Raw genomic sequence first — 144179 nt, 5'->3', positions numbered from 1 at the left:
AGCCTAAATGTCCATCAACCGATGAATGGATCAAGAAGATGTGGTTTATCTACACGATGGAATACTACATGGCAATGAGAAGCAATGAAATCTGGCCATGTGTAGCAACATGGATGGAACTTGAGGGTGTTATGCTGAGTGAAATAAGTCAGGCAGAGAAAGACAGATACCATATGCTTCCACTTTTAGGAGGATCAGGAGAAACATAATGGAGGACCATGGGGGAGAAGAAGGGGAAAAATAGTTGGGGAGAGGGAGGGAGGTAAACCATGAGAGAGTCTTGAATACTGAGAACAAACTGAGGGCTGATGGGGATGGGGGAGAGAGGAAGGGGGGTGTTGGGCATGGAGGAGGGCACTTTTTGGGATGAGCACTGGGTGTTATATGGAAACCAACTTGACAATAAACTATGAAAGAAAAAAATAGATGTTTGACTCCTCCTGTTGCCAAACAATCACATGTTAGTCAGGGACACCATTGTTAAGCCTCTCTGAGACGTTAATATTTTTAACCAAGATATAGATCAATCACAGAGGCACCTGGGTGGCTCAGTCGGTTAAGCATCTGACTTGATTTGGGCTCAGGACATGATCTCACGGTTCATGGGTTCACATCCTGAGTCAGGTCCTGCGCTGGCAGTGAGGAGTCTGCTTGGGATTCTCTCTCCCTCTCTTTCTCTCTGTCTGTCCCCCCACCTCAAAAAAAAATAGAGAGATATATGAATCACAAACCTTCCCTTTGTCTCATTAAGCCGTCCCCCCCCCAGTCCTAGGTCACCAGGCAGGGTGACACCCACATCAGTTAGGGGGCAGAGCAGTCAGACTCTTCCCCAAAGCATGAAGGTGCACTACCGGGGAACAAAGGACCTCTCCAGGGGGTCCCCAAATATTTTTCTATTCCGAGGCATGTATTGGTGTATGTGTGTGTTAAAAACATACACAATGAGCATGTCCAATGTGGGACTTTGCAGATATTACTGCTTAGGATAAGGCTAAATAAGTAAGAGATTAAATAAATAAAATGCATTTTAAAAGTCTATTTAAAGTGGAAAAAAATAAGCTAAATCAGAGGTTGGCAAACCATGGACCAGGGCCAAGTCTGGCCTCCCAGACTGGTTTTGTACAGCCCGCAAGCTAAGAATGTTTTTAAATGCTTTTTAAAGGATGTAAAGTATATATATAAGAACAGATGGCCGAGGTCATGTGTGGCTTTATGCCTAAAATGCTTTCTATCAGACCCTTTTCAGACAAAGTTTGCCAACCCCCCGAGCTACATAATCACTGTGAGGCCGGTGATGCAGCAACAAGCAGAGCGTGTGGGAGACGCTGGGAAACACGGTGGTCAAGGAAGTGAGTGAAGTCGGCACACCTGAATCCACATCTCTGCCTTCAGTTCTGAGGCCCTGGTCCATTATGTAATCTTCCAAAGCATCGTCTTCCGATCTATAAAATGGGAGTGATAAGAGTCTCTGCCTCATAAGGACGATGTGAGAAGTCAATGGGTTAGTTCATATAAAGCACTTAGTGCCGGGTGCCTGGTAGGTACTCAATACATGACAGTTATTATCGTTTCGTTTCGAAAGCTTGTTTTCTCCATCACAAAACTGAACAAGTATCGCGTTGCTTTGAAAGACCTCGCAGAGACAACCCCCGTTGTTATTCCTGTACGAGGCCCTGGCTTGCTAGTTTAACTGGTCCGTTCATCTATTCCATCCTTCGTTTATTTTATGCGGTGTGCGGGCTGGGTCCTCTGAGAGGTGGTCGCTGAGATGGAGTCAGGCCGATTACTGGAATTAATAGCTGTGGAGGATGAAAGAGGGAAGGAAGGAGCGGGATCGGGCCAGGGAGCCTTCAGACGGCAGCACAGCTGGGACGAGGTCGCGGCCACCAAGCGGGAGGCCTTCCCTCACTGGGCCGAAGAGCTCAGATCCCAGCATCCTCTGCGCCATCGCAGCCCGGAAGGGGTGTGGTCTGTTCCGGAAGCTAAGGTGGCGTCTGAAGTCGCTACAGGGCAGGATAGCAGCTCGTGGCGCTCTTGCATGACCAGCAGGACTCTTGCGGGGAGAGACAGTGGTCCCCTTGGCAACCGCCACAGTCCACCCCTTGCTCCTGGATATCTGCTCTCCTTACATCACCAGGAGCTGCACCGCTGGGAGTCTGGGGGAAGGGGAGGCCTCTTTCTGAGGGAGGCTGCAGCCAGTACCTACCCTGCTTTTTAAAAAATTGTTTTTAAATGTTTTGTTTTTTTTTTTTACAAATAGTTTATTGTCAAATTAGTTTCCACACGACACCCAGTGCTCATCCCCACAAGTGCCCTCCTCCATGCCCATCCCCCCTCCCCTCCACATCCATCAGTCCTCAGTTTTTGTCAGCATTCAAGAGTGTCTCATGGTGGGGGAAAGGGAGAGAGGCAAACCATGTTTTTAAGTGTTTAAAAGAGAAAGCAAGTGGGGAAGGAACAGAAGGAGGGAGAGAGAAAATACTAGGCAGGCCTCATGCTGTTAGTGCAGAGCCTGATGCTGGGGCTCAGTCTCACAAACTGTGAGATTATGACTCAAGCCAAAGTTAAGAGTCGGACACTTAACGGACTGAGTCACCCAGGCGCCCCAGTGCCCCGTCTCCCTCCACTGTCCATTGTAAGTTGCCCTCACCCTCGGACATCCCCTCAGCAGGCCTGGGGGCTTGTGACCTCCGGTGCTGTGACCCAGACTGTCTCTCCAGTGGGCGGAGCCCCTGGTTGGCATCTCCTTCTCAGGCTGAGGCTGCCACATGTGACCCATTCGCAGTCACCACAGGGCACCAAGAAGCTTGAAGGGGGTCACCTGCTTTCTGACCCCCCCAACCTCCCCGACCCGACTCTTTGAAAGCAGCCCTGTCCCTTCTTGGTGAGCAGATCCGATTACCCCGGCCACGGCGACTCCTCTTTTCCCTGCCGAGGCCTGCGGCCAGAAGTCCCCTGAGCTCTGGAAGCAGCTGTGGCTGGTACTTTCCTTCGGGGAGCCCTGGCACTTTCCCCCAGCAGCAAAGGATCTGCTCTGGAGACCAGAAACCCCGAAGAGCCCCAACGTGAAGAGAAGGGAAGTACAAGGCCGTCTTCCCTCAGAAGGCTGGTGTGCTAGCTAGGGTCCTCCGAGGAGCAGATGTCCAGATGGGAGTAGGCATGCGAGACAGTCTCCGTGGAAGGGCTTCGAGGAGAGGGAGGAGCAGCAAGTGCAGGAAGAGGCTCTGGCTCTCGAAGGCCAGACATCTGTGAGGGAAAGAGAAGCAAGGACCTCGGGGCGTGGAAGAGTCCTAGCTCAATTCCAAAAGGGGTCTGGCCAACCCCATGGGGAGTCCTTGAACAGAAGTCTACCATTAGGAGCGCTGGTTAAGAAAGTCTTCCCACCATGATGGAGATGTGACTGTTGCATGGGAGAGGTAGGCTAAGGCAGGGGGGCTCTGGGTAACGGGGAGGGGATCCCAGAGGGCAGGCCTAGTGCCCTGCTCAGCCTCAACGCTGCTACAAGCTAGAACCAGCTCACTGCTGTCTCTTGCAGGGGCGATTTGAGCAGTGCTCCTCCAAGACCACTTCACCGGGCACGTGATCAGTCTCCACTTTATTGCCGACCTTGTTAAATGACTGCTTATTTTCTTTAGGATGCATAAAACAAGGTTGAATGATTTTAGTGCCTATTTACAAGTATTTCTATTGCTTAGGAGAGGTTTCTCAAGATGAAATTCCAGGGTCAACAGTATGATTATTTTAAGATTCTTGGAACACGGCACTAATTTTGAAGCATTTTCTGCCTCAGCCAGGAATATAAGACCATGCTTGGCTCATTGAAAACGGCCAGCTTAGGGCCATCTCGTTAACAGAAAAACAAAACAAAACAAAACACTTTCATCCTTGTGTTTATTTCTTTATTGCGACTTTCTTTATTGCGACTTGAATGGGATCTTTGAGTGCTACAGGTTAGACATTTTTTCATAAATGTCGTTACACCAGTAGTGGGGTCTTTTGTTGTTTTTTTTTTAAACTTGGTGATGTGCATCTTCTGAGAGGCGGGTGCCAAGCCAGGACTGGCCATGCCAGAGACCCACCAGAACACTGGTCTGTGAGGGAGGCTGGGATGGTGGACGTGGGAAGCCTGAAGACCGTGATGAGGGCTTGACTCCACATGAAGGAGAGAAGGAAGGAAGGAAGGTTCTGGGAGAGGTCCTCAGTTGCAGTGTGGCTCCACGTCCCCCAGGAATGGCCTCCTTAGTGTCCTTGCTGTGCTTGGTGTCCGGTTGGGGGCAGCCCACAGGACAGGGCCCCGTGTGAACGTGGTGATGGGTTTCAGCACCAACCAGGCCCTTGCTCAGTGAGGGTCCCTATACTTGGAAATCTGAGAGGTGAATCTCCATGTTCACGACAAGATGCTTCATGGGTTTTGCCCACTCATTGGTGGGTATTATAGTGTCATTTAAGTGACTTATATGAGAATTTAATGTAATTACTAGCATTTTGCTTGCCAAGAATATCCTAGATGTGTCCTCAGATTTTCTTTCAGTTTTTGATACAGATTGTTTTTAAGTAGTCTGATGTATCTGCTTTTTTAATGCTCTTTTCCCCATTGTAACCTCAAGAAATGTGTGCTTTGTTTGAATTTTTATATTTAACTTTGGTTTGTGTGAAAGTTTATTTATTTATTTTGAAAGAGAGAGCATGAACTGGGGAGGGGCAGAGGGAGAGAGAGAATCCCAAGCAGGCTCCATGCTGTCAGTACAGCCCTAACTCAGGGCTTGATCCCACAAACCATGAGATCATAACTTGAGCTGAAATTAAGAGTCAGACACTTAACCAGCTGAGCCACCCAGACACCCCCTATTTAACTTTTGGATCATTCTAGACTTGATTTTCACATAGGGTTTAAAGTATGAATAGTTTTAAAATGCCAAATCAGTGGCTAATTTCCCCCCAACAACTGTTTGAACAATCTCCCCTTTCTTGGTTGAGTCCACATGTCACTTTTATCAGATGTTATATTCTTATCTATGTTTCTTTGCTGTAAATGGTGTGCCAGCTTCCCTTACTTCCCCGGCACCGAAGTTAACTCTGGATGGTGGCTCAGCAATATTATTTATGTTTTTGCATGTTTATTGTGTGCTAAACACTGTGCTGAGAAGTATGTCTGAGTCTCTCAATTCACACCCCCAACTCCATTACAGATATCCTTCTGACCCCGGCCTAGAGAAGAGGACTCTGAGGCTTTCAGGGGTTTGCTTGAGCTTGACGCCAGCAAGTTATGGCAGCAGAAAACTCACACAGGCAGATGCACCCCCATCGTCCAGCCTGGGATAACTGTGAGTATCTATCATAGCCTTGTAGCTAAAGACGCATGAGTGTGTGAGCTCTTCACTCTGTTCCCTTGATCCATTGGTCTCTCCCAGAGCAATATAAGCTGCGGGTGCCTAGCTTTGGGGCACGTATGAATATCCCACTGGACAAGTCACGTCCCCCGCTCTTCCCGTTCAGCTTCCCTGAGTGGGCATGAGCCGAGCTCCCGTTAGATGGATTTAAACCATGAAAGGTTGAAAAATGTGTCTTAGTCTCCTGAGAATAACAAAGCATCAAAAACCGGGTGGTTTAAAACAACAGAAATTTATTCTCCCACAAATCTGGAGGCCAGGAATCTAAAACGAAGATGTTGGCAAGGCCACTTGCTCTCCAAAGGCTCTAGGGGAGACTCTGTTCCAGAACTTTCTCTCAGCTGCTGGCATTGCCCAGCAATCCTCGGCACTGCTTGGCTGGTAGAGGCGTCTCTCCCCTCCTCTGCCTCATCGTTGTCACAAGGCATTCTCTCTCGAGCTCCTCTCTGTCTCTTCTCTTCTTAAAAGGACACCAGTCATCTTGGATAAAGGGTCCACCCCCCGCTCCAGAATGTCCTCATCTTAAGTAATTTCATCTGCAAAGGCTCTTTTCTCTTGGATGCGGTGGGAGGAAGCACAGAGGCTGCGTGGCTGGTTTGTTTCCCTCTCTGTGCCCACAGAGTGGTCTTCCACTGTGTTGTCTCCATGACCGTGGGCTCAGCATGTGGCCTCAGGCCCCATCCTGCCCTTTGGAGGTCTTGGCCAAGTCTTGCTCAGCAGACCCAAACCCTTCCATGTGCAAGTATTCTGGGGCGCTGATTTGTGGCCCCCAGACCCCAGCTCAGGTCCCTGATCCAGCATCTCCTGTACAAAAGCTAATGTATGATGTCTATCCATCTGAATCGTGTGTCTGACTCAGGAAGTCTGGTATCTGAGAGTCAAGTAAATTGGAGAGGTGGCTGGAAAGGATTGGCATTTGGGGGCCAGAATTCATGTGTGGAGAGATGGAAGATTTTGGCTGGAAGCCTTGGGAAGCTCAGTAGGCAGAGGGGCATTGCTGGCAAGTGAACAGCCAGGACGTGAAGAGACGCCAGCCCAGGTCTCTGCAGTCACCTTGACCTGACTCACCCAGGCCAGCTGGGTCACAGCAGGGACTGAGAACCAGAGTGAGCCTTCGCAGCCCCAGCCAAGCGAGCTGCCGGGAGTGGGCTGTTCAGATCATAGCGGCGGGCATTTTTCTTGGTTTTCTCCAGTTTTGTAGCCGGCTCAGTGTCTATACTCCGAGAGGTTTGTTATTCTCCCCTTCATCTTGTGTGATCTTCATCTAAGGTCAAGGCAGAGACCTTGACCCAGGGGTGATATGCCCCCCCCCCCCACATTAGAAAGCTAAACTAACCCTCTGGGATCTGAGATCCAGAAATGCGACCATGATGATTCTGGGCCTTTGGAAATCAGGGATGGCTGTCACACAGCGCACAGGGGGTCTTTCACAGGCCCATGGAATTGAAGAAAGACCCACTTGGGAGAGCGAAATGGAGTCAGGTTGAATGACATTAACATGCCTCTGAAGGGCAAAATAATCCTGCTGTGAAGCATCTGAAGGGATACCCTAGCCTGCAAGATAATAGAAAATATAAACTTTCCTCTGCCCCTGGCTCCTGGCTCAGAGCTGCTAAAACTCTTGTGATTTCCTAAGGGATAGGAGAAGCATCTTTTGTTTTAATATCTGGTCTTTGATCTTGGTTCCTGACATGGAGCTCCTAAATCCCTTGTCATTTCCTGGGTGATAGGAGTGACTTCGGATCTAATGAGATGACTCTGGGCGGGGTCCTGGATGGAGGTGGATCACCAGAAAGACTAAGCTGTGTTTAAAAGCTCGGAATTTTCAGCCCCACCCTTATTCTCCAGAGAGGGGAGAGGGGCTGGAAATGGAGTTTATATTCCAACATGCCTAAGGTAAGAAGCCTCCATAAAATCCCAATAGTGTGGATGGGGTTCAGAGAGAGCTTCTAGATTGGTGAACACATCCATATTGGGAGGGTGAGTGATGGGGTTTTGGATGATGGTGGGGTTCAGAGCCGACAGACAAGAAAGAATTCTTGAAGACGTCTTTGGTGCAAAACGGTGATTTTCTTAAAGCACGGGGACAGGACCTGTGGGCAGAAAGAGCTGCACTGAGGTTGTGTAGAGTGACTGCTCATACGCTGTGACGTTTTGGGGGAAGTAAAGTCAAGAAAAAGTTTCTTAAAAGGATTTCCATACACTAAAGAAGATTTACAGATTACTGGGGGCCTAGCTCTTGTCAAGCTAAGGTTGTTTTTCCCTCTAGCAAAGCATTATCTTAAGATAGTAGGGAGTTCCTGATTATGCTATTAATGAGTTATTTGTGAACTGATGGAGGCTATCAGTTTAACCATTTGATTTCTGTTTTTTCCTTTGTCCTTGGGCAGCCAGGAGTCCCTGATGAATGTCACACGTATCTCACCTGGGGGTGCGGGGAGGTTGCGCTAGCTTGTGCTTGACCCTCAGCCTACCTTATGGTCCCTCATCATGAGGCTCTCCAACTTGACAGGGACAGAAGATCTGGAGCTCAGGGCCCTCCCACACCTTGCCCTCTGTGTCTGTTCATCTGGCTGTCTGTTTGTCCTTCTGCAAACTGGTAAATGTGTCTTCCTGAGCTCCAGGAGCTGTTTTAGCAAACATTCTAATCCAGGGAGAGACGAGGTCATGGGACCCTCCAACCTGTAGCCAAGTCGGACAGAGGCTGTGGGTAACTTGGGCACCTACCGCTGGTTGGAGATGCCTGAAGTAGGAACCATCTGACAGAACTGAGCCCTGACCTGGTGGGATCTGACATTATGGATAAGTGTCAGAACAGAGTTGAAATGTAGGGCACACAGTTGGTGTCACAGAATCACTTGGTAGGGGGGGGAATCCCACACATTTGATGACCAGAAGTGTCAGAAGTGAAGTATTCTGTGTAAAAGTAAAGGATATACACGAAAATGAAAGCCTAGAGGCTTTTCCGATACACGGACCCTGCCGAGATCTAGGGCGGCAGTTGGAGAAGTTTCTGGAAGCGATGGAACTGAACAGAGAGAAGCAAGTCCGGATACAGCCCACTCCCATATTGGGCCTCTGGTCTCCAGAGCTGAATGCTAAGCAAAGAGAGGTTTGGGGGAGGGCAGAAGCACTGAGCACTGGGCCACTAGTACTTAAGAATTATCGATGGCAGTGTCATTAAGAAATCTGCTAAGGGTGATTGTTGCCAAAATAAATGCTGAAAGGGAGAAATAAATAAGCCTCTAGGAGTTAGATTTTATGGGCTAGACCGATTCCCCAGCAAGAGGCAGTGGAAACAACCAGGGTGACCAAGACATAATCACTCAACAGACCAGCCTCAGTGTAGTGCCCAGGGGCCAGGAGCTGAGGGCTCAGAGGGAGGTGGAAATCAAGTCTTTCTAAACTCAGTATGTGCAAAGGGAACCCAAATCTAAGATTGGATGATTGGAGGATCACCATTCAGTGTCCCAAAATTTTCAAGAATATGGGATATCTCAGATGCGCGTCTTTGACTTTTTTTTGGTATCAAACAGCTGTTGCTACAGTAATGCTGTGTAACAAAACTAGCCCAGAAACTCAGGTTGTATTTCTTGTTCCTAGGTTTGTGTGCAGGCTGTGGTTCTGCTGGGCTCAGCGGGGCTGGGGTCTTAGCTGACTTGCTTATTCACCTCATCATCCTCATTAGAGACAGTGGACAGCTAGGCATGTGCCTTTCATGGCAGAAGTGCAAGAAACCAACCCGAATCATGCTGGTACTCCCAAGGCCCCTGGCAGCATCTTCTGTGCTCGCTGGTCAGCAGAAGCAAGTTACCAGGCAAAGCTCTAAATCAACTGGAGATACAGATTTCCTTCATATATTCCACTGGGAGGCACTGCAAAGCCACATGGGGAGAAGTCTGGACAGAAAATCTATTACAGGGAAGCGTAAGGGACTGGGACCCATCTTCCAACTCACCACCTTCCAGATGGGAGGCTGCTCTCAAAGGAGTGCGGAGTTCTAGATTACGGTTACAGGCATGTGACACCACTGCTCCTGGCAAAAATGAAATCAGGAAGAGCTTTCTTTCCTGTTCCCTCTGCCGGCCTTTTCTTTCCCATACACGAATCTCTAGACCTTGGAAATGTTGCTGGCTTTGCATTTTGGAGCATCGTGACGGGGACTGTGTCATCTTCAGATCACATTGCAAAGCCTCTGATGTACATACAGTGCAACTAGCTGGGCATCACTTAAGATGATTTTGGAATAGGGAGTATATTTTTAGCCCCAGGCACAACATGTCATGAGGCGAATTTGATTAGTGCTCTGGTCTGCACACTTCCAAACCATCCTGGGAAAGAGGCTGAATAGCTCACTAGTGGTCCTTGGGTCCCTGGAGGACACATAAATCAGCAAGGAGTGGGCCTCATGAAGATGGAAGGTGCTGATAGCTCTTCTCTCTAGCCACAAACCCCTGGTAGCCCACAAGCCCGACCGGTAAGTCCAATGGGCTAACAGCACAAAGCACATGGTGAGTGTCCTTCACATCTCGTCTTTTCATGGAGGGAAGGTGTATTGGTCAGTGTGAGTGGGATTATACTTAGTAACAAACAAGTACAAAACCTTGGGGGCTCAAAACAAACAGGTTGTATGTCTGGCTTACTCTCTACACGACCATTACAGGTTGTTGGCTGCTCTACGCCACCTTGCGCTTCCCGGGGTGCCTTGGATGCTGGAGGAGACTCTACTGAGTGAAGGGCTGTCAGTCACATGGTGATTTTCATTCCTAAAGGCTTCCATCCAAAATTCACATACCATCCACGTCTCTAAGATAGTCCCCCTGACCTTGCATGTGGTGGGGACGTGCAATCCTCGCAGGTGCTCCGGAGAGAGAGAACCACAATGTTTGGGAGTAGCCCTGGGGAACCACTGTGGGAAGGATTCCCATTCTCTGTCCAGAAGGGAAAGTCTGGGACACCCTCCACTGGCCTCCTTCCTCATCCCGGTTCGCTCCTAACCCCCAGGACCTTTCTGGCTGGTAAGACTGGAGACAGACACAGGCCACTGTGGCTGATCAGAGGGTGAACTCAGTTCGCCTCTGCTGCAGTAAGAGGAGTCAGGTGCAGATCAGGCCACCCGGCCCTCTCTGTCCCCAGGGGACTGGCAGGTGGTAATGTGACAGTCCCTGTGAATCTCCTTGCTCTACAGACCTGAACTCTCTTCCGCGTGAGTCAGCCCAAGGGCTGACCGGGAAGAGAAGCTGACGAGAAGCCCAGCTGGGACCATAAGTCCGCTGGAGTTCTTCCATAGAAATTTATTTCTCAGACAAAATTCCCTCTGTTGGTTTTAAAGCTCAGTCTCCGTGGCTTTGGAGTCGGTCTCGTTTCTCAGTAGGTTCTTAACTGTAAGGAGATTTAGGGCTTATGACTAATTAGCACCCTGAACTCCAACAAGCCCCTCTGCATTGTGATGCCTTTTTTCATTTTTAGTAAACTTTTCATTAAAGTTTAATGAAAAGCTTAACAGCTTTTATGTCACACCCCCTTAAAGACTTGGGGAGGAAAATGCATGGTCAGGAAGGGACCCAGGGGGCCCTGGACTCCCCCCAGATGTGGAGCGCAGGCAGAAATTTCTGTCCATACCCATGGGGGCACACAGGGCTCACTGATGTTGGGCTGGGAAGTTTCCCAGAGCGGTGGCTGGGGTTGGGTGAAATGGCCCTGAAGGCGGACAGGGGGCCAAATGCCTAGACTAAGGCCTGAGTGGGAACCCTCATCAGTGGGGACTCCCAAGAAGGACCAGCAAGGCTTCCCATCAGCAGAGAGCCACTGTGCCATGACCACACGGGCACAGATAATGCCAAGCGGCCTTTCAAAACCACTTCAAGGGTAAGAGGCCCCCGACTAGTGTGCTTGTTTCCTATGCCCTGGTGGCCAGGGTCAAGGTATGAAATCTAATGAGAAGAACAAAGAAAACATGTTCTCGTTTTTATCCACACTCTTATTTCTTAATAAATGCACCGTTTTTGAAGATATTCTCGATGTTTGTCTTCCCTGTTGCTAGTTCAGCCTTCTGAAGTGCCCTTTCTTTTTATTTCTCTTTATTTTGTTTTGCTTTTAATGTTTATTTATTTTGAGAGAGAGAGAGAGAGCATGAACAGGGGAGGGGCAGAACGAGATGGAGACAGAAACCGAAGCTGACTCCCAGCTTTGAGCTGTCAGCACAGAGCCCAACATGGGGCCTCGAACTCATGAACCAAGAGATCATGACCTGAGACACTTGACCCACTGAGCCACCCAGTCACCCCAATGTTTATTTATTTTTGAGAGAGAGAGAGAGAAAGAGAGAGCACACACGCACACACACACACACGCAAGATGAGGGAAGGAGAGAGAGAGAAGGAGACAGAGGATCCAAAGCAGGCTCTGCACTAATAAAAGAGCCGGATGCAGGGCTCGAACTCACAAATGGTGAGATCATGACTTGAGCCGAAGTCGCACACTCAACCAGGTGTTGCATACTGCCACCCAGGTGCCCCAGTGTCACTGATTTTTAAAACATTTCTTCCAGCAATGATGATATTTGGTTTATCACCTACCTTACTCTCCCTTTCCACCATCATACTTTTGTTAAAAGATTATGCTCCTTAAAAAAAAAAATCTCTTTAAGAATAGAAAACCACCCCTTTATAAGCTTTCCCTTTGTTTAATGAAATTAATTTATTTCAAAGCAGACTTTTGTTTGCTTTTAAAATGATCTGTTATATTTTAAATGTTCATCGTACGTCTCTGTTTCTTGTTACTCCATACTTGATTTTTTAAATTTTTTAAAAATGTCTTTTTCTTTTTGAGAAAGAGAAAGCACGAGCAAAGGAGGGGCAGAGAGAGAGAGAAGACACAGAATCCGAAGCAGCTCCAGGCCCTGAGCTGCCAGCACAGAGCCCACACGGGGCATGAACTCATGAGCTGTGGGAGTATGACCTGAGCTGAAGTTGGACGCTTAACCAACTGAGACCCCCAGGCGCCCCACTCTTTGCCTGATTCTTAAAACTGATTATGTTTTCTGTTATTCTAGAGTTTGGGAGTATTGAAGGACTGCTTGTTTTTATAATGAAAATTATCAAACATCACAAAAGTATCTCTCCAATGTCCCAACACTCAGATTCAAGTCTTAGCAGGAAATTGCCACATTATTTATCCATTTTCCTTCCTTCCTTCCTCCCTCCCTTCTATCCTCCCTTCCTTCATTCTGAAATATTTTAACACAAATTCTAAATATCAGGTCATTTCTCCCTTCCTGTCTTCAGTATACATTTCTTGAAAAACGTGGGCATTTTCTGACATAATCCCAACACCGTTAACACCAAATATGATTAATCTTAATTCCTTGATATCAGCCAACACCCATTTCATATTGAAATGTCCCTAATTGTCTCAAAAATGACTTTCATATAGATGGTTTGAAAGGGTCTGCTTGTAAAATATATTCTCGGGGGCCTATTTGAATAGAGTGGGCTCTGTGCTGTGCCGACCCAGGACCAGAGAAGACACCAAATGGAGAGAACGCCTTCCCCTCCTGCCCCCGTGACTTTCCAGTTAATTCAGCCTCCCCATTCCTCTTGGTGCTGAATGAATTGCAGGCCCCAGAAGAAAAGTGCTAAGTACTTACAGACAGTCTTTAGGATGAATATTTGATTTAGCAGCTCCATTTATTCGGAGTTCCCATTAAGCCTTGTCCTTCATACCTGTCGGTCAGCCCTAATTAAACCCAAGCAAGCCCCGAGCCCAGACTTTTAGGCAGGAGATGATAAAGGATGGCTTGTTTTCTCAAGTTTATTTTATACCCACTCAAGAAATTTCTGAGGCTCAGAGAACACTTTTGTCCAGCACAGGTTAAGAATAAAGAACTTAGGGGCGCCTGGGGGGCTCAGTCAGTTATGCGCTCGACTTTACTAAGGTCATGATCTCACAGTTCATGAGTTCGAGACCTGCGTGGGGCTCTGTGCTGACAGCTCAGAGCCTGGAGCCTGCCTCAGATTCTGTGTCTCCCTCTCTCTCTGCCCCTCCCCTGTTCACACTCTGTCTCTCTCTCTCAAAAATAAATAAACATTAAAAATTTTGAAGAAGAAGAAGAAGAAGAGGAGGAGGAGGAGGAGGAGGAAGAGCTTAGGTGCAGCGACCCATCTGTAAGGAGGGGATGATTTGGAGGATTAAAGGGCAGGCAGCAAATTGTAGTCATGAATTGGGTGCTTTCCCCCCGTGATCCCAAGAGTGGAAAGAACAGTTCTTCCGGCACAGTTTTGTGTTTGTGTAGGAGGAAAGAGAAAGCAGCACGTGAGAATTATTTCAGGTGACGTTTCTGTTGGTCAGAGTAGTTCATGTTGGCTACTTCTTTCTGTGTCCAAGGCAGTATCTTCCTTCCTCAGCTTCTAAGAATGTATTTAGTCTTTCACCGCGTCGAGGCAAAACATCAGGGCTCCGGCCGGTGGCGACTGATCCGGGCCATCGGCAGCGAGATGGCTGGGGTCACCCACTGGCCACCAGCTGAAATCAGAACGAATGGCAGCCGTTGACTTTGATCTGTCATCTGGATGACTGGGTTTTGGGTGATATTTGTTTCAGACAATGACATACACTTTAGACGTCGATATATGTTTGGGACAATTCTCTTACACCTGCCACACATCCTCTGAGTGTTCAATGGCATTACCTTCAGCTTATCCCCATAAGACTTCTCCTCTTCCAGAATGTTCTTCCAACAACGTGGTCAAGTCATACTTCCTGGGGTGCAGGATCTCCCCGGCATTTCTGCTGTGGTTGTGCTTCCGGATCTTCTCCAGGAGGAAGTGCTTCACAGCCTTGCATGAGCTCACGGCCATTTCGGTCTGTCATGAGCCCCCAAGGCCCTGCAGATACCAGAGTGTCTCAGGGAGCTCAGCCCAGGACATTACCTACACATATTGGCATTTTACGAGGGGCCTGGTCCTGTTACTTTGGCCCCGAAATGATGAGGGCAGAGTGGGTGATGGAGCATCACTGTTGATGTCAAGCCACCCAAGTTCAAGAACTCCCTCTGCTGTTGACTGTCCTGCTCCCTGCCTGGTGTCCCCGCACAGTAATTCTAGTTCCCTCTCATACTCAAGGGCACCAGGAGTTGGCATGATTCAGCCGGATCTTAGCTGAAGCACTTAGAACCATGCCTGGAGCGCAGGGTACGTCGCGTAGTGGCCCATCCTCCCTGCTTCTTCTTTGATAGTGTCTTCTTCGCAGAGACAGCAGAGGACAGGTTGAGAATCACCCCAGGGAGGAGCAGGGGCCGACTGCCCTCTCTCCTGTTTGCTGTTGTAAAGTGCTTTCATGACTTCCTGCGTAGATCCTAAGGAAGGGAATTTTGGCTGGGTCTGTTCTCAGAAGTAGGGGGTTGGGAGAGGGATGGATCATCTGGGGTACGAGAAGGAGGCCTGGGAGGAGGGGGGCGGGCATGGCGGTTGGGGATCTTCAGCGGAAGAAGGAGGCAAGGACACACGTGGCTTCTTTCCCAATTTTCTCGGAGATGTCAGTGACAACAGACGGAAGAATGGAAAGGCACCGTGGGTCTGATTTAGAACATCGTAAAATGGCCTGGAGGAGCTGGTCCCCAGACAAGAGGTAGGACCCGGGAGGCACAAGGGGTGACGCCTGTCTCAGCCCCACCTGCCTCACTCAGTGACGTTCACTGTGGGATGGCAGGAGGTCAGGAGCCTCAGAGGCGTTTTGTCCCAGTGCTCCACCCCCCCGCCCCCGGTCGGGCTGCTGAGAAGGCCAGGGCTTCAGGGACCTTGGGAAGCATAACCCTGTAACTGGGCTGATAATTCAAGGACACACATACATTTTTGTTTCCTAAAGGGACTGGGCTTGGTTTAGAGAGAAATGGGATTTAGGTTCCATTAATAAGATTAGTCATTGTCCACCTGGGTAGTAGGTAGTGAAGAGAGGAAACTGTATGATCAGAGTCTAACGTCAGCCTCCTGACTATCAGTTACCCATTAATACTAATGGGAGTCGGGGCACCTGGGTGGCTCGGTCGGTTGAGTGTCTGACTCTTGACTTCAGCTCAGGTCATGATCTCACGGTTTGTGAATTTAAGCTTGAGTCAGGCTCTTTGCTGACAACGTAGAGACTGCTTAGGATCCTCTCTCCCTCTCTCTCTCTGCCCCTCCCCTGCCCATTCTCTCTCTCCCTCTTTCTCTCTCTCTCTCTGAAAAATAAATAAATAAACTTAAAAACTTTTTGATGGAGCTGTTGTGGGGTGGAAACAGCTTAAAGGTAGAGAAGACTTTGAATACATTTCAAAATGGTCTGTAGTTAATCATAACAGTGGCATTTTTTAAAAAGACAGAAAATGAGTGATAAAGGATTAGGAAGTTGAGGGGCACCTGGGTGTCTCAGTCGGTTAAATGTCTGTCTTGAGCTCAGGTCATGATCTCATGGTTTGTGAATTTGAGCCCCGCATCGGGCTCTGTGCTGACAGCTCGGAGCCTGGAGCTGCTTCGGATTCTGTGTCTCCCTCTCTCTCTGCCCCTCTCCCGCTCATGCTCTGTCTCTGTCTCTCAAAAATAAACATTTTAAAGGTTTTTTTAAAAAAAAGGATTAGGAAATTGGGGCAACAGAAAAGGAAAAACTCTACAAAAACAAAGAAAACACATATTTAAGAGTCCAACTGATCTTCTAAATCATGTGGCAGAGACCTGATTTCTCTCCCAAAATGTTTGCATGCTTGCATCATTATGACAACGGGCACCAAGGGGACCTTGAGGTCACCTTTCTGCTCCCCAAGGAGAAGGACATACGTACTCCAGAGTCAGAGGTGGGCTTTTCTGCCCACCCTCGAGGGCTGGGTCCTGGCGTCCACCTTCCCACAAATCGCCTACCTCTGGGGAGCTTGACTTCCTGATCCCAGGAGGGTCATGACGTCTGCCTTCTGGGGTATTCTGAAGGTGGCCCCACCGGGAGCTGGGGCAAGCGGCACTCCTAAATGCCAGTCCCTTCTTTTCTCCATGTTTTTTGCGTGAAATGAAAAGCTATGGGGTAGATACAGTACAAGACCCAGACTCACCTCAGATCTCTGACTTTTATGAAAAAATCCTTAAGAATTTCCCAAGACATATTTTTTCAATTTTTTAAATGTTTTTGAAAGACAGGCAGACATACAAACAGACAGAAGGTGAATGGGGGAGGGTCAGAGAGAGGGAGACATGATCCAAAGCAGGCTCCAGGCTCTGAGCTGTCAGAGTAAGCTGTCAAGTGGGGTTTGAACTTATGAACCATGAGATCATGACCTGAGCCAAAGTCAGACACCCAACTGATGAGCCACCAGGGGGCCCCTCCCAGGGCATATTTAGAAAAAGAATTTAAAACATACATACCCCAAATGTATCTATTACTGAAAATTTATTTAAAAATACAAATATGCTCTAAACATAAAAGAAAAACAGCCATATCTTTGATTCTAACTTACGGTTAATATTTTTCAATATGCAAGAAATCCCCTTTGGGGTTTGTAGTTCAACATTTGGTATTTGTTTTTCAACATTGTCCATATAATTGTTTTCTACTCTGATCAACAAAGCCAATGGGGAATTTCTTTCTGAAACAAGGAGGCGGCTATCTCGTGCATTTTGATGTTTCGTTCTAACTGATCTCTATAGAGTTAAACATTTTTTGTGGTCTTGTCCTCACTCACTATCAGCATGCCCCTCACAGAGGTTTCAAGTCAGACAGTGGGAGAGAAATTCTTCAGCCTTGGCAGAAATCATTGTTGTTGCCAAGTAAGTGACTTAGTTCTAGGTTTTGTTAAAGAGTCGCTGTTCTGTTCAACACCTTCCCGAAAGAAACTAACAGCACAGAGGTCTGGGACCACCCAGTTTTCCCTCTGAGATCCACCCCTTTGCATTTCTCATGATTGTTATAATACTCAACGTTTCGGGAAGCTGATTTGAGAGAGGAAGCTCTGAAAAGCCTTAGAGCTTACCCCACCAATGGGAAAAGGGTGTGCACGTTTAGGGGAGAGTTTCCATACTACAAAATTATGGTATCGTGTCTCCTGCTTAATTCAGGGTAACAATAGCAACTGGCTATAACTGAAGGTCAGTGAGGAGTGATGTCCCTTGAAAATTAACTTTGCCCTAGGCCACTCGAATTACAGCATAAATACTTTGAAGACAGAACAAGTTAGATGTTTTTAAAATAGAAAGCGGTAAGAAGGGAGGTGTGTATGCAGGTGGGTATGTGTGCGTGTATTTTCTTTAATTCTTCTGTGTTCTTTCCCAGGCCATAAAACTAGGGAAACTATTAATATAATGGAGAAACATGTTTGTAAAAGATACATTTGGTTACACTCACTTTTTAATTTTTTTTCTTAATGTTTTATTTATGTTTGAGAGAGAGACAGAGCGTGAGCGGGGGAGGGGCAGAGAGAAAGGGTGACACAGAATCTGAAGCAAGTTCCAGGCTCTGAGCTGTCAGCACAGAGCCTGACGCGGGGCTCGAACCCACGAACTGTGAGCTCATTCCCTGAGCCGAAGCTGGAGGCTTAAACAACTGAGCCACCCAGGTGCTCCATACATTCTCTTTTTAAATGCACTATCTGGAGACATAATACATTTGTTCTTATTTATATGCATGAATTCTATTACATGAGTGATATTTGTTTGAAGAATGAGACAGAGTCCTCATTACTGCTGAGGGGTGGGTGTCACACAGATTCCTGGGGTTGAGGGAAGCCTCATTGGGTCATGGATATAGTCAGTGTTCTAGATCCTACCACCGGGTCCTGGCTGCACAACTGTGTACCAGCTGCAAGTGTAGGCAGATTTCCCAACTCTCTGAGCCTCAGTTTCCCCATTTATAAGAGGGTAATAATAATACCAGCTTCATGGGGCACCTGCGTGGCTCAATCAGTTAAGCACCTGACTCTTGATTTCAGCTCAAGTCATGATCTCATGGTTGGTGAGATCAAGCCCCACGTCAGGCTCTGTGCTGACAGAGAAGAGCCTGCTTTGGATTCTCTCTCTCCCTCTTTCCCTGCCTCTCTCTCTCTCTCTCTCTGTCTCTCTCAAAATAAAAAATAAACTTTAAAAAAAGTTTTTAAAATAATAATACCAGCTTCATAGGGTTGTTGGCAGAATTAATTAGGCTAATGAATGAAGAGTTCTTGGCACAGGATAAATAGTTATAAACATCAGTTGTCCTTCGAAGTCTCATTAATGAGGCAGAGAGTGATGGAAAGCTCGGGCATAGAAGTTTGGAAGCATGAATCCTAAGACTCTTCTAGAAACAGCTAAGAAATCTCTTGCCCTATCTGGGGTTCAGCCCCCTCACCTACAGCCTCAGGAGCTTGGGCCTCACGAGGATTAAGACCCATCCAATTTCCAGATCCTATACTTCTAACTCAGCCTCCCACCAAACGCCTTCCAGGTGCCATTGGCTCATTAACTCCCTTAAGGACCCACAGAAGTGGGTGCAGGCAAATCTACTTGTCTCAGGTGAGGACACTGGGGCTCACTGGGTGGGAGAGCATGGCAGGTGGAGCTGAGGGACACTGCACACCTTTCTCATCCTCCCTGTGAATCCAGATGTCTGTGAAGAGATTCGACTAAAGAAAACCCATGCATCATCCAGCTAAAACCGTACAGAGTTCACACTGATTTCTGCATTCACACTTTCCCAGTGGATCCTCCCTCCCACCCATCCTTACTCTGTTGTTCACACTTGGCTAACCCAAGTGTCCTTCCCAGCATTTGGCTGTGTTAATTAGCGTGGAAATGACAGCTTGGACAATGACGTGCGGTTATGATCCCCAAACACTTCCCCCTGAGCTGTGTATGATGACTCCATGAATATATTTATCAACATTTGTATGAGCGAATTTTGATTCGTGTCAGATTTTAAAAAAATAAACGTACTCTGTAAAAGAAAGCACCTTCCCACCCCCCACCCCCAGCATCCCTGAGCTTTTAAAAGGCGTGGGTGGTTCCACTTATTAGAATCACATGGGGAAACGTGTTGACTGGTACATTTATAATTCTACTAAATGGATCATTCTGTTTTTAAAAACAGGGAAATTTATCTCATGAAACTTCTAATTAATTTTTAAAGTTTATTTATTTATTTTGAAAGAGGGCACACACATACGAGAGCAGGGGAGGGACAGAGAGAGAGAATCCCAAGCACGCTCCACACTGTCAGCACAGAGCCCGATGCGGGGCTCGAACTCACAAACCATGAGATCAAGCATGACCCGAGTGGAAATTGAGAGTCAGACACTGAACTCACTGAGCCACCCAGACCCCCTGAAACTTCTAATTTAAATTCCACAATTCCATCATTGTTGCTGAGGATGTAGAATATTCCGGGGAAATTAAGGCCAATGATTGTCTTGGAGTTTACAGCACAGCTGTGGGCTGGTGTCCCCATGGCTCGTGACAGTCCCAGATTTTGCCTGTCATCCCAAGCAACCCCAGGAACCATGGAGTGACCCAAGGGTTTGGAGGAAGGTGGCTGTCCAAGGCCTCAAGGAAGGCTTTAGCAAGACATATTTCTCCTAAAGAATGAGTAGGACTTGGAGGGGAAGACATGAGGGAGTGGCCTCTGAGACAGTGGCTTTACCAGAGAGGCCAAACTTCTGAGTTTGGACTCTATCTTGAAGCCCTAAGAGGTCTGGTCAAGTGAACTAGTAAGCCTCTGGGTTGGGCTCTTCCAGAAGCAGACACTGAGACAGAGGCGGGGGGAAAGGGCTTAGAGGTTTGTTGAGGAGAGACCTCTGTGGACAGAGAAGAGAGGACACAGAACTGGGTGAGGATGGTCTCGGTGGCACAGAAGCGACCACACCCCTGCCACCCACACAGGCTGCCCACGAAAGGAGGCCCGCGTGGTCAGACAGGACCAGGCACTGTCTGGGACCCTCCCCGAGGAGAGCAGGACCGGACTCAGAAGCTGAGGTGGACGCTGAAGGAACCGACAGGTGGAGGCCATGAGCAGCCCACCTGCTCTAGAAGGCAGGCTGAGAGGCGCACCTCTGTGTCTGCCGCAGTAAGATTCAAGTGCGCCAGGAGTAGGAGCCAACATTCACTGGGTGTACGATGCGCTGCCTTGGATGCTTGTTACCTTTATTATTTCACCCCGCCCCCAGAGCAGTATGTAATGGAGGCACTATTATACTTACTCCCATTTTCCGGATGAGGAATGGGGGCCCAGAAAAGTAACATTAATTCAGACACAGGATGGCCACTCCCATCTCTCGGTGTCTAGACCTGGTGGTCTTCACAGTTGCACCAAATCATGACGGGAGTGCGTGGCTGAGGTAGGAAGCCTGGTTGGAGGGCTCTTCCCTGGCATTCCGTGGCGTTCCCTGGCGTTCCCTGGCGTTCCGTGGCCCAGCCAACCCAGAGCAGTGGCAGGGGGTGAAGATGAAGGGAAGACTTTGGAAAGTCTTCCAAGGGAGAACGTGCACAGCATTGTCTCTAAGCAGATGAGGCGGGTACAAATGATATATGACCAGACGAGGTGGAGATGTCAGCCTACTGGGGTTTGCTATCCCTTCTTTAATCAATTTTGGCAACTTAGAAAGACATGGGCCACATCCAGATTCCTAAATTTATTAGCTTAAATTATGCTCACAGTATTGTCTTATTTATTTAATTTGCTGAATGGGTAGTACACTCATAAGTTCTGAAGAGATACCCGTAGAAAAGTGTCTTTGATAAAAATCTCCATCCGTCTCCATCCGATTCGTCTTCACCAGGCAGGCCACCCAACAAATGTTTGGTTCAGCAATTTCTGATGCATTCTTCCAGAGCGTTCAATGCATATGGAAGCAAAGACAGAATGTATCCACCCCTTTTTTACACAAAGTAAAGCATTCTATATACACATTCATGGTTTTTCTAGGTTAAGACATAAAATCCTGTCATTCTCCCCCCTGCCCCCCAAGGTGATTTTTTCTTAAATCGTTAGTTATTTTTGAGAGAAGACAGAGCATGAGTGGGGGAGGGACAGATAGAGGGAGGGAAACAGAATCTGAAGTAGCTCCAGGCTTCGAGCTGTCAGCACAGAGCCCGATGTGGGGCTTGAACCCATGGACCACGAGATCATGACCTGAGCCAAAGTCAGATGCTTAACCGACTGAGCCACCCAGGTGCCCCTCTTTTTTTTTTTTCATGGCAGCACAGTATTGGGTGAACGGGTGTGCTGCATTTGATTTATCCTATTGATGAACATTTCTTTATTTGTCACTGTCAAGAACACTACTTCTATGGAGGAAAAACATGCAGTTCAGCTTAAAAGTTTTAGTTTATGGGGCGCCTGGGCAGCTCAGTCAGTTAAGTGTCCGACTCTTGATTTCGGCTCAGGTCATGATCTTGTGGTTCATGAGTTTGAGCCCCACATTGGGCTCTGCATTGACAGTGCAGAGGCTGCTTGGGATTCTCTCTCCCTCTCTCTCTGCCCCTCACCCCCCTCAAAATAAATAAATAAACTTTATAAAAAGTTTTCGTTTGTTTTATTTCTGTGGCTATATTCTCTTTTTAAAAATCCAAATGCTGTAGGTTTTAATTTCTTTCTTTTCCCCTTGATCATACTTCCTGAAAGCTTCTATTCTGCTCATCTTTTCAGAGAATCTGACCTTGGCTCTACTTACTATTTCTACACATTTTATTTCTACCTTATCATGTTCTTTTATCATGATTAATACCTGTGAGGGCTTTTTTTTTTTTTTTTTTTTTTGCTTATTTTTCTGTAACTTCTTGAGTTGAATACTTAGTTAATTATTTAATATCTTTCGTGTCTGATAGTAAAGGCTTGTAGAACTCTGAATTTAAATTAACAACACACAAGTTTGATTTGAATTTATCAGTATTATTACTTTCTAATTCATTTGTAAATCTATTCTGACATCACTGGTTTGCTCTTTGACTCAAAAGTATTTGAAAGTTCTTTCAGAATGTCCCATACTTAAATTTCATTTTTCATTATTTACTTGCAATCTGTTTCCAGATTTAATACCTTTTGGTTAGACAGCATGACCTATATAATTTTGGCTTTGGAGTATATAATCAAGTTTTCCTTTAGTCTGCATATCACCAACTTTTGTAAATATTCTATGATTATTTGAGGGCGAAAAACAAACCTTTTTGTGTCTATTTCTAGGGTACAAAATTCAATGTGTGTCTATTAAAATAAATATGTTAGTTGTAATGTGCGATCTTCTTCTTTCCTTAATTAATTCTTGTCTCCATCTGGCCAATTCTGAGTTGGTGCATCAATGTCTCACATGATTATCATATCTTGATCATTTCTTTTAGCAATTCCAGCGATTTTCACTTTACACATTTCAGTGCTGTGCTGTTAGTGCATCAAATATGTTCACGACTTTACGCACCCCACAGCATTTCTGTGGAGTAGAAAATAAGTACCCACATTAGCTGTTCCTCATTTTACAGAGCAGGCTACGGAACCACTTTCTGCTTCCCGTGGAATCTCTCTCACCACCAAATTTGGCCAAACCACAGAGTGCACAGAAATCCGTTTGCTCAGTAATTTTACCGAAGTTCTCAGAAACTTGGCCAGTATCTTTTCCTTGAATGCTCTCCAGCCATTTCATGGAGCTCATTAGCTCTCCCAAGGTATTAGTTTATGATTTCTTAAATCATGGGGCCCCCATAACAAAATGAGCAGGGGCTAATTTGTACCCAGACGCAAGTTGCTACTCTTGGCAAAACTTGTTCTATTTCATCCCCAAAAACTTACTGTAAAGGTTAAAAACTCCACCACAGTCTGTGGGATATTCAAAGTGATGTCAAGTTAACCTCTAATTCACATTTTGCTTTGCTAAATAAAACTTACCTTATCGCAGTAGGGGAGAAATTTAAACACATTTCTCAGCCCCGAGTCTGTGTGCATTTATATTTGGGGGTTGATATTTCATGGAACTTGGAGAGGTAATTAATACAAGGAATTTTTCCCCCTCTTGACATTTTTCTGGCAAAATCTTATTTTAAATATCCTTGTATATACCTTGATGCACTTGGGTACCATTCCTTAACCTAAATAAATCCTATAAGTGAAACTCTCATATCAAAGGATGAGAAACTTAAGGTTTTAATATGTTATCCCAAGTTGCCCTTTGCAAAGCTCATTCCAATGCGTGCAATTTGGTGTGGAGCGATGCCCGTCTGCCCGCGCCCTCGCCACCCCAGACATTACCAGTCTCTGGTGTTTTCAACCTGGCGGAGCGAATAAGTCAGCCCTTCAATGTGCATTTCTTTAGGTTTTACAGTTTTCCTGAATCTATTGATTTACCTCTCCAGTTTTATTGAGATATAATTGACATACACTACTGTGTAACTTTAAGGTGTACAATAGAATGATGTGATATATGTGTATGTGTTACAAGCTACCACCACAATACCATCAGTTAACATTCATCACCTCACATAGTTACAATGGCTTTTTCCTTACAAGGAGAACCTTTCAGGGGCACCTGGCTGGCTCAGGCGGAAGAGCATGTGACTCTTGATCTCGGGGTTGTGAATTCGAGCCCCATGTTGGGTGTACTTAAGTAAATAAATATTTCTGAATAATATTTATAAGTAAATATTTCTTAAAAACAGAACCTTTAAGATCTACTCTCTTAGCAACTTGCAAACACACAATACAGCATTGTTAACCACAGGTATCACATTATACAACGTTTTCCAAACTGAAAGGCCATTTGTATCTCTTCTGTTATTTGCTTGCCCTGTTCATCACCCATCATTCTATTAGGTTATTTGTATTTTTCTCATTTATCTTTAAGAGCTGTGCGGAAGGGTATGTATCTTCTGTCATCTTTATGAGATTTTGAAGCCTTCTATATTCCATCCTTTTACGTATGACTCAGCTCTGTTCTTCTTATCAATCATTCCTCTTATAAAAAGATACCACAAAGTGGATCGTTGGTTCTGCCCATTCTACAGACAACAGGAATGGAACTCAGAGAGGTTCAGCAAATGAGAACTGACTCTACATGAGGATCAATTCTCAAGTTCCACCCTGTGTTGTCCTCAATCTCCTGAAGGCTTTTTGTGAAACTTCGTTCCCAGCACTCCCACTGCTGCAGGGCTTCAGGTAGTGCTACCAGCTTCCATTTATGTGACCCAGACACACGTGGGCCCAGAGAGCCCTGACAACCCCGAAAAATCCTTTCTTTCCCCTAAAATCCTAATCTAGGAACAACTTGGTGTAAAGTCCTATCTCCTTAAATTCATGGAGTTGCAATTTTCGAGAATCTCTGTATTCAATCCAAGGGGAAAATATGATTATGCATTGGTTTGTCTTGGGTTCAGACCCCAGAGACCAGAGACCAGCCCTGGGGATGGAAACAGTCCCGAAGCGAGTCTGCCTCCTTGTTTGGTATTCGCCACAAACCCCGACAGTTCTGATCGTCATCCCAGAGCGTTCCCTGCAGACTCCGCCCAGAGGGCTGAGGTTGAATGGATGGATGACTGGTGTTATTAGCCGTCCATCGATGCTGGCCGATGGGACTGCTTGCAGGAGGTGCCAAGAGAAAGCTGAGACACATGAGGTGCCCTGCTTCTGCGCGGTGGCCACACAAAGCCAGCATTTTTCTCTTTTGGAACCACCGCTGCTCTTCAGGGCGTGGACATCTGCGTCCCAGGGGCAAGTGGCCCCACCTGGTGATGAAAGCCCCCGGGCAGGGGCAGGTGCGGGGCGGGGGACCCCGGGGACCTGCAATCCAGCTGTAGGTGGCCCTGCTTGCTGCCCAGTCCAGCACTGGCTTCGGGGACTCTCAGACCACCTCCACCCTTTGCTTTCAATCCGATCACACCATCACGTTTGTGAATTTAGATTATGCAAATTTGAGGGGCAGCTAGGTGGCTCAGCCGGTTGAACCTCCAGCTCTTAATCTCAGCTCAGATTTTGATTTCAAAGTCGTGAGTTCAAGCCCTGCATTTGGGTTCCATGCTGGACATGAAGCCTACTTCATGCAAATCTGAAATAGCATAATATTTTTTATTTTTTAATGTTTATTTATTTATTTTGAGAGAGAGAGAGGGAGAGAGTACAGCATGGGAGGGGCAGCAGAGAGAGGGAGAGAGAGAGAAAATCCCAGGCAGTCTCCACGCTGCAAGCCCAGAGCCTGACCCAGGGCTCCATCTCATGAACAGGGAGATCGTGACCTTGAGCAGAAATCAAGAATTCCACTCTTACCTGACGGAGTCACCCAGGAGCCCCAGGAAATAGTATATTTTTAAATGAATGCATTTTAACTATATGCAAAAGAAATAATATATGAAATAATATATGAAATAATTCTGTTCCTTAAAGTGAAAACATCGTGAATCATGTAATGTTAAGTCAGGGCAACTGGAGGGATTTGAAGCCGTGTTCTTGCCCTTGCAGCCTGGTGGCGCCATGTTCACGGGAGGACAGCCTCGCCTGAATTCCTGGGGAAAAGGCGCGGAGCAGGCGTTACTCTAGCATCGTGCAAACCGTAACCATTTTATAGCTTCAGGAGGGCGAGCTTTTCCCAAAGGCCTCCTTCCACTGTGTGTCATGGTGGCTGCTCCGAGGGAGGCTTCTCTTCCTGCTACTGAGGCTTCACACAACGCGTTTCTTGAAGAGTTACTTTGCACCAGGTCTTCTGCTGGTTGCTGGAGATGCAACAAGAAATAGGACATAATTCTTCGAAGAACTTGTGCTCTCAAGTCCGATCATCCTGTGAGTAGACGCCGCTGTAATGTGATGAGCGTAAAGCAGGGAGCCTGCTGGTGCGCGTGGAGGCTGCTCAGAGGGGCCGCCCCGGCTTCCCGGGGGTCGTAGCCTGAGATGTGAAGGATCAGAAAGGATCAGACAGGTAAAAGATGGTGGGGAGGAGGGTGGCGGAGGGAAGACCCCAGGGCAGGTAAACTGCAGGAGAAAGGACACGAAGCAGCAAAGGGGGGGGGGTCTCAGCAGCCCCACTGGCCTGTGCTGGGCTCCCCTGCCTTTGAGTTTGTCCACTGGGTGTTACTGAGTGTTTATAGTCAAGGGCGCTTTGTCCCTGCTCAACCGCAGATCCCCCAGGGGCATGCCTGCGAGTCTGTGGTCCCCAGACTTAATGAACTCACTGGCCAACCTAATTAAGCAGCCCCTAATTAAGGTGGACAGTGGCCTCCTGGAACCAATGAGCCCTTCAGTCGTCCCTGGAAAGACAGACCCTGAACTTCCCAGCCCAGGGGTGTCACTGGGCTGATGGATTTCAGCGGAGCTTCCTCTCCATTTGGAACGTGCCAGAAAGGGCCGTTAGTCCCATCCCTGAGCAAAGGTCCAGTTCCTGGCACTGGCAAAGCTCAGTAAATCAGGGATGTTTTCAGCTTCCATCTTAGAGCAAATGTTTCCTTTCATGGTCAGACTTTTTAAAAAGACCTCAGCCCTTGGGGCGCCTGAGTGGCTCAGTCGGTTGAGCATCTGACTTCGGCTCAGGCCATGAGATCACGGTTCATGAGTCCAAGCCTCGGGTCTGACTCTGTGCTGACAGCTCAGAGCCTGGAGCCTGCTTTGGGTTCTGTGTCTCCCTCTCTCTGCCTTCCCCCCACCCCTCTCTCTTTCTCAAAAATAAACATTAAAGACTTCAGCCCTGTGTTTTTAAGAAAACATTCTTAAAAGCACACACTGGCCAACATTCGGCTGCACTGATTCCTGCCTGGGCACTCTTAGAGCTGTTGCATTCGATCCAACGGTGAGGCCAACTGTGAGTTTTCACCCGCTTCTCCTGTGATCTGGAATTCTGGGAGGCTCAGTTTCCTTGACCGCAGAATCAGGACAGCATTCATTAGGTCTCAGGTTGTTGTGAGAATTAACTCACAGCATAGTACTTGGCACATAGCACAGCACTTGGCTGAGATGATAATAAATATTATGATTATATCTTTGAAAAAAAGATTATACACTCTTATAACACACTCTTATATGAAGTAGAGTTTTGTTGTTGTTGTTTTAACTAGAATTTAAAGAGTGATTATATTCCAGTCTCTACAGAGCTCAGTTTTCTGTCTATGAGACATTCAGTTTGGTTATCTTGTGTTGCCATTCAGTGTTAACATTCTTTCAATGAAACCTGTGAATTTTCTTTAGCATTTTTACTAGAGGTTCATTTCTGGCCCTGAATGTTCACCAACAGATTCCATTGGTTCCTGGCCACATATAATAGGATGGCCATGACCGGGGCACCTGGGTGGCTCAGTTGGTTGAGCGCCCAAATCTTGATTTTGGTTCAGGTCATAATCTTACTGTTCACGGGATCAAGCCCCACATCCACACTCAGCACAGAGCCTGGCTGGGATTCTCTCTCTCCCTCTCTCTGCCCCGCCCCACTCACTCTCTCTCTTTCTCTCTTTCAAAATCAGTAAATAAATAAATATTTTTAAAAACTAGGAGGGCCGGCCCCACCCCTTCCTCATGCTCCAGCGCACATCAGCTGCACATGGCAATCGTTTCCCTCCTTAGAGAAACACATCAGTACTTGCAGATGAGTAAATCAAAGCCACCGCCTGTTTGTTTTAGAGTTTTCCGTATGTAATTCCCTTGAGTCTCTCTGAAATAAACAGGACAGCTTCGATCTTATGGACACACAAAGAAACTAGGAAAGAAGAGCCATGGCCGCAGGGGGCAGGGCAGAAGGCGGGAAGAGAAGGGTTCGGGTGGGCGTGTCTACACTACTAGGCTTCATCAAGATGCTTTCCGGGCAGTGCTGGGCTGGAGTCTTAGTTAACAAGGATTCCTCCTTCCCTGCAGAGCAGCCCTGGGCTACAGGCCCAGCATGGCACATCCTCTGTGCTCCACCTGCCTCCACCCTCCTGGCCATCTCTGGCGGGCTCCATAGGGCACACTTGACCTAGGCTGGGCCAGATTTCCACCTCAGGTGGGAATTTAAAGGGAAACTCATTTTCATCGGTCAGGTAGTGTAGGGGCAAGCTCAGCCTTGTTAAAGCTGTGGGCCGACCCGGCACCCCACACGTGGGCCACAGAGGCAAAGGAGAGCTGTCCGCAGAGAGAAAGGCAGGGCCCAGGAGGGGACAGGGGACAGTGGTGGAGACAGTCCTAGAGCCTCCGAGTCCTGCACCGCCTCTCTCTGCCCTCGGCTGCAGGGGACACTCTGGAGCCCGCATCACGTAACCCACTGTCTTAATCCATCCAAAATTCACCTCTGCTGTTTGTAACGTAGGAATCTCACATTTCCCCCAAATCTACCTCCATTTTATGTCTGTCGCTTCTAATTTAAGAATCTCAGCAAAGATAGTTTGGTGGTTTCATGTGATCTGCATGCTCAAATCTTAAGACAGTCAATGAAAACTTTTTATTTTTCTAACAAACACCCTTCTAAGATGAGTATTATTTTTTAATGTTTATTTATATTTTGAGAGAGGGGAGGGGCAGAGGGGGGGAGAAAGAGAGAGACAGAGACAGAGAGAGAAAAAAAGAGAGGGAATCCCAACCAGGCTCTACTCTGTCAGCACAGAGCCCAACACGGGGCTGGAACCCACGAACTGTGAGATCATGACCTGAATTGAAATCAAGAGTCAGATGCTTAGCTTAACCAACTGAGTCCCCCAGGCGCCCCTCAACGGAGACTTTTTAAACAGCATTTGGGCGATAAGGAATATTTGAGGCTACAACAAAGAGGTTGGGTTTAGCAAATTCCATTTCCACAAAGAATATGACACAGCAAAGTGTTTCAAACTAATCATTCTTCATTTTCCTCTAGTACAAAAATACACTTAGGAAATGATAATTATGAAAGAAAAATCGGTGTTCAGGGGGCACTGTCCCTGGCAAATGCAACAAAGTAAACCAAGAAAACCTTGCTGTGTCCTGTGAGTGAAGTCCTTCCAATTACACACAACAAGACACACAGTATTCAGTGTTCTAGAATGATCTGATTTCAAGTATCCTGTAGCAGAGAACTGAAGCTGAGCCTGGAGGGGAGCTGGCAGCTGTGGACCGGAGGAAGGGAAGCAGGGGTGTGCTTGAGGCCTCGCCCGCGATCTGGACAACCGGCAGAATGCAGAGCTTTCTTTCTGTCGTTTGCCTGACTTTACGTTCATTTGTTTTTTACGTGTACCGAATGCACCAACAAGCACACAGGAATGTAAATCTTTACTTATTACCTAAGTCATCAGTATTGCTATGTAATTTTCTGCTTATGTGTACTTTGTTTTAAAATTAACAGTAGAGCTCCCCTAAGACCCAGCAATAGCACTGCTGGGAATTTACCCAAGGGATACAGAAATGCTGATGCACAGGGGCACATGGACCCCAATGTCCATAGCAGCACTCTCAACAATAGCCAAAACATGGAAAGAGCCTAAGTGTCCATCAACGGACGAATGGATCAAGAAGATGTGGTTTATCTATACGATGGAATACTACATGGCAATGAGAAAGAATGAAATCTGGCCATGTGTAGCAACATGGATGGACCTTGAGGGTGTTATGCTGAGCGAAATAAGTCAGGCAGAGAAGGACAGATACCATATGTTTGCACATATAGGTGGATTAAGAGGAACTTAACAGAGGACCGTGGGGGTGAAGAAGGGGGGAAATAGTGGGGGAGATGGACGGAGACAACCCATGAGAGACTCTTGAATGCTGAGAACAAACTGAGGACTGATGGGGGCGGGGAGAGATGGGCATGGAGGAGGGCACTTGTGGGGATGAGCACTGGGTGTTATATGGAAACCAAATTGACAATAAACTATTAAAATAAATAAATATATAAATAAATTTAAAAAACAGTGAAACCAGACCGTGGAAGTACAATCACCCCCTCCTTCCGTGGCCCCTCTTGCCATCCACACTCAGGGTCAGGGTCCCAGAGGAGAGGGGAGCAAGGCCTGTCCTCTAGGAAGGCCAGCTGGAGGCCAAGTGTCAGGCAGCATGAGCCCAGCACAGGCCGACTGTGGGGTACAGAGAACCCTCGGTGTCCACGATGGAGATCACCTTTCTCGTGTCGCCAGCTTTCCAGGATGTGTTGATGTGGGTTCGGGAAAAGAAATAAGGAATGGCATTCTGTGCTCAGCGGCACGACTAGGCTCTCCGACACATGAGGCTGCCGCCAGTTCAGCCCAGTATCTCCCCTCTCTCTCAGCGTTAATGGCAGACAAAGATGGAAGGAAAGGAGAGATGGAAGGGAAGAAAGGGGAGAAGATGGAAGACTGGAAGGGAGGGCGGGCAAGAAGACAGAAAGGGGGAGAGAGAGGAGGAATGCGTTGCCCAGGAGGCTCTCAGCACACCCAAGTTGGCCCTACGTCTCCCTGGAGCCTGGAGAGCAAAGCTAATTTCTCTCCCTCCTTCCTTTCTTTCCATCCTTCGTTCCTTTCCTGCCTCTTCCCTTCTGCACTTACCTCCTCCGTCTCCCCCACCTTCTCCCTCTTTCCCTCGCTCCCTTTCTCCTTTCTTCCTTCTTTCCTCCTTCCTTACTTCCATTTTTTCTTTCTTCCGAGCCTCAAGAAAGAGTTGGTAATTCTTCATCCTTAAAGAATTATGACAAGGTTTAGGAGCTCTTGGAATGTGCAGTGTTTCAGAAGCCCAAGTAATTTATTATCTATTTTCCAAACAAAGCAATAATTAGATCACTCCAGATAACTAATATCATGTTTTCAGAAGCCCTGAGTAGATGATAAGCTAATATTTGTACATTTGACCTTAAAAATGTGACAGCAAAGAAGCTCTTGGAGAGATGCCCAGAAGTCACCAATTATTACAGGATTTAGCAATGCCACGTGAAAAAAAACTTTCATAATTCTTTTAAAAATACGTTTCCAGTTTCGCAAGCCACTATGCTAGAGTAACTGGGGAATTATTCTTTGACAGTATAATTACATTTTAATTGTATAGCAATTGTGCATTCAATAGGAATGAAGGGGAATTCCAGCAGCCAATCGGCTGTCACCACCGTGAAAGGTAAAGACTTCCTGGTTCATTGGCAGCCAAGGTGGCCATTCCCGTCTTCCAGTCGTGTTCCAGCTTCTACAAAGACGGCAAGGACTCTGTCAGCGACATTCGGGCACTTCCCAAAGAAACAGCAAGTGTCTGTCAAAAACCCAGCTAGAGGCTATTTTACAAAATGTTCTAAGACATATTTAGGAAAATATTCCCAGTTGTGCAATCAGCTCCCAGGAGACAAGAAGTCTACAGAGAAAAAAAAGGGAGCATTTTGCAGGGGGCTGGGGCGGGTGTGACAGCCTCATCCAAGAACCTCCTTGGACAGTCCCGTTTGGAACTGGGCTCCTTTCTTTCTGCTCTAAATGGGGAGCAGTTGACACTAGAAACCACAACCAGCACGAATGAGCAGTGAAGGGGCCCTTATTCCCAAAGATCTGTGTGTTACTTCCTCCCCTTCCCCACCTCCCTCACTTACAGATCTGCTGTCTGGGCTCTGAGGACAGGATAACTACAGATCTGCCTCATGGTAAACCATTTCCCCAAACACCAACTTTCTAGAACACTACAAGTTTTGTTTCCGTCGTCATTTGTAACTGTTAAGTGATGCACGCTGTGTCTAAAAAGGTAGTTGTGGCATCTGGACAACCTGGCAGCTACCTGGAAGACTGAAGTCTGTTTTAAAATGGATCTGGAGTGGGGTGCCTGGGTGGCTCAGTTAGCTGAGTCTCGGACTTCTCAGGTCATGATCTCACGGTTCGAGAGGTCGAGCCCCGCATCCGGGTCTCTGCTATCAGCACAGAGCCTGCTTCCGATCTTCTGTCCACATCGTTCTCGGCCCCTCCCCGTGTGCTCTCTCTGTCTCTCTCGGAAATAAATAAACTTAAAAAAATTAATTAAATGGATCTGGGTAGTTTTATCACAAATTAAATACTCGCCGATCTATATTCTTGAAGGGTAGGGAACCAAGTCATTCTGGACTTGAAGGCAGGGCCACACTGAACTCGCTCAAGGGAGAGGAAAGGACCCAGCTGAGGGGGCGTAGGTGCACCTGACCTGGTGATTTCAGGAAGCCTGGAAAGGCAGACAGGAAAGGCCTTTCTAGTGGCTTGCTGGAAAAAGTGTAACCAACCAGTTGCCTGGGGGGGTGGGGGGGAAGGTTTGCCAGCTTCTGTGGTTTCAGTCCTCCACCCTGGCTGACGGCAAGCAATCTGCGGGACTGAATTCACTCTTGCAAAGAAGGCACAGCACCTGCTTTCACAACCGTCTTTCCCTCTGTCTCTTCTTCTCAATCTCTCTCTCTCTCTCTCTCTCACTTCTGGATCATTCGAAAGTTGACTTTATGTCCCTCTAAACATTGCAGATCGCACTGGGTGATATGTTTTAAAGATGCTCATCTCCAGGGAAGTAAATAGTTGCCATTTCTTTGCAGTGTCCCAGCCTCCAACACCCGCATCTGCATTCCAGGCACAGGGCGCTTTCAGCACCTTGGGAGCAAGCAGAACCGGAAATGCCCGGTCTTCTCTTTCCCAGCATTCCTCGCATCCTCTCTTTCCCAGCATCCCTTGCAGTAGGGCATGGTCATGTGACCAGGCTCCACCAATGGGGTCTACGGCCCATCCGTGGAGTCGGAAGTTGGGAGTTGGTGACGCCGGAAGTAGGGATGTGGACTCTCGTTGTGGAGGCGGGCCCAGTGGGCTCGGGGGCCCGGATCGGCCGCGACCGCCCCGGTGTGGGGTCCTCGCCAGCCCACGTTGTGTAGGACGCGGGTGCCCCTCCCGCCGGGCCTCGGTTTCTGTCTCGTGGGTGTCGCGTGCAGGGTCGTCGTGGGAAGAAGAGACGGCGCGGCGGCCGGAGCGCAGCGAGGCCCAGCCACCCGGGCTCCGGTTCTTCCGATGTTCCTGCCGCTGTGCTGTTCCCCCTGGCCCCGCACGACCTGCTCTGCCAGGTTCGGGAGCCTCTCAGTCACCCGGCCCTATTTGTAGAGAATCAGTATTTTATCCTCTAACACGACTGTATTTTACAAAGGAAGTTTTCCCGAGATTTTGTGATTTTCAGGGACCCCCCCCCCATGTCTGCGCATGTTCTCCGGGTGTCTGTGGGACCCAGTGGAGAGCGCCGTCTTCAAGGCGTCAACCAGGTCTGCTGTGTAGGCTGGCCGTAACCGGACACGTCCTAAACCCCCTCCATCTGCCCTTCACCAGTGTGTGTGTGTGTGTGTGTGTGTGTGTGTGTGTGTGTGTGTGCGCGCGCGCGCGCCTGCCTGCCTGTTGTGTCCGTCCTGGGAATGAAGGCCTGAGGCTCAGCGTGGTTCACCAGTGTGTGTGTGTGTGTGTGTGTGTGTGTGTGCCTGTTGTGTCCGTCCTGGGAATGAAGGCCTGAGGCTCAGCGTGGTTACCTGAGCCGCGGGTTCTCGGCCGCAGAGCCAGAGCTGATCCTGGGTCCTGGGCCTCCCTGGTCTGGAACGTGGTGCCATTTTGCCGACGACAGCGAACCATCACGATGACAGGACGTAACTGAGACCCGTGTGTGGGTGTTGGGGAGCGGCGTCGGGGAAGAGGATGGGATCGTGAACTGGGGCATTTTTTAGGAGAAGTGATTAGGTAATATGCTAGGAGAACCTTGAGAATATTCCCAATCCTTGTCTCATTCCGCCTCTGGGAATCTGTCATGGGGACCCCCGTCAGACATACAATTAAAGCTTCAGACTCAAGGTTGTTTATTTCAGCTTTATCTATAAAAGCAGAAATTGGAAACATAAATAAGTCAAAGGGTGGAAATGTTTGAGAAATGATTAACTCATCCCTTTATGCGGCCATCAAAATCGGTTTTCAGCGGCACATGAAATTGCTCAGGAGACAATGTTCAGTGGGGGGGAAAAGGCATGAAACTATATTCAGCCTATTAATTATGTTATTTGTATATTTATTTTTAATACATATTTATAATTATATGCATATATATCACTAAAACAACGTTAGAATGATTCTGTATGGCCAGAGGGATCATTGCTGATTTAGAGTATTTTCCAATTTCTCTACCATGAGGTTTTGTAAGAGAATCCACAGAATTCTGTAGTGTACATTTTTATTTTAGGTGTTTATTTTTATTTTTCCCCAGCTTTATTGAGTTATATTTGACATATAACATTATATAAGCATGAGGTGCATGGCATGATGACTTGATAATATGTGTTGGAAAATGATTACCACAGAAGTTTGGTTAACGCCTACATCATCTCACATAACTACTATTTTTTTTTTTTTGGTAGTGAGAACACTGAATATTCTGCTCATGTAGCAGCTTTCAAGTGCACATCCAGGATTGTGAACAGTGGCCACCACCCTGCATATTTGAGCCCAGAACTTATTCATCTTCTAACTGGAAGTTTTCTCCTTTGACCAGAGTCTTCCATTCCCCTACCACTACCCTCCCCAGGCCCTGGAAATCTGCATCCTGCTCTGTTCTAGGGCACATTTGTGTATTAAAATAAGAATGTGTAGGGGCACCTGGGTGGCTCAGTCTGTTAAGCGTCAGACTTCGGCTTAGGTCATGATCTCACGGTTTGTGGGTTTGAGCCCTGTGTCGGGCTCTGTGCTGACAGCTCAGAGCCTGGAGCCTGTTTCAGATTCTGTGTCTCCCTCTCTCTCTGACCCTCCCCTGCTCATGCTGTCTCTTTCTCTCTCTCTCTCTTTCTCTCTCTCTCACGAATAAATAAAACATCAAAAAAAAAAAAGAATGTGTATAGCAATGAATCTGATTCCCATATTACAAAGATTTTCCAATAAGATTTGATTAAAAGCAAAAAACAAAACGAAACAAAAAAGCACCTGACAGACCACAAGAAAATAATGAAGTGATGAGAGGGAGCCCCAGGGAAGCAAAGAGAAGGCAGACATCTAATATTGACATAAGACAAAGTGAGATCTATCGAGAAAGTGCATCATGAAAAACCTTTTCATTTTTAATGAATGAATCCTAAGACGTCCCTCAGATTTTGGGCTAGCTTGCTGTCAGCCAGAGGAGCCTGGGGACACCGGTCTCTCTCTGCAGCATTTTCTTTGTACTTAACGGTAGAAGGCACCACCAGCAACCCCATGGAGTAGCCGTGAAATGAATGGACTACATGTGAAAGCACTCCTGCAATAATGTGCCTAAGTAGTTGCTCAATAAATTTCCCTTTTATTGCACGTGCTGACGTCGTGGCAAGCAAATATGCAAAAGAAAATGTATTAGATGTTCAAGGGAAGTTGACAGAAATGCAACTATCAGATGAGACTGTAACTCACTGTTGTCCAAATTCAGACAATAGCGACCACCTCCGATTGTTGCCTGGGGGAATCATGGGAGACACTGAAACATTGTAAAGCAGCATAATGGTATTAGTCATTTTCAAGATGCCAAACAGTATTTATGGGATGTGATTACATTTTTTCCAAGGTCATGAAGAAATTCTCAATAAATTTTGAAGAAGTAGAAATCTTGCCATCCACGTTTGTGACCCCATTATAATATCTAATATTAGCCATTTGTATTTAAACCAGAGAAACTCCATTCTCCACCCCCAACATTTTTAAGTACTCTCATGAATAATGCTTATATATGGCAAATGAAATAAAGAATTTAATAGTGTAACTGATTTGGAAAATAAAACACTGTATATTGAAATCAAATTATAAATTATAAGAAATCAAATCATGCCTTAAAAAGGGTAATTTAATATTAGATATTGAATGCAGGATTAATTTATGAACTCTGATGTGATTTTTAAAATTACAATAGAGACATTCAAAAAGTGTGGTTATAAAAAAATGTTTAAGTTATATAAATGAAGGCAGGCTGAGGTAAAATATTCCCAGAAAATATCTAGACTCCATAAAGAGCTTATGAAAATTGAATAAAAACAAAGGTCCAGGGCACCTTGCTGTCTCAGTTAAGCGTCTGACTTCGGCTTCAGGTCATAATCTCACTGTTCATGGGTTCGAGCCCCAGATGAGGCTCTGTGCTGACAGCTCAGAGCCTGGAGGCTGCTTCAGATTCTGTGTGTCTCTCGCTGCACCTCCTCTGTTTGCCCTCTCTCTCTGTCTCTCAAAACTACATATATGATAAAAATTTTTAAAAAAATGTTTACTGTTTAAAAAATTAAAGATCCAACAGGTAAGTAGACAAAGGGTTTTAACCCACAGTGCATCCTTCATTATGAACTTGCATATAACAGATGGAAAGGTAAATAAGAACATGTAATTAAATACCAATCTATTTTTTCCAATAGCCCGGGCATATTTCTAAGTGCTGAGCTACTAATTCATTTCACTCACGGCAACCCTGTACAGTAGATAGTGCTGGTCTCATTTCACAGATAGGGAAGTGAATCCCAGGGAGATGAAATGATTCACCCACAGCCACTCCACCACGATGTGGCAAAGCCAAGATCCAAGCCCAGGGGGGATTCTCTCTCTCGGTCACTGCACTGCATCACCAAAGTCAAGGCAACAGAAGGTGTGTGGGTGAAGATGTGGATGCAGAGCATGATTTGTCGTGGTTAGAACACAGGAACCAATAAGGCGGCGGCGCCGAAATAAATTACATCCGCCGAAGAACTGACACCGTCATTAAATTTGTAATTAAACCAACTTGGAGCAGCCTGAAGGACGGGACCAAGGAAAAGAACCTCAGCTGTAGGCTATGTTTGCAGAGATGGGGAGCAACCTTGTGCACGGAAACCAGCCCGGGGAGGGTGCCTGGGGAGGGGAGGCAGCGAAAACAGCGGACACAGCTGTAAATTGTCACACAGTGTCAGGTGACAGCTTTAGTTAGAGGGGAAATTTCACCAGCGTCCAAGAACGCATTGCCCTGGATACAGCATCGTCTCCGCCGGCGGGGCTCTCCTGGGACACAGCAGGTCCCTGCCCTTCCTCTCCTGGCGGCTGCCCGGGCTCCACCCTTCAGTCTCCCCACCTCCGTTGGGGGAGGCCTTCCCTGGTGTCCCACCCAACCTGGCTCTGGGAGCCCTGGGTCTCCACTGCAGCCCGGTTCTCCCCACTTTTCGAGGCTGGCTCCTCTCCCTGCCTGCAGCGTCCAGACCCTTGAGGGTGCGGCCAGGTAGCCCCAGCTTCGCCACTGAGCCCGGCTCCAGGAATACCCGCTGCAGAACACAGATATCTAGGTTCGGCAGAGGAAGCTTGAAGGGCTTCATCAGAAAGAGCAAATTTTCCCACAGAGGACACTGCAAATTTTGACCCAGAATTTCCAATCGCGAGTTAGGCATCCCCGGGCCCCATCAGCGGGAGGAGTACTTCGCAATGTTTCCGCCGAAAGGGAATGTGGGATGATATATGCTGATGTCAGATAATTAGTTTTTAATTTTAATTCCAAGAGCCCACTGTAATAACAGATCTTTTAAAACTTGCACAGTTTTCTTTCCTTTTTTTTTTTAAACCTGCACATTTTTCTAGATAGTGATTTTCAGTGTAAAACACTTTGATGAGAATTTGCATGACCTTTCAAATGGGCCTGAGGGATGCCTTAGCGGCTCAGTCAGTTAAGCATCCAACTTTTAATCAGGTCGTGATCCCGGGGTCGTGGGACCGTGCCCCGCATGGGGCTCTACACTGCAGCGCATGGAGCGTGCCTGGGGTTCTCTCTCTTTCTCTCTCTGTCTCAGTAAGTAAACTTAAAAAAACAAAACAAAAAACGGAACTGGGAAGTAAGGTCATTATTTGTCCCCTTTACCTGCGCAGGGTGGAGCCGCTGCGGCAGGTGGTGTGTTTGCACGCAGTCTTCCAGCTAAAACTGTCCACCTCCTGAGGACACCCTGAACTACACGTAGGAAAAGCATTTAGAAGTGAGTTAAGTGCAATGCTGAGATTGCTCCAGCTTTTCCGCAGTGGTACCAGGTCAGCAGTGGCTCATACTTGCACCGCCGTGTCACGTACAAGGCTTTGTAGGTATCAGGTCACTTTCTGCACCCTCCCTGTGAAGTCTCTGGGGCTGCCTTGGCCTCACTTGATGGTCTCTAGTGAAGCCGAGAGGTGGAGAGATGTGTCCACTAACAGCACGGAGCCTTCTGCGGGTCCCGCCCCTCTCTCTCAGCTCACCTGTGACCTCCCTCCTCTCCTCTCTGGGGGGCACCTTCAGAGGGGCACGTGCATTGGGATGCTAACTCTATATACACAGGAAGTGAAGATGAGGGAATTTAAATAACGCTACTAAGACTGCACACCCAGTGAATGGAAAACCTTGGGCTTGAACTCAGCAGTTCTGGTTTTTTTTTTTTTTTAATGTTTTATTTATTTCTAGGAGAGAGACAGAGAGAGAGACAGCGTGAGCAGGGGAGGGTCAGAGAGAGAGGGAGTCACAGACTGAAATAGGCTCCAGGCTCTGAGCTGGCAGTCACCACAGAGCCCGACGTGGGGCTCGAACCCACGAACCGTGAGATCATGACCTAAGCGAAAGTCGGATGCTTAACCAACTAAGCCACCCAGGCGCCCCACAGCAGTTTTGGTTTTGAACCCACGACCAACACACCGAGTTTGGTGGTAGTAGTTCCCAAAGTGAGGTCCCCAGACTAGCGGCAGCGGCATTTAGGAGCTTGTCGGGGATGCAGGTGCTTGGTCCTACCTCTGGGTTCTGCATTCAAACCCCTGGGGTGGAGTCCAGCAGTCTGTGTTTTTCCAGGCCCAGGGCTGGGCCTATATATAGATGCGTGGACACATAGCTGTGCACAGACACGCATACACATGCACACGTGCGCGCACGTACGTGTACGCAGCTGCTGACTACTGGGGTGAGGGCTCAGATCCGGGGTTCTGACTCCTAATCTGTACTCCGCCAGCTGCTCTCAGTCCCTCCGGAACATTGAATCATTTGGAGGGTTTAAAAGCAACTCATTAACAACAGAAACAAACAAAACATGGGGAAACAAACAAAAACACTGTGCAGACCCCACCCCAGGACAAGGAGGTCGGACTCTGGGGAAGGGAAGGGGGAAGGGGAGGGAAAGTGCCAGGCACCGCCTTTGTTTAAAATTCCCCAGATGCCACACAGCTGTTTCCACCGACTATCTGATCATCTTTGGCAATCGGTTCATATCCAAGAGCCAGGCCCTAAAACGTGGATTGGAAAGGTCTGTGTGGGTGGGGGACAGGCGAGGGTGCCCTTGGGGTGGGGTAACCACAGGGTGGGTCTCCCCTGTCGGGGAACAGCCTGGACCATCCCTTTGGGGAAACTCCATTTTTGTGTTGGGGCCCAACCCTGAGCAGTAGGGGCTCCCCTCTGGCTGCTCAGAGCACACAGCAGGTTCTCCTGATGTCCTCCGGGAGGTGGCAGGGGTCACATGGGTGCCCAGCCTGGGGTCTGACCTTCCAACATGAAACCCTTGCCTGGGGGCCTTTTGGGCCGTGGTGGAAACAGAATCGCCTCCCTGCTTTCCCTGTACAGGTTCACCTGCTCTGCTCTCTTCTTTCATGCTGTCTTTGTGGGTTTATATCCTTTTTTTATGTTTATTTATTTATTTTGAGAGAGAAAGAGAGCGCATGAGCAGAGGAGGGGCAGAAAGAGATAGAATCCCAAGCAGAGTCTATGCTGTCAGCGCAGAGCCCTATGAGGGGCTCAAACTCATGAACCATGAGATGATGACCAGAGCCCAAACCAAGAGTCAGGCACTTAACCAACTGAGTGGCCCAGGAGTCCTAGTTTATATCATTTTTTAAAAAATCCTTTAAAAAAAATTGTTTCGGTGCTATTTCAGGAAGAAGGGTTACTTGGTGCATGTGGTAAGCCTGCCACTTCTAACCAGAAGCCTGTACAGAATCCCCTGCAGGGTCTTCCTTTACCCCAGGAGTGTACCCAGACACACTAGCCCCACCCCCACTCTAAAACAAATAGCCAGCTCTCATCCTTACACACTTACTCCTTTCTCTCCTCCCACGGGGCCTTTGCACATGCTCCTCCCACTGCCAGAAATACCTTCCCCTTAGTTTCTGCCTACTAAACCCTTTCTTACCTCCATAGTTCAGTCCAAGCACCGTTCCCTGATTGGAGACTTCTCTGCACTGGCATCTGTGTCTGCAGCACATTGTGTAATGAACGTGTCTTCATGAGGCCAGAACAGGTGTCTGATTGTGTGTGCTGCTGCATCCGTCTCTTCTACTCAGTAAGTATTTTCTGAACGAACAGATGAACGAAGGGACCCATGGAGGCTTGAAGGCGTTCCAGTTTTGGCAATAGCACGAGCCTGATGTGAACGGGCTTCACAGGCTGGTGAAGCTGGAGCATCTCAAAATTCCTGCCCTGCCCTACAGTCGGAAACTGAAGGCAAACTAAACCAGGCTTTTACTAAGCCAGAAACACACAGGTAATTAACACTATCCCCCCGTACACACTTATTCAGTTTCCAATGTTCAGAGTCCTGTGCAGAGCAGAGACTTAGGTCACCTGCATCTGGTTCTTTCTTTTCTTTTTTTTTTTTATGTCTGTTTAATTTTGAGAGAGAGAGGGAGAGAGATAGAGCGCAAGCTAAGGAGGAGCAGTGAAAGAGGGAGACACAGAATACAAAGCAGGCTCCAGGCTCCGAGCTGTCAGCACAGAGCCTGACATGGGGCTTGAGCTCACCAACTGCAATTTTATGACCTGAGCCACAGCCAGACCCCCAACCAACTGAACTACCCAGGCACCCCATGTTTCAGACTTTTTATTTTATTTTATTTTATTACATTTATGTATTTTTAAGAGATAGAGCACAAGTGTGCAAAAGTCAGAGAGAGAATGAGACACGGAAGCAGGCTCCAGGCTCGGAGCTGTCAGCACAGAGCCTGACACGGAGCTCAAACTCACAAACCGTGAAATCATGACCTGAGCTGAAGTCAGATACTTAACCAACTGAACCTCCCAGGCACCCCGTGATTCTTTCTTGTACTTCTCAACAATAATCTGGCTGCGTAACATGTTAGGGTCACAGTAAAAAGGAAACAAAACCCACAGGGTGTGGGAGAGTTGGTTTTTGTGGAAGCATTAGGAACATTCAATAAAAGCCATAAAAAACAAACGACGCTGCAGATATCACGGATGGAAGAAACACAGCTGCTTGCAGTGATGGGTCCCTGGGTGGTCGAACACTGTCTCTGAGCTGAATTCCCCTGAACGAGCAGCCTGTCTAGGAAAAGCGGATGGAATCAATGCCGATGGCCTGTCCTGTAACACAGCCATTCAGGGTTCCTCAAGCTACACGATGTCAGGCAAGCACAGCCCGGGACAAGACCCATACGGCCACCTCCTTCCAGATTGCTGCCCCTGCCTAGGCCCCCGCGTGGGCTTTCAAATCAGGACCTCACCCTGACAAAGGCTTCCTTTTCTTCTACTTAGCAACTAAAAGCAAGCTGGACCAGAATCCAGTAACCTGGCATTTGATACAGCCACTAGTTAGTGGGAAGGGAAAAAATCCATTTTTCCTGTTCATGTCTCTTTATACAATGATGAAAAAGTGAGACAAGAAGAGCTTTAATCCCTTCTAATTATGACATTCTCTGCTTCTCTCATGAGTTCTAAACTTCGATGTCCTTTCTCCACATAGAATGACATCATGGCTTGTTTGATTATGAGTCACAGGAAAGGAGGTGCCCAGGAGAGAAGAGAGAACTTCTCTCTTCTCTGTCCCCTGAATCGCATGGCATATTGATGGAGATTAGAGAAACAGAACACCACAGATTTTAGAGGAGGAAAATTGATCTAAAACAGGAAGATCGACAGGACATATGGCATGTGTATTGGCTATGTACTGCCGCATAACAAATTACCCCAAAGCGTAGTGGTTTGAGACGGTTCACTTCTCCTGGTTTCTGTAGGTCAGAAATCTAAGCTCAGCTTTTCTGGGTCTTCTGTCTTCTGCTTGGGGTGTCTGACAGGTAGGAATCCAGGCATCGGCAGGTGTCAGCAACTACCAGCAGACTGGGGAAGGGTCAGCTTCCAAGATCACATGGCTCTTGGGAGGATTCAGTTCCTCTCTGGATGTCACTTGGGGGGGTGGTGGCCCTCAGTTCCCACTGGACCTCTCCAACGTGACAGCCTGTGTCATCAGCATGTGCTGCCTGGAGAGGGCTAGAGGGTCTGCCAGCAGAATGGAGGTCACAGTTTCACGTAACCTAATTATGAAGATGACACCCCCCCCCCTTTGCCACATCTATTGGTCAGAAGCAAGTCTCCAGATGCAGCCCTCAAGGGGGTGGAAGATGACATCCGTCTGCCCTTCTGGGAATGGAGCCTCCTGGGGACTGGAAGACCTTGCAAGGGGCCAGTATTGGCATCAAGAGCTCACCAGTGCTGTTAGTGTCCAGTGTGTCCCCTAACAAAGTACCATGAGCTGAGTGGGTTAACAACAGGAATTGTGTCACACAGTTCTGAGCCCCAAAGTCCAAGATCATGGCGTTGATGGGGCTGATTCCTTCTGAGGCTGTGAGGGGACATCTGGTCCAGGCCACTCTCCAAACCCCTCATGGCCTCAGGTGTCCTTGGCTTGCAGACAAGCTCTCCCTGTGTCTTCACATCAGTTACCCTTTGTATGCATCCATCTCCGGGTCCACCTTTCGCCTTTTGATGAGGACACCAGCCACCATCAGAGCCCATTCTAACAACTTCATCTTAACTTAATCATCTGCAAAGCCCTTATTTCCAAAAAAGCTCACAGTCACAGGTGCTGAGAGTTGGGGTGCAACATCTATTTCGTGGACACGAGTCAACTAAGGACAAGTCCTAAGGCAGATATTATTCTTCTCACATAAGCCATGCTTGGCTAGGGTTTTGGCTTTTGAAAACTAGGCTATTGTTTTGTTTTGTTTTTCCCAAAACATTGACTCGTTTTTATGAAGCTGGAGTGAAATGTCACATAACGCAGAACTGACCATTCCGTCACTCGGTAAGATTCAGTGCACTCGTGGTCTTGTGAAACCACCACCTCGACCTAGTTCCAAAACGTGTCATCACCCCAGAAGGAAACTCTGTACCCATTGAACAGTTGGTCCCAGGTCCCCCTGCCCCCAGCCCCTGGCAACCGCCAACCTAGGTTTTAGCTCTGAGGGTTATTTTCAGTGGCCCGCCACTGCACTCATTCCCCCCGTGTACCCGACAGACTCACAGCCCTCTAGGTGAGTGGCACTATTATCGTCTCTGCATCCTTCATATAAACAGAACGAACAGGAAGTGAGTATATGGGGAGAGGAGTGGAGGGAGAGAGAGAGTTTTATTTTAAAGAATTGGTTCACATGATTGTGGAATGTTGGTGAGTCTCAAATCTGAGTTCCAGCAGACAAACTCATGGGAAAACTACAGTTCAATTCCAAAGGCCACCTGCCGGCAGAATCAGGCTTAGCTCTACTAAAGCCTTTTTATGGAGGGTAATCTGCTTTACTCGAAGCCCATCAACTTAAACGTAAATGTCACCCAAAAAACACACACGCAGAAGCAAGAAGAATGCTGTTTGACCAACTGTCTGGGCATCGTGGCCCAGCCTGCCTGGCACGTAAAATTCACCGTCATGACCATGATTCATCACTTCCTTTTTAAAAGTGAGGAAACTGAGTCACGGAGAGATGGGGAAGTTGTCTGAGCCCCGACAGTCTGGCTCCACGGTCCACACTCCACCCCGGGCCCCCCACCTGTCCCTTGACTTAAGTACACCATAGAGATGCGCCTCTGCTTGAGACCACGAAGCCTCCTCGACCCAGCGGGTTCCTCCACCTGCTCTCACTCCGCAGCCCTCCCTTCCCCTCGGCCCCCTGCTGACTCTGTACTTAGCAGCCTCAGAATTTTCTATGGGGTTTGCTAAAATAAACCTCGTTCATCATCTGGGCTTCTGGAAATTGCCATGGAAGGAGCAGACTGCAGGTGCACGTTCAGGTGTGCAGGAGAATCATTTGAGGTTCCCGAAGGTAACGGCATTGGGGCCACGTCAGCCCGAGGACCACAGCCCCGGGGTGAGCTGACGTTCTCCCGTCATCTTCACTGTGCCCTGGACCTGCCCGGGCCTCGGGCATCTTCTCTCCGAACTCCAGCCCAGCACCCTTGCACCCCATGGGCCCTAAGGGCCGGCTCTCCGCAGTCAGCCACGTCTGGGTCACCGACATGGAGCCCAGCCCCGCCCCCCAGCTAGCAGCCTGGAGACCTCAATCCCTGGAATCTCCCCAGGCTCCTGGAATCACCTCTGCTCAGGACAGTCCCGCCCCACATTTCCCCAGAGGCACATGGTGTCGCTTCACATGAGGACGCCCACCCTCGACTTCCATAATGGCCAAGGGAGCTGGAAACCAGAGCCGGGACACGCTGCCCCAAACCTGGTCTGAGGCCCCGACACAGCGCAGCCGCCTTCACCTTGAATGAGCAAGTAGGGCAGGGGTAGGGGGGGAGCGAGGAGAAAACCTCAGTTTCCATCTCTAACAGTTGCTCTGCCACATTGAAGAATGCTCTTCTAGAACTTTCTCGGGATCTCCTTAGAATGGCCTGTCAGGAGAAGGATTTACACAGGACCCATGTGACCTAAATCCCGTTTTCCAAAGCCCTGGCTTATCCCTTTGGGAGTGACCACGAGGTGCCTGTCGCGGGCCGCGGGTGTGGGCAGCTCGCCTCCTCCACGGACCCGTGTGACCCACAGCCAGCAAAGCAATGGTGGGAAGAAGGAAAGAAGTTAGAACTGAGCTCTGGGGCGGGAAGGAGGGGACGGGATTTCACTAAGTCCAGCTTCCAGTGATGGATGAAGTCAAGGGCCTGGAGAACGAAATGTGCCCAGGCTCGCGGGTCACTGGAGGGCTCTCGGTGGCTGGCCCCCGACCCCCTCCCAAAGCCATCAGGGCCTCAGGAAGCCCCCCGGGCACCCACAGAGCCGTGTGCACGCCCGCTGATGATACGCAGCCGAAAGGAAATCATGCCGATGGAATAAGCAGCCACTTTTCCTGTTGTCTGACCGCAGAAGTTCCAGAAAGATCTTTCCAGACGCGGGTCTGAGCATTTCACAACACAGAGCGCTTTTCAAAGACAGATTTCACGAACTGCCAGTCCTTGAGGAGATAATCGTGGGTTTTCAGGCAGGAGGAAGGGGGCTGGCTGAACGCTGCAGCCGCCTTTGAAAACAACCCCACAAAAACCGCAGCAGGAACAAATGTGACAGAAGGCGGCTCCCCGCCAAACGACACCCCTCCTTCCACGACGGAGCCAGGGACTGGCCCTCCCCCGGAAGTGAAGGGTGCTTCTCAGGAGGACAGGCTGTTCCCACGGTCACAAAGCACACTCATTTTCCAAGAGACAAACGGGGTGACCCGGCAGCCTTCAGCCTGTGTGATAACGCAGCTGGGTGTTTACGAGACGTTGCAACAAAGGATAATTAAAAATGGGAACACAGTTAAATACAATGGCATCTTAAGAACCGTACACTTGGCTTTGACAGCAGGCACATGACAAGAAATGGCATTTATGAACTAAACACTGAACAGAGAGTTAGTTTCTTTGCATTGGTCTTTAGATTCAACTTAGTCTTGTAGGAGATCTAAAATATCTCAGAAGGCACAAATTTACTTCTAGGTCCTTCTTGGGCTAGTTTCGGGGGGGGTCCCAGCAGAGATTTTAGCTGCTGTGAAGAGAGGAGCCCCACATCACAGTCCTGGTGGCTGAGCGGCCCCAACCCAGATGTTTTGAGAAATGGTTTGTAAAGCAGGTTCAGAGAAACTAGGAATAAACACAAAGATTCACTTTAGGAACCGCAAATTTTGGAAGTAGCGCCATGACCAGGAGAGGCTGAGGGGACAGTTTGCATGCACACTCCTAATTATTTCCTTCTTTCCTTTTTTTTTTTCTCTGCATCCTTTTCTCATATCAGTGTAAGTAGCATTGCTAAGGTGCTCTGGGATGTAAAGATAAGGGGGTAGATTTAAAAAATAATATGACCATCATGGGGCATCTGGGTGGCTCAGTCGATTAGGCATCTGACTTCAGCTCAGGTCATGCTCTCATGGTTCGTGGTTTCGAGCTTTGAGTCGGGCTCTGTGCTGACAGCTCGGAGCCTGGAGCCTGCTTCAGATTCTGGGTCTCCCCCTCTCTTTCTGTCCCTCCTCCATTTGCACTCTGTTTCTCTGTGTCTCTCAAAAATAAACATAAAAAATTATTTTTAGGGACACCTGGGTGTTCAGTCCGTTAAGTGTCCAACCAACTTCAGCTCAGGTCATGATCTCACAGTTTGTGAGTTCGAGCCCTGTGTGGGGCTCTGTGCTGACAGCTCAGAGCCTGGAGCCTGCTTCAGATTCTGGGTCTCCCTCTCTCTCTGCCCTTCCCCTGCTCACATTCTGTCTCTCAAAAATAAATAAACATTTAAAAATGACCATCGTTAAGAGAATTTCAAGAGCATTTTATCCAGATAGGACTATAAACCCATCCCAATGACCCCTCTTCTGAGCATGGGCTTAATGCTGCGACCTTGGAAAAGGATAAAATAAAAGTTTAGATGTTTTGCCAAACTGCACATCCAACTCAGCCAATTCCACACAGCTGGGGAAGCGGCTTCAGACAGCAGCGTAGAACAGTCACAGACGAAAGAAGAAAAACCTGTGACTATCTCCACTGACAGAGAAAAAGCATTTTGTCATATTCAGTAGCTAATAATGAAAAAAAAAAGTTCTTCACAAACTGGGAGAAGAGGTAAACTTGCATCATGTGATAAAGTTTTATTGATACCGACCACTGAAGCCCACCCTCCATGTCTGGTGGAGAAGCTGAAGCCTGCATACCAGCAAGAAAGGTGAGCAGGAAATAGACCAGCCCACATGGGGACTGACAGCCAGCCATGCACTCCATCCAGCCGAGGTGACAGGTGACGAGGTGGCCTGCAGCACAGCGGACTTCTTGAAGCAACAATCAAACAAACAAAACAACCTCTCTGTTAGGAGAGCAAACTCTTCACATTGCTAACAGCTTAAGGACGCCATTTACCTTTCCCTGAGTACAAGTTCACTTCCCATCTTCTCTCCCAGATCTTGTTAATCTGAAAATATCTTTATTTTGTCTTCTCAGGGGTATTTATCACATGTGAAGAGACTACATTTACACATGACTGTTACACCACATCCTTTGGGTTTCTTAAAACATTTCTTCACATTTTCAATCATTAATGATCTGTGTGCTGATTCCCTCCTCACAGTATCTAATCTGCCCTTAAGCCACGTGCTTAGAATTCCACGCTGCTAACTATCACATCCCAGTATTTTCAAGATTATCCATTATCTCGGGTAGCTCAGTTGGTTGAACGTCAGACTTCAGCTCAAGTCATGATCTCACGGTTCATGGGTTTGAGCCCTGCATCAGTCTCTGTGCTGACGGCCAGCTCAGAGCCTGGAGCCTGTTTCGGATTCTGTGTCTCCCTCTCTCTCTGATACTTCCCTGCTCATGCTCTCTCTCTCTCTCTCTCTCAGAAATAAATAAAAACATTTTTTAAAAAAACATTATCCACTATCTCGTGGATGTGATCATTTCTGTTGAGAAGTTAACAGTCTTGTTTTTGCTTTATATCAATTTATTTTTTAAAATGTTATTGATTTTGAAAGAGAGAAAGAGAGAGAGAGAGAGAGAGACAGTGTAATCAGGAGAGGGGCAGAGAGAGGGTGAGAGAGAATCCCAAGCAGGCTCCACACTGTCAAACTCACTAACTAAGAGATCATGACCTAAGCTGAAGTCGAACACTTAACCGACTAAACCACCCAGGTGCACCTATCTTAAAATTTTGAAAGGAGTTGAAATTTGTAGAGAGCGAGAAAAAAAAATTATCTCAACAAGAGAAGATACAGAGAATATAAATAGTTCTCTATTCCAACCACAAAGAAAGCCTATTCTCAGATGGTGCCACCAGTGAATTCTCCCAAACATTTAAGGAAGAAAGAATCCTTTTTCAAGGATTCTTTTACAAAAGCTTCCAGAAAATAGGAAAACTGATTTATGGGTCCAGCATAAGCTTGATATTAAAACCCAACAAAGACACAATGAAGAATGAACGTTACAGGTCCATCCCACTCAAGTGCACCAATAGAAAAGTACTTCATAAAAACATTTTCTTTTCAAATCAAATCTAGTGGTTTTCAAAAGAATAATACATCGTGACCAAGTTAGGTGTAGTCCAGGAATGCATTTTAAGACACACCATAGCATCTTGGCTGCATAAACAGAATAAAAGAGCATCATCAGATGATCATCGCAAAAGAGGGAGCAGGAACATTCGACAAAATGCAACACTCCTCATGTTAAAAGTTGGCATCAACTTGACACCTTAATTTGATAATGACTACACACAAAAGAAGAAAAGGAAAGGAAAGGAAAGAAGAGAAGGGAAGGGAAGGGAAGGGAAGGGAAGGGAAGGGAAGGGAAGGGAAGGGAAGGGAAGGGAAGGGAAGGGAAAGGAAAGGAAAGGAAAGGAAAGGAAAGGAAAGGAAAGGAAAGGAAAGGAAGGAAAGGAGAAAAAGAAAAGAAAAGAAAAGAAAGAAAAGCAAAGAAAGAAAAGAAAAGAAAGGAAAGGAGTGAAAAGAAAAGAAAAGAAAAAGAAAAAGAAAATAAGCTCTTCTCAGCCTCATGGTTAAATGTAAATTATTGAAAGCTTCTCCTTTGGACCAGGAACCAGACAAGGAAGCGAGCTAGCCTGCCTTCTGCTGACATCACCGGGTGGTCCCAAGCAGGGCAGTTAATCAAGAGGACAAAAAGACATAAGGATTGGAAAGGAAGATAAAACCTTCCATTGCTTGCCGGCAACATGATGTTATTTGGAAAGGCTAGGTTAAACATCACAGTTGATAAGCAAATATATCAGAGTCATAGAGAAAATGTCAATATTTATCAAACAGTTTTATTTCTTCCTATCAACAACAATTAGAAAGTTAAATCTAAAATAATTTTTTCAGTAACATCAAAAATTATCAAATACCTGGGAATGGAGCTAATCAAAGGTGTGTAAGACCTTTAAAAAGCAAGCTCTTTATATTAATGAGAAAAATTTAATGAAACCCATAAATGGCGAGATACACCATGTTCATGTATTAAAAAGCTCGATGTTAAAATGATGCTGGTTTAATTCAAAATGATCTCTAGATTCAGTGCTATCCCACTTGCAGGTCTAATATTGTGTGCATGCATGCTTGTGTGTGTGTGTGGGTATATGTGTGTGCGTGTGTATGTGTAAATTGGTAAGTGTATTCTTAAATATATATGTAAATACGAAGGGCAAGGACTATGCAAGATAATCTTGAAGATTAAGGACAAAGTTGGAGGAAGACGCTGCTAACGGCTATGGAGGCAAATATACAAGGAAAAATGGAGCCAAACAGAGTCCAAAAACAAACACAAGAAAAGATACTTAACTTATGGCAAAGTGCACTAGAGAGTAATGGGGAAATGGTGGTCTTTCACTAAATGTGCTGGGCCCATCAGCTATTCCTTGGGAGCATAATGACTCTCTATTCCTACACCACAACTTCCATATCAAGGACTGTAATTCTACGTGTTAAAGATAAGCAATAACATTTCCAGAAGAAAACACCTAGACGATCTTCACCATCCTGAGATTGCAAAGATGTATTAAACAGGAACCGAGAACTATTCATCATAAAGGCAAAGTTAATAAATTATACTGTGTTTTAATTAGGAGCTTCTGTTCAACCAACGACATCATTATGAGGTTCAAAACACAAACCTCAGAGTGCAATAAGATACTTGCGAGACGTATAACTGGCAAAGCATTTGAATCCAGAAAATAGAAAGTGTTCCTACAAATTAATAAGAAAAAGATGAGTCAGCAGAAAGATGGCAAGAATTTTAACAAGCCCTTAACAAAAATCCTCCAAATGACCAATAAGCTTAAATAAGTTTTTATCCTCATTAGTCATCCGTGAAAAGGCAGTGACGCCCACAGTGAGCTATCACTGGACGCCCAGCAGAACAAGAAAAATTAAAAATATTGACAAAGCTAGTGACAGCAAGACGTGAAGTGATAAGAACTCTTCTATATTGTTGGCAAGAAATAGAAATTCTACAACCACTTTGGAGATCTCGCTGGCTGTATCTAGCAATACTAAACTTATCTAGCACTTCCACTCCTGGATTTATGCCCAACAAAATGCATATATATATGTGCACAGGCAGACATGTTCGGGAATCCATACCAGTGTTATTTGCAATCATCACAAACCGGTAACAATCCAAATGTCCATTAACGATAGAACGGATAAACTGCTGGTGGTATAACAATACAGTGAAATAGTATACAGTGATAAAAAACAAAGTCACCAAGGTGCCCTGGGATGAATGAGCCTCAGAAATCTATCGTTGACAAAAAGGAGCCAGACACAAAAGAATGCACATGTTTATGATCTCATGTATAAGAAAGGCAAAAATGGGCAAACTAATCTTGTGGCTTTGGAAATCAAGATAGCAGTTATCTTTGGGAACCAAGAAGAGAACAGCATCTGAGGGGCCCACAGAAAGGAGCCCCGGGGCCAGAAAATGTTTTTCTTATTGACCTGGTGCTTATCGGGTGAGTGTTTACATCATAAGCATTCATTGGCATGAGCTCACTTATATGTGGAATCTGGAGTAGTCAAATTCATAGAGGCGGAATGAAATGGTGGCCTCCAGGGACTAGAGGGTGGGCAATGGGGGGAGATGTTGGTCAAAGGGTACAAAGTTTCAGTTACGCAGAATGAATAGGGTTCCAGAGATCTAACGTGCAACATGGTGATAATAAGTATTAAGAATGTATTACGTTCTTGAAATTTGCTAAGACAAAAAATTCTCACTTCCCTGCTCACTCCCCAAAAACAAATAACTTATGGGACATGATAGATCTGTTAGTTGGCTTGGTTGTGGTGATTCTTTTCACAATGCATAGACATATCAAGACATCAAGTTGTACACCTTAAATATATACAATTTTTAAATGTTTATTTATTTATTTTTGAGAGAGAAAGCCAGACAGAGCCCAGGAGGAGCAGAGAGAGAGGGAGAGAGAATCCCAAATAGGCCCTGCTCTGTCAGCACAGAGCCCAATGCCGGGCTCGAACTCACAAACCCTGAGAGCATGCCCGGAGCCAAAATCAAGAGTTGGACGCTTCACCGACTGAACCACCCAAATATATACAATTTTATTTGTCAACTGTACCTCAATAAAACTCGAGGGGGGGATTCATTCAGCTACACACTCGTGATGTTTGCAAACCCAGGCTGGCGGGCCACGTTTAGACAATGAAGCAGTATCCAAAACATACATTTAAAATAGCTCCAACAAATCCATTTGAAAAAAAAGATCCACAACTCAAGAGCAAAAAGGAATAAAGACAGAAACACACATCCTGGGAGAAAAAATACAATAACATATGAGACTGTTAAAACATGAAAAGAAAAATAAAATTTAAAAAAAATTTTAAAAACATGAAAAGAGGTCCAACTTTACTTTTAAAAAATGCACCCAAAACAAAGATATACTTTTTTTTCAGGAATTCACATTATTATGGGTTGAACTGTGTCTCCCCAAAATCCGTATGCCAGAGCCCTGACTCCTACTCTCTCAGAATTCGATGATCTGTGGAGACAGTCTTTGGAAGGTAATTAAGTTAAAAATGAGGTCGTCAGGATGGGCCTCAATCCAATCCATCTGGTGTCCTTATAAGAAGAAGAGATTAGAACACAGACACATACGGGAGGGAGACTATGAGGCCTGAACGAGGAGACAGCTATCCACAGGCGAAGGGGAGAGGCGTGAGGAGACACCAGCCCAGCCAACCCGATCTCAGACTCTGGTCACCAGAACCGTCAGAACATACCTTTCTGTGGTTGAAGGCGCCAGGTCTGTGGTCCTTTGTTATGTCAGCCCGAGAGGCCTAATGAACATGTGAACAAGAAAAGGGACATTGGATACATCAGAATTGTTGCCTGTGGGAGGATGGAAAGGGAGGATTCAGAATGGGATCGTGGAAACAATAGAAGCACCTTGCGTGGGTCCATCGCAAAACTGTGCCCTGAACTGAGAAGCGCCACTAACTCAACCCTCTTAACCTGAGGTTGAAAATCAAAAAGAAAGGAAATGATAAACCAAAGCCTTGGTGGTACCTATGCAACGTGAACAGCCTGACAGATTCTTCAGATGTTGATAAGTATGTTTTCATCTCTGCCAAGTCCTGCGGGCAGGTGTTTTCTTCTTCCTTCATGATTCCCAACGCCCCAGACATGCCCTCCCTTGGGAATGCGGTGCCTCACTCATTCCTAGCTTTCCTCTTCCTAAAAAAGAATCAAGGTGATTTACAGACCACTCGTGATACAAAAAATAAGACTAAATATTTGAGGAAGTTAGAACTTTCAGAAGATACGTACAGGGAGATAATACAGGTTATTGCACATTTCCTAGTGAGTTGGCCACGGTGGTCACTGATTTAGCGCTGAGGTTTTTTTTTTTTTTCATGTTTATTTACTTTTGAGAGAGACAGACAGAGTATAGGCAGGGGAGGGGCAGAGAGAGAGGGAGACACAGAATCTGAAGCAGCTCCAGGCTCTGAGCTGTCAGCACAGAGCCTGACGGGGAGCTTGAATTCACATACTGTGCAATTGACCTGAGCTGAAGTCAGACGCTCAACAAACTGAGCCACCCAGGCACCCCTCTGAATTTTAGCAAAGAACCGAGGAGAAAATGTCCCTGTGCATATGATAAAAATATCACAGTTCTCAGGGCAAATCCAGCTTGGTGTCTCAGTCATTCATTGTAACTCTGTGAGACAGAAATGTGGATTTTTGTTTCTTTCATCAGCATCTCAAAATATATATTGTTGAAATGTCCTTAATGATACCTTTAACAGAATCCAAAACTTTCCAATTACTTCTGTCCCTTAAAACTTGGGGCATCTGGGTGGCTCAGTTGGTTAGGCGTCTGACTTGTGGCTTTGGCTCAGGTCATGGTCTCATGGTTCATGGGATCGAGCACCACATCGGGCTCTGTGCTGACAGCACAGTTTGGGATTCTTTCTCTCTTCCTCTCTCTCTTCCTGTCCCCTGCTCACGCTGCGTGCTTGATCTCCCTCTCTCTCTCTCTCTCTCCCTCTCTCTCTCTCTCTCTCTCAAATAAATAAACTTGAAAAAACCTCACTCCACTTGGAAGCATCAGTGTCTAATGTGATGAACATCTCCTCCCATCCTCTGGGCAAATGTTTGAGCCCAGGCACTGTCTGGATCTGAGGACGGGGTGAGACGCGGCCAGCCTCCCTCCGAAGGGTTGGTGTGTAGAGGAGGAAGCAGGATTCCTCCCTCAGCTGCTGCGCTGAAGTCCTCTCTCTGGGTTGCTTGACTGTCACTGCTGCTCTGTCTCTCAGCCACCCATTAGTGCCTTCTGAGGGGCAGGAATGTGAATCCCACCATCTTACGGGGTCACGGCGCCCTTCATACGTCATCCCCTGATGCAGGAGACCCAGCTCTCCACATCTTCCACTCTCCCCAGATACCTACCCCGAAGTCTCCTCCTGGGACCCCCTCACCCCTTCCTGTGGGTGGAGCAAGACTACTGAGGTGCCAGTAAATGTTTTCCATTGGGTCTCCCTGTCTCCCCAAACCAGGAGAATATGCACACACATATGTACACACGGTTATTATAAATTGTATTGCTGTAACGTGTAACAACATTTACAAATCACGGAACCCATAATACCCTTTATCATAAATCCTGTGTAATCAATTGACTCTGATGGAATTCTTTCTTGGCTTTTGGTGAATTCATATCCACAGCTGACATATGGTTGCAGTGAATAATTGGAACAAATGAACAATTCTGAGACAAATGTCATTGGATATTTTCATTTACGTTAAGAAGTAAGACAAAAATGAAATGAGGAAGTTGTGGGTTGAAACTGGTTCATCAGTGGTGTGAGTGAGCATCTTTGTTGCTGAATCAGATAGGACTCTGAAACACTTGAAGACAATTTCCTCGATTTTTTTGTGCTCTTTACAACATCGTGGTTGTAGAGATGTCCATTTTTGAATCTAATTAGCATTATTGGCATTTTCTCCAGCCGTTTCTTAAGTCTAGGCAATTAACACCACAGTAAATGAAGCCCCACTGTGTAGCATTTGACCATGTACATGGTGGACATACCCCCCACGGCCAACCGGACACCACCAAACGTGCCACTGGGAAGAGATTCACCATGGTGGTGAGGCCACTAGTCGGTGCTCCATCACAGAGAGGCGTAACATCTATTATTAGGCATTACGAGATTGTAGCAAAATGAAACAAGGTAATTAGGATAATGAGTTTTGAGTATGTATTGCCTTTGTTTTTTAATACAATTTATTTTATTGTGAATTTGTACAATTTGATTTTTAATCATGGCTGTATTTAACAACAGGCTCGGAGATTTCAAAATTCCTGAGAATCTTACTGTCAATTCCCACCGGCCGATGCAGCCGGCTCTGGGACACGACTGGACTAAGCAACTGAACAAGACACGTCTCCCTGTGCCATTCCCAGAGTCCACACCCCGCCCCCCCCACAGGCGCTGTGGTCGTGTCCACAGCCCTGCTCACAGGAGGCTGGGGGACCATCCTGCTGTGTGACCTCCCAGGACCAGAGCTGATTGGGTCAGACTGAACACGCGTGACCTGAGAAGATAGACTGAGTCAGATTCTCTGTTCCTCAGGATGAGAACAGAGACCCAGAGAGAGTGGCCAGCAGGTAGAGGGAACGAAAAGAGACATACAGAGAGATGGGTCTGTCGACAGTGAAATGTCAGCACTGGAATAAAGCATCATTGACTCTTTGCCGAGGTCGTGAAGCCACCTTCCTTCCCGAACCCTGGTTATTCGGATTTCCCCCTGTTTACTCATCTGATTTTTCTCATCTTTACTCCATCTGCCTGCCCCATCTTTGAGCTAGAAACAAACCAAACCTATGACAGGTGTCATATAACTCACTTGAACCTCGTGTTACCTGAGCACAGACAAGGCCATGGGCAGGGGCCACGACCATGCTGGGGGGACACTCGTGGCCTCAGTCTTGATGGAAACAATGATCAGTGGGCTCACGTGTGGGTCATACGCAGGGTGGGACCATGTACTTTCAGGGGGAAAAGACAGGGCTCAAGGATAAGGTCAAGGATGGGTCTGCAATGGGACCACAGAGCCTTCAGTGAAACGTTAGTGAAATATCAGGAACAGGCCCATGAAGATTCACCTCAGTGCTGAAACTTACACCCAGGTTGATCAGGGCGGCCACGTTCTTTCATTCTATAGCAGAACACAAGCAGTGTGATTTTGCAAGCCGCCTGATTCCCTCTCCTGAGCTAATAATTAAAATACTCATCACCTTATTACCTTTTTTTGCTAAAAATCTTTAAGTTCTGGGGTGCCTGGGGGCTTGGTCGATTAAGCGTCCAGCTCCAGCTCAGGTCATGATCTCATGGTCTGTGAGTACAAGTCCCATATCAGGCTCTGTGCTGACAGCTCAGAGCCTGGAGCCTGCTTCGGATTCTGTGTCTCCCTCTCTCTCTGCCCCTTCTCCACTTGCACTCTGTCTCTCTCTCAGAAATAAATAAATAATTTTTAAAAATTTAAAGATGGGGCGCTTGGGTGGCTTAGTCGGTTAAGCGTCCGACTTTCTCTTAGGTCATGATCTCGCGGTTCGTGGGTTCGAGCCCCGCGTCGGGCTCTGTGCTGACTGCCAGCTCAGAGCCTGGAGCCTGTTTCAGAGTCTGTGACTCCCTCTCTCTCTGACCCTCCCCTGCTCAGGCTGTCTCTCCCTCTCTCTCCTAGAAATAAATAAAACATTAAAATTTTTTTAATTTAAAGAATATTTAAGTTCTACTCTCTTAGCAAATTTCAATTATACAAGACAGTGTTATCAACGATAGTCACCATGTTATGATGTATTTTTTAAATGTCCAGGATAAGTGTTTTTTTTTTTTTTTTTTTTTATTCCTTAAAACTGGAGCTAGAGCTTCAGGGCTACCTCCTCAGGGAAGCCATCCCTGACTGTGCAAGGATGAAGCCTATCGAGGCTCTCATCTCACACTGTACTCACTGAGTGTTCTGGAATGTTCAGGGAAGTGATCCCCACCAAGAAAGTCAGTGCACCACATGGGCATGGCACACGGCCAGGGTGTGGGTGGGTGATGCTTGGGCTGCAGCAGCCATGGGGGGAGATGAACACGCTGGTGTCAGGGTGCCGACCGCAAGGAGGGGGCAGCTGCCAGGAAGATGGCTCCTCTCCAGGCTCTAAGCAGGTGTGTGGACAGGAGTCCAAGCAGAGGCCAGCTGAAGAGGCAGGAGTCGCTGACATTCTTGAACCAATTCCCTAAAAGAAAGCAAAGCATATTTATTACTCCGTTTAAAGTAACGTCTGCACATTTTACAGAAGTTTGACAATGCAGAAAAATATCAATAAAGGAAAGAAACATCACCCAAGTTGCCAGGCAATGGTGCTGGGAAGAGGTTTTCTCCAGCCTTACATCTGCCCCACGGGCGCATGGGGGACCTAGAGGCTCTTCCACCACCCTGCCCTTGAACCCTTAAAACAGCAACATCAGCATTTTTCCAACCGATTGTCATTCTAAGACCCTCACAGGAGAAGACCAAGATTTGCTTTGGAAGGGAAGAGGCTGATGAATTGAACCGAACACTAATTCTTAACCTGCAAGCATCTTCACCAGAGGCAGCTGTGAAATCTCAGAAGGACAAACCCAACAGCAACCACAGGGAAGGCTATCAGGCATTTCATGGACGCAAAGAAGAAACTGCAAATATATCCACTCAATCACTGGAGAATGTCAAGGCTGCATAGGACCTTTCAAAATCCTAAGCCTTCCATTGACACATATTCCAATCTTTCAAGACTCCTTGAGAACACAAAGCCAATGAATTTTTTTTTAATTCTGAAGTTTGAAAATAAAAGCAGACGATTTTTTCAGGGTAAAGAAAGGACAGTACTGAAATTCGAACTTGGAATCAGAGTCTCAAAGAGCAGAGAATTCGATGAAATACGCGTGAAAGAAAAATGCTTTGAACATGTAAATTCTATTTCAGAATTAATCTGCTGGTATCACTCATTTATTTACTTGTCACAATAAGTCTCAGGGAGAGGGCTTTCACAGAAGATTCGATGTACTGCTGGGTCAGATGCCGCAGAACTGGGTGAAGGGAAAATCTATGATTTAATCACACCACCGGCTTGGTGAGCAAATTCATCCTGCTGTGACACATGGAATTTACAACTGGCAGTTAATAAATGCACCTCTCCACACCAAGCGTTGTAACCAAGGCAGTTTCTGTAAAATTCCTACACAGGCTTGAGTTTACTACTCAGCTCTTATTGAAGGATAAGCTCGAAATGTGACGGGAAAGTTCCTTGCCCCTATTACAAAGCAGACTTAGAAATTTGCTTCTAAAGAGAGAGAACAGTTGCATATTTAGCTTACATTTTATGGCTTGTATTTATACCCTCCAGCCTCCCTCATTGTCGAGACCAGGCAGGTTGCTCACTGAAGACGTCACATTCGCCAGAGCATTTCTATAAGTGTGTCATGAGGTACTTCTCCCTAACTTCTACTGAAATTTATAGTTGGTTCACACAACTTTTGGACAAATATTTGGGGCTAACAAGAGTCTCATCCCATACACAAGTCTGATGCTCATGGTCAAGGCCATTGGGAGTGTTTGGGGCGACAAGCCCAGCATGGCTATGGAGAACCTTTGAGCCTACAACTTCACCTCTTAGATAGTAACTTTGCTCTCTTAGTTTCTCTGTTTCCTTCTCTTCTCCTCAGACTTTCTCATATTCTTGCTTTATTTTCTCTTCCTTGTTTCCCTTTCCCGCATCCCCCTTTCCCCCCTTCCCCTCTGTATTTAGGTCCCCACATTGCATATGGTGGAACAAGAAGGCAGTGAGCTGGCTCATGCGGTGAGTCTCTGGGTCCTGGAGGGATTCTAGTCAGTCCCCATTTTTCACAGTGGGTATGGTCTATAAAATCACTGCAAACACAGGATTGGTGAGTACCCAGCCATGGCCCCTGGGGAAATACAGGGTCAGGTTCCCGCCAGCCTCTGGTCATGCTTTCTAACATGTTCATCGACCTATCAACACATGCCCTGTTTTATGTGCATTTATGTTTAAGGCACACACACACACACACACACACACACACAATGGAATACTACTTGGCAATCAAAAAGAATGAAATCTTGCCATTTGCAGCAATGTGGATAAACTAGAGGGTGTTATGCTAAGCAAAATAAGTCATTCAGAGAAAGACAGATATCGTAGAATTTCACTCATATGTGGAATCTGAGAAACAAACCAGGTGAACATAGGGGAAGGGAAGGAAAAATAAGATAAAAACAGAAAGAGAGGCAAACCATAAGAGACTCTTAAACACAGAGAACAAACTGAGGGTTGTTGAAGGGGAAGTGAGTGGGGAGGGGTGGGTTAAATGGGTGATGGCCGCTAAGGAGGGTACTTGTTGAGATGACCACTGGGTGTCACATGTAAGTGATGAATCACTGAGTTCTACTCCAGAAGCCAAGACTACACTGCATGTGAACTAACTTGAATTTAATTAAAAAAAATAAAAGAAAGAAAGACACCTTATATAATATACATGTATGGCTTCGTTAACGTTGAGCTCTCAGCCAACAATGCCATAACCACACTGACCCAACACTCCCGTTTTCTCCGTGAGGCACGACACAGCATCCTTGCCCTTAGGAGCACTGGACAGCACTCAGCCCTGTGTCCAGGGGCCACTTGAAACAGCAAAAGCACCCCTAGGAAGCACAACAAGTGTGAAAAACGTGGCCCTCGATGGCCCGTGCAAGGGACGCTTGTCTACAGTGTGAGCGCGGAAGCAAGAAGCCGCCGTGTCCCGCCCCCTCCCGTTCCACCTGACCTGGGAACAGCTGGATGACTGAGTGACTCTGATTTTTCGAGGCTCTGCTCATGTCTGCAAATGATCACAGCGTCCCGGGAGTACTGATTCGGGGGTTTCAAATTTCAAGCAAATTTGAGCAGGTAGGAAAATTTGCAAATCGTAATCTTCAAGTGATGAGGATCCACTGTATTTTGTTTCTCCTCTTCGGTCTCGGTTTTCTTATTTGCAATATATATTGGGGGAGGAGGTAGCGGGGGATTCTTGTCCCGTCTGGACAATGCTGCGAGAACAGTGTGAGCCCAGCCTCGCCCTCAGCCACCTCCTGCCTGGGAATGAGCCACCACCGAGGAAAATGGAGCCAAGAGGAGAGAGGAAACCAGCCCAGACTGATAGCAGGGCTGAGCCCCAGACAAGGCTGTGCCTGAAGTCAGCTGACTTTCAGACTCCCCAGTAAATGCACTTAAAAGAACATGTTTCTTTACTTAAGTAAATCCAAGCTGGATTTCTGCCATTTGAGAAAAAAACAAAGCACCCTCATTTGCACACGGAGGCTGGACAGGTTAGAACTCGCGGGCTTAGATGGTTTTTATGACCTTTCTCCTTGTATTTTTATATTTCCCCTTTCCCATCCCTGAGTCCCCTTCCCCTTTTTGCCCATCGTAGCCCCGGGCTGCAGAATTCAATCCATTGTTATGTGTTTCCCAACCACATTTCACGTCTACTTTTCTTATTCTTTTTTTCAAATTTGTTAATGTTTATTTAATGTTGAGAGAACGAGGGACAGAGCATGAGTTGGGGAGGGGCAGGGAGAGAGAGAGGGAGATGCAGAATCCAAAGTGGGCTCCAGGCTCTGAGCTGTCAGCACAGAGCCCGACGCAGGGCTCGAACCCAGAACGCAAGATCATGACCTAAGCTGAAGTCGGAGTCTCAGCTGAGTCACCCAGGCACCCCTCTTTTTCTTATTCTGAAAAGCAGAAGGATGCAATGATTTCCTTCCTTCTGTCATTCACATCGTGTGAAACCGATATCTCCTTATATCTCCTGCTGCTTTCACTCATAGTTTCCACTATGGTGTCCTCCAGGCCTGTGGCCGTGAGAGCGGAGCGGCGGGACCCCCACACGGCCTGGTGGCCCCTGTTTGTAATCGCTCCTTCTCCCAAACCATCGGGAGGCTGGGGTCCCTCAGAGCCAAGAGCCCACTCCCCCGCCGCTCCACCACGGTGAGCCCAGAAGCCTTCTGCCATCCCCACAGCCTATCTGACATCATGGCTTTGACCCGGAAGACCTGTGCTTCCTGGAAGACACAAGCAACGGGTGCCGCCTGCTCTTTCCCTTTTGTGTTCTCTCACCTGCTCTTCTGCAAAATGGAACGACAGCTGCCACTTGCTGAGTTCGAGCCGCCGTGTGGCATCTTCAGTACATTCATTCAGTTAGTTCACAAAACCCAGGAGGAGTAGGTGTGTTCTTGTGCTTCACGGATGAAGACTCTACAACCCAAAAAGAGGCGAAGTGACTTGCCTAGGGTCACCCAGCTCAGAGATGACGGAGCCACCATGGGAATCCAGCTGCAGCAGACTCCAGAGCACACGAGGCTGCAGCCAGCTCTCCGGGGACCCCTGCGTGGGGGACAGGGAGAGCGGCTGTCCCTCCACACCGAGGGAAGTGTCCCTGTTTTCACTCTGGCTCAGCTGCTCTGGTCGATGTTCCACAGGAGCCAAGCCTGCAGCTTCAAGTTCTCAAATAGGTTGGCTTTGATTTGGTTCTGTGCAGCAGGCAGGGACTGGGACTTTGGGGAAGGAGCCTGCCTGAGGGTAGGCTGCATGGCAGAGAGAAGATAAGGAAGGGAATGTGGGCACTGGAGATGGCTCAGCAGGCGTTGTAGACCTGATTTGTCCAGCTAGCGACCACTCGCTGCCTGGGGCTACCGAGCATGCGGCGTGAGGCTACCCCAAGCCTCAGCAAGCTGAGCTGTGCTGTCTGTGTGACATACGCAGCAGGTTTCAGAGTCGACGCAGGACACAGAGAATGCCAAATACCTCAACAAAATCTTCATATTGACCATATGCTGAAATGACAGTATGTGGGATACACTGGGTGGAACAGAATATATTTTAATATTAATTCCACCTGTTACTTTTACAGTTTCAATGTGGCTACCAATAAATTTTAAACTACATATGTGGCCTCCGTTTTTTAAAATTCTTTAACGTTTATTTATTTTTGAGAGAGAGAGAGAGGTACGAGCAAGGGAGCAGGAGAGAGAGAGGGAGACACGGAATCTGAAGCAGGCTCTGGGCTCTGAGCTGTGAGCACAGAGCCCAACATGGGGCTCAAACTCGTGAACCGTGAGGTCATGACTTGGGCCGAAATGGGACGCTTCAGCGACTGAGCCACCCAGGCGCCCCATATGTGGCCCCCATTTGAGGCTCGCATCCCATTTCTACTGGACAGGCTGGACTAGACAGATAGACGCACTGAAGCAAGTTAGCGTCACTGCCACCAGAACCTTCCGAGGCTTGGGAGGTGACACGCCATAGCAAGAGAACATTTCAGAAGGACGAACCTTCAGGGTAGAATAGATGCTTTGATGAAACCCTTAAATATCGAGACAGTGTGTTGAATTTCCGATGCCCACAAAGCCATGATTAAGAATCTGTAGCAATAGAAGGAAATGCATGATTAACCTCGGAAGCCAATTAAAGGCATGAAATGATGGGATCGATGGTGTGGCCTCCAAGCACGTGCTGGCGCTGTCTGATGGCCGTGCAGGGCCAGCCCTGTCTCTGCCCTGCACTGGGCTCCTGCAGGCAGAGGAGGCTGGGCCCCCAGGGGCCGGTGGGTTTGGCCAACAGGAGGCACGGACAGGAGTCAAAGGGCAAGCATGGAGGGAGGCCGTTCTCTGGGCCACACCTGGCTGGGCTGTGGCTGGTGTGGCTGTACCTCCCTTGCCAGGACCACAGCTCCTTCCAGATGGTCCCTCCACAGCCACGGCCAATGCTGAGGATCAATCCGTCTCCCAGCCCCAGGGAGCCCCGCCCCCTTGTCGCTTTCCCGAATGCCTCCCACTCCTTGTAAACACCCCTTCACCATGCTCTCTTTGCTGATCGCCTTTGAGCCCTCCAACCCATCCCCGCCCCACCACCCAGGGCACGCAGAGCAGAGGGAATGGATGATGATGGGCACCTGGGGGTGCACCCAGCCGTGCCCCAAACAGCCGGGAGAGAGGCAAAGGCAAAAGAAGACACCAACAAGAATGAACTTCAGGGCAACCGAGAGGCCCCTGTGCAGACCCCAAGCCGGGTCGGGGCTCAGAGGGGCGTGGAAGGGAGAGTGGAGGAGAGCACGCTTTGCAGCCCAGCCTCCGGGCCCCCAGGGGCCCTCTGCTGGGGCCGCCTGTGTGACCGCACGTTTCCTCGCCACCTAAGCCCCATTTTCCTCATGTGTAAGACGACAATGTCCGCCGGACAGGAGACATCAGTCCAGCGCAGGCCTGGCCCGGGGTCCCCAGCAGTCTCCCCTCCTCTGGCCCCTCCACCCTGGACCGGGCAGAGCTGTTGGGAACCTTCCCCAGCCTTCCTCAACCTGGGGCCCTGGGGAAGGGTGAGCAAGAGCACAAGCCGTGCTCTGAGCCCAGGGACTGTGCCCCTGAGAACAGAGAGGCTGCAGCCGCTGGGGTACGTGTGTCCTGGGACCCCCCACCCCGTCGCCCTGAGTCTCCCCCTTCCTGCCCCCCCTGCCTATTCCACACTTGAGCCCATGGTGTCCTGCCGCTCACTGGACCCCGGTGCTTTTCATCTGTTCAGGCCGCCCTGCCCCCACACCCGCTGCATCCTGCCCTGAAGAGCGTTCCTCCCCAGCTCCTCCGCGTGTTCACGCACCGCGGCCCTGAGGGGCCGCTCTCCCTGCCCGAGGTCACCAGCTGGCAGCCGCACCAGGGCTGGCAGTCAGTGCCTCAGCACCCCTTCTGTCCAGGTTGAGACGCGGTTTGCACCCCCTTCACTTGGACACAGCCGGACCGCGTGCGTGAGATCTGCTGAGCCTGATGAGCCCCTGCCCTGTGGCAGGTGGGGGGCCGGCGGCAGCACCGCCAGGGTCGGGTTGCGGGCATCACAGACTTAGCCCTCGTTCCCTATTGCCGCCGCGGCCGGGTTAGCCTGCACCCTGACTTGCTGACCGCTCACCCCCCTGCCTCCTCATGACCTCCAGCCGCCCCCCCCACCCCCCGGGCTCCCCCAGCTGGTGTCCCGCCCTTCACAGAGCCCAGCACCTCCTGGGTCTACTCTGTCTCCTTCCTCCCCCTCCTTCCTTCTCTGCTCCCTTCCTCCTCCCCCTTCCTTACCTCCTTCCTTCTTCTCCCTTCTTTCCTTCTCTCTTCCTTCCTCCCTTCCTCCTTTCTCTACATCCTCCCTTCCTCCCTTCCCTCCCTCCGTCCTCACCTGCTTCCTTCCCTCCCTCCCTTCCTTCTTCCCCTTCCTTCCTCCTTCATTCTTTCCATCCCTCCTTCCTTCCCTCTTCCTTCCTTCCTTCCTTCCTTCCTTCCTTCCTTCCTTCCTTCCTTCCTTCCCCCAATATTGCATAAAATTCATCCTTCACCAGAGGAACTTTCCCGCAACCAAGCCCTGTTGTGTTATTGGGGTGACCGTCTTCTTCCCTCTTTTTTCCTATATTCTGGGGCCACTCCTCCCCTTGAACCCCAGTTTCCCCAAATGCAGATTGATTTTACCCTTCCTGGTCCATGCCTCTCAGACGGAGGCTAAACAAAGGGACCCTCGCCTTTTGTGGCCACTTTGGTTCTTCGCCTAAACAAAAAGCAATTTTCTCCAAAGAGGAATTCTGCATTCTCTCCGAGTCATAGCTCTGTCACCCTACAAATAGATTTCGCAATTATCGGTGTCCTTTCACGTCCCTTGTCACCGTCTCATTTGCGGCCCTGCTTTCCACTGAAGCCCCAGCACGAACCACAGTGACTCACACAGGAGACGATCTATTTATATTTGCGTAATAAGTGAATGGATGCTTTAAGATGACTCAGTGTAACCTGCCACAATTATTAGAAAAGAAACCCGAAGCCTGTGGCTATGGGATGACAGACTATCCGCCACAGCCTCTGCCGGGAGAGGAAGCACAGAGCCGGCTGTTTGAGTTGGCTGAGTCCCACGGGCATCAATCAGTGTCCCCTGCTCTCATTTCTTAGGAGACTTGTGGGCTCTAGACCACCTCACTTAATCTCATTTTAAATCAGTGTGCAGTCTTATTAAAAACAGAGACCCAACAATTACAAGATGCATATTTTTTCTCTCTTCGGGTCTTGGTGTAATGCATCGAGACAGAATCCAGTCTCCAATGCTGACATTCCCATCTGCAGAGCCCCACCCTCCCTCCTTCAGAGCAGCCTCAACCCTCATCCCTGGTGGCAATGACAGAAAGAGCTGCCAGGGCTGCCCGCGTTTCTTCCGGGTCTGTGGTCCCTCCATGCAGCACAGGCAGCCGGACAGGCATGCCCATGCTGGTTCCACCCCACTGGCGGGAAAATGGCGGCAGGAAGGGATGATGGCCCAAGTTCTGTGCATCCCCAACCGGCCTCCTCTCTCCTTCCCTGAAGGAGACTCTCCCTCCCTTTCACGATCAAAATCACACAGTCACCTCCCCTCCATCATCTCTGTGTGTCTGACTATCATTGTGCCGAAGACACATGTTTGCTAATCAAGGTAGATTCACCTTATTCTGTGAAATCAATGTATTTTATTTCAACCAACAGAATTTACTATCAAAAATATTCCCAACTTTGCATGAACACCTTCCAAATCTCAGAACCTTGAGGTAACCTGACTTATTTTATACATAATAAAATAATAGATAGAGTCACCATGTAATAAGAGGCTGTAGTTGAAGCTAGGTGTGGGAAGGGGTGGTGGGGGGCATCCTGACGTGCCTAGCCACCCTCCAGCCCTGGGACAGCCCCTCATCCCTGCAGACGTGTGTGCTTCATGGAGCACTGACTAGATACCATTTGTGGGACATTTTCAACCGACAGGAATGAAACCCGGAACAAATACCTGTTGATAACTTTTTTTAATGTCAGATATTGTATGAGCTTTCTGGAGCTGAAACCACAGACATCTACGTTCTCACAGTTCTGGAAGCTGGAAGTCCAAGGTCAAGGTGCTGCAGGTCTGCTGTCTCCTGAAGCCTCTCCCCTTGGTGTGCAGATGGGGACCTTCTTGCCATGTCCTCTGGGTGTGTGCATCCCCACGTCGCTGTGTCCTAACTTCCTCTTCTTATAAAGACACCAGTCAGATTGGACTGGGAGCCCCTCTAATGACCACACTGTAACTTAATTGGCCCCTGAAAGACCTCATCTCCACATACTATCACGTCATTAGATACTGGGATTAGGACGCCCGCATATGGATTCTGGGAGGACACAATTCAGCCCGTCACAGATACGGTATCATTCTCTACCATGGCTTCAAATCCTGGTTTGCCACTTTCAAGTTGCATAGCCATGGCCCAATTACTTAACCTTCCCGAACCCCAAATACCGCAGCTTCCAAATGTAGGTGATGATCGCCATCCCTCAGGATGTAGGTAAGGATTCAATGAGATAGTGTGGGCAAAGTGTTCAGCGCAGTGAGCAGCACGTAGTAGGTGCTCAGATAATGGAAGTCCCCTTCCCTTCGATCCTTTCTTCCCCTTTCCTGTATCTGCAGACAGGAGTCCTGCCTGAACTTTCACGAAGAGGAGTGAGTGTCCATTGTCATGATGATGACGACAGTTGGCATAGCACCCTCCTGGTGGCTAATGAAGGTAGGGCTCCATCAGCTTCCTGGGGCTTCTGGTCCAGGGCTGTGGAGGCTCAGAGGAAAGTCATTACACTTTATTGTGGTAGGAAACCTGCGTTTGCATTTGGGGCCCAAAGAGAAAATAGAAGCGTTATTCTAATGTCTTGTTACAAAATGCTTGATGCTGTAATTTCTTGCCTACTCGGAAGTCCCTGAAGGGTTACAGACACAGCTTCTGTTTGCTTCTCCATTTCCAGCTACTATTTTTAAGGTGATTTTTCTATGTTTTCAGTTTTCTTCTACTCTTGGCTAAATGTACTTCCATAATTAACATATTTTCACTTCGCAGATTTGTATTTATCATCATTACTCATGCCCATCTCCTCTTCTGCATTTCTAAACTGAGAAATGAGATTTTTTTCAATTGGTTAAACATTACTTAACAGTTTTTCTCAACCATAGATTTCCCCCCCTTTTCACCATATTTTCTCCATCCTTCGGCTTTGTTCTCTTTTTTACTTTAAGTGGACAGAGCACTTTGAGAAAAACTAAAATATCATTTGACAAGTAACAATTTCTCCTCCCCCCGTAAGCAATGAGTGGACCTATTATATGACGTTTGTCCACTTCTCAGAATTATTATCTATTTGATGTATGTGATCTTATTGCCACCTTGTAATACATCTATTCTGCCTGGGCTCATAGAGCTTCATTCATTCAGTACAGTTCTGTTTAACAACAGATAAACATAGGGGAAGGGAAGGAAAAATAAGATGGGAACAGGGAGGGAGGCAAACCATAAGAGACTCTTAAATGCAGAGAACAAACTGAGGGTCGCTGGAGAGGAGGTGGGTCGTGGGATGGGTTAAATGGGGGATGGACATCACGGAGGACGCTTGTGGGATGAGCACCGGGTGTCATACGTAAGTGATGAATTAATGGGTTCTACTTCTGAAACCAATACTACACTGTATGTTAACTCACTTGGATTTAAATAAATAAATTTTTAAAAAATGCATTTCTGTTTCAATGACCTGCCCAGAAGGGCTGTAGCACTCCTCCTCTTGCATACACGAATCCAGCTTTGGCAATTGCTAAATGGACGCACCTGCTAAATGATCCCCTGGTCTCTCCAATGGCATTCACAAAAGACTCACCTTTAAGATGGTGTAAAAGGGTGGTTCACCTTGCCCGGGTGGCTCAGTCAGCTAAGCAACCAACTTCAGCTCACGTCGTGATCCCCACAGTTCATAAGTTCGAGCCCCACATCAGGCTCTGTGTTGGTGGCTCGGAGCCTAGAGCCTGCTTCAGATTCTGTGTCTCCCTCTCTCTCTGTCCTTCCCTTGCTCAAGCTCTCTCTCTCTCTCTCTCTCTCTCTCTCAAAAATGAATAAACATTTTTAAAAAACTTAAGATGGTGTAGAAGGAAATGACAATCCATGCCTCTGGTGGAATTTTGCACTAGAGGACAACCAAGCCAAGCCCAGTCAAGCCTGGGGTTCTAGCGGTCTGCAAGACACCTCATGCTCCAGATACACTGATGTCTCTCTTTGCCGTGAAATCCACCCATAATCCACTCTGGTCAAATACTGTCAACTTTCTAAGGAATAGAGCCCCTTATTTTTCCTTCAGAAAGAGCATGGAAACAACCTTAAACGAACAAAGGAAAAACTCAGTGTGGAAACGGAAATCTCTCTGTAGGGCCAAGTGAATCAGCGAGGTGAAATGAGAAGACTGAGAATTAGGCCACTGGGGGAGTTTTGCTCAGGACTTGAATCATTTTGTGTCCGCTGCTGAAGTGGGACTTGGCGGATATGGTACCAAGTTCATAAACAGGTTATCTTGCGCTACCAGTTACGAGGGGAGTGTGTCTTCATAACGTCCGATGTAGGTCTACACATGCACACCAACGACTTGTCATCCAGTCTGGACAGTCAAAAAGTAGTAAGTGAGTGAAGAATGGACAGCCTGGTAGAACAAGAATGAGTATATTCCTCCATGCATGGAGGTCAGGGCCTTCATTTTACAGAATCCTAGTGTCTATATCTTCTCACTCTGGAAAGAAGGAGAAACTGAGGTCCAAAGAGATTAGATGACTTGGCTGGTATTCCACTGGAGCATGACTATTCCTGACCTCTGGTTTTCTGTTTCTACCACTCTGTTCCCTCCCGAGTTGCCTTGCGTGGTGGAGAGAACGCTAAGCAGAACCCATGCACCTGGCTTCCTCACGAAGTGAGTTGTCCGGGGCCGAGACTCGCCCTCCGTCTGCACAGACCCTTTCCTCATTCTTACAGTGAGAACACCTACCTCACTAATAGATATCCTAGGATGAGACTGTGGGTAGGATTAGAAAAAGCAAACCGACGTTAAATACCACAGACGGACATTATTTTATTAGCATCTTCTTCGTTTGTGTCTCTGAACACTACTTAAGGTCATGTTTCTTCCATAACTTTGGTACCACTGGATATTTATTAAGAAAATGTCCTCCTGGGTGTCTCTGGGTTCTTTGGTTCAGGTTTAAAATCCTGGAAAGAATGTGGGTTGACCAGGGAGTATTAAATTCTGCAAGTATTGTGCCATAACCTGGCAGGCCAGAGAAACTACAGAGCAAACAGTATGAGGGGCTGCAACCCCAACGTTTCAGAGGCCAGCCACAGAAACACAAGGAATCTTAGAGGAAGTTAGATTTGGGTCACAGGCAGCCACAAGGAACTCGCTATCACAGGTTGCCATATGGTTGTAATGCATCTACTAAGAAGCAGATTTTCTTTGGGTTTGTGAGTCATTATCCGAAATCATTGTTCTCCTTTGGGTGCATGTGGAATCAGATTATCTATTTATGCATTTTTTTTCTGAAAATTGCAGAAGAATGCAGCACATGACAGGTATTTTCTTTCCTTCATTCCCAAGCCTTTGGAATTTTTTTGTCTTAGCTCATTGCTGACGCTTAGTGCTGAGAAAGCCTGAATTCTTCCTTGAGAGTTCTAAGCACTCCCAGTGACCAAAGTTGGAAGGATTTGAGCAATAAAATACAGTAGTATTGGATTATAACCCAATATAAAATAAATATCCATGGGTCCATACTAGTATAAATAAATGAGCCAATAAATAACTGAATAGGGGAAAAAATAGATAAATCTCCCATGGAGAAGAATTCCAAATAGTTGTGTACGTACTCTGTCCTCAAGGAGAGGGTGGGAGGGTGAGTATGGGCCATGCATACACCCCCAATACTCCTCAAAATTGTCCATGTCTCAGCCAAGAGGATCTTAAGGAGACACAAGTAAATGTAATATGGTACCCTACATGGGATCCTTGAAGAGAGAAGGATGGGGATGGGGGGTCTCTTGCTCACAATAAAATTCTGAGACCACGCTGGTAGCTGTGAGGGAGAGATGGATTGAAAAAAGTCATTGTTTTGCAAATATCTTGGTAAGGACTGGCTCAGAGAAGAATCAATAAAGGATATGCAAAACTTTGATGAGGAGCAAAAAATAGTGAATATGGACATACAGGTTCCCAAGTGTATACAGAAATTCAGAAGACCCAGAGTAACGAGTACACCACTGAAGAAGAAGAGCAAAGTTGGAGTGCTGACACTACCTGACTCCAAAATGTGTGATGAAGCTACAGTGATCAAGACAGTGTGGCATTGGTGAAAGAAAAGGCAGATAGATCACCGGAACAGAATAGATCACTCAGGAGTAGACCCACATGTGCGTCACCAACCGATCACAGACAAAAGAGCAAAAGCCATTCAGTGGAGAAAGGGTTGTCTTTGCCACCAACAGTGCAAAAAAACTGGACATCGCTGCAAAATTGTGAATTTAGACACAGACTTTGCACCAAAAGGGATCATAGACCTAAATGGAAGATGCGAGACTATAAACCAGGAGGTAATCTGTGCGGTCATAATGTATATTTATTACTTTACAATAATGAGTGGGTGTTAGATTGAATGGTGTCATAAGTCATGAAGCAAACATCAGGAGCATTTTCTCTTTCTAGGCAGATCTGCATACTAAATGAATTGGAACAGGAAGGACCAGAGGAAGAAAGGAAGGAAGGAAAGTAGGAAGGGGCGTAGAGTGGGGGAAGACATGGAGGGTGAGAGGAGCAGGGGAAACAGGAGACAGAAAGTGAGGGTGGGCCTGGTGTCTGGGAAAACCTCCTTCTCTTCCTGCACTCTTGACAAGCCATGCCCAGGCCAGTCTGTAGTTACTTAGCCCAAACCTAATGCACAAAATAAAGCCTAGTGACATGAAGGGGCACACGCTTCTAGGTCTTATGGTAAACCTGAGAGCCTAAAAGATCCATTCTAAAGAATAGATATGGACCAGGAGCAAAACTTTCCATAATGTAGGGTTTTCCTGCTCTGAGTTCATACACTCTGAAGTTCACAGTGATCAAGGACATGTTAAAAAAAAATCATTGCAAAACATGGGCCTGGGTGAGGGCTCCTTTGTCTGGAGACAGTGTGTATGGCTCCTTTCAGCTTTTCACAGGGGTTCTTGACACACCCATGTTTACCTCTATTTCCTTCTTGGACTTGTAGACAAATGATCCAATCCCCTCCTTATAGACCATTCCATAAGGACGAGAGCCCATGGGAATCATATGGTGAGCAAGAGCACTGAATGGAATCACGGAGAGGGATCAAAATTCTTTCCAGGCCTTTTTCTGTATGTAAGAAAGAAATTTGGGACTACTTAAGCACTTCTCTCTTTTTTTTTTTAACGTTTTTAATATTTATTATTATTATTATTATTTTGAAAGACAGAGAGTGCAAGCAGGGGAGGAATAGAGGGAGAGGAAGACACAGAATCCAAAGCAGGCTCCAGGCAATGAGCTGGCAGCACAGAGCCTGACACAGGGTCAGACTCATGAACCGAAAGTTCACGACCCGAGCTGAAGTCAGACGCTCAACCGACCAAGCCACCCAGACACCTCTTAAATACTTCTTTTTTTTTTTTTTTTAAGTTTTTTTTTTTTAAATTTATTTATTTATAGGAGAGAGACAGAGACAGCGTGAACAGGGGAGGGTCAGAGAGAGGGGGAGTCACAGACTGAAACAGGCTCCAGGCTCTGAGCTGGCAGTCAGCACAGAGCCCGACGCGGGGCTCGAACCCACGAACCGCGAGATCATGACCTAAGCGAAAGTCGGTCACTCAACCAACTAAGCCACCCAGGCGCCCCTTAAATACTTCTTTAGTAAAGGAAATGTAGTCATGTGTGTGTGCATGTTTCTGCTGTGAAGTGCCCATTCATCATACAACACTCTTTCTTCAACGTGCATGCCAGTTTTACCACATGCATATTGTAGCTCAGTCACCCTTTTCTGGGGGCCCCTGGGTGGCTTAATTGGTTAGATATCTGACTATGGATTTTAGTTTAGGTCATGATCTCATGGTTCCTGAGATTGAGCCCTGTGTTGGGTTCTGTGTTGACAGCACAGAGTCTGCTTGGGATTCTCTCTCTCTCTGCTCCTCCCCTACTCTCTCTCTCTCTCTCTCTCTCAGAATAAATAAATAACCATTAAAATAAACACATAGCTTCTCAGTAAAGCATATCACAGCCTTTAAAAAGAAAAAGACACGAGAACAAAACTTTGGTGTTCTGAGCTCACCTTTTCTCATTTTTTAATTGCTTCTAAGAATGAAACCTTTTGAGATGATAGTTCTGATGTTGAAACCAAGTTATTTTTGGAAATTGGGTTACAGATTTTTTTTTTTTAACTCTGGGATGTTTCATGAAAATTGTAGTGTTTTAATCTCTTTAAAAGATCTTTGGGAAGCCATGCTTTTCTGAGAAATGTACCCATTTCAGAAAAGGGATGAACCATTATCTAGGCAAAGGTATATACTTGGGATAAAACTGCAGCCCAGAATGGTCCAGACACCATGAGCCTCTGCCCCTTGCTTGGAGATCTTCAAGGGTCTAGCTTGCTTTATTGCTTCAGCTTTGCTAACACTCACCATCCCGCTTGCCCACACACCTGGCCTTCGAGAAGGCTTCCTCTCTTAACACGTGTCACACTTGACTGATTAACAGAGTTTTAGCAGGATTTACTCCTGATCGGATTTTGCGTTTGCTCTTAGCCCACTGGTGTGATAACAAAGACAATTGCTCTGTATACTTATTTATAGAGCCAATGATTAGCTCTATGTTGTATTTTAAGTCTTTGCTGGAATCAGGGATGGCCTCACAATTTTAAATGGAAGCTATCTGATAATCGTCTCCCAACATATTCCGCTCTATTGTTTATCCATCACCGTGGAACAAATTCTCATGCATTTAGCAGCCTAGTACCATATACATTTACTACCTCACAGTTTCTGTGGGTCAGGAGTCTCGGCATGGCTTAGCTGGGTCTTCTGCTTAGGGTCTAATGAAGTTGCTATGCTGTGAGCCAGGGCTGTGCTCTTCATCAGAAGGCTCCAATAGGGAAGGATCTTCTATGTCCACATGATTGTTGGCACGAATCAATTCCTTGCGGGTTGTTGGACTGAGGGTCTCAGCAACCTGAGCCCTCCCTCCCCGCTGTCAACAGCTTCAATGAGAGGCCCTCAGAGGGAGCCATGTCCTCCTCACTCTGTGGTAACCCTCGGCATCTCTCTGTCCCAGGCTCATTTATCTTCAGGTACATGATCTTCACTGGGTCAAGAAGAGACAAAGGGCCAGTCTAGAATGACTGACACCCTGACCAGGAGCTGGGGAGGACTCTAGATCCAAATTCCTGTCCCACTGATGCGAGTCCAGAAGCCCTAGACTTGACCTCAAGATGAAAGATCTCTCTAGTAGCACATCAGGGACAATGGAGCCTTGGCCTGGCATTTGGGGCTCCACAAAAAGGAAACTTTGTAGAAGTACTTGGGCTGGAGACTCCAGTTCCAACTTCTATTTCAGCTTCAGTCCAGATGGGACGTTCAGACTAAGCATCTAAAGACACGTGACTTGAGGCACCTGGGTGGCTCAGTCAGTTGAGCGTCTGACTCTTGATTTCAGCTCAGGTTATGATCATGCCATTCATGAGTTTGAGCCTCACATCTGGCTCAGAACTGACAGTGAGGAGCCTGCTTGGGATTCTCCTTCTCTCTGCCCCTCCTCCACTCATGCTCACTCCTTCCCTCCCTCCCTCTCTCAAAATAAATAAACATTTAGAAATAAAGATGGAAAGAAAGAAAGAAAGAGAGAGAGAGAGAGAAAGAAAGAAAGAAAGAAAGAAAGAAAGAAAGAAAGAAAGAAAGAAAGAGAAGGAAGGAAGGAAGGAAGGAAGGAAGGAAGGAAGGAAGGAAGGAAGGAAGGAAAGAAAGAAAGAAAGAAAGAAAGAAAGAAAGAAAGAAAGAAAGAAAGAAAGAGAGAGAGAGAAGGAAGGAAGGAAGGAAGGAAGGAAGGAAGGAAAGAAAGAAAGAAAGAAAGAGGCCCGATTTGATCCGTTTCATAACTGTGCTATCAGAAGCACTGTTTATAGCCCAACCCTGAATTAAAATAAACAAGAGTTCCTAATAAATTCCATGTTTAAGCAACTTGATAAACAAATTCTATTCCTCTATTACAAAACAACAGGGAAGAGAAAAGCTCTTCTAATGAGGCTCATGAGGCATCAGCCCTTTTGTGTTGATTTTACTTATAAGGAATATTAAGTTACCTAACAAAACCTGAGGTTAATTCTGAACACGTAAATCCAGTCATTCAGCAAACAGTTACCAATACTGTGTTCCAGGTTCTGTTCCGGGTACTGGGGATACAATGGCAGGAAAAGAAAAAGAAGAATTAAAAACTCTTAGAATCCTAGAATCACAAGGTCTTTTAATATTTAATATTTTCATTAAGAATTGTTTTTAGGGGAGCCTGGGTGGCTCAGTGGGTTAAGCATCCATCTTCGGCTCAGGTCATGATCTCGCGGTTCATGGGTTTGAGCCGCACGTAGGCTCTGTGCTGACAGCTCAGAGCCTGGAGCCTGCTTTGGATTCTGTGTCTCCCTCTCTCTCTGACCCTCCCCTGCTCATCTGCCTCTCTCTCTCTCTGAGAAATAAATAAAACATTAAAAATTTTAAGAAAAAAATTGTTTTTAGATCTGGGGCTCCCAGTGATTCAGTCGGTTAAGTGTCCAGCTTCGGCTCAGGTTATGATCTTGCAATTCGCGGGTTCGAGCCCCGCGTCAGGCTCTGTGCTGATATCTCAGAGCCTGGAGCCTCTTCAGATTCTGTGTCTCCCTCTCTCTCTGCCCCTCCTGCTGCTCATACTCTGTCTGTCTGTCTCTCTCTCTTTCAAAAATAAACACTAAAATTTTGTTTTAAATTGTTTTTAGATCAACAGTAATGCATTTTTGATGATGCAAGAGTCTTCCAAATATGACATGGATAGGAAGGGCCTGTTATGCTCATATTCATGTTTCCTCTTAAATATTCTAGGTGAAATTCTCTTCCACCTATCACTCAGTTGTATTTCCAAACAAAACAAGTAGTGCCGGATATCTGGATAGCATTAAGGAATTGCTAACAAAAGCACCAGTCAGGGCACTCAGCGGCTTGCTATGCTGATGACAATTCAGGGTGACAGGCTGCCTGTCACATACACCAAGGTGGTGGAGACTGTGGGTCAGCTCACCTGATGCCTGTTCCCGCCTCCTTTTCCCCTCCCCGCCTCCACTACAGAGGCCACAAGCATAGCTGGCTTCTTGAGCCTGTGACCACACAGGGACATGCCCCTCTGAAGGGGCTCCTGAGTGGAGTTGAAGTCTCTGTGGCCGAGGTCTTAACATTCTTATTAGTTTTCTTTTTGAATTTGCGTTTTATGAGTGAAGTGCCATGGAAAAGAGAAGGTGCACTGGGCTCCTAGAGCCGTGGCTCACCTCTTACTTTCTCCTCCACCACTAACCCGTTCTCAGCCGCCTCCTTCACAGACCCAGCACCTGGGTACAGGTAAGGGGAAGGTCAGCAGGTACACTTCAGGCACGGAGTCTGGGGGCAGCGCCTGGACACTGGGGAGAATCTGACTGCATTTTGTGACCATGCGCATCTCTGACATTAAATAGCGAATGAAAACCACCATGGCGGATGGAGAGAAAAACCACAGAAGAAAGGAAAATTTTTCCCTTACTCTTTAATTTTATTTAAAAAATTTTTTTAATCTTTGTTTATTTTTGAGAGACAGTGTGAGCAGGGGAGGAACAGAGAGAGAGGGAGACAGGATCTGAAGCAGGCTCCAGGCTCTGTCAGAACAGAGCCTGACAAGGGGCTTGAACCCACAAACCATGATATCATAACCTGAGCCGAAGTCAGACACTTAACCAACTGAGCCACCCAGGTGCCCCACTTTTCCCTTACTTTTTGAACAGAGGTCTATTTTGCATGGGATCCTGAAAATTATGTCGCCAACCCTGCCCGTTGGCGCCTCAAATTCTATTTCCTAGCCTCCCTCATGGCTAAGGTGGCCAGCCCTGAGAAACAGATCTGGGCAGCTCAGCGCACTAGCTGAATGCACTTGCTTGAGAACTAGAAACGTTTGTCTTAGTCATTGTTAATTTCTAATATAGAACAAAAAGCAGGTGTTCAGCAAAATCTGATAGAATTAACTAATTAAAGCACATTATGCATTTATGTGCTTGCTACTTATTGCTAATGTATTACTCAGGTCCTGCATCATTTTCTCTGTTTGATCTGTTAAATCGTGAAAGTAATATGCTGTCCTCCAATGTATCTTCTGTCCAATTTTCCTTTTGACTCTCATACCCTTTCTGTATTAGATAGCGGTGTTCAGTACCTAAAGGTTTCTATGACAATCATTTGTGGATTACACCTTTTGTTAATGCAATCATTTCTCTCTATGGGAGAATATTATTCAGCCTTTAAAAAGAAGGAAATCCTTTGTTAAACAAAGTGAACAAAGTGGCAGTTATGAAAGATGAATCCTTCTAGAGAGGTAACGTACAACATACGACCAAAGTTACAAATACTGTATTGAATACTGGAAATTCGCTAAGAGACCAGATTTCGGATGCTCCCACCATACACAGAAAATAAGCAGTAGCCTGGCGGGGAGATGATATGTTAATTAGCTTGACATCAGTTAAGTGTTTCACTCTGTACGTGTATACCAAATCATGTACACTTCAAATGTAAACAATTTTTATTAAAATCACAAATTAAGGAAATCCTGACATTTGCAACAACATGGGTGAACATTTTGCTACGTGAAATAAGCCACACCCTTTTCTTTTTTTCCTTAAATAGTTTATTGTCAAGTTGGCTTCCATATAACACCCAGTGCTCATCCCCACAAGTGCCCTCCTCCATGCCCATCTCCCCTCCTTCCCCTCCCCCACCCCCATCAGCCCTCAGTTTGTTCTCAGCATTCGTCTCCCATGGAAGCCACATCCTTTTCAAACTGCCTTCCAGCAAATTGATTGATGCTGGCACTTGAAATAAACGCATCGTGGGCATTTGGAAGATATAGACAGGTATGTTTACCTGACCGGCACCCTCCACTCAGCATGAACTTGAGGATGCTGACTCTTCCGAGCGTAAATTGTAAAAAGAGTGACACTACCAAGAAAGGAGCTGGTTATTAAATGGGCTTGTGGTCTGCACGGTGCCTCCCGGCACTACCGCTGACCCTGCTTCATTGTAGCCGCCCCAACTGGGAGCCTCTGATCCCCAGAGTGCCGGCTTGCAGCTGCTGGCCTTCACTGACACCGCTGACTCCCATCTCTTCAGGGATTCTGAGACCATAGCTACCTGACATCCAAATAACCCATCTGCCTCAAGAAATAATAAGCGCAACAATTATAAACAAAACAGCTGCTTGAACGACTGTGGTTTTCTCCCTTTAACTGCTTGTTTTGTCCACTGACAACTCTAGAAAAAGCCTTCACCAAAAAGGATAGATTTTTTTTCGCTTGGAATGACATCCTGGATAAGGATGATTGACGCCTCCATGGGTCTTGGATGGGCAGGGATGTAATTAAGAAGCCAGCTGATGCGGGCTGCCACCCCCCCACTTCAGGACACTGATGCATGGAATACATTTCATTCTTGGCACTTAAACCAGCCTCCGAATTAACCATTCCCTTCATTTGCCCTCTTTTGCAGCATTTGCTTTTTCATTGCATTAAAACATTTTTTTTTACTGTTTGTTTATTTTTGAGAGAGAGAGAGAGACAGAGTGCAAGCAGTGGAGGGGCAGAGACAGAGGGAGACACAGAATCCTAAGCAGGCTCCAGGCTCCAAGCTGTTGGCACAGAGCCCAATGCAGGGCTCAAACTCACAAACTGTGAGATCATGACCTGAGCCAAAGTTGGATGCTTAATGGATTAAGCCACCCAGGCGACCCTTTGTTGCATATTTTGACATTAGTTCCAACAGTGTGACATGTAGACTGTAATGGGTTATCTATGAAAGTTTATCTATGACTGTTATTAATCTGTTTAGGAATGTATATCATCAATTGGTTTGTTGTTTAACAGAATAAAACCTGCTCGTGGTTTATATAAGTGAAATAATCCAGGAACAGTGTTCGTGGCAGGCAGCAAACCCCCTGGTCTACTTCTTTACCTTCAGCTCTTTCTCCAAAGGCAGCACCATTTAACTTTCTATTCTTCTCATCCAATGGCTCTTCCATATGTCTAAACACTACATGTCTACCACTCAGTTCTGATTTATCGACCCGTAATCTGCCGTTGGAGTTCTGTTATGATGCCTCTCATTAAATCAACACCCCCACTTCCCTGTGTCCAACAGAGTCGTGACTCCCTGCTTTCAGTCACCTACACAGACATTGTCCCCTGCAATCTTCTTGCACTCCTAATCTGTCTGTGTCTGCTTCCCGAGGAGCCAGAAAGCCACACAGTGGTACCCAAGGTATCTGAGAAAGCAGCTGAAAGACAGGGTTGGAGTAGGTAATTCAATCCCAAGATCTCCATCTTCTCCTCATTAATTTATGAATTTATCCAAGTTTCAATCCAAATATCAGCAAGTAGTTTTGTGAAGCTGGAGAAGTGGATGCTGATGTCCACATGAAAATGAAACAGGAAAGAACAGCTGGGGAGACATAGGAGGGAAATGTGTAATGGAGTCCAGCTCTTCCAGTTATGAAAACATCTTATAAAGCAGCCCTGGAAGTAAAACAGGGAATCGATAGACAGGTAGAATAGAATTTTAAAAATCCAGAAATAGACGCAAGTACATATGGAAACTTAGTATATGGTAAAGATAGTATTTCAAATCACCAGAGCAGAGACAAATGTTTTAATAAATGGCACTAGACCAACTAGGTAACCATTAGGGAAAAGATAAAATTAGATCCATGCCTCCCACCATATGGGACAATCAAGTCCAAGTGGACCAGGGGTCTGAATGTGGAAATGTGAAGACATGTCCACACTATGCAAACATGGGTGAATTCTCTTTAACCTGAGTGTAGAGAAAGGTTTGTAGCTATGATCCTGAAGGGAAAACAATGAATATTAAGAAGTGGTAAACTTGACCTCATAGATATAAATATATATAATATTTTTGTACAGAAAAAAAAATCATTATAGGTAAAGCCAAAAGGCAATGGCATTTGGTGAATGTATTCACAACATTTATCAGGGATAAAGGGTAATATCTCCAGCATAAAGAACCCTTTAAAATGGAGAGGAAAACAGTGGGCAAAGGATGCAAACAATTCACAAAATATATAACATAGCGAACAAACATGAAAATATTTTCCATCTCCCTCAATTAGGAGAAATGTGAATTTAAACTATAGAGATATTCCATTTATTGCTTATCAGATTGGCAAAAATGTGGAATTATGACAACCCATTCTATTGGTGACCCTATGAGGAAATGGGCTCTCTCCCGCGTTGCTGGCGAGAATGCGAATTAATTCAAGCCTTTTGGAGAGGAATTTGGCAACATCTAGCAGAACTGCATGTGTGTTTTCCATGTTCTGTAGCAATCTTCCCTATGAAGACAAGGTCATTCACTGCAGCGATGGTTACAATCGGAGGCCATGTAGTTGCCCGTACCTAAGAGAGTGGATGGATAGACCATGGTGCGTCCACATGTACATAGCTGCCAGGACGATGTCAAAGGTCGGGTGATATGGAGGGATTTCCAGGAGACAGTAGGTTAAAAACAAAAAAAGCAAAATGCAAAAGAGGCCTAAGGTATGCTAGCTCCTGTGCAGGAAACAGGGAAGAATAAGAAAATATACACGTGCATTTTTGCTCATTCCTGCAGAAAGATAAGCCAGAACCTGAGGGCATTGGTTACCTCAAGAAAATGGTGTCACAGAACAAGGAGTGGTGGATACCTGGGAGTCTAGCCCTGACTTTTGGAACCACATTAATGTCTCTTATACTTAAAATCAATAAAGATGAGAACAGAGCTAACACATGAAAGTGAAGGACGTGTGGAACTTAACGTAAAAATGAGCTTCGTTATGATTTCAAATGAATAACATGACCGCACTGAAGGAGGAGGAAGGTGAACAAACCCAAATAACATGTCGAAGCAACATTTGGACTCTGCATCCTTGGGCCCGAGGCGGGAAGAACAGTGAACAAATACTGGACTGTCTGTAAGGTGTGTTTTTCTCCGCAGCATAGGTTAGTGTTTCTGGAACTATTCTGTGCATTCTAGCTCTGAGGAAATAAGTAAATGTATTACAGATCATGGGAGCTGGATTTCTCATTATCCGAGAAGGAAATTAAAATATGGGAAGAAAAAAGGTTAGAGTGACCTCCAAAGTGAGGTATTGTAGGTATTGAACATGTGGCTTTAAAGATAAGAAGGAATACAGGGAGAGGGAAAGAAGGAGGGAGGGAAGGAAAGAAATAAATAGATGATAGATAGATGATAGATGATAGATAGATAGATAGATAGATAGATAGATAGATAGATGATAGATCGATCGATCCATACATACCTGATAGATACTGGATGGATAGATGATGGATGATAGATAGTTGATAGATATATAGATAATAGATAGATGAGTAGATATTGATTTATTTCTTTAGCTCTGTCTTCTGAAAGACCATAGAATCAATGATACTAAGTGGTAAGCATTTATCACCTCGGTCTTGGTTTGCAAATTGGTCCCCAATAAAAAGAACCAAGGTTACTTAGGGAAATGGCTGGTTTCAGGTCTGAAGATAGGAAAGATCTTGAAAAAGAACCTGAAACATCTTGTTGCATCTGAAGATAAGGATTTCTCCAAAGGACACAGGACCACCTCAAAGGCACACCCACCAGCCAAACCTGGGACAATTTGAACATTAAAATACAGAATGATGGAATACTGACAGACCCAAAGGGAGCAGAATCAATCTCTTCCTTACAGTACAATGCCAGCTAATACATGCAAAGGAAATCATGACATTAGAAAAATCTCCATTCGGAGGCCACCATAATAAACACTGATTCGGGATGTGACCAGCAACGTGACAACCATTTGTGTTGGTCAGGACGGGACGAGAGCACTACCTAACCTGTAAAGAGAGAAGACGACTTACAGAAAGTTACCAGACCAGAAGGCTTATCGTTCGTGAGAACACAGATTGGGATGGAGTTTAGACCTGATGGCTGATCAGGGGACAAGAGATTTACCTGTTTCCTGGACACTCCGGTTCCCTTCAGCCTGGTCACTGCTGTACACACCACACAGGATGCCAGTGCAGGTCTGAGGAGGTAGGCATACGCTTAGCCAGGAGCTGTCAGATGGGTAGAATCGCTTCGCTGCTGTAAGCTTCCATCCATGACAAGTTGGATGGGGAGGAAGGTGGCGTTCTTCTACAAGCTGGCTTCCACAGCCTCCAGAACATTCTCTCCCTTGGAAATAGCCCCTCAGATTGTTAGCACTAATAGCCTTGCCTCTTCCAAGCGCCAGGTAGTCATGAGTCTCAAGTCACAGGCTCTGAGTCCCCGCCTGCAGAGAGAGTCTCCTGTGATTTGCATAATTTTTATGACATCAGATGTCCCCTGTCATCGTTCAAATGAAACATATCGAGACAGTCCTGGGGTGGGCACCATATGGCTATCCTCCCCATCTCTGAGTGAGACTGCAGAGGATAATGACATTCTTCCAGATCTAACTCGATCATTTTAATCACGTAAACCTTACACACCCCCACTGCTAATCCCAACTCTGGGCTTCCTGAAGTCAGCCTAGTAGGGAATTCAATTAATGAGCCGCCCTTGTGGAATAGCTCTCTCCCGTCATTACGACTGGGAAAACAGATTCACAGCAGAGAGAAATGGAAATTGTAGGTTCTGCTCAACCCCTTTGTGTCTTATGACCCACCAGCCTGCGTGGAAGGATGGGGGTTTCATTTCGGTGCAACTGTCAAACCAAAATTTCTACTTTCCTGTCTGTTCGCTGGTTACCATCTGTTTAGGCAAAGGGCTATGAAGGTCCTAATCCCTTGTTTTGTTTTTTGAAATGTTTCCCCATCCAGAGTTTCCTCTGCATGCTGCTTTAGAAGAGAGGGAAGCCCACGCACGACGTGTGTGGCAACAGCAGTGCTATCTTTCTGGACCATAGAAAGTACTCAAAACTTAAGTTTTGTGTTCTTTAATTAAAAAAAAATAAATTTAATGTTTACTTATTTTTGAGAGCGAGAGACAGAGTGTGAGTGAGGGGAGGGGCAGGGAGACAGGGAGACACAGAATCCCAAGCAGGTTCCAGGCTCCCAGCTGTCAGCACAGAGCCTGACTTGGGGCTCGAACCCATGAATCGTGAGATCATGACCTGAGCTGAAGTCAGACGCTCAACCGACTGAGCCCCCCAGGTGTCCCAAATTTTGTGTTCTTTAATTTAATAGTAATATAGTTCAGAGATATATCCAAACAGGTTTTCTTTTATTTAAGAAAGAAGTCCTTTATCTCAAGACTTTGTTAAACCGCCAGTTTACAAGTGTTATTTATCTTAGAAAAGGAAAAAAATGCTGTGTTTTCCTTCCTCTCTTTTTAAGATGAATATATGTGCTTCTTGGAAGGGTCACACCACCACACTGGAGAGAACACAGAAAATACAAAATATTATCCATAGCCCCAGCGTCGGAAAATAAACGTTTGGTATTTGTTAAAACTATTTGTCCCCAGCCTGTTGTTTGCCAGTTTATTTTTGCATTTTTAAAAATGTTTTCAATGTTTATTTATTTTTGAGAGAGTGAGAGAGAGAGAGTGAGAGAGGCCAAGTGCAAGCGGGGGAGGGGCAGAGAGAGAGGGAGACTCAGAATCTGCAACAGGCTCCGGGCTCTGAGCTGTCAGCACACAGCCGATGTGGAGCTTGAACTCACGAACCACAAGATCATGACCTGAGCCTAAGTCAGAAGGTTAACTGACTGAGCCACCCAGGCGCCCCAATTCTCACATTTTTGTTGCATTCACCAGTTTCCATTTTTATTTATCCACATGTGTTGATTGTTTTTATCACTTTTATGTTCAGAAAGTTATTTCTTCTCTACAGTCATCAATTTTACTTCTTACCTTTAAATATATATATACACATCTATATCTGACTTTTTTTTTTTACAAATAGTTTATTGTCAAGTTGGTTTCCATATAACACCCGGTGCTCATCCCCACAAGTGCCCTCCTCCGTGCCCATCTCTCCTCTCCCCCCCACCCCCATCAGCCCTGAGTTTGTTCTCGGCATTCAAGAGTCTCTCATGGTTTGCCTCCCTCCATATCCCCCACTATTTCCCCCCTTCTTCTCCCCCAGTGTCCTCCGTTAAGTTCCTCCTAGTCCTCCTATACGTGCAAACATATGGTATCTCTCCTTCTCTGCATGACTTATTTTGCTCAGCATAACACCCTCAAGGTCCATCCATGTTGCCAGATTTCATTGTTTCTCATTGCCATGTAGTATTCCATGGTATAGATAAACCACATCTTCTTGATCCATTCGTCCATTGATGGACACTTAGGCTCTTTCCATGTTTTAGCTCTTGTTGAGAGTGCTGCTATGAACATTGGGGTACATGTGCTCCTATGCATCAGCATTTCTGACTTTTTAAACTCTAACCCATATAGAAGTTACTTGGGTGAAAGAGGAGATTTTATTTCCCTGCAGGGAAACACCAAGAGAGGTCCCGTTGAATCCCCTGGGTTCCACACACACCCCTCCCCTGCCCTCTGTGTAACAGCAGCCCCCCTCCCCCGTGTGTCCTGGGTGATGACTCCTGCCAAGGTATAGACTCCGCTGGCTTGCTGACCTGTGGATGCAAGGAGTCCAAAGCAGCTGGGACAGCTTGCGGTTCAATGGAGTGCTTGCCGTGTCCCCCAGCAAGAGCGCACCCCATCTGGGAGCCCAAACACCTTCCTGCAGAGCCTGGAATTGTAGGGACGGGAATCACCAAGTCTCCAGTAGGTCACTGGAAATGAGGGTAAGGGAGGGCATCCCTGCTTTGCCCTAGATTCTAGGACACAGTCTGCTTACTACGGGGGCACAGTCTGATGGGAACATGTCAGAGTGCCCTCCCCGCCGTGTCTCGGCCGGCCACCTCCACACTTTGTCAGCGGAGCAAAATCTGTAAGTCACCAGAGACTTCGTGCTCACGGGCTCACTCCCACCTTCCTTCTACCCTTCTGGGCAAGTGCTATGTTGTGTGAGATTCCAGGCTTGTGGGTCAGGTGCTTGTGAAGCACCCAGGTAGTGGAGGTCACAGAGGTGGCGGAGGTAGCGGAAGCTCCCTGGACAATCTGGGGACCCTGAAGCTGCAGCCTTCCGTGTCACCTGGAAGACAAACCAAAATGATATGTTTAGGTGTGGAACATGCTGCTTCCAGAACCAAAAGAAGCTTACCAGGCACATTCTTGCTTGCCTTTTTTTTTTTTTTTTAAAGGATGCAAGGGGGGCGCCTGGGTGGCTCAGTGGGTTAAGCGTCTGACTTCGGCTCAGCTCATGATCTCACAGTCCGTGAGTTCAAGTCCCGCATCGGGGTCTGTGCGGACAGCTCAGAGCCTGGAGCCTGCTTCGGATTCTGTGTCTCCCTCTCTCTCTGCCCTTTCCCTACTCACACTCACTCACTCTCTCTCTCTCTCAAAAATAAACATTAAATTTTTTTAAATTAAAAAAAAGAAGAAGGAAAGGATGCAAGATGTAGTGATTTGCCTTCTGTTTTGGAGGGCATTCTGAATGTGCTCTTGACCCTAAACCCTACACCAAAATAACAGGTCCCTAGACCTTCATAGCATTCACCGGCCACCCTATAGCCCACAGGTCTTCCAAGGCCTCCATCACACGAGCCGCCTCTTGCTCACTGCAGCATGCTGTCACTGTGGAATGGATTCACGGGAGGTGCTGTAGGATGACCACATGGAGCCAAAGTGCCCCGACCAGTAAAGCTCTTGGACTAACTGTAAACATGTGTTGTTGGCCTCAAAAGGTGCATGGTGTCTGATCCTCTTCGCTGACTGAGATAGAATACGGTAACCCAGTCAATGGCTATCTAACGTGGACCAAGGCTGTGTGAACCTGCTCGAGCATCGGCACCGCGTCCGAAGCAGCAGCTGCGATGGGCTGCCACCTGTCTGGAACTGGGGTGGTCCAGTTTTCCTCCAGGCCCACCTGCTCTCTGCAGGAGCGGAGCTGGCAAATCAAATGTGATTAAAGTTGGAACTAAGACCCTGCATTTTAGGTCTTTGATGAAGCTTTACTCTTTCTTCCCCTCATAAGCTGTAATCTTGTATTTTTTAACTTTTTTAACATCTATTCATTTTCAAGAGATGGAGAGAGAGCATGAGTGGGGGAGGAGCAGACAGAGAGAGAGAGACAGAATTGGAAGCAGGCTCCAGGCTCTGAGCTGTCAGCACAGAGCCCGATGTGTAACTTGAACCTATGAACCGAGAAATCATGACCTGAGCTGAAGTTGGATGTTCACCAACTGAGCCACCCAGGCACCCTGCATAAGCTGTAACCTTATTTTTGATTTGGAGGGGGAAGCAGTTTCAGGGGCTTCATTTAACCACCCTTACTATGATAGCTCTCATTTCATGAACCAAAGAATCAAGATGGGGGTTCTTCGAACTATGAAATATGCTGATCCTAACTACACAATGGGGAACTAAGGAAATGACCACCAGATGGATTCACCAAACCAGCTGGCAGATTCTAAGGTGTACATTGACGAGGATACCACTTAGTATCTGGTCGCCCAATGCCTTCATTCAACAAGGGATCAGGATGACACTTCGGGTCTCTGAGTAACAATGTCAACACAGAGTCTTTTACTACTAGTCCTCAAAAAGTCCTGGCATTTTGCTTTCCACAGTGTCTGGGCACTTGAGTAAATGGCCATAGTCTAATGGGGAGAGACTGGGGGTATTTCTGCAGTAGACAGGACGATGTTGGGGGCCTTTACTTCTGAGAACCTGGGGAGCTCTTCAATCAATGGGTTTCGAGTCCAAGAGCTGACTTGGGTCTAGGACGTGGGCAACCCTGTGACTTTTCCTTAGAATGACTGCCCTCAGCCTCCTGCCTATCCATTCGCACTTCCTTTTGAATTCACGTATGAAATACCACTGTTGAGGGGCACCTGGGTGGCTCAGTCGGTTCAGTGTCCGACTTTGGCTCAGGTCATGATCTCAGAGTCTGCGAGTTCGAGCCCCGCCTCATGCTCTGTGCTGTCAGCTGGGAGCCTGGATCCTGCTTCGGATTCTGTGTGTGTGTGTGTGTGTGTGTGTGTGTCTGCCCCTCCCCCATTCATACTCTAAATCTGTCTAAAAAATAAATAAACATTAAAAAAATACCACTGTTAGAGGCTCATCCATTTGGCCCCCGGGACACCTTGTTTTATTAAATTATCATCACCATTCATGACACTCACTGCCACACCAATTTTGCCAGTTGTTTTGTTCATTGTGACCATCTGGCTTCTGGTGATTACATGCTGACCCCTGGTATCTGTTGCTTTAGGGTCTCCAATGTCCCTAAAAGTCACTATCAGTGAGCCAAACTCTGTGACAGTCTCTCCTACTACCAGCCCCGGCCCAGGGCAGCTCCGAGGAGAAGCCACAGGCCATGGGCAACAGAGAGGAGATGCCCGAGTTGTTGTGGCACTTGGTGGAAGGAGGAATTGAAAGGCCCGGAGATGTGGGTGTGCTGGAGTGGGGCGAATGCGAGAGCCTCTTTTAAACTTCTGGGTGACACTGGTGTCTCTTTTACCAGCACATTCCTGATGGCCTTGGTGGGCAGTGTGTCCCTGAGCCTTCCAGCGAAACCTGGAAAACCACACACTAGAGAGGTTTCTGCCCTCTGCCAATGCGGCAGAGAGCTCTGGAGTGAAGACTCCCTGTAAAAAGAGTCTTACTGAGCAGGAATTACCAGATTTTAGTATCCTGACTGTGCTCTATCATTAGAAGGGCCGCCCAGGAAGGCCATGGCCTCTTCTCCATTGCTGAGGCAGCTCCTGAGGGCACTAACCACCGGAAGCCAGCAGCTAGCTATGCTTCTTGTTACTGAATGGCAAATTCATTCTTGACGGAAAACTAAAGCAGTAGTCTACAGGGTTGCTAAATCCCTGATGTGATTACAGGTGACTTCATAATTATCTGTCTCCTTTTCATATTTTTCATGTTTTCAAAGAACTGTATTATGTTTATATTCAAAAAAAAAAAAACCCACAAATGTATTTTGTAAAAACTAATTGATTGGCCTGGCACTTTTCCCACAATACCTTGCAGTCATCGGTGACCTTGGAAAAGGCAGAATTGCAAGAATGGATGACAGGTTAAAGGAAATAAGGGAGTGGTTGGGTACCAATTCCCTGATCAGTAACATGGCTGTTAAATTATTTCATTGTAGAGTCTTCACCATTGCCCATCAGACACCCTGCTCTGGCCTCCAGTGCCATGAGGGACACATGGTAGGTTCACAGTGTCATGGCATTTGGGCACGAGAAGGGGGGGACCTGGGAGTCATCTCAGTGAGAAGTCATCTACCGTGACAAGACGAAGCTGAAAGGGTGGACACACCAGTGAAGCTGAGTTCATGAGGAACTGAGGTTAGGTGAAGGGCAATTTCTGCAGGAGACTCTGAAAGATGGAAACAATATGAGCTGCTGAAAACAATCATTCCAACCTCCCCACTTGCCCTTGCCTCTCTGGGGGGCTTGTCTGCATGGCAGTGGGCTGGTGAAACCTCTTCAATTATCACCACGGTCCCTCCTGCTCTCCCTGGGAAGAGGGCATCACCCATTACCATTCTAGTTCTGTAAACAGGGAAACCAAGAGTCAAATACCAATCTGTTCACTTAAGAATACATATTCAATAAGCTCTTGTGTTTCTTTCATGGCAAAATGGAATGGATACTAGTATATCTTGGGTACATGAATGAAAAATGAAAGCTGGTTCCTTTTTGCCTTTGTTACCAGGAGTCTTAATGCCAAATTTAATGCCCAATTGTAGAAAATAATTCATCTAAGTTCCTCTCCCTCCTGATAGATTTTTAAATGCATTTCTAGTTATTTTGTTTTGCTTTAAGAGTTTTAACTCTTAAAATGCTTTAAATCTAATCTAAGGATGAAACATATAATTCTCTTTTACTTTATTTTTGTAATGTTTATTTATTTTTGAGAGACAGGGACAGAGTGTGAGCGGGGGAGGGACAGAGAGAGAGGGAGACAGAATCTGAAGCAGGCTCCAGTCTGTCAGTACAGAGCCTGTTGCAGGGCTCAAACCCACGAACTGCGAGATCATGACCTGAGCCAAAATAGCTTGCTTAATTGACTCAGCCACCCAGACACCCTGGAGACGTGTAATTCTCAAGTAAAAAAAAAAAAAAATCCTACCTTGTGGAGCCAATATGAAGATTAATGAGCTAATATTTACACAGAACTTTGAGAACACTGGTGGGTAGTATTTTTTTAATACAAAGTTATAACCAGAAGCATTATAATAACCTCTTCTGTTCCAGACACTGGAGAACTCTTATTTACTCATTAACTCTCAGTTAAGGAAAGCATGGCTTACAGCTGTCACATTTCTTTGAAGCAAATTAAGTGTCCCTAGGAACCTAGGGCGGGTTCTTTACAAAGCACAATAATGGGGAAGGGCAATCTGGGACTTTGGAGGTTGTATTCCTCATCCACGCTTTGCCATCACCCACTCACAGGACCATCACCAAACCCACTGCTCCGTGGGGCTCCATCTCTTCATCTGGATCAACTGGGTTGGATGGTGGATCTTAACCAGTTTGGGGCCACAAATCCTGAGAAAACGTGATAAAAGCTACGAACCTTCTCCCAAGAAAAATGTAATACACAGCATTTATGTACAGCTTCAAGGGGGGTTGTGGAACAAGGAACCGCCCCCCCCCCCAGAATCCTCACTGAAGAACCCTGGATGACCTTTCAGTTCTTGCCAAGATTACAAGTTTTTTACTTCCAAGATGAAGGTGCCCCTTGGGAGGAGGGGACAGATGGGGATGTGCAAAGCTTCCAGCCCCCCCTGAAGAGCAACCTGTCCCTGTCACACCTCTTCTGGGTCTCATCCAAGTAAACTTATGGGAAATAAAGTCTATGATGCCAGTAGGAAAAAGGCCATTGGGTACAGCCAGATGCTGGACATACTTTACATTTTTTTTGAGACCACAAATATTTCCATGCTTTGAAATTGTTTTCTTCCTTTTTCCTGTTGTGAGCTTGAATTTGTCCCTATCACTGATGCCCCTTTAACATTCTTATCATGTCAGTCTTCATAGTTAAGGCTTTCAAGTGATCATCAACTCTGGTTCTAGTATGGAGTCATTAACTAACTCTGTGAACCTGAAAGGCACTCTTTGAAGAAATTTTAGCCTGTGGTTTTACATCCACTCTTTATGTACAGCGGTGTGACTCCTGGTATGTAGATCACGCAGGACACCTTGATACACAAAAGGAATGTGTCTAATCAGACACTCATACCAAAACACTGGGGTCTGAGGGTTGCACTGGCCTGAAGCTCCTCTCACTGGCAAGACTCCTGAGAGAGGATTTCCTAACCTCCTTTCTAGCCAAGATGGCAGACGCATTCCTTTTTGCATCCTCAGTGGGACATTTCATCTCCACTTTTCCTGTCCTACCTTCAATGATTCAGAGGCCTGACCCCTCTGCCATGTGCCCTGATGGAGGAACATTCCCCTCACTGGGCTGGGGTTGGGCCTTGGACAGACTGTGCCTCTGAATCTCTTGAGATTTCAACAGGGAGAGACTTTGTTGCGTTGCGAATCACAGAAACCCAACTCGAAGTAGCATAAACAAAAAGAGGGGGGTTATTCAAAAAATCCTGGGGTGTCTCAAGAACTCAATAGTAAGTATCCATCAAGACTTGAGAAGCAAATGAATCTGGGGTGGGGGTTGCAGTCTCGGGGATCTCTCATCCCCCATCTTCCACCCCAACGTCCTTTGCTTCTTTAGCCCACGTGGCAGAAACCACTAGGTCTAAACTTGGGGGCCCTGAAGGAGGCTGACTTCTCTTTCTCAGTTCAAAGTCCAAAACCCCACTAAGCACTCTGCTCATGTGGAGTCAGGTGCACTCCTAAGGCCAGCCCACTGCGGCCGGCAGGTGGGTCACAGAGTGTCACGGCAGCTCCCATGGAGACCAAGAAAAAGAATGGAAGACAGATGGGCAAAGTTCCCCAAAATGGGCAGGGATGATCCTGGGTGGATAGACTCCTCTCTCCTTTCCCCCTCCTCCTCCTCAGGTCCTATAACCACCAACCTGAGTTTCTCCAACCCTTTGTCTATAAGTAGTTATATTACTAAAACTACCTTTAAAAAAGCTTGGTTCTCCCAAATTTTCTCTTATGAGGGCATCCCTGGATAAACTCTGTAATAGGCACTTCCTGGAAAACTGAGGCTTAAATACCTCTTGAAAGTAATACCTTCACTATGAGTGACAACTAGATGGACCCAAGGAGTGGGCTCTGCCACAGGGACCCTGTCTCCTTCCCCCGACTCTTTGCGGTCACCGGGAAACAGAAATCTTGCACAGGTTGTGAATGATGGAATGAAGGAATTCACAAAGTCAGTGAAAGGAACAGCTTCAAAGGATATGCTCAGAAATTGGCACCGGTCGGGCACTCCTGGCCCTGTCCACACTAAGCAGACCACGCGGGTCACAATGTCCCGGGTACCTCCCCGACGCGCACACTCACTGCCGGCCGCCCTGCACCCCTGACACCATCGCCATCCGTGGGTGGGCAGCCAAGCGGTACTTTCCCAGAGTGGAAACACGTGTTCGATGCTACTCCGACCTCTGCTCTAGAAAATGAAATTGCTTCAAGCTTAACACAGTTTATGATTTATCTTCTGGGCACCCTTGGGAGCTCGGACCCAGAGGATTTCCACACATAGCCCTGCTCCTATGTGGACCGTCTAGGGCAAGTGTTCTTAGTCTGAATCTTTGGCTCCCAGGAGACTTCAGGCTGGTGATCCGGGGAACCAGGATGCTATTTATGTTATGTCTGAATTTCTCTAGGAAGTTCTTAGCTCTCATCAGGTTCTCAAAATGACCCGTAAGCCGAGAGAGATTTCAAATGGCTATCTTCTGGAAAGAGCTAAAACTGATCTTACCTTGGGTTTCAACCCATCCACTGATAGTTTGCTCTGCAAACCAGGGCCAGAGGCAGGGGACTCGGTGAAAACACAGGCTGTGGAGGCACCCACCCCAGGTCACATCAAGCGTTGGGAAGGGTGGACCAGGAGCTCAAGAGACTCTGGAACCTTTTCCCTCCCCGGGGTTCTCATTAACTCCCTCAGATCAGCCACCGCCTCCAGCTAAATGGGTCTGCAGCCTGGAGCCCCACCCTCCAGGCTGCCTGGCCCGCACTTAAACTTGGGTGGTCAGTAGGTACCTCAAACTCAGTGTGAGGCAGGTGGAGTGGAAACACCACTGGCTTGAGAGATGAGCCTACCCCATTGGAAGCCCGGCTGTCTCACCTACTAAGAAGCTGGGACAGCTCCGATCTCTCCAGGCCTCCTCTCCTGGCACTGCAGTGGGCGTGATGAGCCCTTCCCTGCTGGCTCAGGTGAGCATTAAAGACCAAGGCCAACACTTTGTTCCAGATTGAAATCAGTGTCTTTCCCTTCAAACTAGACTCCACCTGGTGTCCTGCTTTGACACCTGCTGAGTGCCCCACCCCGTGCTCTGCGCCGTGCACCCGGCAGTGGACCCTTGGCCGTGGCCTGCCCCGGAGGACCTTCCACTGTAATACGAGAGAAAGACCTAGAACAAGGAAACAGACTCACAAATGAAATCATACAAATGGAGGGAAGACTTTTGAAGGAAACGAGGGGCTGATGTGGGGGTTACAGGAAGCACCTGTGCAGGAAGGCGCGCTGGGAAGCCTGTCGGAGGGAACAGCATTTAGGTTGAGACCCAGAGGTGGGAGATAGGCCTCCATGGGAAAAACAAAGTGAAGAACATTTTAGAAGAAATAGCACAGATCGTCGGAGGGGCATGTTTCAGGAGCGGAGAAAGGGCCCTGTGACTGCAGCAAAGTGTCGTGAGATGAGGTCAGAGGCCAGGACGGACCTCATGCAAGCTCGTCCCCCTGCAGCAGGAAAGCCCTGGGAGGAGCAGCGATGGGGGAGGGGACGGGGCGGCCCCTTGGGTCTTCAGCTCCCTCAGAGCACTACGTACAAGAGGGCTGCAATAGGCTAGTGTGGCAGCAGGGGACACGTCACAAGCTCCTGCCGGGGTCCAGTGACAATCAGGGGCACCAGGTCTCATCCAGGAGCGAGGCTGGACAGGAAGCCTGGCCTCTGTTCTCTGCCCGACACCCCATCACTTTTCCTTTAAACGTGATCTCCCCATGACATCTCCCTGTCCCACACCTGCTGAGGGGGTGGGGGGAGGAAGGGAGAGAGAGCCCCTGGGGAGCAGACTCTGGCTTCGGACAATCAATCCCGCCATACGGGGCTGTCTTGTGCACATGGCCACCAGCAGCCCACTGCCAGGCACCCTTCCCCCAAGATGACCCACCCAGCCCATGGGGCGCCTTTGTTTCCCGAACCTGCACTGACCGGGTCAGCCTCTCTCCTCTCTGTCCCCACATGCCGCCCCACCCACCCCGTCGTCCCTCATGCATATACGTGAGGGCAACCTCGAGAGCTTTCTAAGAGATGATTCTAATTGTTTTGACTTGTCTCTGGCAGGTTTCATTTGTTAGCAATAATTGATCAGGCAGACCATGTATGCGAGAGGGGCGGTGTGATTTTAAAGGAGGTTTTAGGCATTTAAAACCAACTTAAAAATAGATCAATTTAAGGGAGAGCCCAGGCTATATTTGCATACGATGTCCTTTACTTGTGTGTCATTTGCTGTCAACAGCACAACTCACCTCTGGGGATTTTGTAGGATAAGCGAAGAGGATTTCTTTCCTTCTCATTATTGTACTATATTATTTTGTTCTGGTCGGAAGCACTGAGATATTATACCATAGATTAAAAAAACAGGACTACTATAGGCTTCTGGTGTGGAAACCTGCTAATAAAGTCGTAATCCCTCAGGTCTGTGGTAGTAAATGACGGGGGGAAAAAGTCCGCTTTCTTGGCTGAGATCCTTCCTCAGCCCAGAACTAGGAACTCCAGAGCTCCGAGAGATTTCGGTGTGACTCTGAGCTCTTTCCGCAGGCCACAGGATCACGCCACACTTGCTGACCTGTCATTTTCTTTTTTTTTTTTAATTTTATTTATTTTTGAGAGAGAGATAGAGACAGCATGAGCAGGGGAGGGTCAGAGAGAGAGGGAGACACAGAATCTGAAGCATGACCTGTCATTTTCACATGATGGAGAAATAAGGTCTTGTCGTGTGAATGCATTAGTTACAGCAAACAAAATGCCATGCTCTTTAATTATAACACTTTTCTGGGTACTCTCCAAAAATAAGTTCTCAAATTATCCTAAATGTAGGGTTTTTTTTTTAAATGTTTATTTATTTTTAAGAGAGAGGTACAGAGTGAGAGCTGGGGAGGGGCAGAGAGAGAGGGAGACATAGAATTTGAAACAGGCTCCAGGCTCTGAGCTGTCAGCACAGAGCTTGACATGGGGCTCGAACCCATGAACTGGGAGATCATGACCTGAGCCGAAGTCGGACGCTTAACCGACTGAGCCACCCAGGCGTCCCTAAACGTGGGTATTTTCAGTATCTCCTGATCCAGTTTTCCCCCTCAGCCTTTATTTTCCTTGAGTTCTAGCAAACCATGAATTTAGACAGTCAACGAATTTAAATATGATTAGTCAATTCATTTGACTAAAATACCCTGAAGTTAAATTTAGGCTGAAGGTGAAGTCTTCCAGAACTTCAATTTCCTGTCTTTTGGAGACCAAAAGCAACCCCCCCCCACTAACAGATGGACAATGGTCTTTAGCTCCAGTCACTACCCGCCCCCCAACACTGGGCTCTGAGCAATGCCTAAAAACGAACCTGGCTTCTGTTAAAGAAGAAGCGAAAGGTGACCCGTGGAGAGTGCAGGTATGATTACCAAACTCCTGTGCAGTCAGTAAACTGAGGCTCGCTCACTTCCTTCAGGCTGCGCTCACCAACACGGAGAGCAGGGGCTGTGTCACCTCCAGGGGTAAATGCGGAACAATCCACATGACAGACTCCCCTTCTGGCCTCCTGAGGGCCGTCCCTGTGGCTGTGACTTCTGCATAGCTGTCTTTGCTGGTCAGAGACAGCCGTCTTCCTGGCTTTCACGGTCCCCTCTCTATTGGTTTTCAGAGCTGGTGAGAGTGTGTGCAGGGGCTGCTGTGAGGTTCTGGCTCCCTCAACAGAGGGTGTGCGTCAGCCACTGTTTTCCTGCGGTCCCCACAGGGCTGGGACTGTCCCGGGCTGTTGAAGCTGCCGACAGGATTTGCAGAGACTTGGCTTTGAACTCCAGGGGTCTGGGTGAGGAGTGGTCCTCGGTGGCGCTCGTGAGAAGGAGCCAGCTGGTGACAGCTCACCAGAGCCAATTAGTAAATTTTCTAGAACTTTGCAAGCCAGTTGTTAAAGCAGTAGTAGCTTGAAGTCAGCCACGAGAGGACCGTTTACACCACGGAAATGGACAAACGTTAAAAATCCAGGTGTTGGCTCTTTTCCCCCTTAGAGCCAGATGCTAAATATTTATCAGCGTACCACAGGGCCAGGTCACCCCTTGACTACCGGACACCGGACACACAGTTCCCAACTGCTTTCTCAGGCTGCTGGAAAGCCCCAGAAAATGGTGCCGCAGGGCATCAGACTTCCCAGAAGAAGGTGTGGTTGAAGCAGGAGGGTGTATCAGAATTACTCCTCCTGCCTTGGAAGCACGAGTCACCTCTGGAGCCTTCCATGAGCCAAGTTGCATAAGAGAGCCGTCTGCAGCAGCTCCAACGATTGCATCTTCATGTCCTCGCATTTTCAATATTGCTTCTCTGGGAATCCATGGGATGCCCATGGAAGAAGAGGCGAGGTTGAAGTTAAGTGGCTGATAAGACCAGTAAATTCCATCTCCTGGGAAAGAGGTGAATTTCCGCGTGACGGCTGGCGTGACTGCAGGGTTAGTCGTGAGCCAGGATGGTGGTGAAAGCGTGTCAGAGGCGTACTGTGCAGTGGGTGTGGCCACTGCAGCAGCTGCTGTCTGAGCCTCCTTCCCAAGCCCTTGAGCCTCATCCTGGTAGTGAAGACCTGCTGGCCTCCCCTCCCCCCTCCCCACCCCAGCAGCTGCACCTCTTAGCCTGAGGCCATTCTGCTGAGAATTAAAGCCTCCAGGGGGCACCTCTCAACACAAGGCTGACAGGTGGCGTGTAAATGCCCCTGCATCCACAATAAGATGACTGAGGGACATCCATGTCGTCACCCAAGGTTCTCCAGCATTTTACAGGCCAGGGTCAGTCCCACTTGGTCATTGGCTTAACAATGCGTTTCATTGGGTCTCCTCCCCAATCCGGCCCATTTTCCATTTCCCACCAGTGCTTCCTAGGATTCGCTCCCAAGTCAACCCCAGGGGTGGGAATCGTCGCCCCACCTGCAGCCTGCAGCCAGGGGAGATGGGCGGGGGGCGGGGGGGAGACAGCCCCTCCCTTTCACTGAACCCGTGCTCACTGGCCACTGCTCATTTGTGCATCCTGCTCTCAGAAAGGAAGCCTGTGCCGAGACTAGAGTGTCCAGCCGGGACGTTCTTCCTGCACTTGAACCTGGAGCAGGGTAGTTTGACATCATGTTGCTTGTAATGAAACCCAATGGAAGCTCAATCCCATGTTGGAGCCTTTAACTAATTATTGTTAGGGATCTAGGAACTGAGTCAAGAACATCCGGTGGACTTTTTTTTTTTTAAGCTTGATTATGGAAATTTGGGGGGCGCCTACGTGGCTTGGTCAGTTAAGCATCCAACTTGATCTCAGCTCAGGTCATGATCTCACTGCTTGTGAGACCAATCCCTGCATCAGGCTCTGCACTGACAGTGTAGCACCTGCTTGGGATTTTCTCTCTCCCCCTGTCTCTCTGTGCCTCCCCTACTCATGGGTGCATTCTCGCTCTGTCTCTCTCTCTGTCTCTCTCTCCCTCTCTCTCTCTGTCTCTGTCTCTCTCCCTTTCTCAAATTAAATAAATGAACATTAAAAAAACAAAATTTCAAGCATACATACTGGTAGGTGCCACTATATCACTATATTGTAAGGAGACAGAGGTCACCCTCTGGTTGATGGGCCCACATGGGCCCGATGTAGCTGGGACACTGGACAGAGATGAAAGACAATCTGGTACATAAATGGCCTTACTTCCATGCCCCATGTTAATGAAATACAGTGACTGTATCAGTCAGAATCTTGCAGGATATAGAATCCAACTCATAAGGTCAAGAGCAATCAAGGAAGAGCCAACTTTCGGAGCTGTGGGCAGCACCCAAGGAGGGTGCCGAGGCTCCCAGAGCCCAGCAGTGGTGGGTGTTACCACTGTTGTTACCACACTGGGTAATAGGGACCTGGCCTGAAAGTGGAAATGGCCCACGAAGAGCCCAGGAAGAGTGGGACACCATGGAGATAGGGCTTCCCGAGAGGAACCAGAATCATGCAGGAAGGCATCCACGGCCAGAGAGAGGCAGCCCAGAGCAGGGAAGGACAAAGAAATAACCAGATCCTTCTCTCTTCTCCAACTAGCTACTGCCTCCTGAATGACAAAGCCAGTAGGAAGCCCGATAGAGAGCACAGACCTCAGGAGCAGAGCAGAGAAGGGCACGGGGTGGATGGATGGGTGTAGAAAATAAGCACATGGTGATCACTAACATTAAATTAAGAAAGTGCCATTCTTGTGGGACACATTTTCTCTTCTGTGACACTATTAAGATCTGGGGACAGATCACTCTTTGTTGTGGGGCTGTCCTCAGCATCCTGGGATGTCTTAGCGACATTCTGGGTCTCTACCCACTAGATGCCAGTAGCAGCAGCCCAGTCATGGCACTGGAAACAGTCTCCAGACATTACCGGTTGTCTCCGGGAGGGGGGCAAAATCATTGCCAGCTGAGAACCGCTGCTGTTGGGGAAAATACGTCACTGTAACGAGATCATAAGGTCAAGGCTTCAGACATCACAATGTCACCAATGAGAAGAAAGATCCCTTAAGCCCCACACCACATCTTCCTTGGTTCATGCACCCAGAGAGAGAGAGACATGAGGGTGGGAAGTCAACTAAAGGCACCTTTGTTTCTTGGAAGATAGCTAGCAAAGAGGATGTGAACGCCTCCGACTAGAAGTGCGGGGGATACATGATAAAATGAAAAATGATCACACGGAGCTAAGCCAGACAGCCCTGCAGCCAGAGTGGGCGTAACACAGAAGCAGAGGACAAGCTTTGGAGAATCTTTACAGGAGTAAAATGGAACTGAGGTCCATGCATAAGTCAGGGATCTTAATGTGGGGGGGCGAGGAAAAATCTGCCAGCCAGCCTGAGGAAGGGACAAGGAATGGATGGCTTGTTAAGACTCTGGGTGGGGAGAAATGTCTCCTTTTGCCTCCCACCGGTTTGATGTTTGATTTCATGGTCGTAGGAATCTCCCGCCTGTGATGTTAGTGGGAAAATCCAAAAAATTGTAGACATTATAAAAACATTGTAACACAGTGGAGACACTGGTGAACTAAATGGAAAACCTCTGGATTCTTCTGGACTCAACGGGGGTGGGGGTGGGGGTGGGCACCGAAAATGACCTTGAAATCCAAACAATAACAAAACAATCGACCATGAGGGAAACCTAGCAGATGAGCATCAAATACCCCGCATCAGAGAGCAGACATTGAAACAACCAGACAGATCGAAATCACAAGAAAAGAGTAAGACTCGATACAGAAGGACAGTTTTGAAAAAAAGAAAGGGGCTACCATGCTTTTAAAGTTATAGCCACCGAAAATCAGAACTCCACAGGAGAGTGACAAAGAGGTGCAAACCAGCAGAGGACTCTGAGCCAAGTGTAACAAGTCAAAGTTAAGAGCCACCTGACCTTCTCATCGAAATCATCTTACACAACATTGTAGAAATAAATCCTTCTTCCACATTTGAGAAGCTGCGAATTGCATACTCCCCCTGCCCAGCAGGAAGCCTCTCAAGAGGAATATGGATTGGTTAATTCACGCAATATGACAACTGATTGTATAAAGCTGTGCATGGTGTGATTTCTTAACAAGGTTCTACTACAAATTTATTTCCTTGCATTCCTGTCCTACTTCCTTCTGGAGTAAAGCCACACCTTTATGGAATCAGACAGGTGGTGAAGCTTGGTTGCGTTAGAATCCACGTCACTTGATGATTTCTAAGAAACACACCCCGCCCCCACCATTTATTCACTCCATAAGTACTTACTGAGTATCTGCCATATACCATATACTCTTCCAAGAACTTAGGATCAATCCAAGGGGGGAAAATCCCTGGCCCTAAGGAGCTTGCATTTATGATAGTGTAAGAAGGAGTAAATGACATCGTATATTGAAAGTGGTAAAGATTATGAAGAAAAGAAATAGATGCCCTTCACCCGGCCCTACGTTTGGCAAAGGCAACCATTACCTCCCTTTCTTACTACAGATTTCCCTGAAACAAGCGTACATTTTCCCAAAGCTTTTCTTGTTGAGTCTCATGTCTGCAAAGCTATCGGTGATATATTCCCCCGACCGTGATGTCAATGATGACCTTGACATAAGATGATCTCTCTTGTCGCTGTTTCTGTTACACATACAGAGATGATCCTGAGGTGAACGGCTCAGCCTCTGCTGGCCCCCCCTTAGGAAGGCAGTGGGTAGAAGGCCCTCCATCAGGCTCCCCAGGTGATCCTATGTCTGGGACTTCCCGGGCCTCCCCGCTGATCAGCCATTCCAGGCAGCCACTGGCAGCAACAGCGCCCAGAAATGGATTGAAAGCCCAGTTGTTGCTCACCGCTGAGCAGACCCCTGGATCTCTGGACGGTTGGCTTCTGGGGAAAAGGATTTAACATCATAGGAAGCCAGGGGGTGACAGAGAGCACGTCTCGGGGGGGGGGGGCGGGGGAAGGGGGGAGAGTAGAAAGAGACCACTGACATTTCTGTGCAATAACCCAGACCCTCTCCCCTCCCTCCACCAGGAAAAGTCTAATCAGGATGCAAGTCGGAGAAAGGAAGGGGATAGAGGAGAGGAAACTGACCATGTCGTGTGATAGAATTTTAGTAGCTGAAGCAGGAGTCCGATGATGCTAGAAGCTGGCCTTGAGCTGGAAAAGGCAAAGAAAGGCTCCCATGCTTCAGGACCACAAAAGTCTTGAAATACGGTGGGGGCGGGAAGAAGACGGAAAGTCCCTAGGAAGTCCAGGGAGCTTATCAGATAGGTGTGTCACGAGGGCCAGAGAGACATGAAAGTGCCCCTCGGGGTCTGGGCAAGCAGAAGACTGCCGTGCGGAGCCGGAAGCCCAGATGTGACTGGGGCCTGGCAGAAGGGAGCCCACATGAGCTGGGGAGAAGGGAGCCAGGGCTCCCTGGGAGTCACAGTATACCTCTGTTGTGTGGATCGTGCTGAATATACCTCCCTGAGCACACTGAGGCCCCTCTTCTATCAGGCTCAAACACCCATGCGTTTGATTAATTCAAACTTTATCTAAACTGCATTATGCAGTAAAAAAGCATGCTCCAAAAATTCCACTTCTAGGAACTTTTTAAAAAAAGTTTATGTATTTATTTTGAGAAAGAGAGAGAATACGAGTGCACATGAGCAGGGGAGGGCCAGAGAGAGAAGGAGAGAGAGAATCCCAAGCAGGCTATCAGTGCAGAATCCGACATGGTGCTTGATCTCACGAACCATGAGATCATAACTTGAGCCAAAATCAAGAATTGGATGCTTAACTGACTGAGCCACCCAGGCCACCCTTCACTTATAGGAATTTTGTCCAAGTGGTGGGCACCTGCCAATCACCTATACAAGTATTCGTTATATCATTTTTACAGTGGCAAAGAAATAGAAACACAAAATTCACAGATGAATAAAATAATTTCTAGAACATTATTATATAGTCATTAAAATGTGCATCAAAAGAAAAATTTTAATAGTTGGAATTTATTAACCACTACCTTGTAATTTCCTCAAGGAAGCACCTAATATGTTGTATCAGCTCATTAAATTCCCACAACAACCTTATGAAGTAAATACCACTATTCTTTTCTTTCCAGATGAGAGAATAAGGCACAGAGATGTCAAGTAGCTTCCCTAAGGGCACATTGCTAGTAATTCTGAGAGGTGGTAAGCAAAGAAGAGAAATGAATTAGCAATTTTCAGAATGGGTCCAATATCTACAAATTAGCCAGAACCAAAAGCATTGGAAAGACCACTATTACTTTTTTCTTTTTTTTACAATTGTTTTTGTAATAATTATTACAAAATGATCACAGGTGCAGTGCTGTCCACAGAAGACCACCTGAGGACCAGCATTCACCCAGCAGATTCGGTGCCTCTCTGAGATGTTACAGTCCCAACACAAATGTAGCATTGCTTAGCTTACTGCCCTTGGCATCAAATTCCAGACAGGCAGCTGTAGACAAAAGTGTTTAATGGGTGTGAAGGGAGAAAAAAGGAAGCGTGTCATTCTTAGAGGCAGACCCCAATTTCTTTCTGTCAGTGAAACCCGCAGCCTTCTGAGGTTTAACAGAGTTACGATGCTCTCCTCCCTGGTCTGTTCATTAAAGTCCCCATCTGAAAATGTCAGCACTGGAAAAAGGTCTTGGAGGGCATCTCCTCCAGCCCACACATCCTGCAGAGATTCTGGAACAGCACTCTCTTTCCATGGTGGAATTTTCCTTCCCTGGGAAGAGATATGCCTCAGAGCCAGCAAATCATGTCACTCAAGTTTTGTCATTTGCAGAGATAAAAACAAAGTCCCCTCAGTTGGATGTCTGTGGTAGATCAAAGATGACCACAAATTCTTGGCATATATCCCGTGGGGAAGGAGCTCAAGGAAGAGATCCACATTCCCTCCCTTGAAGCTAGGCAGTTCTGCGACTGCTCCACCAATAGATTGTGACAGAAATAGTGATGTGTCCCTTTCCGGGCTCAGATCTGAAGAGACTGGCAGCCTCCACTTCCTGTCTCCTCCAACACTTGCTATTGGATGCCAGCCACCTGGTGATGAGAAGCCTGAGCCACAGGGAGAGGCCACATACAGATACTCTGGTGGCGAACACCAGCTGAGTGGCCAGCTGACAATCAGCATCCAGACCAGCTATGGGAGGGCGCCATCTTGGATGTCCTGTGCAGCTGAGCCTTTGAAGGATTCCAGCTCCAGCTGTGCAGATCGCGACTGCATGAAAGACCCTGCTTGAGAACTGCCCAGCTGAGCCCGGTCAACCCCCAGGACCACAGCAGGCAATCGTGAGTTAACAGTCAAGCCACTAAGTGTTGGGGTGCTTTGTTATGCACAAATGGGAACCTGGGCCAGTTTGCACATTCTCCATCCTAGAATGACAATACTCAAAAAAGTCTTAGAAGTCATTACTTCATTCAACAAATACTTACTGAACATTTTCTGTGAGCCAAGAGACATTCCAGGCACTCAAGATTCAGCAATGAACAGAATAAGTAAAGTCCCTGCTGTCAGGGAGCAGAGAGGGAGAGAAATACCAGGTAATGACAGATGTCATGTGAGAATTCAAATGGAGACATGAATGTAGCCTTAAATTGTATATAGATACTTTTATATTAATACTGCTACTTTCTAGCTATAAGCACCTGCTTTCTTTCTGTCAATATTTCTCTGGTATATCTTTTTCTACCTCTTTAGTTTTAATCTTCCTGTGTCGGTTCATGTTCTACCTTTGTAAACAATGTGTATGTGAATTATGCATTTTAAAAATAAATAATATTTTTTATTATTTATAAATAATAAATAATAATATTAAAATAAAAAAATAAACGTTTATTCATTTTTGAGAGAGAGAGTGTGCATGAGCGGGGAGGGGCAGAGAAAGAGGGGGACAAAGGATCCAAAGTGGCTCTTCTCTGACAGCAGTGAACCTAACACAGGGCTCGAACTCACAAACCATGAGATTGTGACATGAGCTGAAGTCAGACACTCAACAGACTGAGCCACCCAGGCACCCCTAAATTATGCATCTTTTAATGGTTGTATTCATGCATTCCAGTTTATTTATTTTTATTTCTTTTAAATGTTTGTTTATTGAGAGAGACAGAGCATGAGCTGGGGGGCGGGGGGGAGGAGGGCCAGAGAGAGAGGGAGACACAGAATCCGAAGCAGGCTGCAGGCTCTGAGCTGTCAGCACAGAGCCCGATGCGGGGCTCGAACTCACAAACCATGAGATCATGACCTGAGCCAAAGTCGGACGCTTAACCGACTGAGCCACCCAGGTGCCCCCCATTTGTTTTAATTATTGCTATATTTTGGACTTATTTCTTCCATATTGTTTGCTATTTTTTTAAACCATGACTTTTTTTCCATTCCCAATAATTGAAACTTCTCTACAATGCCTCTTCCAAATCTCTCTCCAAGCCCAGTTTCTGCTTAAACATCTCCAACCTGATGTGTCTTTTGGATACTACATTGGTGAATATAATATTCCCTTTAATTACCACCCGCTGGTCTTCCTGCTATATTCACACAGAATGAGTCCCATCCATTTCTGACCCGCCAGCACTGCAAATCTCCTCATGTACGGCCTGCTCTTCCCTTCTGGAGTCTTCTCTCTGTAACACCCTCATTCCTTCCCCCTTGGCCCCAGGACCCAGTTTGAAGAAACATTATTCCATTTGGCTATCACCCCTTTACAGTGTGGTGCCCACATCGGAAAGAATGAGCAGAACAGAAATCTGATCAGTCCCGAGAAAAATGATGCTGTCTCCTCTCTCCTTTGGACCAAGCACTAGCCTTGTGGGCTTGGCTTGCATTGGCTCTCGGGGGCCAACCCACAGTGGGTTCACAGCAAACTCACCACCAAGCAGTTTCTGAGTCACCTCCCTGCTATGAAGCCATGTCTCCTCCAGGTATGTTTTACACCAAATCATCCTAATGCAAGTTCCAGACTGCACACAATTATCCCCAATCAGACTTCATCTTGTTAGAGTCAGGTCATGCTCCAGGCTGCCAAGGTATTTTTGTATTTCTCCCAGTACCATCACCTACAGAAGTGGATGTTTTCCTTGTTCAGAGTTTTCTCTCTGTCATTTCCATGGCCCTTTTCCAGTAACTCTTTATGTTCCTTGGTTTATTTTCTGGAAATATAATCGTACCTGTTGGCAGTTTGGGGAGAGTGGTTGAAGGAAAGGACAAGAAGCTACCTCCAAAAAAGTTGCACATAAACACTCTCTCCAAGCTCAAGTAGGAAAGTTCTCACATGGTGGGCACAATTAACCACCTCCGGGAATGAACTGAGAAGTTGCTAATATATGACAGAAAAGTTTGAACACACCCAAAAGACCCACCAAGAGAAATCTCAGGAAGTCAGGATTATGTTGTGACTGGCATGTAATGAGCAGACATACACTAATTTGTATCATAGCCCATTTATATAAAGAAAAGGTGGGTCAGCAGTAAAAATATTAAAAACAAAAAACAAAAGCAAAAACAGGCTCTTGGAAGCAACCATCTGAGACTTGACCATGTTACAGGCTAAACTGTGTCCCCTCAAAATTCATATGCTGAAAGCCTAATGCCCAGTATCTCAGAATGTGACTGTATGTAGAAACGGCATCTTTACAGAGGTAATTAAGTTAAAATAAGGTCACTAGGGTGGGCTTTCAGCCCATATGACTGGTGTCCTCATGAGGAGTGGATATTAGGGCACAGACATGCACAGAAGGGCGACCATGTGAAGATATAGGGAAAAGATGGCTGTCTCCACGTCAGGGAGAGAGGCTCAGAAGGAACTGACCCTGCAGACACCTTGATCTCAGACTTCTGGCCTCCGGAACCATGAGAATAAATTTCTGTTGTCTAAGCCACCCAGTCTGTGGTCCTTTGTTATGGTAGCTGGAGCAAAACACTACCACTGGAGGGCCTAAGCTTGCACTAGGTCAAACCATAATGACTTGTCTGGCAAGGCCACCCCTGAGTGGCAGTGACTCAGGCCACCTTCCTGAGATCAACCAGCTTCCTTTGCATTGGCTCTGCACTCCCAGGAAACCATATTCCCGTGCGGTCCGTCTTCTCAAGCATTTACTCCATGGGAACATTGCTCCTGAAAGATGGCAGACTGGGAAGTGGCTTGACCCCTATATGCGTGGGTACATGCACATCTACAGGCGTGTGCAGCCCATGGCCATGGCTGCAGGTAGACACAATGACCAGCTCTGGGGAGACAGGTGGATCTGTGCCCAATTGAAACCTCAGGCTTAGTGCCCTGGCAAGACAGAGTTTTCAACAATGCAAAATGGAAAACCAGACCCTGGACATTAGAGAAAGGGCCAAGTTTCTACCACTTTATGGGGCTGTCCAGGTAGACAGATGATGATGCTCAAGTAACCCTCTCTATTTTACCACCCATATTCTTGGAAATGTGTCACAGCCATTGCAACCTAGAGATTTCATTTGTTTGCTTTTCAAAAGCAGAAAGAGGTAACAATTTAAAAAGTCCAGCAGGCCTAAAGGAAGCTGATAGAGAGGAGTTGTGGGGTGTGGCCTGTGAGGGGTTAGGTCAGCTCTGACATCTGGGTTCATGCTGAGTCCTGCCTAGGACTGCGTAAAATTGGCCCACCCTGAGAATCTCGTAGTCTCAGCAGTCCTGGGGATGAGGACTGAGGGCATCTCAGACATTTGGTAGTCTTTGTTCTACACAATGTTATTGACACATTTGAGACCAGAATGGAGGTCTGGCTTCCCACTGGCTTCTCGTGGCCTCTGAGTGCTGGCAAGGAAGGTCATATGACTGGGTGCCACCCCCAGCCACGGGGTCTCAGGCCCTTCAAGGAATTGAAGGGACTCTCTGAAATATCAGTGTCCCTACCTTAGCTGACCACTAAAATGGAACCCTATCAATCTCACTGCTCACCATCTCCGTGGAGACTCACCCAAGACCACTCAAAACCATTCTCCATGGTCTATAGGGTCCTCCACAATGTACCCCTGGCACAATCCCCACCTCACCTCATAGTGCTCTCCCTCAGGCCCAGTCTTGTGGCCTCTACTCCATCATGGGCCCTCCCCCAACAGAGCCTTGCAGGTGGTTCCCAATGCTACCCCAGCTTTCTTTCAGGGAAATTCCTCCTTCCCCATGGAAGCCCTACAGGTGAAGTGAGGCTCCTCACTTACATGCTCAGGTCAGAGCCAGGTTCCATTCTGTCAGAGCCTGCTCCAGAGTGTATTCAAATACCCAGGGGGCCAGTAAACGGCCAACCCCCTCAAGGCAGTGAGAACAGAGGCAAAAGCAGTGTCCCTCCATCATTACTGGCCAAATGAGAGAATCAGCCAATCAGCCCTCACTGTGGGCCCTGGAATAAAGGAACTGGAAGCAGCTATTTCACACTTAACTTTGGACACAGTTCCCATGGGATTATTTTCTTTTTTCTTAGATCAAATTAACTCTGTAACAGAGTTACAGAAGGATTAGGACATTCAGAGGTGAGTGTAGGTGGTGGCTCAAGAAGCAATGGTAATAGCCTGACAGGAAGGAAAAATATTTTAAAACAAGTGATTAAAAAAAGACAAATGGATTCTCATGATGGCTGAATATTATCATTGAAAACAAAGCACGTATGATGCCCTCAGAACTCTGGGTGTGGCTGGGTGTGGTCAAGATGCCCATCCCTACATGAATGGCCAGTGGCTGCCATTTTTCTTGAAAGTCAAATGAGTGCCCATACATTCTCATCTTAAAGACAAAGACAACATATACATTGCATTCCGGGTGGGTTTCCACCTCCAAGCATCCCAATGTTTTAGCGGTTCAGTAATCTAGGATAAGAATTGGCAGACTTTGTGTGTGTGTTATACAGTCTCTACAGCAGCTATAATCTCTATCAACGACACTAAGCAAATGAGTATGGCTGTGTTCCAATAAAACTTTATTTATAAAATCTAGTAGTAAGCCAGATTTGGCTCCTGGCTGTAGTTTTTCAACTGCAGTCTAAAACATTCATATTGTGGGGTCCCTCGCTTACCACCTATGTCACATAAGAGAATGGAGGGACCTCTAAGCCTTAAATAGCCTAGTTGTCATCTCATCACTTCTGCAGCCTGCTCCTTCCCCTCTGCACTCTGTGGGGGCTGGGCGTGAGATCTGCACATTTCTCCTGCTCTGGATCATACCCCTGGTCTAGCACTACCACGCCATTGTGGGGTCTCCATGAGCCCTGCAGATGAGAATGCATGCACCGAAAAGCCCATCCCCACCCCACCTCCGCAGGAAGCCCTAGAACAATGAATGGTGTTATTTGTGGGTCTCAATGCCTAATGAAGAACACTAGTAGGCTCCAATAATGCTGCTAATTAAAGACAGTACTCTTAGTCAAACAAAAGAAGCTTATTTTGCCACTTGATTCTAACTGTGGGAATTAGTTTAAATGAAGCATCCGTGGGGTGCCTGGGTGGCTCAGTAGGTTGAGCGTTCAACTCTTGATTTTGGCTTAGGTCATGATCCCAGAGTCATGGAATGGAGCCCCCCTTGGGCTCTGTGCTTAGTGTGGAACATGCTTAAGATTCCCTCTCTCTCTCTCTCCTTCTGCCCCATCACCCTGCTCGCTTGCTCTCTCTCTCTCTCTCTCTCTCCCTCTCTCAAATAAAAAAATTAAAAATAAATAAATGAAGCATCCTAATACTAACGTAGTGATATAAAGTACCCCTGCATGAATTCTTCATATTTACTTTTACGAGTCTTCCAGTTATAGTTTTGCCATTTGCCTGAGTAACTGCTCCTCCTCTTCCTTTTTTTCACTCTCTTTAAACTTCAAGTGTCATTGCCAAGACTCAGCTTAACACCGAAGTTCATAAACCATAAATTGATTGTCAGCCCAAACAGTCAGTTCTGGACATGACTCCAGTGGCCATTAAATTCAGATTTTGGTGATTCTCATTGAAGGCTGTGTTTATGGGGGGATCAGAGGATCTGAGATGACCATGAACCCATGAGAGTGCTTGGGCGGTGTTCCCCTCCTGTACGCCCAGCTTCTAAGATGCAGTGAGGTAATCTGTGCTGTAACAACAGAAAAAATATCACACAGAGAAAATTGCAAGGAGAAGCAGTTTTCTCTTAAACAACGTGAACCATAGCTTTGGAATTCCAGAATAGCTAGGTCAATGAGGCCTCCCTGGGTTGTGATTTCTGGGTACTTAAGTTTGGTCTAGGTTTCCCTGAACATATTTCTAGGACATATTTAGAAAAGAAAAGTAGGACTATTTTGTATGATATGGGAAATGGCAAGAAGAAAGACAATTTCAGGTATTTGTTAATCAGATCTTGTCACGATGAGGCAATAAAATAGGTCAAGCCTATGGGTTTGAAAGAAATGTAAGGTTATCCTAAGGCCTTTAATTATGAGGTTAAATGTGCTATAGATTTAAAAATTAAAATTAAATTTAATCTTTGAGGCCTCTCTTCACAGAGACTCAAAGGGCCTGCAAAACTAAAGCTGCTTCTGGAAGCTCCATTAGCCCCCAGCAACAAATTTGGGAAGAAATCAAGATTATTTTTCAGAAATATTAAGAGGAAAATCCCAAAGGAAGACTAAAGTTGAACAGAGAAAAAAGGAAGCGGTGTTCTGCTTCCATCTGGGATGTAGAAAGCTGGAAAAAGCATCAGTCCCACCCTAAAGACAAGAGGAAGCAGGATAAATCACACAATCATAATGCGTTTTGACTTGCCGGAGATCTGAAGTTGCAGGACAACCAAGTACCCTAAAATCCAAAGAAATGAAGGTATATCTAAGGTAGAGTGCAATCTCCTGTTCATCTGTAGCACAGCATGAGAGGAGGAGATGCTGAGACCTATAAGCAGGCAAGAAAAATCCAGCTACAATTCTAAGGAAATGCAAAAGATTGAATACGGGCTTGCATGACAGTATAGAACCTCAGCAGACACAAGGGGAATTTGTACCCACTGGTAGGCTCTTTTCCATAGACTCGTGGCAAATGTTTGCAAAAATGCTCAGGGATTAGGGAGGAGACAGAAGATAGCTTCCTTGGTGATACAGCCCTGGAGAATGGAGCAGCCACAGATGAAAGAAAGACATGTAGCCCTACCTGGACCCTACTCCACTGGAAACGAAGGCAAGGCCTCTCGGCGTGAGACAGCAAGCCGTATCTCCTACAGAGCATAAAGAGAAGACCCACTAGGGGGCTAAGAGAGGGTGAAAATAAAAACTATACGCCTGGGCTGGGGAAGCAAACAGTGCTGGGCCCAGGGTCCTATCCAAATACCATTGAAGGTCTTTCCCACCAAAGACAGAAAGCAGAATTGGCCACTACAGGGCTGAGAGAGCACATCACTTAGAAAGCACCAGACTGAAGACACCAGCACACAGGCTATCCTAAGCCTGTGGCTTTACCAGGACAACAGAGAAGCCAATTACCCTAGTCACCAGGCTACCAGGCATCAAGAAATAAGAACAAGAGTCTACCACTGGGAGAGGAGCAAAAGTATAGAGAGAGAATCCTATCTGTAATCACGACACATACAGGCAAAACCTAAAGCTGAACATGGAGCTGGAAAAATTGAGAAAAATCCTCTAGCACCCTGAGTTCCTTTGTAAGTATAAGGTAACACTAGAGGAATTCAATATGGACACAGCCACAGCAATAGGAAAACCCAATCCCAGCTCAATTCCTGACAAGAGTGACTCACACTAACAGTGTAGGAGAAAAGGTTTACCCACTTCCAGAATAAAACCATTTACTTCAATCTCCACTCTTTTTCACTTAATGTCCAGCATTAACACAAAAATTCTGAGACAAAAAAAGCAAGAAGAAGCAAGCTTATTCCAAAGGCAAAGAAATCAACAAAACCAGACTCAAAAATGACCCAGATATAGTATTATCAGAGTCAATTTAAACTAAATATGATAAGTCAAAACTCTAGCAGAAAAGGTGGATGACATGTATGAATAGATGGAGAATTTCAATGGAAAAATGAAAACTATAAAAGCCGAAAGAAAATGTTAGAAACAGGAGAGAAAAAGCCATGGTAACAGAAGAGAACAAAGCCTCCATCAAGTTGATCAGTAGACTAAACTTGGCTAAGGTCTACTAAGACCTTATTAATAATAAGGCTAAGGAAAGAATCAGTAAACCTGAAGATAGATTAATAGTAAATACCCAGCTGACACACCAAGGGGGAAAAGTGAGAAAATAAAAACAACAGAATATTGAAGGATTGTATGACAATATCAAGCGGCCTTATGTACATATATCTGCAATCGCAGAAGAGCAAAATAGACAAACAAGGCAAAAGCAATATTTGAGGATTAAATAGCTGAGAATTTTCCAAAAATAATGAAAGACTCTAAACTACAGATCCAAGAATATTGTAGAACCTCAAGCGGTCCCACTGCATCTTGCATAAACCACTGGGTTGTATGTATGGAGTAACGCAGAAAGAAGGATGTGATGTGCACTGTATGGACAAAGACCAGGCTCAAAAATATGAAGCCTGAAGGTCTGCAAATGTTACTGGGAATATTAAATAAGGCTTTTGATAAAACACATAAAAGCACGGGAAATTCAGATGTCAAAGACATTATGCTTTAAACCAGTAAGGGCTGGGTCAAAATTCTGGAAAAAGCTCCCATCGGCATATCATGAAACACTTGTCCATTCAACAAGTTATTTTCTATATTTTTATGTCTCAGGGTTTAATAAGTTGTCTTTTTCAACAATTTTCTCACTTAACCTAAAACTGTCAAATTTATTATTTATGAAATCCATAAAAACGTAGTATCATATGTTACTATCCATTTAATGTCAGGTTCAGCACTAATTTTCCTTTCCATTCCTAATCATATGATAATTGTGTTTTTGCTTTCTTTTCATGCTCAGTCGTGCCACAAGTATATCAATTTATGAATATTTCTAAAGATCTGACATTTGGGGCGCCTGGGTGGCTTAGTCGGTTAAGCGTCCGACTTTCGCTTAGGTCATGATCTCGCAGTTCGTGGCTTCGAGCCCCGCGTCGGGCTCTGTGCTGACTGCCAGCTCAGAGCCTGGAGCCTGTTTCAGTCTGTGACTCCCTCTCTCTCTGACCGTCCCCTGCTCACGCTGTCTCTCTCTCTCTCCTAGAAATAAATAAAACATTAAAAAAAAAAAAAAAAAGATCTGACATTTGACTTGTTTCCTCCACTACAAGTCTGTCTTCTCTTTCCCCGACTTCTATCTTTATTCTTACCTGTTTCCTTTAATTTTTCTTTGGTTTTTAATATGCTCTTACTTCTAAACTTTCTAGAGACGAATGTTTAAAAATTGATTTTTAATCTCCCCTTTTCCTTACATTTAATGTTATAAATTTACCTCTAATACTTCTCTATTACATCCCAAAAATTTTGATATGTTGTATTTACATTATTATTTATTTGAAAATAAGTGTTTTTTAATCTCCATGATAATTTGTTTTTTAACCTATAGTATATTGATGAGTCTCCAAATATTTAGGTGAATCTTAGTTATTTAATAACTAGTTAAATTTCATTTTTTTCATGAACATATGTTCATAGAACATATTCTATCCTACTTCAACGTTAAATATTTATGGAGACCTGCTTTGTGGTAACCATATGGTTTATTTTGGTGAGTGTTGCATCTGTATTTGAAAAAAATAATTATTCTGTAGTTGTTGAAGGTGGCGTTCTGTAAATGTCAATCAGGTCAGGTTGGTTAATAGAGTTGTTTAAATCTTTTATATCCATAATGACTTTTTTTCTGCTTCTTCTATCCACTACTGAGAGTGGTGTTTTAACATCTTTAACTGTACTTTCCTTAAGGTTATGTCAATTATTGTTTCATGTATTTTGTAGCTGTTAAGTGAACACACATTTTTATTAGTATGTCCTTTCAATAAATCGTCCCTTTTATCTTATGTAATGTTCTTTATTTCTATTGATACTCATCTTTGAAATTGACTTTATCTAATATTAATGTAGTCACTCTAACTTTCTTATGCTTAATGATTATATGGTTCATCTTTTTCCATCTTTATTTTTCAGTGTATCTCTGTCTATACCCATACTTAATGTGTGTATCTGTATCTTGCTTACCAATATACCAGGGATGCCTGGGTGTCTTAGTTGGTTAAGCATCCGACTCTTGATTTTGGCTCTGGTCATGATCTCATGGTCATGAGATCAAGCTCTGCATCAGGCTTCACATTGGGCATGGAGCCTGCTTAAGATTCTCTCTCTCCTCTCTTTCTCTCTCTCTCTCTCTCCCTCTCTCTCTTTCTCTCTCTCCCTGTCCCTTTGTTCCCCCCTGCTCACTCCTGCCCTCACTCTCTCAAAAAATATATATAATATATATGTATATTATATATATGTATATATAATACATATTTTTATGTATTATACATACTATTTACACACACATATATGTTATATCTAACTCTTGATCTCAGCTCTTGATCTTGGGGTTGTGAGTTCAAGCCCTGCATTGGGCTCCATGCTAGGTGTGGAGCCTACTTAAAAAATAGAGAGAGCTATAGACATATAGATCTTGACTTTGCTCCAATCTGACAATCTCCATCTTTCAATTGGATTGTTTGGTTTATATATATTTAATATAAATGTGGATGTGATTGGGTTCAAGTGTATCATCTTGTTTTCTATTTGTCCCATCGATTCCATCCCTTTGTTTCTTTTTTCCTGCATTCTTTTGGGTTAATCAAGTATTTTTTTCAAAAATTTGCCACCTTATGTCCCCTCTTCGGGAGGTGTTGTGGTATTGCTGCCCCTCCCCCCCCAATCCCCTGCTTAAGGGCCCATCCCTTTTTCTTTCTGCAGACCATGCACTCAGCAACCCCATGAGAGATAACAAGTGGGCAAAGAGAATTGGTCTGCTGATTCGGGTCTTCTGTTTCCCATCCATGTGTCCAGTCCACATGGCCATTAAAATGCCTCTGATTTCCTCTTAGCCCAGAGCAGGTTCTCATTCTGCTCTTGCCCAGGCTTGGCAATTTCCCTCAGAAAGAAAAGTGTCTCCTGATCTCACCTCCAAGGAGCGACTTGTTTCTATCTCGATTCTCGTTCCTTTGGATTTCTTGGCATCGCAACTTTTTGGTGGCTTTTTTAAAAATGTTGTTTTTCTATTTGAGTTTTTTCTAGTTTTTTTAAAGGTGCACGTGGTGGCCCATTGTGATCTTTGCTTTCTAACCTGAGAAAGAAACACCCATTCAACAAATATATGTCGACAAATTATTCTGTGCCTGATCCTCCACCCGTTGCTTGGGGTATAGTGGTGAATGTGTTCAGAATTATGGACCAGAACATTAGAATTTCCACTGAGCCACACTAGTGTTTCCAAAACAGTGGAAAACAGTGCATAAGAGGAACTGCCTCTTCCCAGGACAAGTTTGTTCTTTTTGTTTGTTTGTTTATTTACATTTACTTATTTTTGAGAGAGAGAGTGAGACAGAGCTCAAGCAGAGGAGGGGCAGAGAGAGAAGGAGACACAGAAGCTGAAGCAGGCTCCAGACCCTGAGCAAACGTTCAGCACAGAGCCCGATGTGGGTCTTGAACCCACGAACTGTGAGATCACGACCTGAGCCAAATTCGGACACCCAACTGACTGAGCCACCCGGGCGTCCCATCCCAGGACAAGTTTTTATGGTTCCAAGGAACCTGATTTGTGCTAGAAGCAAATAATTTTTTTAACATGATTTCAATGCCATCTTTAATGTTTTCCTTCTGATCACATATTGTTCTTCACCTTAATCTTGCCCTGTACAAGTGTGTAAAACGTTGCATTTCTCTTTTTTTTTAATCCACTGTGTTTAGTTAACACATAGGAACATGACAAAAATGAACACATGGGGAAAGGAAGGGATCATTAATGCCAAATGAGGTGTGTGTGTATGGAGGTTTTTGTGTAAATCTGGGGGAAATAAAAATAAGGGTATCATAGAACTCTTTCCCAGAACAGAGATGTCCATCCTAGGTTTTGTAATGATGATCAAAGGTTCTCAACATGCCTTTCCAACACTGAATAAATGAGCTGAGTGAAGTTATAGGCTTGAAACGAATATGTTAAGGCAACAACACATACAATAAAGGGTTAATACAATAAGGAAAAGAAAATAAAGTGCATACTTCTTCCCTACACCTCCTTTGCCCTTAAGAAACACAATGAAAGCAACCCCACCATCTCGCTGTCCATGAATACAGACAGCTATTGAAAGGAACAGATATTAAATATGTGAAAATATTAACAATAAGCCCCATTTCTGGGTGAATTTGCCTCTGTAAGCCTATCATTCGACTGGTTTTGCATTTCTTTACTGTTCAATAAAACAGATCAATGGACAGTTAAAATTGACATCACTGCCACTAAGTAATTTGTGGGAAGACACAAACGCCAGGTGGCCGCATGTTGGGTATAGCTCATCACGGTAGTGCCTACGGGATGCCAAGCAAGCAACTGTAAATTGAAAATTTCAGTCTGTTTGCTTTGTTGGACCTAACTATGCAAATGCTTTGACGGGTTCCTGAGGATCAATTGAATGTTCTATCATGATCAATTAAGCAGGAAACCCTCCCTGGCCAGTGGTAGTCAATATCACCTTCACGACCCCCGCAGAGCAAGGAGGAATACAAAGCAGCCCATTTGGAATCACAAATCTAGTTTTCATCTAGGTCTGCCATTAATGAGCCATATGTCCCGGGCAAGTTTCTTCCCCTCGCTCAGGCTCCAATTCCTCATCTGTAAAATGAGGAGGTTGGACTAAACATCCCGGTACCTGCCATCTGTCACATCCCACATTCTTGGTAATTGGCCATCGGTTGTCTTGGAAATATGCATTTTGGTTCTGGGTGAGCTCAAGAACAGGTAAGGGAACAGGAGAGCTTGTCTTTGGCATTGAGCTTTTTCTGTGCTTCAGTGACTCCCCCGGTCTCCCCTTAGAACTTCTTTCTCCCTCTTTCCCACCATAACCTCCCCTAGATCACGTGCACCCAAGTTAAAGCACTGGCAACAAATAAAAGCTTTACCCAACCTCATGCTTGGAAAAGAGAAGAGGAGACTCTTGAGTAGGGTGAGTGGGGCTGGGAAAGTTGCGTCTGTATCTGCTTCTTCCAGCAAGTCACATACACATCGTACTTATTTCCTAGGATCTTTACGAGGATTAAATGAGAAAATGTCTTCAGAGGCTGCAGAACTATGTTTCACATTTAACCACGACTCAACAAATGTTAAATGTTGTTGTCGTTATCTCTACTGAGCAGGAAATGCTCAAAAATTTAAGAAAATAGAATCAAGTTATTAGGTAGTTTGAACCGTTATTCAGAAAACGTTCATTCTTTTCCCTTCCCCTCACACTGTGTGTAGAATATACCACCCTCCCTCACTGAGACTGGGTTTGGCCAATGGAATTTTAGGGAACGTGATGCAAGCAGACTATTTAAATGTGCTTTCTCAGCCTGGCATAGTCTCTAGAAGCTTCTTGTCCCTACCAGGAGGAGAACGCCCTGGGTAGCCAATGCCCATTCAGCCCATTCAGCCCAGGAGCCAGGATGAAACATGAAGAACTGACCCGAGTCTGAGACCCAACCGTACTGCACCAAACCCATGAGCGTAAGGGTAAACGATTGTTTGTTTTATTACGCAGTGTAATTATAGGCTGACTGATACATGATGCAATGATGTTATTGTGGGCCAAAGCCTGGATATAAGGGAAGACTCTTAGGTTCAACCATGTTTTCTTTCCTGCTTTGTTTCCTTGCATCTGCTTTCTTTCTAAGTATTATGTGTTTGGCGGGGGCGGGGAGGGGGGAAGAGTGGTTTCCTGACAGAAAACCTTCATCGAATACCTCTCTTCCAGGTTCTAGGAATATAAGGCAACCCAAACATGATCCTTACCCTCTTATTATCTAATGGGAACCATGGATAAGTAAGTAGGAAACAACAACTCTTGTCAGTTAGAGACCATGATCGAAAAACATCAGTCTGCTACGGGACTGAACAGAAGGGACACCTGACCCAGGTAATGGGGCGAGAGAAGGCACAATGTGAGACTTAAAGACTGAGTAGGCACAACTAGGCGAAGAGCAAGAGGGAACCTCTCACACCAAACACAAAGCAACAAGGCACAAGCCGACAAAAGCCCATCTTTCAAGATGGAGCTCCTGTCCCAAATCCCCGCACTGCCCCCCTCACCCCGGTGATCTGGGTTAAACCACAGTGAAACCTCAAGATAGATTAGTGTTTGTCTCACGCTCCCCTGGGGAGCTGCTTGGAAATACCCATGCTGGGGCCGACTTCTGGAAATTCTGAGTTAGCACATGTTGGAAATGGCTCAGGCAATCTGCTTGTTTAAAAAGCTCTCCGATGATGCTGACGCGCACCCGCCCGCCCCTCTGTCTTTCCTGTCCCCTACTACCACCTGCCCCTGAGAGCCAGGGTGCCTGGAGGTAAGCCCCTCACACCCGCCCAGCTCCAGGGGCATGTGGGCGGGGCCACGCCCGCTCTTCCCAGCAGCAGCCACCGGACATTCCCACAGTTGCCAGACGCCCGTGTCCACGGCGACAACTTAGAGCCGGAGCTGCGTGGCTCCCACACAGAGCAGAGCAGGGTCTGAACGGGAGAGCCCCTGGCCTGGCCTGGAGGATGCAGGGGGAGTCTAAATCTGGAAATTTGATATCAGGCCGCTGCTTAGCCTTTGAACCCAGATTTCCAAGGGGAACGGGGTGAATAGATCCCTGGAAAGCAGAGTGCAATAGATCACTTGTGAGGCTGGCTCCCCTCCGCTCTGCTCCCACACATGTGATTCCTGTCTCTCCCCACCCCCGCCATCCGGCTGCACATTCCCACACAAACACACATACATACACACATACACACACACTCGCTCACACACGTTTCCACACTCACAGCTGCAGAACCTGAGGAAGCAGTGCAGGTGAAGCCGGCCCCCGGGCTTCAGCGAAGACAGTTGTGTTTTTTTGTCCTGTCACGATGGGTCGCCTAGACAGGGTGCGCAGAGACAACTTCCGGAGTCTGAACAACGGCCAGCTCAGCCAGCCTCCTCTGTGGCCATCGTCTCTCTATAAGAGAAAGTCATTCAACTTTATTTTGAAAATCTAACTTCCGGGACAGTTGGGTGGCTCAGTCAATTAAGCGTTCGACTTTGGCTCAGGTCACAATCTCACAGTTCGTGGGTTCAAGCCCCGCGTTGGGCTCTGTACTGACAGCTAACTCAGAGCCTGGAGCCTGCTTCAGATTCTGTGTCTCCCTCTCTCTCAGATCCTCCCCTGCTCACGCTCTCTCTCACTCTCTCTCTCAGAAATAAATAAAAACATTTTTAAAAAAGAAAAGAATAAGAAAATCTAATTTCCTGCCAGGCAGTCTGACTTAAGGGAGAGGAAGAGGCGAGGGGGATGGGGAGATGGTTGTTGTAAGTGGTGTGTTGTGCAATGTGTGTGTGATATGTACATATTGTGGAGTGTGTGTGCACATGGCATGGTGTGTATGTGTGTGTATACGGCATACAGCTGTATGTGTGTGTTGTGGATGTGTGCAGGTGGTGTGGTGTGTGTGTATGGCATATGGTACATTTACATGTGACGTAGTATGTGCCTGTGGTGTGGGGGTGGTGTGTGTGTGTAGGGTGCGTGTATGTATGGTGTGTGTTGCTGTGTTCTGGTGTTGTGATGTGTAGGTGTGTGTGCAGTGGGGTGTGCATGAAGGGTGCTGGGCATGTGTGTGGCACATGTGACGGGCTGTGTGTTGCTGTGTCTCAGTGCATGTGCTGTGCTGTGGGGGAGGGTGTGGTGTGGTGTGCGCAGCACGGCCTGTGCGTGTGCAAATACATGTGTGCACATGAATATAGTGCCCTGAGAAGCAGTGTAAGCACGGAGAAGGAAATTTTTCCCTAAGATCCTATTTTCCAGGTTTTCCCTTCCTTTTTCAAGTTTTCTTTCTGAATGCCTTTCTGCCAGGTTGGACTGAAATCAGAGGTGAATTTCTTCTCTGGAAATAGAAATTATCTAATCAATACACTTTGGAGCCACATCAGCAAATGCAATTTAAGGGCAGATTAAAGTTCAACATTTTTCATCAATTTTCTAGAAACACATTAGATTTTGAAATATCAAAATAGCTCCCTCCCCAGTGGGAAGCCCCTCTCGTTTCCCGGAAAGGAGAAATTTCATAATTGGGCCATGGGAGGCAAACCGTGAGCATCGACGCTCTCCACACCATGGCCCTTCCCTCCCGTGGGTCACACAGCCGGTGTGGAACTCTTCTCCAGAACAGGCTTTGGGTTTCCTGTCATTTGAGACTTTTGAGGCTCCCATTCACATTTTCCTTTGCAAAGTCAAGTCCAGAAATGGAGACGAGAGGTGAACGAGCTTGATATCCTGGGGATCAGGCACTTGGCCAGCTTTGCAGACTGCGGAGGATGGAAGGCCATGCCCTGGGTCCACAGAGCCACCGATGCCCACTTCTGAGTGTCACCTGGCATAAGCTCCCCTCCGGGCGGAGCATCAGAGTGGAGGCGGGTGCAAGCACAGCTGATGGCAATTTTCTGAGGCCTTTCTGAGAAAGACAAGGTAGAGCTGTCCCTGAGCAAAATGCCCAAGGAGGTGGCCCGGGATGGCTGACGACAGCCTCACAGAACAGCCAGCGGATCCTCAACCGGCTGGGCTCGAACGTGCCCCCCTGTCCACTCTCCATCTTTCTGGCCCGGCTCTCAGCCCCGGGAGGCTTGCTGGCATGGACCGCCTCCAGGGTGGCCACTGGCATCTGGATTCCACTTGGCCAACGGGGAGCCCAGGCAGGGGCCGGGAAGGGGGACACGGCGAGGCTGACTCCATCCAAAGGCTGGCGGCCCACCTCACCTGACGACCTGAGACCTGAGCTCAGGGAAGGGCTCCAGCCCTGCTCCCGTCCTCTGTGCCTCCAGCCCGGGAGTGATGACAACACCCCGTATGGCCCGTGTCCCAGGATGGTGTGCCGTCCCCTGGCGCCCTCCCTATGTCCTCCTCACACCTTCATAAATGGCCCTGTACCAACCTCGTCTTGAATGACCCCACCTGCATGCACCCCTGTCTCCCCAAGACCCCATGGATACACCCGGGTCTTACATTTCTCCACCTTTGCATTTCCATCCCGTCCAACCTCCGGGAAAGCATGCTCAGTGAACCGATCACGGCTGCACCCCCGGCTCAAGGCCGCCTGTGGGTCACACCTCCTGGCCTGGCAGCCACCCTGATGCCAGTGTCTGCAGCCAATTCTGCCCCTTGCCCCAACCCTTTTCTGCTCTGTCCTCACTCCCTCCATCTTCCTCCTCCTTTAGGACCTCTCTGTTCTGCCTTCTAGAACTTTCGTTGCTTTGAAAACATATACCTAACCCCACCGCACCCTCCCAGAAGGCTCGTATCACCTCCTGCCTCCCCACCAAGGACACTGCTTTGATGGCAACCCTCTCCGGGGTGCTCCTCATGCCTCAGAGCCCCAGCTGGGGCAGGAGAGTGGGTCGCCCAGATGTCCACGCCAGCTTCCCGAGCCCTGCGTCTCTGTGTGGACAGAACTCGTCAGAAGCAACCCCTACCCCGACCTGCACACAGAGACCCAAGTCCAAGCGTGTTCCTGCCTTCCCAGTGATTCCCCACTGAAGGCGGGCCCCCGCCTTCTAGCATTTTCCCTAATCCTAGTCTTCATCACCAAGCTTCAACCTCTCTCTGACAAATTGTCACTTTTCCCTTCGTTTGTTAGAAAACCTGACCAAGCTGTGTTCTCGAAGGTGATGAGTCACTGCTCCTTCAAGCCCTCACCAAGTTCTGTGACTCAGAAACCCCAGCCAGGGGGTCCCAAAACCATTGTCCCCCAGCCTCAGGAGGGCCAGCTGAGATGTTGTGTGAAGTACAGATGAGACGGGTGCCTCGCGTCAGCGGGTTCCAGGCAACATCCGAAGGACATGAGACGTGCCTCACACTCTGAGAGACAGACTGTCACTGCACTGTTAGCATTTTACCGATTCCAGACAGTCATCATGAGTTTGATTTACAGTGAATGCCTTTCTTTCTATCAGGGATGGTGCCGCATTTAAGAACATCTAAAAATAAGATCAAAAGAACAAATAGTTTCTGACTTTATTACCGTGAACACCGACTGCTATGATTTATTGTAATATGGTTGATAGATCAATGCCTTGTCTTCGGAGAGCAGATTTTCTTCTTTTTCGCGGAAAGGGAATGCCTGGGATGAGAACGTTGTACTGTGGATGCACACAGGGGACAAAGTCCCCAGAGCTGCCCGGGGCCCCTGGCTACGCGGAGTAGGTCATCAGAAGACCCCTGAACAAACAAGAGAAGACATGAAGCTTCCAATCCCATCATCACATATCCCAGGGGCTCCAGCCTGGCAGCGCCCTCGGAGAGCAGAATGGGTGATGGGGCTGGTCTGCTCCCTGGGGAGACGCCTCTGCCTGTGGCCAGCCTGCCCTGGGTCACCCTCCTCTGTCTCAGATACTCCTGAGGGGCTCCAGAGGTCCAGGCTGTGTGATCAAGGCCCACTCGGGCAAGGACGGGGCACCCAGCTGAGCCTGTGCAAGAAGGGACTCCGGGCCAGTGAGGAAATCTGGCAGACTGCCTGGAGTCAGCGTCTCAGCTGCACTCCATCTTCTGCTCACCCCAGGCTGCAGGTCTGAGGGGTCAATTGCCTTGGACTGTGCTCGTGTTTGGAAGGAAGTAAAAAGTTGCAACATTAGTACTTAGCATTTACAAAGCACTTGCTACGGGTCAAGTGTTGCACTGAGGACCTTCATGCCTCAGCTCACAAAATCGCTATGAGGCAGTGGTTATTTTTAGGGAGCTGATGCTCAGAGAGGTTAAGTAACTCTGGTGAGATCACACAGCTAGTGACACAGCAGGTACATGGGTTTGTCTAACTGTGAAACTGATGCTCTGAACTATAGCTCTTCACCACTCCTGGGTCTCCAGACACAATCCCCACGAATGTCAAGGGTGTCCTGCCCCGGTTACTTGATCGCCATTCATTCAACAGAACTTCCTTCAAGCCCTGTGCTCTTCAATGTGCCACGCACGTGAATACAGCGAGTGAAGCAGCCTCTCCGGGGCAGCAGAAAGAGGCATGTGCATAAACACCTGAACAAAGGTAGTGTGTGCTAAGTGTGCGGGTTAAGAAGTCGTGGGTGAATCGAGAAGCAGCACAGACCGCTGCAGCGGGTGAGCAGGGAACGGGAACAGAGGAGAACCCATGTGAAGAGAGGACGCCAGGCGCCCCGGACAGAGGGACACAGAACAACAGCAGGGGCGTGCAGGGCACATCCCGGATTCACTAAGCTCCCAGCTCGGTGGGAGGCACAGAGCAGGACACCCCAAGTGGACTCGGAAGGAGCAAACCCCCGTCGGATCCCCACCAAACTAAGGAATGTGAGTTTCATTTTACTGCCAAGAAAGTTTTGAGCAGAAGAAATAATCGTGATCCGAGCTATGGGTCAGGGAGCTCAGAAGCCAGCCTTGGTGCGTACATAGGTTGGAGGAAGGTCAGAGCAGAAGCAGGTGGACCATATAAAAGAAGATACAACTACCCAGGAGAGAAGCGCTGAGCATCTAACCACAGCCTCAGCAGCGAGTGGAGAAAGAGGGAAGGACTTGGGTCCCACTGGAGTGGATCTGAGAGAATGAGGGCTAAACGGAAATGGGGGGACAGGCGGGGGATGAGCTGACCCCCCTGAGAAAGGAGAGGTGTCATCAAAATGTGGTTTTCTGTGCTTGAGATGGAAGGGCACCGAGCAGAGGCGGATGCAGAGTTAGAAGGGAGGAGACACGGACTCCAGCGATGGGTGTAGACCCCTGAGATCACACACACGAGTGAGAGGTGGATGGAAGGGCATGGAGAGTGCGGGGGCGGGGGAGGGGTAGAGGGAGGCACTGCGGGGACACAAACATTTAGGAAACATGAGACGGGAGATGGACCCAGAGGTTGGGAAGAAGGCTTGCACGTTGTTCCAGGAGGAAAAAGAAGCGAGGATCTCCAGAACAGGGGCCAGGACACCGAGTCAGGCATGGGCTGCCGGCTTCAGTGACTTATGTTTTCTGCACCGATCGTACTGTGGTTTTCCGAGTGTGGGGGTGACATGCGGTTCTTCTTGGTGACCTGCGATGCACAGAGTGCAGCTGACACACTGAGAGAGGAAGGGTGACAATACCAAGGACCCAGTGATCCAGCCCCTTTCCTAACCCCAGGGTCGGGAAGCACCCCGCGCCTGCTCCTCGGGGCTGGGAGAGGTGGGGTGGTACCCAGAAGAGACTGCAGCCCCCCACACACCCCCAGGGAACCAGGACACGGCACTGCCTCTCTCTCCACAGCCCCGCCCCTTCCTTAGAAAAAAACAGCGGCTGTTTAAACAGTCAAGGAGAAATGCAATCAGTCTAAACGTTTCCCTTTCCCTCCCGGCGGTGACGAACAGATGACAGCAGTGACCTGACCAGCTTCTGGGAGAGACTATCTCAGCCCCTAATCCCGAACAAGTGTCAACAGGGAGAAAACGATTACTGAGCATATTAAAAGATTTGCCAGTTCCAGAGGGAAGAGCGACTCAATCAAACTTAAGCCCAGTGAAAGAGTTACTACAGGTCGAAGCGCCAACATTTTTAAGCTCTACAGTTTTCTCGGTGTGATTCCAAAGGACTTTTCCATCCTTAGAACCAAAGCAGGCTGCCTAGAAAAAAACAAAACTTCTCCAATCAAAAAGAGACCGAGACCTACGTGGAGAATAGGGTGGCTGAATGCTTCCACTTAATAGCGGTGGGCAACGGTAGATTGTATTGCTGCAGAGCAAACAGTCCCTAACTGAACAGATGGGAAAATGCTTCCACAACTATCCGGGAGGCGATAAGCTGGGAACTGAGAACGGAGAAACGAGAGATTAATTCAATCACGTACATCCGGGTAACAGGCACTTACTGGGCACCTGTTGGGCTCAGTGCTGCGATGCATCAGGGAGCAAAAGATAGGAAGGTCCCTGCCTTTGAGGATCTCACATCCTAGCAGATGACAGACCTCGAAAGAAGCTGCAACAAGTTAGGAGACGTTGACTCCCTCTCTCTCTGGCCCTCCCCTGCTACAGAATAGGGGAAAGCGGGGTGGTTACAGGAACTGAGAGTCCCTGGGGCTCGGGCGTCAATAGGGTGGCCACCGTGGGCCAGATTGGGATGATGTTGTCCAAACAAAGACTGGCAGGGTGAGTCTTAGCATGGGGTTGTTGGGACAGGAGCATCTCAGGCAGAGAGAATGAGGACAGAGACCCCAGGGTGAGAAGCCCGGGCTTCGCCAAGGAACAGCAGGCACCCAGGGTGGCCGTGAGTGACACGGAGGATGGGGGCTGAAAAGGCCAGGAGGTAACAGATGGGTCTTGGAGGCCACTGGGAGAGTCTGGGCTTCTATTCTAATCAGATGGGAAACCAGCCCTGGGAAGTTGCTTTTGAGCAGAGGAGGGACCTCACCCTATTTTGCTTTAAAAGGATCACTCTGGGAGTGGCTTAGCCACCTGGGTGGCTTAGTCGGTTAAGCGTCTGACTTTCGCTTAGGTCATGATCTCGCAGTTCGTGGCTTCGAGCTCCGCGTCGGGCTCTGTGCTGACTGCCAGCTCAGAGCCTGGAGCCTGTTTCAGAGTCTGTGACTCCCTCTCTCTCTGACCCTCCCCTGCTCAGGCTGTCTCTCTCTCTCTCCTAGAAATAAATGAAGCATTTAAAAATAAATAAATAAAAAGGATCACTCTGGGGCACCTGGGTGGCTCAGTCAGTTGACAGTCCGATTTCAGCTCTGGTCATGATCTCGAGGCTCATGAGTTCGAGCCCCACATCAGGCTCTGTCCTGACAGCTCAGAGCCTGGAGTCTGCTTAGGGTTCTGTGTCTCCCTCTCTTTCTGCCCCTCCCCTGCTTTCACTCTCTTGCTCTCTCCCTCTCAAAAATAAATAATAAACATTAAAAAAAATTAAAGATCACTCTGTCTTCTGCATGGAACAAAGATTAGGGGCAGGGAGGAATAGGGACACAGGGATGGGAATAGGGAGGCCAGTCCAGGAATAGAGAAGAAAGGAAACAATAGCATAAATAGAGGCAGTAGCAAAGGGGTGTTGGAAGGTGGTCAGTTTCTGCATAAATTCAGAAGCCAACCCAGTGCCAGTGGGATTTCTTCATACCTTGATGTGAGAGCAAGAAAAAGAGAAGGGAAGGCTTCCCAGTCTCCCGGCAAGACAGCTGGGAATCTGAAGTGGCCATCAGCTGAGACAAGTAGAAGCTGGGGAAGTGCATCCAGAAGTCAGTTTTATAATTTTTTTAATGTTTATTTATTTTTGAGTGGGGGCAGGGGCAGAGAGAGAGAGAGAGAGACGCACAATCCAAAACAGGTTCCAGGCTTCAAGCTGTCAGCACAGAACTCACCTCTGGGCTCAAACCCACGAGCCATGAGATCATGACCTGAGCTAAAGTTGGACACTTAACCGACTGGGCCCCTCAGGTGCCCCCAGAAGTCAGTGTTAAGCGTGAGAGGCTGGAAATGCCTGCTGGACATTGTGTTATCGAGTTTGAAGGCTGGAGCTCAGGAGAGCAGTCAACGCTGGAGATGTACCTGTGGAGTCTCGGCACCTGACCCAGACCCAGAACGCTGCACCCTGGGCCATGTTGTGTGACTGTGCTCTATTAATCACAACATAGTATACACTCAGTATACACATAGTACACAAAACCCTGTCGTGTTGTTTGTGCCATGTCCTGGGAATTTCATCGGCAGTCTCCTTTGAATTGAATATTACCACATATTCATAAAAAATAATTCTTTGCTACGTGTAGTGCTTCAAATACCGTAGCATCACCTCACTGCAAGAGTGACAGCTGCAATCCACCCACCTGAACTTGCATCCCCAATCAACATTCAGAGCTGTGGCATCACAAGGAAAAGGGCCCAGTCAGTACTCAGCAATGTCCTGGGAACAACTGAGTTCTTCATTTCAGCCAGCCAGCCAACCATCGGCCCAGCCAGCCAACCATCAAACCCAACCACCAGGCAGTCAGTGATTACCAACAAAAAGTAGAATGGAAATATCAATAAGAGGGAAGGAAGATAGCAAGAAACGAACATTTTTATCAAGTTATACAAAAGACATGACACTTGCTGGGTGATTTTGGTCCAAGGTCTCAAGTCCCTTCTGCTCACCATGCGGATGGACACCACTGTGGAAGGTCAGGAGAGATGTCGTTGCTGCTACGTGGGGAAGGCTTCCAGATGGATCTTACACAAATTTCACTCAAGCTCAGTGGGTGGACTAATCACTGAGCACCTGCTGTGTGCCAGAAACTGTGAGGGGCTATAGACATGAAATAAAACATGGCTGCCTTTCTCCCTTTCCCACCCCTCACCTCTCCACCCCTGGTTTCACCCTGACCTTATAGCCCTGGGAGATGAAGAGCAAGCTTCACTGAGAAGAGTCCTACTTACCTATTCCAACTAGAGAGAAAAAGGGAAAGAATCATACCCTCTTCTACCCTTGGTCCTTCCTCCCCACTTCTCCCATGAAAATCCTGCCAATAGGGAGCCATTGAATTGATCCTACCGACACTGAATCTTACTTTCTCTCAGGGGAGAGTAAAGGAGAGTGTTCTCCAAGAGCATGGGACCCATGACCATCCAAAGCAGTGGGTCATGACGCCCCTCCTCTGGCTGGGGCAACATCTGGGACACTTTCAATGATCTCAGCTGGGGATGGAGATTCTGCTAAGCCTCCTATAATGCACAGGACCGCCTTACAACAGTAAGGACTCAGCCCAAAATGTCAAAAGTGCCGAAGGAAGGAGACTTTGGTCCAAAGAGAAGAAGCCAGATAACTTGATGGACCAAAAGCAAACCCATCACTCTCCTGAGGAAACATTCCAACAAATGCTCTACTAACCAGTGGTGTAGTTGGCAGCATGACTTAGGCACCTTTTATTCTTTTCTACTTTGACACTGTGACACTGGCAAAGCAGAGGTTAGTGTGAGAAGAAAAATGAGGGACTCGCAAACCTTAGGTAGATTTTTTAAACCTTGCCGCATGGCTGCACAAAATTCTTATATAGACCTTCTGCCTCATCAACTTCCCTATAATTTCATCTCACGTTGGACCCAGAGATGGTTCTGCCACTTCACTTCCGGAGACTGGTACCTTGAGGGTATTGGAAGGAAAAAGGCAAAGCAGGCTGGCCAATGAAATTCTCTGAAGCATTCATAAACATGGAGACTCATGTTTTACAGAGAGTAATGGTTAAAGAAATTGGTTGGATAGTTTAATCAGATGTCAAGGTTGATTCTTTTGAGTGTTTTATTACTTCCATAATAAATGGAAACCTAAATTGAAATAGATATAAAGTCAGAGTTGATTTTTACATTAACATTGCCTTATATGTTGAAAGCATAGCTCTCTGTGAAGGCTCCTGCCTCCCCAAACTATAAATAACGTAGTAAAATATTAAGAGAGTTTTCGACCCTAAAATATTGTTTCTCTTTGTTCTTCTTGCTACCATCACAGCAGCTCAGTCCTATTGTCTAGACCCTAAGGGTTACACTTCACATCTGGTGATTTTTTAAATTTGTAGGTTGTGTGTGGTTGGTTTTTGTCTTCTATCTTATGTCAACCATGGGAAATAACATGAATAGAGACACAAAAGAAATTATTTCCTTTGGCATTGTCGGTATGAGTGTCTCATCTCCAGTAAGCTTTATTTAACTTGTTTAACTTGGCCTCAGTTTTACCATAGGGTAGGCGCTCTCTCACAGAGAGCTGTAGTGAGGTCCCCTTTAACAGCATTCAGGTAGGTATAACATCAGCCAAGATACAGAGTGGAAAATTGTGTGCAGGAAAGAGACATCCCACTGATATCATGCATGCAGTGGCCGAAGCTCCATGGGCTTCTTCATCAAGACTCATGTGGCTGAGTCATGGAGTGATGTACATCTTTCCACTTCATCATAAATCAGGAAATAGCAGGTCATCTGGACTGTGAAAAAATATGGCTCTATCACTGGTCACGGGTGACACAGACAGATCTTAAAAGACAGAAGTCTGCTAGTGAGAGCCCTAAGTTTCAAATGCATGAGACAATCTTGCTTTAATTTAATGCTCTTCCATGGCACTGCCTTCAAGGGCTAAGAGTACGCTGGGAAGGGAAGTGTCGAGGGGCTAAGCACTCCCTCCACAATAGGACGGGAAACCCCGAGGGAAGGAGGAGGGAAGAACTGCACGTGTGTCCCTCATGTGCAGACCCTATAGAAGATGCCTCACAGGTCTCCCCTGCCACTCCTCTGGGCCCCCAACAACCCTGTGCGGTGTGTGCGGTCAGCAAATTGTGCTCAGGAGGCTCAGAAAGGTTGGCCACTTGCGCAATCAGAGCAGAGACGTGGTGGGGAAGAGAGCTGGCCCCAGGCAAGGCCTTTCCAAAGGCCATTCCATTTTGTTTGCAACTTTCCATAAAAAGTGCCCGCCCAAGTCGGGGAGGAGATCAATGGGTGCCCACTGGCCCCATCTCCCCTTGGTTGGACTCCCCCAAGGGGCGTCACCTTCCCTGCATGTCCTATTGTACTCACGTGGGCCTAAGTGGCCTGTGGCAGGGCACACGTCAGCCACGATGGGGAAGTGAGGAGAAAGGCCAGTGTATGGGGCCTTGCCAGCCAGTGGAGCAAAGGACAAGGAACAGACACCACAGCAGGCCTAGCAGTGGCAGGGACCTCGCTCCAAGATGGCAGCCTGGCTCCTCCATGGTGGAGGCTCTGAAGCAGCACATGGACCAAGTCCCGGCCGAGAGGTGCTTCTGTGTGGCACCTTCTACTGTCCTACGTGTACTGTACGTCTCAGGAAACAGACAGCTTCCAGGTCTGTCGCTCCCACCTGTGGGTTAGAGATCTAAAGACATAACAATAGCGTGCTTGGCACAGCCATGGGCCCACTGTGAGCTCACTTAGATTTGGAAACTGCATGAAGACATACATCCCCATCATAGCAGCAGACATCAGTTTTCTACCCTGACAACACCACAAACTGGGTGGCTCGAATCGACACACATCTCTTCTCTCATAGCTATAGAGGCTGGAAATCCAAAGTCAGGATGTCGACAGGACCATGCTCGCTCCGAAGGCTCTAGGGAGGCTCCTTCTTTGCCCCTTCCAGTTCCTGGCGGTTACTTGCAGCCCCTGGTCATAGCTGCGTCCCTCCAATCTCTGCCTCGGTCACCACATGGCCTCCAGCCCTGTGAGTGTATCTCCCCTGAGTCTCTGTGTCCAAATCACTACCTCCTAGGAGGACACCAGTCATTGGATTTAAGGTGTCCCCAATTCAGTATAGCCTCATCTTAACTTGATTAGATCTACACAGGCTTTATTTCCGAATAAGGTCACATTCACAGATGACCGTACAGGGAGTTAGGACTTCTACATCTTTCCGGGGGACACAAGTCTACCCACAATGTTGTATCACAGAAATCAAGCGACACTGTGGTAGGTGGTCCATCTCATGCTCCCCTAAGAAAACCACCATCCATCTAGTCAGTTTCAACACAGATTCCCAAGGGCCAAGGCCTCCTGCTTCCCACGATGGCCTTTGTACCCATCACTGAGATTACCTTCACCTGTCTCTGCCGGTCAGGTGCCCAGGACTCCATCCCACTCGATTCACCCCATGTCTACGGGAGCCTCTTTGAGTCAACCCCAGCCATGGAAGATGGCCACCTGCAAACTCCTCAGAGATGCCAGTCGCCCCTTCTTTTGTGCATTTCCTATCTATTTAATAATGGGGATAGCCTCTTAGCCCTCTGAGTCCTCAGAGCCACATGGCAAGTCCATCCTAATCCCCCAGCCTCCAGGAGCCTTTGGACCCATTCCTCAATGCTGGCCCTTTGCCAGGCTGTGCGTGCGTGGGCACCTCCCAGGTCCAGTGGGGTCCCATGCCTCAGTGGCAACAGAAGAGCCAGGGATGGGGTGCGAGCAGCTGGTGGCACAGCCCTGGGAGGAGGAGCTGTCAAGCCATGGCTCCTGCCGCATGAGGGACCAGAGGAGCTGTCTTTATGTGTGCTTCTTACCCCCTGGCTCCCAACCATAGCCAGTGCTGGGCCCTCTGGCCAGAAAGCAAGGCTGACATGTGGACACAAGGGGCTCCCAGTGTGGGGTAGGAAGGCACTGGCTCCTCCCAGTGGCCCTCTGCAGGGGTACATTTTTGTGCAAGAAGAGTGAGGCACAGGGAGGTTTGGCAACTTGTCCGGGGTCACCAGCCACCAGCTCAAGAAGAGACAGCTTACCGGTTCACCTTGCCGCCATACGAGCTTGCTTCTGCAGGATGGCCCAGGTGGCCCATCGGCCACACTAGCAGAGAAAGAGAGGCAGGCACCGAAGCTTTAAGCCAAGTTAAAGTAGAGAAATGCTTACAATTGAGAAAGTATGGCCCACTGACGTCATGCCTTTGGAAAAGTGAGAGGAGGCTCTCACTAGTTTCCTTCTACAGCAGAAGCTCGTGGCCCAGCTCGGAAGCAAAGCCGGAGAACTCCTTCCCCTGGCACTCTGTATCTGTCAGGAGAGCTGGGGCACCCGGGGGGTCCTCCTCATGGGGACAGAACACGGGCCGGGGGAAGTCAAGCTGAGGGCACTTAGCTGTTCCCAGTCCCCTCGCCTCCAACATTAAGGGATTAATCGAGTGTCAAACCAGGTTACACTGCATGGTGGTTAATTTTATGTGTCAACTTGGCTGGGCCACTGGGTACCCGGATATGCAGTCAAACACGACTCTGGACATCTCCATGAAAGGTTTTGGCATGAGATTTACAGTTAATCGATGGGCTTTAAGCAAAGCAGACTGCCCTCCGTAACGTGGGTAGGCCTCATGCGATCGGCTGAAGGGCGAATCTTTTGAAGAACAAAAAGACTGAGCTCCCTGGAGCAAAAGGGCATCCTGCATTAGACCGTCTTCTGGACTTGAACTTCAACATCAGCTCTCCTGAGTCTTCATTCAGCCTGACAGCCCACCCTGAAGATCTTGGACTTGTCAGGCTCCATAATCACATGAGCCAATTACCTAAAATAAACCTCTCTATAAATACACATCTGGTTCCCTGGAAAACTCTAATACATATGGTTTGGGACAGTACGAACCCAGGAGACCTTCCAGTATTGCAGGCTGAGCTGAGCTGGGAATGTCTGCCCCACCACCACACGTCATAGCGCCAGACCCTCAAACCTGAAAGACTTTGGCTTGCTGTTAACCCATTCTGCCGCATTCGCTGTCCTTTGAGGACATAACGTTGCCAGCCAGAAGATTCTACAAAATTGGTTCTAACCAGGCAGCAGTCCAGAGAAAAATGGGCTGCCTCGGGCTGACCAGCCTTCTGCGTCTCTATCTAGGCCTTTGGGGGCTACACGTTGTACTACGCACCTTCACAGCTACGGAAGTCTGCGTTTCTTTCTTCCAGCGCTTGAAGGACTCACTCTGGAAATCTGTGCATCCGAAACAGAGACTCATTTAGAGGCAGAGAGACTGTCTCTCTTGTTCACTGCTTCCTTCTGTCGGCATCAGGATCCCGTCCATCCATTTCCTTACTCTCAAGTCATCTGGACGACGATTTCTACCCTGAGCCATCCATGCACTCAGCTGACCATCCTTCTCACTTAGTTCGCCCACAAATGCAACAACAACGACAAAAAGCACAGAAACAAACAAAGCTGCTCCCTTTAAGGTTGGGGTTGGGAGAATTAGCAGACAGGAAGGTTCAGACTCCCAGAAGTTGCCTTGCTTCCGCACAGGCCCCAAAGGGATTTGTTCTGAAGCTGGCGGACCAAACTGCATAACAGAAGCACGCAGGTAAGTCGGCTACTCAGGAGTTGGGATCCTGATGAAAGTGCTTTCTTTCCTTCCTCTCCTTCTCCATGGCAATACTTCTCCAAGGATACCAGTCCCCCTCCCCTTGAAATCCTTTGCTGGTGTTCTTTTCACTCTTTTTTGTTAAGTAGGATTTAGGAATTATTTGTTTGAGTCTTTAAGGGGTGGAGTCTATCCGTTTGGTTTGGGTTCATTTTATTTCGTTTTGTAAACACACAGTGACAAAAAGCAAAAACCAGATCATATAAAACGGTAAGTTCACATTCCCAACTCACCTGCCTCTGGTCCTCACAGGGAGTCAGATCTTCACTCTCGTGGCCTGTGGCTCGTGGGGGCTCCCCACTGCTGGAAACGATTCCTGGTGTTTCTCAAGCTTCTGCAAGCCCCAGGCTGCAGGGCGCTATCCTCACGTGTCAATGGGCCTCAGAATCACCTGGAACAAGCCGTGTCGGTGGCTTTAAATTTTCTAGAAACCACACTAAAAAAGGTAAGAGGAAGCAGGTAAAATGAAGTTTAATAATGTATTTTGGTAGCTCAATATATAGAAAATACTATTATTTCAACACGTAACCAATATAAAAACAATGGAATGCAGCATTTGACGTACCCTTTTCATATGAGGTTGCAAAGTTGAGTCCCAGCCACGTCTGAAGCTTTGAGTTGCCATAGCAACACCAGCGGCCGCCACACGGGACAGTGCAGGCAGGCTTGGAAGACTTGTTCAAACACAGGTGACTGGGTGCAGACCCAGAGTCGCTGGGTTGCTGGGTCTGGACGGTGCCTGAGAACCTGAATCTATGTATTCAGAGAAATGTCATAGGCAACAAATGGGGGCACCTGGGTGGCTCAGTCAGTGAAGCCTCTGACTTCAGCTCAGGTCACGATCTCACCGTCCTTGAGTTTGAGCCCCGCATGGAGCTCTGTGCTGTCAGCGCGGAGCCTTCATCCAATCTACTGTCTCCCTCTGTCTCTGCTCCTCCCCCAGTTGTGCTCTTTTCCTCTCTCCCTCTCTCTCTCTCAAAAATAAATATTAAAAAAAAATAGGGGCGCTCAGTCAGTTAAGTGTCTGACTCTTGGTTTCAGCTCAAGTCAAGTTCAAGTTAAGTTCAAGTCAAGTTCGAGCCCTGTGCTGGACTCTGTGCCAACAGCATAAAACTTGCTTGGGATTCTCTCTCTCCCTCTCTCTCTGTTCCTCCCCCACTTGGCACTCTCCCGCACTCAAAAATAAATAAACTTTTAAAAATAAATAAATAATAAAATCAAAAAGCAACACGTGAGGAGAAATAATTATGTCAAAGCAGTGCATCAACTATCATTATTTCTAGGTGAGATGAGCCTCCTGGTGCCGCAGAGCCTCCACTGCTCGGACAGAGGTCAGATGCGCGGGTCTGGGGATGCACATGTCCATGCCTGGACCCCCCAGCTGAGGACACGGGCAAACCCACCCTGGTGCCCTCTGCCACTCCTGGCTGGCACACGGAGGCATTCTGATGACTCTCAGCCCTGGCTCTGGTGTGAGATCTCTGACAGAGACAAGATGGCTGTCTCTGTGCATCTTGGGTCCAGACACACATGCTTTGGAGAGTAATGGGTCCTCAGTCAGCTCCTGCAGAGATCTAGCGTCCTGCGCCAGCCCTGCTCCTGGGCAATGTTCTCGACGCACACACTTCCGTCTGGGTGACAGCAGGGTGGCCGTTGGGCCAGGAGTAAGACATGCACCCACCACGGGGAGCAAAGGGGCCACCGGGCAGACCTTAGCACCAGGCACGGGGGCCACAGGAGTCCATTTTAAAGACATTATGAGGGGCACCTCAGTCGGTTAAGCATCCGACTTCGGCTCAGGTCATGATCTCACGGTCTGTGGGTTCAAGCCCCGCGTCAGGCTCTGTGCTGACGGCTCAGAGCCTGGAGCCTGCTTCAGATTCTATGCCTCCCTCTCTCTCTGCTTCTCCCCAGCTCGTGCTCTGTCTCTCTCAAAAATAAATAAACCTAAAAAGATATTTTTTAATTAAAAAGATATTATGAGGGGCGCCTGGGTGGCTTAGTCGGTTAAGCGTCCGACTTTCGCTTAGGTCATGATCTCGCGGTTCGTGGGTTCGAGCCCCGCGTCGGGCTCTATGCTGACTGCCAGCTCAGAGCCTGGAGCCTGTTTCAGTCTGTGACTCCCTCTCTCTCTGACCCTCCCCTGCTCATGCTGTCTCTCTCTCTCTCTCTCCTAGAAATAAATAAAAACATTAAAAAAAAAAAATTAAAAAAAAAATGATTTAAAAAAAAAAAAAAAAAGATATTATGAGCAGGTGAGGTTGGTTGCCAGCATCCTGTTCCCCAGGTCTTTTCCTCTCCCAGTGAAGAGCAGAAAGCTTCTGAGCATAAGCAGAACAGTGGGAAAGACCTGAGAGTGGGGTGCACACACTGAACGATTGTCTTGGGTGAGAGGCCACAGCGCTGGCCCGTGTGTCCCCGAGGCTGAGATGAGTCAGTGGGGAGGAGCAGGAGGGGAGGGTGTCTCAGTGCGGCGTCCATCCACACTCAGACGACCAGGACTGAGCCTCCCCACAACCCCAGCTGCCCGCCAGCCGCGACCCAGGCCTCTGAGTCTTAGTGACTTCATCTGCGACACCGTCATCTCAGATCTGCTGCGAACCATGCGAGACGGTTCCGGCTGGGTGTTCGGCTCTCCACCGGGCTTGGCAGACACAATGAGCTGAGGCAGCTGCACACGTAGGCAATGCGGGGTCAGTAAGGGTTGGAGGTTCAGTAGAACGAAGTGACCTGAGAGTTACCCGTTGTGACCCCAGGCTCTGTTCCAACCTCCTCGGAGAGGTGTGTCAGGCTTCAGAAGCAAATACAGAAGAGATGAAAGGTTCAGACAGGTGAGAGGGCGGGACACCCCCAGGATCAGAGAACCAGGAGAGAGCCTCCTAGTGGGCAAAGGAACAAGGGAAAGGATGGTGATGGCCCCTTCCTCTCTCTGTCCCCAGCCTCCCTCCTGAGTGGAGGGCACGGAGAGGCCATGGGGGAGCCTTTGTCAGGAGGGAGACGTGGGGACAAGGGGCTGGGGGGACTGCCAAGGGTTGGAAGCTCCAGACTCCAGACCCCAATGTCAAGCCTCATTCCAGTGAGGCTTTCTTCTGGCTTGTCTGACCGCCCACCCCAGCTAGAACAGGAGATGAGATTCTAGGCAGAAACCTGCTTCAAAACACACCTACACACACCTAAACACACACACACACACACACACACACGTGTGTGTGTCTGGTTCCAGCCATCTTGTGGCAGATTCTTCACATCCTAGTGGAACATTAGGCAGATGGGTGAGGGGTGTGCCAAAGACCAATGCGGCATGAACCCCTTTGAGCAAGAAGCCCCCATCACTGTACTTGCAAAAGGGTCTCACTGAGTGTGTGTGGCCTCTATACGTGTGGCATGGGGCAAGGCACCTGCACTGGGCAAGGACTGGAATAGAGCCACGCTGTCCAATATGGCAGCCACCTAGCCTGAAATGTGCCGCAGGAGTCACAGGCATATCAGATTTTAATGACTTGGTATAAAAAAATTTAAACATCAATACTTTTATATTGACAACATCTTGAAATGATATTTTTGATATGAGCTACGTATGTCGTATATAATTGGTTACATAGGGACTCCTGGGTGGCTCAGTCGGTTAAGCGTCCAAGTTTAGCTCAGGTCATGATCTCATACATGGTTCGTGAGTTTGAGCCCTGCGTCGGGCTCTGTGCTGACAGCTCGGAGCCTGGAGCTGCTTCAGATACTGTCTCCATCTCTCTGCCCCTCCCCTGCCCATGCTCTGTCTCTCTCTAAAATATAAAATAAAACATAAAAAATTAAAAATAATAATAATTGCATGTGTATTCTGTATACCTACGGATTTATATTTGTTATACATAATTTTATATTATACAGCACATAATAAAGTATATTATTAAAATTAATTTCACCTGCTTACTTCTATCTTCTTAACGTGACTATTGGTGGGAAACTCAAATCACGACCATGGCTTGCCTTTGTGGCTCACATCATGTTGCTGTTGGGCAGCACTGGCCCGTGAGGTCGCTAAGACTAATCCTTTCCTCTGACAGCAACATTTCCCAAAGTATGTACCTGAGTATAAGAGACCCAGAGAGAGTTCTGCAGCAAAAGATGTCCTTGCCTCAGGCAAGTAAGTTTGAGAAGTGCCCTCGATGCCTCCCTCCTTCGAAGATGCACGCTTGGACAAAGGACCCCGCACAGTCATGTAATAAGAAGACCTGTCTAGCCCAGCATTCCCCAGATAATTGTATTTCTCCGTACTGTCCTTGTACATCCCACGGAACCAGCGTCCCACAGGACCGACGCTGAGATCGCTTTGCCAACCCACCACGGGGAACGAGCCCTTCACAGCAAGAGAAGCTGAAGACATGGCGTGAACACCACATGCAGAATGTATGAGGCTCTGTGGGAAAGCAGCGGAGGAAGATGCGATGTCTCTGTTCCAGGTCAGTAGCTCAAGATCAGAACTAATGGCTGCAGAAGGATTGACGCCCAATCTCATCAGTCAGCGACTAAATCGTCTTAATATCTTAATCACGGCCTGTTTTTTACAGGCAAGAAAATTACTTAGGGAGGGAGTGAGAATAATAAGCTTTAAATATTCTGTGCTCCCCACCTATGTGGTTACCGGGCTAACAGCTATGAATATTTCCACTGATTTAGCAAACAACTATTTGCTCTCGGAGGATCTGTGATTTAAATGGCTTGTCTCTATCAAATTGTCAACCGACTATAGGAAGGTAGCAATACTCCTCTCTCCAGGGTCTTTCTAGTGGGGTCCAGGTTGGGGGAGGGTCTTGAAATGACTGTCAAGAGGACTGCCATTAACACCAACAGCTCTTCTCTGACCTGGGGACGGCAGTCACTTCCGTCATCTAGAGTGACTTCTGTGTCCTGGAAGAATCACTTGAGTGGCCTCTGCTATGCCATTAACTTAGCCATGGCCTTGGGCAAGGGGCAGCAGGACCCTCTTTCGTGTCTTAAAAGGTCCCGAGACCTAGGCTTCCTCCTGACGTAGCTGACACATTTGATGTGCCTAACCAGACTCTGCCTCCTCTCGGGACCCGCTGTCACATCAATGGGCTGATTTCAGTGAAACAGACCTTTCTCAACATCATGTACAGAAACCAGTAAAAGGATTTTCTCCGCCCACCATCACCTATCAAGTGCAACTTCATGCTCTGTCCGGAAGCTGCTGTGACACTACCCCAATCTCTACCTGAAGACAGGGACCTTCAATGCTGGGAGAAGCCTGAGACCCAGGGATTCTCAGAGTAACAGAGGCTGTCACCTTGTGACCGAGAATGGATGAGCAAGGGCCTCATCTGTGACCCAGCCGTGAGTGCCACAGGGGCCACCAGGGTCCCTTCTAGTACATGGGCATGGGAGCTTCTGAAGCCTTCTATCCAGACCCTGGAACAAAAGCTACAGGGTCATGGTAAAAGTCTGAGTTTAACTTCCTTCTTCCCTCTTTGGGATGAAAAAGATAAGCTTCTTCATAATCTGTCCATGGAGATATCCATGTAAGAGGGAGGAAGAAAAAGGAAGAGAGTGAGAAAGAGGGAAGGAGGAAAGAAAGAATGGAGGGAGACATGCGGGGGGAGGGAGGGAAGCAGGATGTCTGATAAGTTTTCCTGCTTCAAACACTTCACTTCTGGGATGACCTTCTTTGACGTTTGTTGGGATATACAGTCTATAGCCTGAAGAAGCATGGCAAACTCTACATTACTTGCTTAAGAATGATGTTCTTGGGCACCTGGGTAGCCCAGTTGGTTTAGTGTCTGACACTTGATCTCAGCTCTTTTTATTTTTTTATTTTTTTAATGTTTATTTTTGAGAAAGAGAGAACACGTGCGAGTGAGCGAGCAAGCGGGGGAGGAGCAGAGAGAGAGGGAGACACAGAATCCGAAGCAGCTGCAGGCTCTGAGCTGTCAGCACAGAGCCCGACACAGGGTTTGAACTCACTAACTGTGAGATTATGATCCGAGCCGAACTTGGACGCTTAACCGACCAAGCCACCCCGGTGCTCCTCGGCTCTTTTTTTTTTTTTATGTTTATTTTTTTTATTTTGAGAGAGAGAGAGAACAAACACACACACACACACACACACACACACACACACACACACACGAGCAGGGGAGGGGCAGAGAAAGAGGGAGAGAGAATCTCAAGCAGGCTCCACACTGTCCACACAGAGCCCGTTCCGCGGCTTAATCCCATGAACTGTGAGATCATGACTTGAACTTAAATCAAGAGTCTGACGGAGGGGCACCTGGGTGGTTCAGTCAGTTAAGTGTCCAATTTTGGCTCAGGTCATCTCATGGTTTGTGAGTTCGAGCCCCACATCAGGCTCCATCTTCAGATCCTCTGTCTCCTTCTCTCTCTGCCCCTCCCCTGCTCTCTCTCTCAAAAATAAACATTAAAAAATATTTTGTATCCAAAATCTGTAAGGAACTCACCAAACTCCACACCCGAAAAACTAATAATCCAGTGAAGAAATGGGCAGAAGACATGAACAGACACTTCTCCAAAGAGGACATCCAGATGGCCAACAGACACATGAAACGATGCTCAGGATCCCTCCTCATCAGGAAAATACAAACCAAAACCACACCAAGATACCACCTCACGCCAGTCAGAGTGGCTAAAATGAACAAATCAGAGGACTCTAGATGCTGGCGAGGACGTGGAGAAACGGGCACCCTCCTAAACTGTTGGTGGGAATGCAAACTGGTGCAGCCCCTCTGGAAAACAGTGTGGAGATTCCTCAAAAAATTAACAATAGAACTCCCCTAGGACCCAGCAATAGCACTGCTAGGAATTTACCCAAGAGATACAGGAGTGTTGATGCACAGGGGCACATGGACCCCAATGTTCATAGCAGCACTCTCAACAGTAGCCAAAACATGGAAAGAGCCTAAGTGTCCATCAACAGACAAATGGATCAAGAAGACGTGGTTTATCTACACGATGGAATACTCCACGGCAATGAGAAAGAATGAAATCTGGCCACGTGTAGCAACATGGATGGACCTTGAGGGTGTTATGCTGAGTGAAATAAGTCAGGCAGAGAAGGACAGATGCCATATGTTTGCACGTATAGGAGGAAAAGGAGGAACTTAACGGAGGACCGTGGGGGAGGAGAAGGGGAAAAATAGTGGGGGAGAGGGAGGGAGGCAAACCATGATGAGAGATTCTGGAGTGCTGAGAACAAACTGAGGGCTGATGGGGGTGGGGGAAAGGGGGGGGAGATGGACATGGAGGAGGGCACTTGTGGGGATGAGCACTGGGTGTTATATGGAAACCAACTTGACAATAAACTATTTAAAAAAAGAGAGAGAGTCAGATGCTCAACTGACTGAGCCACCCAGGTGCCCCTCAGGTGTTGATCTCAGGGTTCTGAGTTCAAGCCCTGTGCTGGGCTCTGTGCTGGGCAAGGAGCCTACTGAAGAAGAAGAAGAAGGAGGAGGAGGAGGAGGAGGAGGAGGAGGAGAATGTTCTTGATAAAAGTCTCCCCTGCCTCTAGAAGGTGAAATCATATACTCCAGGGGGACCCTAAGGCTCTCCCTTAACACCCCCTAAGGATCACCAGCAGGAAAGATTCCAAGGGCCCAAAGAGAGGAGTCACCATGGGGAAGGGTGTCTAGGCCAGCAGGCCAGCTTTCAACAAAAGGGCTACCTGGCAGGGAAGAGCAGATTCTGGAAGATGCCCTCACCCCAGGCCCAAGAGCAGAGCATGGAAGTATACAGCACAGCAAGCTGGACCCAGCAAGCAGGGGAGGGGATCTGGGACAGCAATGGCACCCTTGCAGCAGGGCCAGACACACCAGTGAGGCAGAACCCCTCCTCCAGCTGCACCGGCAGCCAAACTCGGGTGTCTGCTCTGAGAGCAGAAGGTCTCCACGACCCTTTCCAAGAAGCTTCTGAAGCAGAACTGGCCTCTTGGCAAAGGAGCCCCAAGGCTCACAGACAACACAGAGGTGGAGAGCCTTTTCCACTTGCAGTAGGAGGTTTTCTCAACTCTGTCTTCAAGGCAAGTAGGACTGTAGTTATTTACCATTGACAATGAACCTGGGAAGATAACAATAGTGAGGTTCTCCTGTGTGCAGAGAAGAGTTCTCCCAGAAGGACGGGAAAGGGTCCACTGTCTTCCATAAATGTTCTCTTCTCTTGCCATCTGTTGGCCATTGACCTGTCCAACGAGACCTATGAGCTCTTGGCTAATGGAAAGTAGTGGCATTTGCTCCTTGAACCACAGCCCTATGGCCTGAGCTACGGAGGATGACAAAGTCCAGAGGGGCATGGTGGTCAGGAGAACAGGCACCTGGCAGCCCTTCACAGCTGTGGCACAGGGAAACCACTCAAAAACTTCCTTTACAACACACTACGTTAAAACTAAAGAATGAATACACAGATGTTTAAAACCAGCACCCAAGCTCACCTCTCAGTCTTATTAGGAAGTGTTGTTGGCTGGGGTGGAAGTGTGGAGGCAACCAGGGGAGGGACAAGAATATGCAAAGCACGCTCACACCCTGGGCTTCCATGGCAAATCCAACCCCCCTCCCCAAGCACACACACTGAATGAGTCTTCCAGATTCCTCAACTGCTCCAACCATGCCCCAGGCTGTAGCTTCTACAATTGTCTGCACCCAGGATGTTGAAGCACTTTCTTGCCACCCGCCCGTCCCTCTGAGTAAGGACATCTTCCTGCCCATCCAGCTGGAAGCAGAACAGCAAAAGGGACCATTCTGTGGCCTGAGGAGGTATCAGCAGTTGGGAATGGAAGGCTGGGACCTGGCCTTCCAAACCCAGGGCTCTGTACTTCCTCTGCGTGTTACCAGATCTTAGAGTTTCCTTGCCTTGGTGCTTGCCTCACGAGGGAGGAGATCCGTAAATCCATCATTAAGGGCACATTAAGGATGAGCTCATTAGCTGGCAAAGACCTGGGTAAGGGCTCTGTGGTGTTGTTACTTTTAGTCAGGGGGTTTTGAATTGTGACGCGAGGCATCATTACCGTAGGCTGTGTCAGCTTTAATGAGGTACCCCATTTAAGCCCAAGGACAAGGACGCACATTGACTCCTGTCCTAGGTGGGGCTTCCATGGGCCCCAGCCATTATGGGTTAGTGGAGGAAACTCTCAGCGGGCTGGGCAGGGTGGGGGGTCAGGATGTTAGAAATTGTCCAAACACACCCAATAGCCTCTCAACCCCATGTCCACCCCCACCCCATTTTCCTGCTCTTTATGGCGAAGGTCTTGGAGGTAGTTGGCCGTATGTGTGCCTCCAGGTCCTTACTTTCCATGCTCTCTGCACCCCGTAACACTGGCTTCTGCTCCCTGCCACTCCATCATATCCACCCTGGTCAGGGTCACAAATGACCTCCCGTTGCCAATTCCAATGGCCGGCTCACTCCTCCATGTGTTTCTCCCGCCCTGGCTTTCCTTCCACACATACCCAACAGCCTCCTCCTCATCTCTGCATGGATGTCTCATTAGCAGCTCAGGCTCACCTGTCCAGACAGAGCTCTTATTTTAGCGCCTTACACCTGTTGCTCTACCAGCTAGCCCACCGCCATGAGGGGTGAACCATCCACCAGTCGGATCGGGCCAAAGCAACGGCCTCCTTCTTGACTCCTCTTTCCTCTCCCCCACCCCCTACTCATCCACTCCAGCAGCAGATCATGTGGGTCCACCTTCAAATATAACTGGAATATGAGCAATCGTCACCCTACCCCTCGCACACCAATCAGAAATGCCCTCACCTCCCCCAGACCCAAAATACCTCCATGCCTCTGTTCTATCCATCCAAAAGTGGATAAGGACATTACAGAAGGATCTAAAGATATCCAAGTCTCGGCTTGGCCTGCTGGTCACAGCACCAGGACAAGCATGGACACGTGGGTTCTCATCCTTAGAAAAGCCACCGAGGAGTCCCAGCAAGGACGCAGTAAGGGAGACCAGCAGGCCCACCAAGGACCATCCGCCTCTTTGGGCGTCTGCTGGAAAGTGAGACTCCAAGAAAGTCGACGTGTTCATAATGGAATTCTTATGCATTTATCATTTACAAAGTGACTTGGAATAAGGAAAATGCCTAAGGAAAATGTGCTTTATCACGTGGCAGAGGAAATCTAGATAACACCACAAGGAAAAGCATCTGTCAGTACCCACGGCTAGAGCAGAAAATCCTGTTCCGATTTTTGGAGCTCTACCACAGACGCAGTTTTAAGGGTTCACCATCAGTTGTAGGCTTTCGTTTTCGCAAAGAAAAGGAGCAGCAAACTCAGTCTGTACGAATTTGCACTGAAGCACGAGAAAACCAATCTCACTAACGTAGGCTCTTGCTCATTTCACGTGCAAGGAAGAGAGCGTTATCATGAAGAGCTCCAAAGTCACAGTTTAAACACATCCTGAGCTCAAAACGTGGGCTCCGAGCAAAGCAAATTATCACATTTTCAAGAGTCATCACCAGTGGGAAGGAGAGGGAAGCTGATAAATGTGTGAAGAGTTTAGAATGAACAATTTGCCTCTCTGCACAAAAGTTTATAATAAAACAAGGGAAATAAGGTCTAGCTGTGTCCCTTCCCATGTAGACAGTGCTCAGGAGACCAAGTCCACAAGGTCTCGTAATTAATACACCACACACCAAAGCAAAGCAAGGTGACATCTCCATGGTCACAGAGCACATCTTGGTCCTGGAGTAAAGACAAGGCAGCCCCTGCTCCTCCTGGCCGAACGGGGTGAGATGCGAAAGAGGGACAGACAGAATGCAGTGGGGCGTCGGAGGCAGGGGGCGATGACTTGGATTTGGATTGGGTCGTGAATGCCAGAGATGAGGGGGGGTTCCCGAAGACCAAAGGCCAGAGGTAGAAAAGCACACTTAGGGAACCGTGTGCTTATCTGGCCTGGCTGCCAGGTAGTGCGAGGTGCAGAGCAAGACAGAGAAGCAGGAGGAGGGCTAGATCAAGGCCAGCCCAGAGCAGAGGACGCCTCGCATGGCAAACCACTAGAATTTGAACTTGATTCAGAGTTTACAGGCTTCATTCTGTTGGAGACTGCTGTCCGAGCATCACTGAGCTGCTCTACCCAGGGAGCGAGACCCAGAGACCCCAGGAAACCCCACCTTCCGGCAAGAGTGTCATTGCCACATTTCTGGGTTCCCCCTGACCCCAACTCAGGGGCATGGAGTGGTTTCTTTGAGGAGACTTAGGCTGAGCAGAAATCAGTCTCTCTCCTCCAAAGACTATAAGTCATCCTATTTCAAGACCTGACCAAATCATTTGATCTTTTTACATCTAAGTGTCAGACTCCAATGAAAGCCATGGAGGGCCCTCACTCTTCACAGCGTCTGTGCATCCACACGCAAGTGCCAGCCCAGCCATGGGCGTCCTATGCTCCTCCTAATAGCCAGGGCCACTAGATTGTGTCTCACCTTCCCTGCCCCTGGGACGGGAGCTGACACCACCATAAGGGATTTATCTTCTGCGGCAGCAAATTGTTCGATCGCACGGGACCAGCCGGGGATGCTGGCTCAAAATTTTCCAGGAAAGGACAAATGATTATTCAGAGTATGTTGCAACTGCTGTTGCTGTACTTGGACCTGTCACTTAAATGAAACCCAAAGGGAAAGAGCAGTTCTATAGCACACCACGGTGGGTGCAGCGGTCACCGTGAGGTGTGAGGCGGCCGGTGTAACGTAAGCACCACCAGGCAGATCTTCTGTCTATGCCTCCGGGTCCTGTGTTCCAAACGTGTTGACAAACCACTTTCCAATTGTCTCACTCCTGCCCGTTCACGAGGATGGACAGACAGACGCCCCCATCAACATCTCGGCTCCTGCAGAAATCCCATCTGGATTCCATGGTCCTGCCTCTTTGGAAATCTCCTTGCTAGAGGCAGGATAAAGCACCCAGGCCAGAATCTCCCAGAAGCTCACCTGTGCCCCCACCCCCAGCCCCTGAAGACTCTAAACTGGCACTCAGTGCACCTGCGAGTGCTTGCATCTCCAGCCAGCTCAGCTCAGCACCCGCTCTGCCCAGGGCTTCCCTGCAACAGCATCGCTCACACCTACGAGAGGAGCTTAAAATGCAGATTTCCAGGCCCCGACTTTGTATGAGGTAGAGCTGGGGAAGCACCGCAACTGATTCTGACCTGAGTCCAGCCTGTGAACGCCGGCCCTCATGTGCGTTCTGGCTTCCGGGTTCTGTGCCCTCGGGCAATGCCACAAAACCACAGCGTGACCTCTCCCTTGTGTCGTCAACACGGACGTCCTGAGTACTTCCATGGGTCAGGGGCTTTGCTGGGGGCAAGGAGCGGGGAGCAATCATGAGAAATTAAGACACGAACTCTGCAATGAGGAAGCTTATTGTCGACTACAAATAACAGAACTATGAGTAAGTCATTGTCATCCCCAGTGAACAGGTCTCCATTAAATGATTTTCCAGGGACGCCTGGATGGCTCAGTCGGCTAAGTGTCAACTCTTGATTTTGGCTCAGGTCAGGATTTCGTGGTTCGTGAGATCGATCTCCGAGTTGGGCTCTGTGCTGACAGCATGGAGCCTGCTTAAGATTCTCACTCCCTCTCTCTCCGCCCCTCCCTCATCCTCTCTCTCTCTCTCAAAGTGAATAAACATTTAAAAATAAAATAGAATAAAATAAGATTATCCAAGTTCCATCAGGGCAAAGGAGAGGCTAATCCTTCCTGAAAGTCAAAGGTGGCTGCCCAGAACTGCATCTTCCAGGACAAATGGAACAAACAGATTAAAAGAGGGGACACTCTGGGCACCTGGGGGGCTCAGTCGGTTAAGCAGGTAAGCATCTGACTTCGGCTCAGGTCATGATCTCACGGTTCGTGGGTTCGAGCTCCACATCGGGCTCTGTGCTGACAGCTCAGAGCCTGAAGTCTGCTTCAGATTCGGTGCCTCCCTCTCTCTCTGTCCCTCCCCTGCTCACTCACTCACTCTCTCTCTCTCTCAAAAATAAACATTAAAAAAATACTATGAAAAATTTATGTCAATTTTTAAAGGTGAAAACTTTATTATTACTTTAATTTCTATTTCTAATAATATTAATAAAGAAGTATTTTTAAAAATATTTATTGGCAATGTTTAATTCTCCATTTGAGAATTTTTTATCTTTTGTCTATTTTAGTTTGTCTTTTTTTTACTGATTTCAAAGAATTTTTTAATCTTGTAAAAAACACTGACCCGTTATTACATATATGAAACATGTATACTTGAAATTCTCTCAATTTGTTGTTCGTGCTTTATCTTTGAATATGATGTGTTTGGGGATACTGAAGTCTTCTTTTGCATAGTAAAAACTACCAATATTTTGCTTTATGATTTCTGCTTCGGATGATAGTATCTCATTGCTAAATTACATTTTTTAATTGCTGTGTATTTAATAGCTTCTGCTACATTGTCCTATACTTTATGTTCCATCAGTATATGTTGTAATTAAATACTGATTGAATCTGCTTTTAAAAGGGCTGTTTCCAGGGCATCGATTTTTTTTGTGACTAAGAAGCGGTTGGTGCTCATGGGAATCTATCATCCTGCAAATATGAGAAACATACTCCTCCTTTATAGGCAGATCCAATCAAACGTCCCTTCCATGGGCGCCTGGGGGGCTCAGTTGGTTAAGTGTCCGGCTCTTGCTTTCAGCTCAGGTCATGACCTCATGGCTCATGGGATCGAACGCTGCTACGGGGGCTCTGCAGTGACATTGGGGAGCCTGCTTGGGATTCTCTCTTTCTCTCTCCCTCTCCCTCTCTGCCCCTCTCCAATGCACATGCGTGCTGTCTCTCTCAAAATAAATAAATAAACTTTAAAAAAATGTCCCTTCTAACAGCTACAATTGTTGTTAAGAACACACGTCTAGACCAGTCTAACAGAACCTTGGCCCTTCTATGGTGATGTCTTGCAAAAGTTCTGTCCCTGTTCAGTTACAAGTAGTAGCAGTTAGGAAAGTGCCATGAAATCGAGGAGCCCCTGCTCCCTACCTAACCCCACGCCCTTCATCAGACCAGCCTCTCCTCTCCTTTTACGAGAACTAGTTTCTCCCCACTGTTAATTCGCAAACCACCTACACGGGCCCCTGACGGCCAGGTTTAGCAAGCACGTGCCCGCCCCATCTGTCAGGGTGTTTACCTCTGCTACCCTCTCCCACTTCCTCCAGACCCTTCCCCACTTGGCTTTTGGGACCTGCCCTCTCTGGTTCCTCCTCTGCCCTTCCGTCCCTCTTTGAAGACCCTCTCCAACCACTTTCCTTGTTTCTAACAATTCCAAACTCAGCCACCTTTGCCCTATTCCAGTGGTTCCCAAAGTGTGGCCCCAGGACCAAAGGCATCAACTGGGAACTTGCTAGAAATGCAAATTCTCGGGGCGCCTGGGTGGCTTAGTCGGTTAAGCGTCCGACTTTCGCTTGGGTCATGATCTCGCTGTTAGTGGGTTCGAGCCCCGCGTCACGCTCTGTGCTGACTGCCAGCTCGGAGCCTGGAGCCTATTTCAGAGTCTGTGTCTCCCTCTCTCTCTGACCCTCCCCTGCTCACGCTGTCTCTCTCTCTCTCTCTCTCCTAGAAATAAATAAAAATATTAAAAAAAAAAAAAAAGAAATGCAAATTCTCAGGCCCCACCCGAGACCTACTGAGTCAGAAGCTCTGGGCTCGGGGCCCACAGAGG

This window comes from Hyaena hyaena, unplaced genomic scaffold (genome assembly GCF_003009895.1).
Source record: "Hyaena hyaena isolate Hyena2069 unplaced genomic scaffold, ASM300989v1 scaffold_31, whole genome shotgun sequence".
In the NCBI taxonomy this organism is placed as follows: Eukaryota; Metazoa; Chordata; class Mammalia; order Carnivora; family Hyaenidae; genus Hyaena; species Hyaena hyaena.
Note: the sequence above shows the minus strand (reverse complement) of the source record.